The following is a 144,179-nucleotide window of genomic DNA, read 5'->3' on the forward strand; positions in this document are numbered from 1 at the left end:
ATCATGTGTGCTGTTCCCTGCTTCTGCTGGCACAGATGGTCAGGGACCCTTGACCTGATCTGGATTGGGAAATCCTCCAGGTCAAATGTTCCCTTGTTAAAATACAGGTGCTTTCCCACAATGCAATTTTTTTTTCTTTTCTTTTTTTTTTTTTTTTTTCTTGAAAGTCACATTAATTCCTTTATCTGACTCACATCATTCTGCCCATAATGTTGAGCCAGGGCTAAGGAAGCGTACAAAACCCACAAGGAAGTGGTAACAAAGCCATAAGCTGAGTATTGTCACCCAAGCCAATAAAGTGTGAGTAAGCAGCCTTGGTGTGCAGCTGGCAGCATCAGTCATGGCTCACCCAGCCCGTGCCCTGGGTCTGTGTGGCAAGGGAAGGGCAGTGCCTTCCTCTGCTCTCCTCCCTGCCCCCATGGACAGCAGGCAGCACATCCACCCAAGGATGGGGATACTGCCATGCCAGGGCACCTGCTGGACTCCCCAAAAACTGAGGGCTCCTTGCAGTGATCAGCCCAGACCTTGGTGCCTCTCAAGATACCAAAATTCAGGATAAGCAAAATTCTCCTGGCGTGGCCCAGCTCAGGAACATGGATATTTAATGTGTTTTCTGAAGTACCCTTTTGCCACTGAGTCTTAAGGCTGAAAAAAGATGAGAAAGGCTTCCTGGCTGAACATAATCCTGTGACTTTTTTGTGTTTCATCAGCTTTTTCCAAATGCAGTGTTCTTGGCTAGGGTCAGTGGCTTTGTAAAAATGGGAGTGATAGGATTGTTTATTAAGGAGCTAATAGCTCTCACCAATGAAACCAACAGAATGAAATCTCAGACCAGTTTGGATTTGTAATGCTGCACATAAATACATTTTTGTATGCTTCTTTTAAATCTTCTTTTAAAACTCCTTTCTAAGATTCAAAAAATGTTGCTTAAATTAAAAATTATATCAGTTTTGCACTGAAACCATTTGCTGTAGATAATGAATTAAATTTTCACATCATGCACAATAAGGATAGATATGAAAGTTTTTTGCCAAGGAAACTTTGATCTGCTTAAGACACTGTGGCAGCCACAACTTCTCTTTTTTTTGCCTTTCAGGAAAACAAATTTCCTGTCAATCTGTGCCAGACTTAGAGGGTGGGTGTGTTTGCAAACACAGGTTACTCTAAAAACAAGTAGGAAATTATAGTTCTGTACACTTTGAAGAACCATACGGACTGAGAACAGTGCAGCTTCTCAGATACAAATGTTCTATCCTTCTAAAAGTCTAAGGAAAATCAATGCTGTTGCATATTGCTTGATGAATTTAAAGTCCCTGAGTTGTTCTCACTCAGCCATGGCACCGGGTGCCTTCCATATACCATAGCATGAGGCAGTAAGGAGCAGCTAGAGGTCCCGTTAGGAAAGAGAGGAGAATTCCTTTGGTGCCTTCCCAGATAAGTTTGATTTAACCTAGAGAGTTAACTTTTCTGCTTTTAACACTTGTAGCATATGAGATTATCCCTCTTTGAATGTCAACAGAGTAATTCCACAGTGGCATTTTTCTGATTCAAGGAATACCTTTTTAAGCTGTAGTAAGAAAACAAGGGGCTATGTGAATGGGTGTTGATATCCATAAATATCCACGTGCACATGTAAATGACAGTATGCATGTTCATACTGTAATGCATGTGTCTGTGAGCTTGACTGAGAAGCAGTAGAACAGTTCTGAGGGGTGTGAAACTTTGTTTTTCTGCTTGGCAGGAGCAAGCTTGGAGCAGTTGCATAACCTTATAGCCTGGCATGTATGGCCTGCGCTGCTGCATGGATTATGTCTGTTATGTAACCCCTTTTATACAGGAAGCTAACAGCATCTAACAAGGTAAAAATAAGCAGACTTCTATAATTTCAAACAACAGTATTTTAAACTTCACTTATGTGGCTGCTTCTATTTCAACATTAAATTTGGCCTCTTCAAAAATTTTATTTATTTTTTGACTAGGGTGGTATTTTAACACACTGGCAGCCTGTTTTCTCAGAGAAAGTCAGAGTTCCTTTGTCATTTTCCCATTACAGCAAGAACTTTCCTAGTTTTATTTAAGGTGCTCTCCAATGTCTGTGAAAACAAAGCAGCCTAGAGCATCAGTCCTGCTATTTTTCCTCAGTCAAGAAGTCTGATATTTGTGGTCAATTTTTGGAGAAATGACGTTTGTTTTCATGGCAGTAATAACCCACTCAGTCAATTAGACAGCAGATTATTAAGAGCAATTCTTGTATTGTTCCTTCCAAAGCTGAGTTTGCATGGCAGAACATAAAGCATTTAGTTTTTCCCTCTGCTGAAGGTGCTCCTTGGCTCTGTGTCCACTTGCCCTGTGTGCTGTGGAAACCCTTCAGGGCTGAAGCCTCCCTCCTGGACAGCAATATGGTCAGTGGCTCACATACACAGGGGACAGCTGGGGTTTTTAGCTGACACTTGCATTCACCCTGTGTTGTTACCCTTGCCCTCCATGTGTGCTGCGCTTGCCTGTTCCATCATGAGGAGAACTGAGCATTTTAGTGCCCAGGGAATCTGCCTCTCCATTCTGCACATGGCTCCCATGGGAGTGTTAAAAAAGGCCAATGTCAGGTATTGCCTCTCCCTTGCTGGGCTGTCTTGGCTCCATGGCTACAGGGAATACCCAAAGCACTGGCAGGGCAGTTTGATACAGGATTTCCCTACATGGGACACCACAGGCCCTAGTGGTGATTCTGATTGTCCTCCAGTGGGACCCAGGGGTGGGGGAACACTGGCCCCAGACGAGATGCAAGTTGGCCTTGGCAGGGACAGGACAGAGGAAGGGCCAGTGCAGGCCACTCACTGCTCTGTCAAGGGTGCTTCCTCAAGCTTTGTAAAACTGAGTTGGGCTCAAAGATCCCACCTTGAGACCTTGAGTACCTACAATGGACAGTGATGCTCTTTGCATGGGATTAATTAATCCAGGCAGGGAGTGAAGTCCTTTGGAACCTTTGGACTGCCCCTTGGACAAGTATTCTTTTCTTATGTGTTTAACATCAAACATTATGGTGTGGAATTTGGGCATTTTTTCTAAACCTAGAAGTAGGGAGGAACAAGACAAAGTCTCTCTGGGCCCCCATAAGAATTCAGGTACTGATATACCTCAATTTAGAAGGAGTAATGATGTGTAAGCACCACTGTTCATATCTCAGCAGCAATTCTCAGGTCTGAGCACACTTAGGTTAAAAACTAATAGTAAGCCAACCTGATTTCACTGAAGATGCTAATTTGAGTGGTAGAGCTACCTCACTTTTCACATTAACCTCACCAGAAAACAATCTCCCATTTTAATTTTGTTTGCATTTCTCCACTCTTAAAGGGGCACAACCTTATCTGCTGTAAAAATGGTTTATCATTGCAGACTTGGAGTAGCTGAAAAGCAGGCATGAAATATTCATGTTTGCTTTGTTCACCCTTGGAATTTTCCTTTTAGACTGGCCTTAGTCCATTAGTTCCCAGCACCCACCAGCTGCTGTAAGGACTGTCAGTAGCAGTTCCTGAAAATATCCCCTCAGTGCTCCTTGCAGTGAGGCAGCAGGTCCTTTGACAGCTGATGAGAGCCAGATGGAAAGGCAGTACAGGGGCATGGCCACTGAGAGAGGCTTGTCAGGTTTGTTCCAAGTCTCCATCCATACACGAGGCTTACCAAGATTTACATGACCCCTGGCTCAAAATTATTGCAATAATCCCTTAGACTGACAACACTGAATGGCTGTATTTTGTGCAACACTAACATTTAGCTCTAATCTAATGTTCAGCTGGTGGGGATGAAAATAAATCAAGTGGGGGTTTTTTGTTGTTGTTGTTGTTGTGTTACAGCTATTCTGTAGGAGTAGGAAGAGAGGAATGTCACCCATATCTTCTGGTGATCAGTGGAAGCTGTAATCATTCCACTGTGTGTGTGGGTGCTTGCTCTGCTCAGTTTGGGGGCCAATCTTTCCCTACCTCAAATACACACTAACTCTGCTGGACCCCAGGAAGGGTGGTGGGAGGAGAGTCAGCTCCTTTCAGCTGCACAGGGCTGGCCTCCTGTTTAATTTCTATGAGAAGAACACGCTCCGAACATTAAGCATCACTGGTTCAGCTTTCAGTTAGGATTTGCCTTACAATTGCATCAGGAAAGTGGGCAGAGAGGAAGGCTGCTTCTCAAAAGAACCAATTCAGCTCAATTTAAAATGCTGTGAGGAGTAAGAGAGGCAGAGGGAGAGCCCAAGCAGTTCTGATGCTTTTAAATGGGCTCCTACGTTTTTCCTAGCTCAGCCTGAAGTCAGGCTGCTGGCTGTGCTGGATTGGGGTCCTCTGTGCACATGCCCCATCTCCTGCTCTTTGCAGTCTGGGTATTTTGAACTACAGCTAAATGAGCAGTGTGGCAGGAAACCTGGACATCCTGGCAGCTAGCTGAAGCCAGCTCCTCAACACAGTTTTTATGTCTTGAGGCTGATGTACCCCCAAAGAATGTGAAACTTTTTGGCTGTGCACATGCTATATTCCATATAATTTTTTATCTGCTGTACCCCCTGAAAACAACTGAGTAGCAATGCAGCCCACTCAGGCTGTTTTAAAACTCAGGCCAGTGTGCTGACTTTATAGTGTAAGCATGAAAAATATAGCTCCAAGTGTAAAGGCTACCATCTTTGGAAAAGGCAGGTTCTGGGAAACCTTTTGGCTTAAAACAGGTGGAAAATTGTGGTGTCGACCACTGAGCACCTTGTGAGGCTGGGCATGGGCCAAAGAGGTTTTGTGATTGTTTCAGTGTATGCCAGAAAATGACCCAGCACTGGCATCAAGAGCATGAGGAAAGCACAAGAAAGCATAAGGGCTGCTTCTATGGATGTTTCAGTGGGCCATTAAATCAAACCATCAGACCATCTGCCTCTTGCTAGGACTAAGTAGGAGTCTAGTCTCCAAGGCTGGACCACTGTCAGGTGTGATTTGTATACAGATGAGAGACATTCATGCAGCAAGAAGTGGGGGACATTTTTTAGATTCAGAAGTTCAGCTATGTAGTATGCCATCATAATGCATGTATTTTCATATAAATAATAAGAAAAATTCACTATAGGGGCAAAAGGAGCTAAGATGATAGAGGCCAAATGATTGTCCAGATGAGCCCAATGCACGGCTGTAGCTTGTCTGCTAAAATGTGATCTCCTGTGTCTAAAAGTCCCACAGAAGTCATAATAAGTTAAATTTTATACAAAATTGCCTTCCAATAATTCAGCATTTTAACTTTTGATTCATTATTCAACTCATTCCTCACAGTGCTAGGGAAATAGCTCTATTGCATCAGATTCATACTTTGATTAATAGCATTTTGAGGAGGCCCTGCCCTAATTTTGAAATATCCCTCAGCAGCTGAGGTTTAATGAGGTTTAATGCTGCTCAGGTTTTATAGCACCTTCATCAGGATTAGTGAAGCACTGTACTAAAATAGTTTGAGTCTTGGCTATAATCAGCCATGATTATTACTGGTCACAGGCAGGTAATTGTGAGATGAGGTCCATTTTTATTATCCATCACCTATTTTTATCATTATTTTCTCAATTTTTATTATCTGTTATGCTGTATCTTCTGTCCCCTGCATTTACTAACATAACAGAGACACTCTGCAGAATCTCAGTGGCAAATCACTAAAGGTTGCCTTGATCTAATAATCCCCCATGCATATGAGGGAAGGTAGAGACAGCAGCAGTGCATCCTGCCATACCCCCCGCCTCCCCCCCGAGGCTGCTGCAGGCTCTGTGGCTCTTGAGGTCATTTCCTTTGTCACCAGCCCCCCAAGCACATTGCCACCAAATCTGAGTCCAGCACAGACAGCAAGATTCACTGCTGAAAGCATGACTTCCACTGGAAAAAACACTCATTCCATCATCAGACTTCTGAGTGTATCAACTTTAGCTTTGCTGATAAAAAGCCAACAAAAAGGATTATTTTGTAAAAATCCTGGGATTTTATTGGATCTCCGTGGGTGTGAAAATTCTTCTTTCAAAAAACATTCCTGTCTTTGATAAGAGTATTTGGAAACTGTCTTGCCTGTTGAAACAGCCTGGCTTAAGCCCTTCAGGGTTGCGCCCTTTCAATGCCATATTGTTGTAGAAAGAAAATATTCTCTTTATTCATCATTTTTAATTTTTCTAATCCCTTGATATGAATAGTGGAACATCACTGGAGTTGGTTTTCCGTTATAAGATAGATGACAATCTTGAAAATGCATTCCCGTGCTCTAGATTAATCGGGGGAGAGAGATACAGGGTTTATATCAACTGGTGAATGCTTAGTCATTTTCTTATCATATCACTGGCTATTTTTTTTTCAGCAGTATCTTTTGTTCTGGTTCAAGTACTTCTCTCTACATGACTTCATTTCAGAACTGCCTTTTTAAAGCTGATTTTGCTTAGTCTTAGCTAGAGCTGTTTGCTGCCTAGTAAAGATACACAGTTTCTACTTTCTCTGTATTGGCAATTGCTGTCCACTCCGCATTTTCACAGTCAGCTGGACACTAACAAGGGCTGCCTCTGTGCTCCCCTTGCCAAAGGAAAATCTAGTTAGCAGAAAGGGTATTTTGGGTTTTGTCAACTGTGATAGATACAAGTGAAAGAAATACCAAGCAAAAACAGCAGGATAATTTTTTAGAAATCCTGCACAACTGGAAGTTAATTTGAAAAATCTAGGGAAAGGGAAAAATATTGAGCAGTGCTTGGGCACATCCTTTCTGCACGTTGCAAACAAGTGACTTCAGAGATTGCTCTCAGATGGAGCATGTATGTGTAGTGTGGCTAAATGCAGCAAATGGAATAAAATTAGAAGTCAGAAGTCAATGAATAAAAAAGAGCAACCGTTTCCTCCTTAGCAATAGAGATCCTACAAGTTTCTTTCTGTGCTAAGTTCCCCAGGAAAGGTTTTTCTCAGGGGCCAAGGTGGTCTTCCACTCCCTTGCAGTCTTCAGTAACCTATAATGATATTATTGTGGTTGTTAGGTTCAGCTTGCTGATACTTTGCCATGTACCAGCTCAGAGGATTTTGGAGCAGCAAATCATTATATACAGCAGAAAGTAAAGCCTAGGGCTAACTGTGCCCCAGTCCTGCCTGAGGGGAGGTGTGTGGACCCACAGTGTGGGAGAGCTGAGCCTTCCCCCATCCCACTGCTAGGCAGGTCCCAGGAAGAGCAGCCTCTGGTGAACCCCCTGGCTTTTGGTATGGTGCCACAAGGTGGCCTAGGGCATGGGTGCCTGCCAGTGCACAGCACTGGCCTGCTTGTGCCAAGTGACAGAGGTCCTGCCAGGGAAGTGCTCCCTGAAATGGGACCTAAATCACCTGAGGATGTGCTCAGCACAGGTAGTGACACCTCCCTGGACCAGACTGTACAAACTTGGAAGCAGAGGGGCAGGATGGTAGTACAGCTCCCATGGGGGAAACTCAGCTTGCTGCTGTTCAGAACCTCAATATGTGGGAAACAAAAAATTGTAGGGATTTGCTGCCCTCTGGCAGGATTTTGCTACAGCTCAGTTTTTCTGTAAACTGCAAGAGCAGTGCTCAGCAACAGTACCCCAGCACAGCAAGGTCTGCATTTTCCTTCTTTTTTTTGCCAGAGCCACTGGTCAGCAATTCTGCAGCCTTCATGGCACCCTCCTGGAAAGCCAGAAGTACGTGTTGATCCCAGGCATGGGCTGGTGCAAGGAGCAGGGCTGCTGGGCTGGCAGGAGGTCCCTGTCCCTTTTCTCCATCTCTCTGCAGCTATGGGACAGCCTGACTCTCTGAAGGTGGTCCTTTTGTTGATTGTCTCCTCAAAAGAACAAGCTCACCTTCTTCCAGCTTTGCCTGTGCAGACTTTTGGTGAGAAATTCAGTTTGGCCTCCTTCTAATGCTGACAAGCCCTGAGTGGCTTTGCCAAGTTTGATTTCTAGTATATGCCTTCTGAGAGATGATCAGGCAAATCAGGCTAATTTTCTTTAACACTATTTTCCAAAAAGCTCAGTAATGCTGGTATGGCACTTGTGGGTATGTGGGTAGTGAGTTTGGAAAACTGGGTTTGCTATGTACTGTGAGTCTCATGGGGCGAGATTCTCTGATAAAACATTGAATTCTGCAGTGTCTGCCCCATACTGCACTGGTCCTCTGTATGGCCTGCTGGTCAGCAGGAGGAACAGGCACACCTTGTGTGCTGTAAAACAAGCTGGTGTCTCACACTGTCAGAAGACTATACCCTAAAACAATCAAAGGCTTATTGAAAATGCCTAGGTTGATTACCTTGGATATTGATGGTTTTGATGAAATTAGGTTATGCTAGGCCTACCCTAAAAAAACAGGAAAATGTGGGATTGGGGAGGCCCATAAAAGTACCTCAGGTGTGTAGATATTCCTCACTGTTTTTCAGTTTTGAGAGAAAGGAAGGATAGCATAGCTACACTATTCCCAGCAGTATAAATCTAAAAGCCTGGCTGCCCGTATGACACCCATGATTCTCACCTCCAGTAGGTCACAATCCCAGGAGAGATAAAAAAGTAGGCTAAGACTGAGGAAGAAGAACAATAGAACTCAAATACAAATCCATGATGGCTGATTGTATAGGTGAGTGGGATCTTCCCAGGGTTTTGAAAGCATGGGAGATCTTGGAGCTGGAAAATCATGCAACTCTCTCTCTCTTACATATAAGTATGTAGGTTTTGCTGTAGGGACCTTGTGATTAATGATGCTGCTTGTGGTAGTGGCACAGGCCTTAGCTACAAAGCCCACATTGCACACTGCAGTGCTGTGCAGAGATATCAGACATGGTCTGGAAGGCACTAGCTGCATGTGATAGTGTAGCAAGGCTAATAAATAGCTCAGAACAAGTGGTCATGTATCTGCTTTACTGCTACCAAGGGTTTGAACTTGGATCCCTTTATGGTACTGCACAATGACAATGAGATATGTGTGCTTGTTTAGAGCTATTTGGAGTGTCTCTGGCTGGCACCGCATAGACACTCCAGGGATGCTCACTAAATTGTGAAGATGGTGATAAAAGCCAAGGTTTGATTTTAGAGTTACTCTGGTTGTTATGGAGAAAGCTTGAATGATAAGGAAACCATGTCTTCATCAGGCTTTCCATTGCAACAGCCACTGAGATATCCTGGGGCCCTCTGAAGTGGTGGCAACACCCTCGGTGAATTGATGAGAAAAGTAACTGCGGGCTTCCAGTATGCTGGAAACATAAAAAGTATGCTAGCTTCCAGACTTACACCAGTTTACTTTGGCTGAGAATTTCCCCCTTTGTTTGGGTTAGATTGTGCTCACCTTGTTTCTGCAGTATTAGCATGGTAGATGCCTTAGAATTGACTGATGCCAATTCATAAATTTATATATGGAATAAATACTCTTCTGTTACTGTTCTGTTCTACAGACAAACTGGGAGATCTGTCCAATGTCATCTCTTATGTTATGAAAGTACTTCCCTGAAACAGAATGCAGTTATGCATTGTTCACTTTTCAGCCCCTGGCATGGCTGCACATACCACTCATCTGCGCTTCTCTTGCTTTAAAATCAGCCTGACCACCAGTTTGGGAGAGTAAGCCTTTCAAGACTCCTGGAATGCCTGACAGAACTGTGCTTCCTGAGGTATGATGTACTGAACTTGAAAATATTCTACAGGATTTGGAGCCCCCTAGCTAAAGGAAGAGGGCACATAACAGGAAATCTGAGTTAATGGTGGCATACCCTAAAACTTCGGTTTTCAAACCCATCCAGAAAAAAAAAGGCATGGCATTAACTGTTATATCCCAGCTGAGGTCTTCACTGGGGTAGCAGTTACAGATTGAGCACTTTGGAGACCTTAGTGGGCCTGCAGCTGTGGTGCAAAAGATGTCTACAGAGGAAAGTCCAGGAAAGTCATTACTGAAATGGAAGGGAATATTTCAGCAAATTATGTTAAATCTTGGATGTTAAGAATTTCCTTTGAAGAAAGTGCAAAAAGCTTTTATGAAGCAGTGGAAAGCAAACCAAAGGGCCTGTGGGAATGCTACTTATACCCTGACTGTCATAATTATGGTTTCCATGATTAGAACTATATTGGTTTCTGCCCAAAGATTGACATTTTGAGGAACAATGAATTTTCCAGTCTCTGGAATAGCTTTGCAGCCCTATATCTTTCCATTGACATTTAGAAACCCCTTGGAAACAGTCAAAAACATTTTGTACTTCTCTCAGTTTAGGTTGAATGAATCCATAGGGCTCCTTCCTCCATGGCATCCCAAGACTATGCTTCACCTGTATTTGTGTATACCTGACTAGGCTATAGAGAGGAGCCTTTATTAGTTCTGTGTATTGAAAGTTTCTACTGGAAGAATGTAGGCTGCATTTATCCTTTAACCATTCTTGCAGATGGTGCATCAGGATGGAAAACCTCCTACTTGGGCTAGCTCTGCTGGTTCATGCTAATTATCCACATGCTTTGAAGAGCGCAATGTTCTGAAGGAAAAACACAGCTTTGAATATCTTCTTTTTAAAAATTATTATTTTTTGCTTTACTTCCTAACTAGGCTGTACTCAAGAGAGCATTTGAATGGATTAAAAGGATTTCAGAAATTTGGTGTAGTACATAGGAGTCTGCTAATGCATTAATCCTCCCTCATGGTCAGGTATGTTATCACTAATCACTAGTAATCACTCCCTGCCCTTTTTTTTAGACTGGAAACTGAGGCAGAGATGTTAGCAACTTGTTCTTTGTACATAAGGATGGAAAATTGGAACCAGCAGTCTTTCTGCATGCCTCCACCTCAAAACCATTTAATTTAGTCCCATAATACCTATGTTGGTCCAGGCCAATGGTGCCCCAGAACAGAGGAGTACTGCTCCCATCTGTTGAACACATACAAACACACAGAGAACAGTATTTCTGAGAGAAGACCATTACCCTAGGCTTTTTTTGTGTGATTCTGGACATCCTCACAGAATGCATGAGGGCAGTAGACTTCCTCTGAAATAGCAGCATGATTTGTCTGTCACTGCCCTGGTCCTGTTCTTACATGTAGACAGTGACTGCACCACCAGCAGACCCCAGTTTCTCTGTTTCAGAGTTTAGCAAGTGAGCTGCATTTGCTTTTCAAGGCTATGTTTGAATTTTCATCCCAGGTACTGAATCTGAAGTTGTCATCCTGTCTGAGAAGTAGCATCAGCTCCCTCTTCTATGAGGTCTCACCACTCCCTTATCCCTGCCATTACTCACCCACTGCACTTCCCAGCAAGGGGCTTCGCTTCTCTTGGTCTTAAAGACATTGAAGGAGACAGAGACACCTGCCTTGGTGGTTTTACTTAGCTTGCTCTTCCTTAGCTTTGCAAGGAGAGGGTAGACAGACATCAATAACTGCTGCATCCTCTTTGCCATTTTATGCCCAGTTCCTGCCTCTTTTCTCCTTTCAGGCAACATATCTCTGAAGTTTTTTCACATCAAGTCAATTATTGATGTACATCCCCTAATTCAGTGGTGTCTAGGGAGTCGCTTATCAATGGCCTTTCAAATTCTGTGTTTATGGCATAGTAATTCACTTGTTGCTGATCCTTAGCCATGGTTCAAATTAAGGATAAATATCCAAGCACCAAATACCTTCTCCTTACAGCCTGCTCTGTGATCAGGTCAGTGAAAGACATCTCTCTGGAACAAAACTAGAAAGAATATAAATTTAAAAGAATATTGTAACTGAAATTCTTAAAATTGTCCAAGTGTTGCATTTTCTCTTTCATTTAAGGTCGCACAATCCTGATATTTCATAGTGTGAGCCTATTTACAGTTGCTTTTTCTAGGTTTTTATAAGAATCTGAGTGAGCTCCTAGGGAAAGCAGCAAGAACAATGCATGCCCTTGGAACCACAGCTTTCAAATTGGAAAGAGACTGGAAAACAACTGATTGACATAGCAAAATGTCTCTCTCCTTCCCCTTATCAACAAAAAGAGACCTGAGGCAATGTTTTGGGAAATTCTTGTGTAAAAAATCCCACTTTAATGAAAGGATTTAAGTTGCTTCTAGTAATTGATGAGTTATCAAATAACTGTGATTAAATTTTTGCATCAAAGTGGATTAAAATGCTTTTTTTTCCCCAGTAAATTCACTTCCTTATTACCAACATCTCACCCCATACCTAAGTTTGCAACTTTAGTTTAATATTCATTGTAGTCTAGACAGCAAACCTTTATCCAGAATAAAATATAGTTCATGTGGATGAGAATGAAGCCCTAGTCTTTAAGAAAGCCACATAACATACCACTGGGTTTCTTTAGAAAGGCTGTGAAATGCTGAATTAACCTGACAGTAATATCTTTACTTTTTTCACTGTAGCAAGATGTTTTTAACACTATTGGAGAGAACGATCTGGGAGCTGCAGGCATTGTTATTTGGTGAGGTATGAATTTAACTTCCTTGGAGGTAAACCTTAGCCTGACTTAAATGCATTGTGTAAGATCCTCCTTTTATCCTGTTAATAGAGAGTGTCTGACTGCACCAGTCCTGAGTACTTGGCACTAGCAGAGCTGACTGCTTAACCAGCCTTTGCTCCAGTTAGGACAACATGGAACATGGTCAGCTCTTCCTGGCCTAACAAGCCTCTTGTGAGGCTCATAGGCAGCCAGTAGCAGGAAGCCAATGGCTAATACCAGGCATTTTGGGAGACTGTTCCTCAGTAGTTATCATCCTGGTCAAATTCCCTTCCAGCTGGGTAAAACACTAGGAAATTATCTAGAGTATGATTAGCACACCAGAGAAGGTCTAGCTGGTGGTGCTCTACAATTTGTCAGGTTATGAGAACTGTCCTTGTGTGTGGGCAAGAAAAATAAAGCAGGCTGTTGAGATCAGATGGAGAGGTTTTGTACTACATATCAGACCTAGCCACATTAAAATCAAAGATTGATTTTTGAGGCTCTGCCATGTCCTGCAGTTTTCAGAAAGCCACATATCAAACTTTGTCATAAAAAAAGACTTTTTCCTTAAAACTGTGTGAGATGGGTGTTCTGGGCTGTTTTTCTCCTGGCAGATAGTATAGAAAACCCGGCCAGCATGAGAATGAACGGCTGAAAATAAGTGTTCAGTTGTCTTCAGGAAATTCAATTACTTCAGCCAATTTTTTAAACATTTGGATGTAGTCTCTGTCAGAATCAATACAAATAGGAGGGTGAACTTCCTTCCACCCCAGTCAAGTGACAAAGGCAAGCTTCTGGAGCTTCCCCATCAGCTCCAGACACCCACAGTCTTACCACACAGCCACGCTGATACCACCTGCTTTTCTAGCATATATCATGGCCTCTTGACAGATCTACACACTGGTGTTTCCTGGGGAATGCAAGTTGCTAAAGTAGTTTGTGCCTCAATAGGATTATATTTTCTGTACAAAAATTCTTACTAATCCTTTAAATTAATGAAATTTATGTTATCCCGGATTAATTAATTAATGCAGACTCCTTACATTTTGCTTATTTTTTACAATGTAAAAGGGGATAAAAAGTATGTAGTCTCATATTAGCTAAAATTTCTACCTTTTACGGAGCAACTGCAGAGAACTGCAAAAATTCATCCATTCTGAATTTGAGCCCTACATTATCAATGTCACAGCAGCAGCTGAGGTGTGAAGGAGGCATCTTTGTCAGGACAATGCATCGTGTGGGCAAAGAGCCTGGAGAGCCTCAACTTATCTACACTTCAATTTAAAGGCCTTCCAGACAGATGCCTTGGAGAACCAGTGATTTATTGTGAGAGGAGAAACATCGAATGAAGATCTAGAAATAATGGCAGAGACAGTGTCTGCCACTGCTGTCAGGGCTATGAAGGAACTGGCTATGATGAAGTTAAAGTTGTTGAGCACCATTCAGGGAGCTCTGCAGACTGTCTTCCCCAGATTTGCAGTTATCTTCTCTAAGTACTGCTTAATCAAAGGGCTGGCATCAGTCAGTCAAGAGGAAAGGTAGAGTGGATCTAAGGAAAAGTTTCACATGCTCTGCAGCTGGGGGCTGAACGTATCATTGTCCCAGACAAAATCCAAACCCTGCAGCTGTGCCCTGATGTTTAATGTCCATAAAGGACAGAAAGAGAGGGGAGCACCTTGGAGGCTGAGTCAAAAATGCACAGATTTCAGGAGCATGTCTGGCTCTCAATCCCATTTTCTGAGATTAGGCTGTTCAGCAGTCTAGAAGTCTGGTTTCTGCTCAGCTGTCAGGTACCACCAGGACAGCAGAAGACTGCTGCTTCTGAATAAAACAGCACAAGGTCACTTTTCTCCTTTGTAAAGAAAGGAAGAGTCTGCCCATATCATACTGGACGCCCTCCTGGATAGACCATTCTCCCAGAACAAGAATGATGAAGGGAGATTCTTAGTTTCTTTTCCATTTGAGTGAATTCAAGTTCATGCTTTCCTCTTTCATGGTCAATGTGATGAAGGTGTTCATGCTTTGAGCCCTCCATAAGACAAACGGGAATAAAACAGTCAGGAGCTGAGGAAGAAAAAGTATTAGTATATTAGTGTACATATATACTGAGAGAAGAATGCATATATTCTACTCCAAAACAAATTGTGTCTTTGTGTTTTTTAAAACCATGACTATTTAAAATAAAATTAATAAGTAGTGCTAGAGGCAGGAGTATTATATATGTATTTGTATTAGAATATGTGTAACTGGATAAAAAATAGACAAACAGCCATATGAGAAATAGGGATCAGTAAGACCTATTTTGAGTTCCCTGCTTTTTTTTTCTATTTGATCCAGGCAAACATTTGCAACATAACATCCAACTCCCACCTGCTCCTATTACTTCTTTTTGTTTCAGAACCTTAAAGATCCCATCGGGCTTTGACCTTTGTGAATTTGCACCTCTTTGCAGCTTTTCCTTCTTTAAACATATGTTATTATCCTCATATATCCTCAGTGAGTTATTGTTGTAATAACTATGTTAGAAAAGCAATTGTGCATTGAACAAACATTATGTTAATAGAGCTCTTGAAGGCAAGTGAGAAGAACTTCCATTATCTTTTTAACAGAATTCCATTGTAGAGATAAATATTTTAGATTCTATTTAGGTTAGGAGAGACTGTGAACAAACCACAGCCAATCAATAAGAAATTAATTGACTTTGCAATGATCCTTCTTTAAAAGAAAAAAATATAAACTAAATTCAGGCTATTTATTTTCAAAAAATATATTAAGGATATCTACCAAAATTTTTCTGAAACATATTTTTATAGTGAGAAAAATTAGAGAATTTTAATTTTTTTTTAAAATCGAATGGCTTTCTCAGACAAATTCAGTTTTTTAAAAATCAGAGTATGATTGTGGTGGATTTTTCAAAGGAAGGGTGTAAAAATGATTCATTTGACATTTTGCTTGTGCTGTAGGACTGAAGTACATGTTAGTAGGAAACAAAATGTTTCAATATTTTCTGAGCAGCACTGAATTAGATGTTAGTTTGACTCTTCTTGCTGTCTCCATTAAAGTCACATCTTACAGAAAGGCAGTTGCACTCACAGTAACAGAAAAACAGGGTAGTGAAACAGTATTTTATGAAATCTTCTGTGAATATGATAAATTTGCAACTGTCTGTAATGCGTTAGTGAATCCTGTATAAATGTCTATCCAGGTATCCCGGTATGCAGGCCCAGATTTCTCCCACTGAATATATCCACTGAAGGGGAAACTAAACTTGTAGCTCACCTTTTAGGTGGGAGAGCACCTCCACTGGGCTTTATCTGGTTTCTGTCTCAGCAGTCTTGGCAGACCAGATGATTTTGTGAGGGTCAGGTAGCTGGGATCTGCCGTGTGAGAGGATGTGCACGGTGAAGAGATACTCCCCAAGCCCCACCAATGGGGTCTGTTCTCATGGGGAAAGGTGACCAGGCGCTCCTTCTGACGCCTCTGCTAGCATCGCTCTCCTTCTGAGGCTGGACACAGGCTGTGGGACTTACATATCCAAACATCTGTATCAGCTCCACTTCTGAGATCAAATCCTTTCTCTTCTGTTCTCCTGTGAAGATAATTTCTGATTTATAACTTTATAACTTTCTGGACTTCTGTTTTCTTCTCTTTGTGTTTCCTGTTGGCTGCATTTTGCTGTCTTTAACTGATGTGCTGGCATTTGCACATTTCTTTCCTGGGATCTAACCATCATAGAGCATCCTGTGAAGAATCAGATGCCATAAACTTCACGTCATGGGTTTCTCTCAGTGCCTATATCCTTAAGATTTAGACATACCAAATGTTACCAATACAGTGACTAAATTTTTTACAGTACGAGTTAGATACCAAAACAGGCGTGAAAATCTGCACCCTGGCTCTCAGCAGCTGCATGGTTAAAACTTGCAATATGGGATGTGGAACATAATGCAACGTGTTGTAATGAAATTGACAGTAGAAAAATTTATTCTAGCTACACTTTTGTTCGTGCAGTGGACTGAAGTTCAATTTGTGTTATTATAGCTACTGAGTGGTAGTGATAATATTAAGTAATCTCTGTACATCCACGAGAAGGATGCTTTTAAATATAATAAACATACTTTCTCCTATTATAGTACAAACTGTGATTCTTTCTTTCATGTTTGTGAGACTTAACATTTCTTTGCAGTATCAAGTGGAAATAATACATGAAACTAAATGTCAGGGGGAAGATAAGCACAGGACCCTCTTGGTGCTTTTGATGGTCTGATCCAAAGCCATGTGAAGTCAGTGGTAAGCTGCCTTGGTTTCAGTAGGCCCAGCATCAAGCTGGGGTGTCTCCCAGGGAGTTACACCAGAGGGTCTTGTGATCTTGACAGGTGTCTCTTCCATGTTAGAACATGCCTAAAATAAATCAGAAGGCATGCATTGCAAGCAAAAGCATGTTTTAAAGAAGTATGTATAGACACCTAAACACAGAAATATCTGAAAGTGCTTGTTAGTCAAATGAGGCAAAGATTTTGATAAGCTGCTGAGCATTTAGATAAAAAATAGATATCCTATGTGATTTAGATTTTAACAATACTTTTTGGTATAAGGTATGAGAATAATTTAAATGTTGTTTTGCCTAACCAAAAACTTAACAAACAGATACAGATCTGCTAGTATCTCGCTAATAATTGAAACCATGTACACTTTTCAGCACATCTAATCTTTTAGCAGAGGCAACCAAGGTTACTGAAATAGTTTTGTAGACAGGAATGAGAACAGGACGGAAGGAAAACTGCTCTGACATCTGCTGATCACCCTACCAAGCTTTTCTATGAGTCACTTTCAAATGGGAAATCTGATACTAATTCTAAATTTCAGGTTATTTGGACCATTCATTTTTAGTAATTCCCTGGCACTGTGTTCTGCATTTCCCACCAGCTTTTGTTAGCAAAGATATCTTCTTGTTTCTCGTGTTTCCTCTCATCCTGGAAAAGGACAGATGTTTGATACTGGCACTTGGTTGCTGTTATAACATGAAGTGGCTGTAAAATTCATGGCCTTTTTCTTCATGTAGATCCAATCAGACAAACCCCATTTGTATGTTCAGCCAGTTTGGAGGTACAGATCCATGTGACAGCAAGGTTCAGCTAGTGTTACAAATTAAATCAGAAATTCTGATCCAGTGTAAGCAGCCCTCATCCCAACCATCCTGCCTTATTCAGTATTAAATTATTTTTCTTGCCTTAGCCTCAAGGCAGCTGAAGGGTAATTCTGCACCTTCTTGCCCATTTCTGCTGATTGATATTACAGTCAGGATTTTTCTTTATCACTCAACCAGTTCCAGATGTCTGGATGTTGATCTTAATCCCAGACTGGGGCCTTGCTGCAAATCAGTTTGACAGTCAAGTGCAAAGTAGATTTTCCTTGGCATAATTCAGGTGCTTAACTCTCTGAAATGATGCCTAAACTCAGCAATAACACTATTAAATATAGCACTTTAAACACTGTACAGATTGCATCTCACATTAGTTTTTAATTGTGTTCTACATTGAAATTGATGGACTAGGGCTCCTAAGTACACCTAATGAGTCAGATCAATAGGAGTTTCTTTCTATTATTACCATTTTTATGTAGAGTGGATTAAAAAGTAACTACTGATCTGAGTCCTTATACCCTAAACCGTGACTGATAATTTTATGCTTATATTAAATAATTTAATCACCAGTGCCATTGTACTGAAAATATGGAACAAATTACGTATCTCTTCTCTCTTTTCACACATACTTCCACCTTGTGTTCCACTGATGTAAGACTGAGGAATGCCACATTCTGAAAATTACAGAATTACATCTAAATCTTACAATGTCTTGAACCCTAACCTGCTGAATTGGTACCTGAATTTTCTACTGGCTCCAAATTTAGTTCAGGATTTTCTAACTTAGTCAATGAGGCTGCTTACTCAGATCAGTTTTCACAGTTTCCCTACAAAACTACAAACTGCCTACAGAAAAATGAAGTCTCAAGTAAATGTGACTTTCTCGGTATTTAGAAGTGTGGAAAATGTGGCTCTTTTCTTAACCCTCACTGGATGTGGCTGGTGAAGGCTTGAGCATTTTTATTCCCTGAAGATTTGTTTAGAGCTGGAGCAGCTCTGCAGTTTCCTGCTGCACATGGAATTTGCAAAGTAAAGCCCAGCCTTTTTCCAAATTTTCAGGCACAGGTCATTGAAATGGCCTCAGTACTGAAGGCAAAGGCTTTCCTAGCTTTTTGCTGTATCTGTCAGAGCCATCTATGTTAAACAAATGGGACAACGGTGAGTTTCTCCCAGAGAGTGGGAGGAAGGATGGCAGCTGAGCATTTAGGGAAACAGTCCTTAGTTTAAAAGACTGCATTTCTGAAATAAAAACTAATACACACCTCTGCTACCAAGAGAACCACTCTTTATTAGAGCATGATACAGATTTTAATACCATTCACATAAAGCAACTTAAGCACAAAAAGTTTACAAGTAACTCCTGAGATGGAAGAAGTGGGTGTTCCTATAGGTGGTAAAATCCTTTTCTCCACTCCCTGAATATAGTGCTTTTATTTTAATAATACCCATTTTCTAATATTTCTTTATATTCTGCATTGTGATTTATTGTATAGTAAATATTAAAGAGTATCTGATTGTATTAATGTCAGCAACTGTTTTTGTTATATTTTTAAATAAATAGAAAACTAAAGAAAATATGTAATTTACAGTCTGGTCTTGCATTTACCTAAATGATTATTAGAGTTTCTGGTCTGTAGAATGAAATATGACTCAATATCATATATATCATTGTCATATTTTGATACAATACAGACTTCACTAGCAGTGACATGCTTGCCCAACAATGTGAAAACAGTATGGCCTTACTTATGTCCAGAAATAAGATGCATACACTGAAGAGCAGCAGCCCCAAGCCAGTTCTGTTTTGTCAGTCAGCTGAAGGAAATGTAGGAAGAAGTGCCCTCAGAATTACCAAGTTTACAGAAGTTTTCTAATCTATATGGATGTTCAAGAAAGACCTGGGTTGGACTTCCCAGAATACATGGCCTGATAAGTTAAGGCAATGTTTGTTTATCTCCTGAGACAAAGTCTTTGTCTGTTACAGGAGAAAAGGCAGATTCTGGAACTTTCCCCATTTTCCTTTGCCACTCTAATTCTCCCAAGTCTGTTCAGCTCCTGGGCCTTTAGTTTCATTAGAACATATGTCTGGAACAGCAATGAGTTGAATGTTTTGAGAAGCAGAACTGAAAAGAGAAAGGAAACAAAATGCAACAACAGTGCTGTGTGCACAGGCAGTATCCACACCTGCTGGGGAATTGGGCTTCACAAGGGATGCAGTCCACCCTCACCAACAGCTAGCAAAATCCTTCCAGTCACTTTGACAGGAATGTCAAACTTCCATCCAAGAGACAGAAGAACTGTTAAAACTTAGTTGTGATTCATTATGATAACAAGCACACATCTGTAAAGACGTAAAATTTGATTCCTCATTTTGACTCTTATTCTTAAAACTTATGTTTATCAGATCCATGCTTTCTTGGGTTTTATTTTTTTTTAACCCCTAAATTTTCACTTCAGCTGTTGTATTGATTATATCTGTCCCATAAGGAATACTTAATGTCAAAGAGCATTACAGAAAATGTGCTATCTTTCTGAATTTTAGCCAGCTGTTGGATGGATAACATTGACAGTTTAAAGCTCCTGCTGAACTTTTTACCATTTGGAAAATGAATCAGAGACTCTGGTTTCTCTGATTTATGCCAGTTGTGAGTCTGACCCTGAGTCTTCCAGAACTGGCTAATTGTTAATAGATTAGAAAACCTTTCATCTGGTATGTGAAAAATAGCATTGAACTGCCAGTTCAGTCCTTGGCTTTTCTGGTGGAGTTTTGACAAGGAAAAATGTCTCAATCTTTTTAGTGGCTGCCCAGGAAACAATTACAGGTTCTCCTCAAAGTAGCTGCTATGGTCTTGTGCTTTTAGGGCAGTAGAGGAAGGAAGGAGACAGGAAATACGTGAAAGGCAAGAAAGGGGAATATAGCCAAATGGGACTTGTGTGCTGGGATAATTTCTCTTATCAGATGGGTAGGAAAAGCAAAAGGATTGGATGTCAATGTGGATCCAAAGGAAGAGCCTGGGTGACTGCGTCAAAGTGACACAAATCATCCTGGGAGCTGCTGTGAGTCCAAAGAGGACCTAAGTGTAACTGTGCCTAAAATTAACACCAGCTCTCTGATGCTAACCAGATTCTTAAACAGGCACAGGGAGAAGGGTAGTGCCAGTAAAAGATGATCTGTGTAGGACTGTCAAGGTGCCTATGTTCAGTGTGTGAACCAAGTACATGACAAATAGCAGAAGTCAAGTACCCAACCTGAACAAGTGCTCAGCCCAAGTCTGGCCAACATCTGCTCCCACTGACGCTCTGCAGAATCACCCATGTCCTGACCTCTACCAGAAGTGCTGACTACCATCTTTTGGGTAACAGCTTGAAAACCTTTATAGCTATTGCCATCATTTACAGCTATAGCACTGGCCCAGGGGCTGGGCCTGATCTCAGCAGCAAGCTGTAAATTGCTTCTTCTGTCTATATGCCTAGTATTTTATCTTGCCAACTTCATACATTAATCTGTGGCTGAAAGCTATTTTGAGTAAAGCAAAATATTCGAGGCCAAACAGAAGACCTAAAATAGTCTTAGGCCTGGTTTTCTTTTTCCCAATGTCTGCATATGTGAGGCTGCTGATGGAGCTGCTTTCATCAGAAACCCCTGATTTCATAGCCCAATAATATGGTTTATTTAGTCTGTTCTTACTATTAATTTTTTTAGTCATATGGAGGATGGATGGAAAAGACTGTTTGAAAGATGTCACACTGGCATCTCCCCATCTTGGATTCCTACCTCTCGTCAGCTTGGCTTGCTCAGCAGGTCTGCTGCTCTTGGCTGAGTCTGAAGCAGCAGGCACACAAATGGCCCAGGTGGAATTACCTATTTTTAAACTGATTTCTGCATCAGCAGGAATTGGAAGCTATTCTATAAATCCAAAAAGAACTTTAAATCTCTCTCCTATCCACTCCCACACCTAGCTCTCATCCTATTTCCCTGAAGTTAAAGCTTTACTCAAAGAAATCTGCTTCAGGTGGATCAATTTCCTAGAATGCATTCATTAGTTCCTGCTGGTGTAGCACAGTGAAGGTGGAGTGTTACACAAACAAGTAATAATGCTACTAATAAGTGCTATTATTAAGGCTATTAAAATACCAGCTGGCGTTGCAAAAAAAAAAAAAATTGCTGTCATTAAACATATATTAGGGCTTTATAATGAACAATCAGCATGACTGGTCCTGTGCAATCTTGGCAAACAGAGTTGGAGAGGAACAATTTCACTTGGCAGCTTTGTAGCAGCGAGGGCAGTGGGACTGGCTGTGAGCCAGGTCTGGGGTGCAGCACCGAGCAGGGTGTGCTCACAGCCCTGGCCTGCCACTCTGCCCAGACCTCGGGGAGATGTGACCCCTCTGCTCTGCTCCCAGAGATTATGGGCTGCTTGCTGATTGCCATCAGGAAGCTCCTTGCCTGGTGTGTTGGCAACCAGCTTTGCTAACTCCTACATACTTATTATTGCTTTTCAATACCTGGAGGATTTCCTTCAATGCTGTCTGGCAAAATATAGAGTACAGAAAAAATAATAATTTTCATTTATGAAGGAATGCATTTGGCTGGGTTTAGCTTGTAAATGGATTTCTGCAAACATGCTCATTTTTTTCTGACTGAAAATTTAGTCTGGCATTTCTTTTCATGTTCATGGCTACAGATGAGATCAGATAAGTGACATCTGAGCATTGAATATGACCTTTTCAAAAAATGGCATGTCTATTCTAAGCATGCTGCAAGTCCCATGTATCTCAGACACAGCAGATTTTCTCTGCAGATCGGCTTTAAAACTTCTGCCCCAGTTGCCAGTGCTTCCCAAAGATGCTGGACCACTGATCAAGGCATACAGTTTGACCTATGTGGTGTGAAGAAATGACTGAAAACTCATGAAGCCAAACATCAAAAAGAGCTTAATGCCTATTGTTTGTAATATTTGGCTTTTAAATCACATAACATTTACAGTAAATTCCTGATCTTTTATAGCATGTCCAGCCCATGAATCTTGAAATGCTTTACAAAGTCCTAAACAACTATTTTAATGATAGCCAAACTGTAGTCCAAAGAGACAGTTTTGCTGATGGCAGAGCCATGAGCAGGGTAAGAGCCCTCAGACCCCAGACGAACAGGCTGCCCAAAGCCCAAAGGATGAACAGGATCTTGCCTTACCACAAACCACTGCAACTGTACATTCTGCAAAAGAAGACACCACCAAGAAGAGCAGAGGGAAGGTCCAAAGGACAAATGGGCCTTCCTTCACCCCAGAAGTCTGCTATGATTCCCTTGGGGTCTTTCCCATTTGTTACAGTGCCTGGGCACTGGCAGAGGTCTTGTAAGAGCAGTTACGGCACTCTTGCACTCCTGAGCCGATCTCTTCCCAGCAAAAGCAGCTAACTGGGAGGAGTGGTACCAGAAATGACATATGGTCCTTCTCTACTGTGTGCATTCATTTATTCATTCATTCAAAATAAAGGAATCACAGACTTGCATAAAAAGAACTAAAACCATGAATTGCCATTAGCAGGGCTTTCCAGAGTTTGCCAAGTGAGGCTATAAGCAGTTTATCTGTCTTAGCTGTAGTTTATCTAAACTGGATCATATCCTCTCTTGAATGTTTCCTAGCTTTAAAAGTAGATTTGACTCACCCTTCCTCCCAATACTCTTACAATGACTTAAAGAAACTCAAGCAAAGGCCCTTTACCTTTGAATAAAAATGCCACACAAGGGTTTTAAAATACTCAGTCCCACTCCAAACTCACACCTAGTTTAGCTAGTTCACAGCACCATTCCCAGCTCTCCCATCAGCCTGTTCCCAGTTTCAGCTGCTGAATAAAAATCCTAAATTATTAACTCCTGAACCTGCTGATGCTAGCCTCAAAAAATTGCCCTCAGGCTCAAGATCTAGAAAGCAGAGAGGAACTCAAGTCAAGCAAAAAGTGTCTCTAAAACTTCTGTGATCAGCTCTGGTAACCTGTGACAGGCTGTTGCGCTGCCCACGCTGCAGTGGTGGGAGCAAAGCCTTGCTGGGCACACACCTCTGGGAGCATGGCACGGGGAGGAGAGATAGGAACCTCCTGTGCACTGCCTGGTCAGTGTCTCTGGCTCACAGTGCTACTGCCTGACCTACAGACATACAAGCACTGTGAGGACTGTCTTACTTGTCTCTCTTCTTCAAAACATTATTGAATATACATAATTCAACGTAATGGAACTAAAGTAGGTGAAAAGGAATTTCTTTATGTTGTCATCAAACCTGTGAAATAAAAATTTGCTTTAGTTTTAACAGACTATCTTAACTTATAATGGTTTGCCTATTTATCAAATAGAATGCAGTACCTGGATTTTACATTAAATATTTAATTTTTTTATGTTCTGTCATTTTTGGGGATAGGTTACTTACCCACAAATTTATTGTATTTTCTGAGGCACTCAATCTTTCTGACCAGATCAATCAAATTCTTTCAATCAGTCTTTAAGGCAAATGTTAATGGAAAAAGATAACATGTATTTCTTTAGAAATTTTCGCTCCTTTCAAATAAAATTTGCTGTTTCCTCAAGAGGCTTGCTGAAGAAAACTTGCTCATTAAGATATTAATTGGAAACAGACAGAAAAGTGTTACGAATAGAGTCTCACATCTACTGAAATCTATTCCTAGAGGAATGTGATTGCCTAATTTCTCAAATAGACTTTGTAGCACTGATCAACTCATTGTATTTAAAAACATGATAATCTTTTTAATCTTTTCATTTCTCAGTGGAAGATTTGATGGTGTAGAAATGACCAAATATAACTTATCCATATTATCTCATGTTTCCTGGGAATGGACCACTTCCAAAGTAAGGTGAATTTGTCTGCTGATTGAAATATAAGAGTGACATCGCCTTTTCTTATTCCAAACTTCTTTACTGAGTATATATTTTTATTCAGTGCAGTCTAAATCTTTTTCCAGGATGACTCGAAAGAACCCAGATGTTTTCTGACTCGGTTTTCCTCGGTAACTCTGTGTCCCACGCTGGCTTCCAAGGCTCTGCTTTCTGAGCAGCTCCGCGTCCCTTCCTGTGCCATGGTGCTCCAGACGGGAGCTGCTGAGGCAGCACAGCAACAGGGTCAACAAACCAAACTCCCCTGTGTGATTAGCTACACAGCAAGAGGAAATCAGAAATGTGGCCTGTGTACCCTGACAGAGGTGGGCACCCCCTTGCTTTGCTCCTCCTTGTGAGGAGCAGAATTTGTACAGTTCCTTGGCAGCTCTGTCCCTCAGACTTCCTGGGCCTGTCAAATGGGCAGAGGTTTCATAAACGTGCTGGGGCTGCCCGAGCACCCCCAGGGCCACTGCTCTGCAGCTCTGCTTGTCAGTGGGTCACGCCAGCTCCACTAAGGAGGCCTGGTGCACAGGGTCAAGAGGAGTCAGCCAAAAACACAAACTCACTTTCAAGCCTCCACCTGTCTATCACATTTCTGACTTGTGCCGTTTCAGGAGCTTGCAGATTTTCCAATGGCTGGTTTTCATTATCTTCATATCTATGATCAGGGACTTCGGCTCTTACAAAGCACCAAATGCTTCCGTCTGCATTCCAAGGGCCCTCACCCCTCCTGATCTCAAATGCTGGGAGGAGGTTGGGATTGCTTTGTTTGCTGTGCCAAAGAGTACATGCTGTAACAAGTGAATGTGGGCATAAGTGGTGTGCCACAAACTTCACTCTGTGCCACTTAGGGAAGGACTGGAAGAACTGAATGTCTGCCAGACAGTATAAAGGTAAGGTAGCCTGGGAACAGACAGTCCTGGTAGCTCTCTCCTGCAAAGCCTTGTAAGCAGCAGATCTCATCAGAACCAGGTAAAAAGCCTCTGTATGCATTTACTTATTTTGGTTTAAGCCTGCTCCTCTCTGAGCTGGGTCATTCCTAAGTGAAGGGTGGGATTCAGGGACACCTCGCCTGGCCTTCAGCAACTGTCCCAGATGAATATGGAACTCCTGTGCACCCTGTGCCACACCTGCCAACCCTATGGAGATACCTGGGACAGGACACAATGCTTGTAATATATTGGACATAGACAAGTAAGTTATCACCCAAGTAAGTTATCACCAAGTGTTTTAAAAACCGCTTGCATTGGGTTTTTGTGGTTTTAGTCTGCATAAATTCATGTTTATAAAAGAAAACTCTGTGTCCTAATATATGGGAACACTCACAAAGACCGTTTGTTTTGCTATGCTTGCTACTAAATGCAGAATGGTAGCAACCACAATGAACCAAGATTCTTACACCTCACCTGTAGATATTACCAAATCCCTAAAATCTTCTGCTCAGATACTTCCTAGCACTCCAGACTGCTACATTCCTTCCACACAGCAGGTTTTCCTAGCAATGTCTCATCGCCACTTGACCCCTCTTGCCATCTGGCTACCTGAGGACCTATTTCACATTTATGTTTTGGTGCCATTCTCTGGAATTCTCAACTATGTGATCAGCAGATAGTGATTTGATAAGTGTCTTTTGAACATATCTTCTGAATGTCTGAGGGAGAACCAGATGATGCTGATAAACCCCAACTCTATCCCATTTTATTCAACAACTTAGTACTGTAGTTTCAGGTTTGGAAACCAATAGAGGGTCTAATAAAATAGGGAAGGTATTTGGTTGGAATTCAGGACCCTGGCTGGAATAATGTGCTGAATAGGTAGGAATGACTTGAGTTTTGTTGTACCTTTGATTTCCCCAAGGCAGCCAGACTGTTATATAGTAGAATTTTTACTGAATGTTGCTTCAGGGGGTCAGGCTGTGCTGCAGCCTGGCCCCCTGAAGCCTGGTTGTTGAGGGAGATAAGAGTGCTAATCTGGGACATGTCCATTTGTTCAGCTGACAGCAAGGCATCCATACAGAGACAGGGCTGGAGACAGGCATCTCTGCAACACCTCTGGGCAGGGACCCATAGCCCCAGGCTGGGTCGAACTGGGGTTCCTGGGACATGGGCTGGGGAGAGGTACAAAAAGGCCATCAGTGCCCTCAGGGCCACAGCAGAGAAGTGTTCCTCTTTTGTCTATCACCAAAAACATATTGAAGATGCGACCTCCAGGCATGAAAGGAACTACATCCACGAGAAACTTTGGACACTGACTTAGGTACCTTTCCTAACACTTGGGTGCAGCAGGAAGAAGTCTCAAGTTCCCTAAACCATCAGCAAGGTGCCCTATCTGGGTGTTTATCCTGAGAAAGGTGGGGCAAAGCAGTTTTCTGAAACCTACAAGTAAAACATTTAAAACCGGATCCCCTCCCTGTCAGGTGAGAACTCAGTAGGCTGTGGGCAAAGTGCTGAGTCAAGACCTGTCAGAGCTGCCCTGCCTACTGTCCTTAACATATTTTGTGACCATATGAAGTCTGTGATTCTTTTTCACCTTCAAAAATCTTCTTAATTCATCGTTTTCATGGGATCTGATGTGGAAATACTCAGCACTAATTACTCCTTATACAATTTTTTTTCCTAACTGGAATTTACATATTTTTTAAAGTATTGTCTGTCTCATTTAACCTTAGAATTGAATGGAGACAGGTCAGTAATGTAGAGAACTGGAAATACAAGGAAAATTAAGACAGACATGAGGGAACCTCCTTTCGTAACAAGCTAAGAGTAACAAAAGAATAGCTCTACCACACAGATTCTCTGCTGACAAGTTTGAAAACCCTTCCAAATCACCTAACATCTTAAGTGCACAGTCACTTCATTTTGAACACAAAGCTTCTAATATACTAATGAGCCAGAAGAAAAAAATTGAGAGCTTTACACAGAAAAAGCAAATGACTTAAAATATGCATTGCTTCCTTTGGAAAAAAAATTATCTGAACTCTGTGAGAAGTATCTACTAAAAGCTGTTTTTGAGGGTACTGAGCATAATTTCATTACTATATTGCACTATCTGTCAAATTCATTTGCATGTACACAGACAGACCTGTTATAAACATTACAGCACTGGTTGCTGCTTTTAACAGTGTTGACAGCAAGACTGTGCCTTTGATTTTCAGTGTGTATATTAATTCCCACCAGTCTGGCACTGTAAAATCTAAAATATCTCCTAACTGGCAGAAACCGGGGCTAAAATATCAAAAATAACTTAGAATTGACACATACTCAAGATGTCTTCCTACTAGTTTAATGACAATAGTAATGGTAGTGAGAGTTCAAAAATCACCTTCTTGTCTTAGGGAAACCTGCTTAGTGAAAAAAACTGATGCTGGCACGTGGACAAACTCCATCACTAGAAAATGGTAGAGCTTGATAATCTTTGCCAGCTCATTGTGTTTGCACATGTTAATGGCGATAAAGAAAGCCATGTCACTTGGAATTATTTCTATCAAGGTACTATAATTAGCTTTTAGGCAGATTTTTGGGCTGTTATTCTACCAGCCATTTTTTTATGTAAGAACACACCCTAAACCTGGGCAGGGCCTGCTGTATCCCTGTTTATCTCCACATTGAGGGGATAAATTCATTTTTACCATTAGTTCACCTACTAAGGAGCATAAAACAGCCTGTTAGACAAATCAACACAGGAAAATTTTAGAAGTGAGAATGCAAAGGGTTTCTTTTTATTGAAGTTTCACCTGTCAAAATATACCTCTTCCTTTTCCTTCTCCTAAAGAGCAGCAAAAAAAAAAGCCAAAAGTGAAACAGGTAGGATAGAAATGTGAGCAATGGCTTAGGAACTTTGTTGCTTTTTCCCTGGATTAATGTCCCACAGGGAAGGACTCCAGCCCCAGCAGGACCCCAGCTCAGGGCACCCACCAGCTGCACAGGAACAACCCACAGGAGGAGATGATCCTGCTCTTCCTGAAGGGGAGGTGTTGGTGCCCCGGCCCTTCAGAGCCAGGGCAGTGCCAGGGCTTTTGAAAGAAACCTGCAGGCAAAATGCAAAGCTTGGGGGGAAAAAATCAAAACAACTTGGAATAACTGTCAGAGATCTTTATTTTCAACTGCATTTTCCAGCACTTATGTCCTCTTATTTCCAAGGGATACCGATAACGCAATCCAGATGCTTCTCTGGCTATCACTTTAAAGAATATTCTTTTTTTTTTTTTTTAAGTCAGGAAATGACAAAATCCTTTTATAGCTGTTTCATTTCAACAAATGATTTTGCCTTCAGCTTTTTAACTTCTAAAGTTAGCTTTTAAAACTAACTAAATACAAAATGAACATGAAAAGTAATTTCAACTAACAAACAAACTTTTCTTCCCAGAGCATTTTGGTATTGTTGCAACTTTCCCTCTACTTTTCTCTGAGGTTTTATGTTAGAGAAAAAAACAAACAATTTCATTTATATGATAAATATGTTTAATTAAAAGTAGTGCCCCTTTCTAATGTGAAACAGCTTTTCTAGCAGCTTTACCTCCTGAGCTTTAAATACTAAAGTAAAAATATTCTTTGAAACATTTGCTTCTGCACCTCTGCAGAAAGTGCTTAACATTTTAAAACCTGAGATATTTAAAATGTAAATAAACAGGTGATAGGGGTATATTTTTTCTAACATTTCAGTGCAGGATCTATGTCCTGTGTTCAAGAATGTATTTTACCAATCAGCTCCAGCTGACTTAAATAGGATTCGGGCTTTGAAAAGCTTTAAATACCTAAGTGGCTCTGTGGGCCTAAACCTTACTCCCCCTGTATAGTGATAATGGAAATTCAGGGATTACAGCATTGAAAATGGGAACAAGAAATACCACTCAAATTTGAGTAAAAACTGAGGCTAAAGAAGAAGGTTCAGTAGCAGTCACTTGCACCTTTCAGCAATCCTTCCCCAAGGCCCAAAGCAAACTAAGTTTGAACTCCTAGGGAAAAGTGGAGGGTTTTCTTTCAGCCTGTCACAGTCTATGCTTCTTGCAAAAAAATTTTAAATTGGACATACAAATGGCACAAAAATGCCACATATATCCCATTCTGACCAAATTCTCTGCTCTATCCAAAATCAAGAGCAGAGAAATTACTGGAAATTGCATTTGAAAACCTCACCTAGGAAATTTGCCTGGTTCAGGAAATTTAGATGAGTTTCAGTTACAGCTGGACAGCTTTTTGCAAGATGAACAAAGCTTCTGAATATTCAGGTCCCTGAATTTCCTCTTATTGATGAAAACATTAGTTTCAATGTTTATACTTCTGCATATAAAATAAGATTTTTATACTTTAATGAGCTCTTTAAGCAAAACAGAAAGTTTAGCATGTAAAAAGGTCACAAAACCAGACACTGAATTTACTGGCTTTGGGCAGAATTGAAGGCTCTTCCCTTTGGGGCTTGAATGTTGTCAGTTTTCCACACTGAAAAGAGCAAATACTCTGAAAAACTTCTCTAAGGGTCACACGCCAGCTGTTCTTTTCTACCCCATATAAACTGCAAAACTCAACAGCATATCGCTTTCCCCCCCTATTATTGCACTTTCTATTGCTTCAGCAAAACTATTCTTCCCTCTCAATCTTCTGCTTCTTTTCTGCAAGAATTCTCTATATCCCCTATCAAAAGCCAAGTTCAGTGACAGACATTCACCCATGGGCAAACAAAGCTGCTCTGAAATTCTGCTTGGCTGAAACATATCCCTGTGAGGTGCACGAGATAATAAGGTTTTCGTTCCTGTAGTGAACCCTTTGTGTGGGGCTGCTGCACACTGTTCTGCAGGATTAAGTTACTCAAGAATACCAGAGACAGCCACAATAGCTAATGGGCTTGTAAGGTGATTTGCATAATGAAAAAATCTGTATTAATGCTAACTAATTAACTTGGAAAAATGACTTTTGAAAGAAAATGTATTCTTCCCTTTGAAAAGCAGTAAAATATGTAGAAAGTTCGTATGGTTGCTTTATTGCCAAAAGGACTGAGCATCAGGCTAAGGGTGGGGGAAAAATCACTGTGTTAGAAAATACGGTGATCTAAAACAAAAATGTAGATCAAATTGGAAAATTTTACATAGGATCCAATAGAACTGTGAATTCTTTGAGCAGAAATGTTTAAACTGTTATTTTTCATACAGAAACATCAGAGACTTCGTTATCAGCTCTGCAGGGAATTCAGTATACCTAAGCCATAGGCTGGTACAGGCAGATTTCCAAAGCTGGGGATAGCAGAGAGTGAGCACTGGGGACAGGACAGCTGGATTAATCCCTTGCACCAGGACACACGCCAGCAACTCAGTAGCAGTATTCAAGGGATTTTATATACCAGCCCCCCATCCCTCCCCTCTATAAATGTAAATCACACACTGGATTATTAATCCATACCTCTGGATTAATTGTTGCTATTTTTCTTGCAATTGTCCGCAAGGAACAAGAAAGGAGGAGCTCAAGCAGGTTTGGGATGATTCCCTTCAAAATATCTTACTCTTTGGACCCTAGAAGAGCAGGAAAACAGAGATGATTGTCTTGAGTCATTTTGTATGTGAACATGAGAAGTGTGAGTTTACCCCCTCCACTTGCCAGCTCCTCTGGAAGGGTGTGAAGGAGTGAAATTACAGGCTAGGTCACACTACATACCCTGGCTACCTGACCTGAGCATCTCGGCGTTCAACACCTGACTCACAAAAGAGAGACTGAGGGGCTTTTTGCCTTCTGCCTGCATTAGTTGTCTCTGAAATTGGTTATTTTTGGGTCCTGGGGAGCCTCATCATTGTGGTAAGGAGACTTCAGAAAGCATCCTGTCTGCCCACCCAGGGCCAGCTGGCCAGCACAGGCTGTGAAAGATGCTTGCGTGTTTCGGCTTTAGGCATTTTGCTGCCTGACACATCTCATCTTTTACTGACCTAAACTCACTTTTTTTTGCAATCACTTCAGGTCACTCACAGAAGGCCAACTCCACTTTGAAGATGGAAATGCTGTAAATGCCAAACAATCTTGTGGTTATTTACATGCAAATTTCCATTGTTATCAGTCTTTACATTATAGTAATCTAAAGGATAAGGTCAAAATTAAGCGAAAGGTCAAAAGTCAATATTTTCTGCTTGAAACTAATGTGCCATTGAAAAATATTCAACTAAACTGAGTTCAAGTAGCAAAACTGCACGTTTTTCAGATATTGGACATGTAGCCTTCAAAATGACAATGAAGTTGTTACACACTGCCTTCCTGTGGCTCCTGGAAATATTTTCAGTCCAAGTTTCAACATTAAAATCCAGTACAGCAGAGCTGTAATTCCTGTGTTCCATTTACAAAGTAATCTTCTCCCTCAACTCTTGGGAACATTCCACCATTTTCTTCACATTCTAAATCTTTGATTATCTCTAGAGGCTGGTGCTACTCATAGCACAATCAACAAAAACAAAAATGCTTTGATTTTGATGGCTCAAGGTCACGTCCTAAGGCAAGGCATTTTATAAGCAATTTTTAAAAACTGGTGATGAATGCAATAAATAAATATATTCACTGGTGCCCCTCCCACCCCTTTCCCAACAATGTACATTTCTTTGTTCTTTTGTATTAGCAACTTGTAATATTTTAGAATCTGGTTACCTTTTTTATCCTTCTGTCCTATTTCTGAATTGCTCCTTACTGCTCCTCTGCAAGGCCAAGTTTTTCTTTTCCCCAGTTATTAAAAAATTATAAGAGGGTCCTGATTATTTTCAACAAATATTTTTATTCTGCAGTATTTTACCTTGCATGAACAAATTCAGAGTTATTCTCAAGTAAAAGCAAGAAAAGATCTGTGTCTGCTCGATTTTTCCTCAGAGGCAAGAAGAGCCAGTGAATAAGTAAATTGTATTCACTGGGAATCAGAGTACATTTTCTGACTTAGTGGCAGTTCTCAGAGAATTAATTGTAGTAAATTGTTCAAGTTTCACAGGCCAGTGGGCATGGGGTAAACTTAGTGGTAACAACTAGAGAAGGGAAGATTTTTCTCCCTCAAGGAAAGGGAGATAGAGTAAAAAAATATAAAGCATCTGCTCAGTGAAAGAGTTGTATCTAGGAAAAGAAATGCTGAAAGAGCATAACAAATATCAGTGGCTAACAAAGAAGTAGCTTCATTTAACTGCAAAAAAACCCAAACAATTGAATTTGGTGTAGCGGTGGGACATCATAAGGCAGTATCCCTGCACTTGCAATATTGCACCCTGATCTGAATAGAACCCTACCTCAAAAATATGTTTAACATTATGAGCAATTTAGGGGAAAAGAATATCAACAGGAATTGAAGAGACCACTACATACATTATATATATATATATATGTTCATACACAAAAATGATAGATAGATAGATAGATAGATAGATAGATAGATAGATAGATAGAATAATTGATTATGCGATGATTCCTGGTAAAAGGAAAAAATCATAGGCTATAATAAAAATCATTGCAGGTACCAGAAAAGGGAGGGTCTGTCTTGTGTGATGTCAGAGGTTATGAATGGTCTGGTGGATATTAGAGTAAAATAAAGATTATTTTATTCAGTGGGAAATATTTGAAAAGATGTGAACTTTGGGGATATATGTACATTTTCAAAGAAGGGACCAAGTGACCTATTAAAATTTATCTCACTTGGAAGATTCTGACAAAGATATCCATGGAATGCAATGTCATTAACTTCAACATCATCAATACTTTTCAATAAAAGAAGTTAATCTTTTTCCTGTACTAAAAAAAAAAAATAAATAATTTACATGTACATTATCATTGCCTGAATTATTTTGGGTGATAACAATTGCTTATATAAAGGGCATCTTTTGGAGATCACTTGGTACAAGCAATGCTTTGACTTAACTATCTAACACAGTATGCTCTTTTGTCCTTTTTTTTCCTTTTAAGTAGGCGATTATTTGAATTTATATAAGTTTATTAATTATTAGGCTAAACATCAAGTATTCAGTTATGCAGTATCTTGGAGAAGAAATAGATGAGCCACTATACCAGACAGTTGCTGCTCCAGTGGGTCCCCAGCACATCTTCAGACTGTGCACTGGCTCTCAAATTGAGCAATTTTGTGTGATGGTATTCACACTGTCCTTTATCACATCCTGAGTAGCGCAATATAGTGCAGAAAGCGCTTCCATCTCCTAGGGAGAGAAATTACTTTTCATTTTCTGTGTGGACAACTGACTATTTAGGTCTTGAGTTCATCTACCTTACATTTTGTCTGTTAATTAGAGGCCTGCTCTCCTTAGGTACCATCTGCAGGCAACTTAGAGAGACAGGCACTTCTGCAGGGGGATTCCTCCCCCCTCACACACTGCTGAGGATTTGAGAAGGACATTCCTGCAGAGACAGTCCATGACAACTGCATTCCTAAGACAAATATCTCAGCTAAATGCCTGAAATTACCTGTAAAGGGCTCTGTGGCATCCACTTCATACAACTTCAACCATTTATGTCTATGGACTCAGTTATGTGTCCATGATTTACTGAGTCATTATTAGAGGTAGAAGGTATCTCCTGGCAAAGCTAAATCTACTAGATAGACGTTGTACAAAGATGGGATGAGTCATGCTTTAGGGGTTCCTGTTTTTTCTGCCAGTGATAGAGTGTCTGGAATAACTACCTCAGAGCAGGGACATAACTTTTAGATGGATGAGAGAAATCCAATCCTAAATGATAAAGGAAAGTATCAATTTGGCAGCTTAACAGTTATCTTCTAGCTTGCCTAGAAGGATAAAATAGGTGGCAGGATGAAAACTTCAGTGTAATGTTATGTGAGTGTCATTTGAAGTCATTAGGCTCCAATTTGCCTGAAGAGTGGGAAAATAGCTCAGTTTTCATTGCCATTAACTCAATTACTTCCAGCTGTACCACAGATTTTATGCCAGAGCACTGAACATTCACTATACAAATTTTATGTGATGAAACAGGTAGATTAGATAGTAACTGGATAGATCAGAACTAAAATTTCAAGTTAATTGTGATGTCATGATAATGGAAAAATATATATAACTATAGATACTTTGAACCCATTAAGAGAAGAGATGGGGAAAGGACTGGTGTTGTTTAAGCATGGGATAAAGATGACAGGTTAAGGAAGATTTTAATGTCCTCAATTCTTGATCATCTGAAAGGGTCTGCAGAACCCAGATTATCCCTTGCCTTCTTGTCATTTTTAAACCCTGGCAGACAGGGAGAACGTAAATGTTCCCTCATCCCTTTAAATATTTCTTCCATTTCATAACAATAAAAATTATTACCATGTTTTCCTAATAATCTCCTTTAAAGTGTCCTTCCTTCCCTCCTTCCTCCCTTCCTCCCTCCCTCCCTCCCTCCCCACCATATCATGCTGTTTCTCCTAGACTTCTATTGATTTCCATCTTGATCAGTGTCTTTGTTGTGCTACTTAGCTAATTATTTCAGCCTCAGTATAAATTTTTCCAAATGTCTCTACTCAGTCAAATCCAACATTTTTCTGGTCATTCCTTACGTGTGAGAATTATTTTTTTTTGCATACTAGGCCAGAGCTCTGGCACACCTGTAGGCCATAAAAGATGGTCTACTAAATATGGTAGGAAATGATTGTGTATCCTGAGGTATTCTGAAGTGATTTACTTATTTGGAAGTTAATTATTACTTCCATAAGTTTTTCTTAAAAAATTAGTATGCAAAAATCCCACTTTATGAAATAGAAAACTCTAACTATTGCCTAATCCATTATTAAATTCTTCTTTTATCTGGGAGTGTGTGGATTCAGAAGTAATATAACAGCAGAGAAAAAGGTTCTTCTTAACATTTTTTCTTTGCTGATAATATTTAGAATGGGATTCCTACATTTGCATGATTTCACCCGTTGCAAGATCTTTCCATTTTCCTCAGTAAAGCAATAATTTCCTTAATGTTCAGAGAATGATTTACTCTGTGTTTGCACATCACAGAAACAAGAAAGCAAAAAAACCCACCACCTAAGACAATCCTACATAAACTTTTGAGTTTTTTAATCTCTCACACTCATGTTCTGTTTGTTTCATAATGATCTGATAATAGGTTTTTGTTACCAAGTTCAAATATATGTATGGTTTGAAAAGTGAAATTGGAAATAAGTAATTTGCTCTGTTTTGTAGAGGCATTCCAGAAGACGATATATCATCTTTATATAGACAGTTTCCAAGTAAAGTCAAGAAGAAGAAACTGTAATGGTTCTCAAATGACTAGTTGAAGAGTATAAAAAAATACCCTCCAGAAATTCTGTTTCTATATTGCAAAGAATTAAGCTATTGGAAATCAAATGTAGTCTAGACATTAAATTCTCATGGAAATTGCCATTTCCTAAAGCTGTTCCTTTAGGGTCTAAAAATATTGGCTACTGCTGTCTTGAAGTGTAGTACAATTCTTATAGCATACAACAACATTTTAAGACTATGCATGATAAATAACCCATGAACGTTGTCACTGCTGCCTAGAATCACCATTTTCACTTACCATGGGTCTTCCTGAATGGATGTTGGCACTAGCCTTTATGACTCCAAGTAGTTCTTTTCATGTCTTTAACATGCAGATTGCTAGCCTGGGAAAACACTTACCTTTTCTACACTGCTTTGCAATCCAAATGAACTGCTGCTTCTGTAGCTTTCAAAAGTCATTTAAATTAGTTCCCTAAGCAGGTGAAGCAGTTCCAAGGCAGTTTATAATGAAGATTTTCTTTAAGGCTGCATTCCTGCTGTGTTAGATGTGGTAACTTACTGGTATGGGAGCTAGCAGGTAAGAAACCTCCTACCCCAGTCCCTCTGAAAAGTCTTGATTTTTTTATTTTTAATTCAAATTCAGGTAGTCATTTTTACACAGAACACTTATGGCCTACTTTAGTAGGCACTTTTCTCAGCAGGCTTAGTAAATTGGACACTTACTTTTTAAAGGTAACAGACAATAGGCTCTGTTGCTTCAAGCATTCCTTTAAACTGAGATTCTTATTTATTTAAATTATGCATAAAGTGCATAAAGGCTTTGTCAGACTGGACTTAAAATGACTTGTATTATTGTTCTCAATATGGAAATCACAAGCAAATCTTGGTCCGATGTCTCACTCCAGTAGAAACAAGTAAGAAGCATCTTCTAGTAATTTTTGCATGAGGGACAAACCACTTCTAGATAGTTCTAGTTAGAAATGGGTACTGACCTATTCCTATTTTTTTCAGAAGTGATATGTAAGCCAGTAACAGGGGAAGAAAATAAACAAAAAGAGGATTACCATGAATTTTTTGCAATACAGGGCAAATAGTGCTCATAACCTTTTAGTACCTACATTTCAAAACTTTCTTCCAGTGTACTAAGTTACAGCAAAGCCATGATGAGTTTTAACTCTCTGTGGCTTTACAAGCAGGTAGTGAAAGCAGGGGGAAAGCAGACAAGTTCTGAGTGCCCGTGAGAAAGAACAGATTTTACTCCAAGAACCCTTGGAATAAAATCCTTGAAATCAATCTGAGTCACGTTGATACATGCAAAGGTGAGTAGAACAAAAACCCTGTCAATCAACTACACTGTGGAGGACTACTGGATGGGAACAGTTTGATCAAACTATTTTTAAGATAAAATGCCAATCTGTTCTTAAAAATATAAATACTTACCAGAAACTAGTAGGGAATATAGCAGTCTTAAAAAAATTTATCTAATCCACATTGACAAGTCAAATACTATTTCTCAGAGCTAGAAATAGAATGATCTCCCTGCTCCTGCTTGCTGTGCTCCAGTAAAAGACAGCTGAAGGTGATTTTGGCCGCCCACATCTGTGCTACCTGTCTCTGCTGCACATGTAGAGATCTTCCAGCTGAGAGATGAGAGGGGATTGTAGCTCCTTCAGTCACCCCAGACACAGATGGCAGAGCTTATTTCCAGGTACTCTCCTTCTTCCTTGTTCTCATCTGCCTCCTCTGGCACAACGTGTTGTGAAGGAATAACCAGGAAACAAAGCCTCCTCTCCATGAGCCTTGTGTGTATCTTTGCTTGGGGCAGTGACAGGTTTTTGTGGTTGGAGTGGAGGCCAAGACTCTTAATCAAATATAGTTTTCCCTAGTCAGTATCATCTGTAATATTCTCTACCCTGTATTATTCCCTGTATTGATGGCTAATAAAAACATTAGTATTTTAGAAAAATTTGGGTGCAGAACATTAACATAGATTTTGCATGTCTACACATGAATAACACCCAGGTGGATTATATTTCCTTAACAGAAAAGAAATGTTCTGGTCCTTAAGACACATTCTGGTACAAAAAAACTAAAGTCTGTCATCTGAGAACAAGAAGCCAGATTTTCTGATATCCAGTGGTTCTCGTATCCTAAATGACAAGAATTAAGGAGTCCAGGAAATTCTGGTAAGTGCCTCCTGTATTCTCCAGTATTTACAATGAGAAAGTTGGTTAAGTTCCTGTTCTCTTCTGCTGTAGTGAGGATGTTTGCTTCTCTCTCTTCTTCCCAAGTGTGCTTTGAACCTGTCCACATGGAAAGGATCCCTTCCCAGATGACCACATCAGTGCACATGAATAGGCCAGTTGGCTTACTCTTGCTAAAGGCATGATTCCAAACATCCACTGTATTAAGGAATGTGGGTTCATTGGTATAAATCTGCAGAAATGCACCAGTTAATTACCTGTATTGTTTGGGATTTCACTATTGACACTTCAGGATGAGATAAGCTTCAGAGGCATCCTGTGCTACTGCTGTTCGTTTAAACTGGAGTTTGTGTTCCCAAACCTTTTTTCACTTGAGTTCTGTGAGGAAGGGTGTCTCTTTCTCTCTCTACTCATTTGTTAAAGCTGCTGTTTTCAATATGTACATGTGATAAACAGGAATATACCTTTCTTGACATAAACCTATTTCACCCAGATTGATTTTAGTTTTCACGTTGGAAGATATAACTTTAAAGTGCATTGGCACAGAATGACATAAAAGACAATGAAACATGAATGGCAATCAGGTAAATAGGAAAATTCTTATTTACTAATTTTTTTCAATGCCTATTGTCATGGTGGTTTGGCAAGGGATTAGAAAGATTTAAATATAAATTAGATCTGTCATTCTCAAAATGAAAACAAGTTAATTATTCAAAATTGTAGGGAAAAAAAAAAAAGAAAAGAAAAGGCAAAACAGCCTTCTGTGTTGCCTTTAAAAAGCTTAGATCTGAGCCCTGGAAAGAACTGAGTGCAAACCACATTGTATGAGGTCTTCCAGGGGAGAGTTATGCTGCTCATCCTAGTATTTTCTTAGCTTGCATAGAGAAGCACAAGTCAGAGGTAGCCTTGCATATGCAAATGTACCAGAAGAGGAAAAATTATAAGGAATGTGATGCTGTGGCCAAAGTAAAGGGTCTGCAGAGACAGCAACAGCAGAACTGCTCTGCGAATGAGGCATGGGACTGTCAGTTTGGTCAATGGTGGCTTTGGGGTTTAGAAGGTGCAGTGAGGAACTATTCCACACTGAGACCATCTCAGGTCCCAAAAATAGGCCAGGCAAACTAAAAATGTCCTATGCTGAAAAACTACACTGCATTTTTTCATGCTTTTAAAAACACAGGTTGGTGATTCTGTACTTCATTGTACCCTGCAGGTAAACTACTTTATTTGGAAGGAAGGTAAGCACTTATTTGGTCTCCATTGCATAATACAGACTCACCCACAGAGCATCAAATGCCCCAGTGGACGGGAGGAGCTGTCAGTGGTTTGAACTGCTGTAATACAGAAGAGGATTCTGGTGCATTCAGGACATACTTCCACCTGGAAAGTTTATGCACACATAGGAAGGAAAATACTCTCTCAGGTTAAACAACAGTATGTTCCCAAGATCCCTGGTTTTCTTGTATGCTTAATGTACATCCTGTGGGGGGGAGCTCACTGACTTCCATGTCTCTTCCCCAGTGCCCTGGTTTCCATAGTACAGAAACCTGATGACAAAGGCCAGAATGAGAACATGTGTATTCAGATCAGTTCCCTGACACAGATGCTCAGACAATAAGATTTAAGAATGTCTATAGTATGTGCTTGTTGATCAGATCTCTTGCAGACTCTAGACCTAGAAGAAGATTTACAACCTCACTAGCACCTAAAGTGACTCTCTCAAACAAAAGAGGACACAAGTGATAGTTGCTTATAACGTTTCACCTCTGTAGGTAGCTGAACCCCAGATGAGGGGGGCCTGGATGGAATTTAGTCATAGTTCTCCAAAACACAGTTTGAGTTCTTTAGGCTGGAGCTGGCAAAGAACTGTGGAAAATATTTAGAAAATCCTGACTAAAGAGAAGTAAGTGGTAAATCAAGACAGAGGCAATTGACAAAGTCATTCCTAAATACAGAAAGCAAATCTTAGATGTGCACAGGGTATGCCAAATGCACATGGTGCTAACCAGAACTACCAGTGCAACCTGAGCTCCCATAATTTACCTGCAAGAGACACAACACTGCCTGGGTCTGACTGCATGGGAGGGCAATGCTCACCAGCGGCATGGGAGGAGGTTAGGGAGGTCAGCCCCACCTTGTGAAGGGCTGAAGGAAAAGAGTGCCCAGGGCGATGTAAATTGGAGAATGGGTTCTGTTCCATGGCCATGGTGGGTGAGCAAGATACAGAGAAAGTCCTTCTGCCTGGGTTTTATGGAGGTTAGGATGGTACTTTGGAGAAATGAGGGTTGGAGGTGGGGATGTGCTGTAATAGAGGAGAAGAGGACCTGAGTGAAGGGTGGGTTGAGGAAAAGGGGATATGGTGTGTGCAGGGTAGGATCTGATGTGTGACTGAGGCTCAGGGGACAGCTGCTGAGAAACAGGTTACAGGTGCCTTAATGACTTGCTCTGCTGAGAGCTGAAGTGGCTGGTGCCAAGGAGATGGGATTCATCTCAGTGGAATTAGACTGGCAGGAGAGCAGGTGATGTGTGGTGAGAAGGGGAGAGAGATCCCAGATCCTCAGATAAGTCCCCTGCCTCCCATCACTCCACTCCATGTACCCTCAGCATTGCAATCCATTTTGTCAAAATCACAATGTTGATTTTTGCCACTCATTAATAATGGGATTAGTTCCTCCATGTTTCATTCTTGATTCAATCTTTGCTTACACTGCTTGGAAGCTTCCCACCAGCTCTGCCTTTGCACATTATGCATCCTACTTTTTAATTATAGTGTATTGTGGTATTTGCAGATCTTTACCAGCTTCTCTTAGCTCCCAGCTGTGGCTGTTCTATTATTTCATCTTTTCCTGCTGCCTCACAGCCAGCAGGAACACCTAATCTGTGTTATATCAAAGTGAAATCAGGAGCCGCCCAACAGCCGTACTCTTATTTATGATCTGAAGGAGCACAGAAATGTTTAGCACCAGGTTATTGGGTTGAATCCAGCTCATTCAGCAGCAACTGGAAATTGTTAATGCCGGCTGACAGGCTGGCAGCTGTGGGGCTTGATACTGGTGGCTCTCCTCTGGTTGCTAATGGACAGATGTCCACCCCACAAAACTGCAAACGAAAACTAATGCTGCTGCTGGCAGCCTCAGCAGGGACACATCCAGTGGACAGTAAGGCTGTTCTCTGAGCAGCATCCACAAAGAAAAGCCCAAGAGCACTGGAGTGAGCAATTTGCAGTCTACCCCTCTGTGAAGCTTGTTGTGGGGGTGGGACAGCAACCCTAAGTCTTGTTTTAAAAGAAATATTTTGATGATAGAAGCCAGGGGGATGTTGCTGCACATAGGAGACAAACTGGTATATTTTAACAAGGTGTGAAGAGTGGTTTGACTATTGTTTTCTGCACCTCTTTTTGTTTCCCATATCTCTGCAGACCCATTTTTGTAACTCCTCCGGTTCCTTGGCTTTATTCTATTCCATCGCTTCCACCAAGTACAGTAATGATTCAATGGTTCATTCATAAGCTGTGAATTATTTCCTTTTATTATTTAATACTGCATCCAGCAAGAGATGGCTTATTCTGTGAGGAAATTCCTATTTAACTAGGGAAGTGAAGGCTAGACCAGAAGATGGGTGGTAAAGATGCTGGGCGGGATTGCTGACTGTAAGAATGCTGTGGAGAGGATCCTGCATCATAAAGATGCAGTGTTACAGGAAAGAAAAACATGCCACTTGTGAAGTGGTAAAGCGTTGTAGTACATGGCTTGGGCTGAAACAGCAACCTTGAGTCTCTCAGCAGTAACTTGACCTACATACTTTAATTACTGTTTATCTTATTTTCCTTGTTTTTCTGACACATAAAGCTGACTGCCTATTTTCCATGAAAAAAATAGCAGGTGGAAGAATTCAACACAGACTAAAAAATGTTTTAGCACTGAATTTGAAAATTCCAAAACTTTAACTTTTTTCTTAACTTTTACCAAACAATATTGATTTAAAGTTCCTATGCAAAGTAAGAGTTACAGATATACTAGCACATTACTGAAGAGAGATAATGTGAAAATGTATAATTGCAAAAGTTCTATCTTCTTTCTTCATCATAGCAAACTGCTTCAGAATCTTTTCTCATAATTTTAGAATAGTCTTATAAATTAATTTTTAAACGACTTTTTTCTAAAATAATTATTTAAAATTGTTGTTCTATAGTTGACCTTAAAAAAAAAAAAAAGTAGATAGCTGAATATTTTAATTATTTTATGATTTGGGGGATTTATCATTATATACATTTAAGGAGGACACGTTACAAAGTTACCAAGAACTAAGTAAAAATGTTACATGAAGAAAACATCTAAAATGAGAAAAAAACCTTTCAATATAGAAATGGCTGTCTTGAAACTGAAATTGATTCCAAAGACAAAATTGTTTTTATGCCAGGGAAAACGAAAAATAGTTTTTAAATGGCAATATTGAAAGTAAATTGCAGTATTGAAAGTACAACGGATGGTCCACAGCTCAAAAGGACTTTAATGTGTGGCACCGCCTGCCATCCCTTTGGTGTGGGAAGCCCTCAACCAGCCCAAAGTGTTGTGTGAGCATAATCAGAGCTGGGAGTTTAATGACAGAGAGCAGCTGGTTGTTTAATTATAAAGCTCCAAGGGTTCTGCCTGAATCCCTGTGAGAGCAATCAGAAGGTCCAATGCAACACTCAGCTCAGTGATCTCCAAGCATGGCAATCTTGGTATCTGTTCTCCAGTGCAGGAGCTTTTCTGTGACCTTGTTTCACACTTTGTGTGAATGCATCACCTGGGGGTACTCTAGATTTTGGCAAAGCAGAACTTGGTTTTGCTTTCCCCACCCCATTTTTTTTACCTCCATTGGAAATATCCCTGCTACATTGAAAAGCAAAATAAAGTCCAACTGTATTTCCTTTATTAGGAAAAAGGAACTGTTTCAAAGCATTTCCTCAGTAAACTACAGAATATGGTGCAAGACCTCTCACAAGTAATGTGTTTTTGTACTCCTTAACAGCAATCAGCTGTGTCAGGAGACACTTTTCATCGACTACCCTATAATTATGCTAAGGCTTTCAGCAAATGACAAATCCCAATTGGCTGGGCCAGAGCCCTGCCTTTCTAGACAAGGGTAATTTTGTCCACTCACCTGTTCATTCATTTCAGCAAGTCCTGACCTGTGGGATCATTGAGGTGAGTATTTACTGATTATTTTTATGCTTTTTAAATTTTTACTATTTTTAAATTCAAATCTCGCAGTGGGAAGCTAAAATCTGATAGGACTTTCCAGAAAGATTGTCAGGAGTCGTGAGGTGGAACAACCACTTACCTGTGTTACACACACTGAACTGTATGTGACACTATCAGCTGTTTATCTCTCAGTGTATTTTAACTTACTTTTTTAAATGCCAGTGACTCATTGAGCTATTACACACACAAAACAATTACTTATTAACTGCACATATATAGTTGTCGGAGGTATGGAGTAAAATCTGTGTCCAGAAAAACAAATTTGCCAAAACCTTATTTTAAATAAGTCCTGTTTCAAGCTTTTTAGGTTAAGTCCTTAGTCTAGATACTTTTTCTTAGGGGGTGGGAATAGGTTTCCTTTACAGGGTAGAGTATGCTAATAGGGATTTCTGTTTCTTTAGGAATCTAAAGTTTACTGGTATAAACATATGCCTGGGAAAATTTAATATGAAGTTACTTCTCCAGAGTGAATGCTTCTAACTGGGGTGAAAGACACCTGCATGTTTTCAGCCTTTCTACTCAGGTAAATGATATGTTGCAGTGCAATAGTTATTTTTTACAAGAAGCCACAGGCAGGCAAGACAATCCACAAAATATCCGAGGCAAGAGGTTTGAGTCAGAGCTGCATGTAAGCAGTGGAGCACATGCTGGGCAATCTCACACAGGTGGGGGCTGGCATGGATAGCCACTAAAGCCTCCCAGGAGGGAAAATCTGAGAGGGAGTGAGGATGTGGGCAGGGAGAACCAGGCTTGGCTGCCACATGCTGTCCAGGTCCCAGTTCCCTTTGGCAAGTGGTCCAAACTCACTCTCTCAACACTTTAGACATTAAGGTCTTTTAAAGCCAATAGACATCATCGTGTTTCTCAGCTTTGCTGTTTAGTCAGTTCGTGAGGGTTTGCAGCTTGTCTCAGAAGACGATGGGGTAGTGGGTCAGGTGTCCCGTAGAGAAAACACCAACTTTGCCGCCCTAACCAGTGGCAAACCCAGACAAAAAGAACTCATTTCCTCAGCTCAGAGCCACAAACCCTTGCTTTCAGTTCCCGTGCTGTAAATCCTTTTCCTTAGGCTTTCTCCAAGGGTTATGCTAATGTTCTTGCTCAGGCAAGCCCAACTGCGCTCCTTTCTTCTTTTCAGCTGAGCAGTTAATTCTCTGCATACCCGTTTCCGAAAACAATGCTCGATAATGCTAATGCCTCCTTAATAGATCACCGGTTTTCTGCATAGCTTTGTACTCACTTTTGTTTGGAGACTTTGACATCTGTTTACTCATCTTCCCACTTATCTCCAGGGATGGGTGGCAATTAGACCGGCTCCTCGGTATTAGTGGGTTTATCAAAATAACAAAAGGCTACGTGAGAGCTGTGAAGGAACAGCAGGTGAAAAAGAACACAATACGAAAGAGAAATTACTCTTGAGACAAGGTTTATTTCTTTACTGCAGTTTCATATTTTGTCAAATTGTATTTATTTATATGTTATTGTGGGAGAAAGGAACATGGAATGAATTATAGTCTCAGGAGAGGAAGATTAAAGAGAGAACCTTCAGGTATTGCCGAAGAGAACTTGAAATTGCACACTGTAAATACATATGTTAATGTATAAACTGGTATGAGGTTAATAATACATATTTATTTCCACAAGTAATTAACTTTGAGGACACCTCCTCCTTCTACCCCCACCTACTGTTGCTCTAGCAACACACTCTATAGAGTGTGGCTACTGATCATACATGAACAATTTCATCCATGCAGGTTTCATTTACCCCCAGGGGTGTTTCTGCTCCCCTATGTTTGAAAGGGAACGCCACTACCATCTTTCTTGAAAGTTCTATTTTTTCTAAAAAGGACAGCACAATTTTGTGACTCAGTTTCAGATACAGAATTGACTGCTGTGTTAATACTGCAGTACTTCCCAGGATTATGCAAAAGTCTGTCCTGTTCTCTTCTCCAGAGCAATCTCACCTCTTCCAAAGGCACAGTTACTTTTGTAGAGTGTAGATATTTTTACTTCTTTCATAAATCCTAGATTAGGGTAATAGTTTCTTTAAGGGGAAATATATTTTTAACACAGTTGTGAAATGATGCCTGCTTTGTATAGAGATGTACTTCAGTTATTTCTGTGCTGCATGTTAGCTTAGAAGGCAAGAATTTTTATGTTTGGTTCAGATTCATTCAGTTGTATTCAGACACGATTTTCAAAATCATATTCATAAGGGTGATGATGATCATTACTAATAGTGGATTATAATCTGTGTTATGTGCCACCTTTGATACTGTCTGTACATTTGTAGGTATAACATTGTCTTGTTTGGAAGAGCTCCCTGAGAAGATCTAGTGAAGTGCTTAGGAAGCCTGTTCTTGTACTGCAACATGCACAGTGATCTACACTAGAGCCCTTTGTAAATATTGCTGCCCAAAAGAATTTTAAATTATGCTGGAATACATGATGCTGCAGAAAATATGACACTGAGCATCTTAAGTGATATCCCTAGTGGGTGTTGGACCAGGTGACCTTTAAAGGTCCCTCCTAACTCAAACCATTCTATGACTATGAAAATTTGACTTCCTACTTCAAGAACTAGGCAAGAACAAAGAAGAGGCTGAATAGATAAGCCCAAAGAACATTTGGTTTGGGCCTTTTGTTTGTGTTTTACTTTTTGAAGGCATCTAATTAGAATTATTAAAGAGGTTTCAGTGTAATACAGTGAAAAATATATTTGAATAAAAACAAAGCAAAGGAAAACTAGATGCTTTTAAAAACTGGGCTGTGATTTTCCCAGTATCCTAGGTTAGGATAGCAGTGGTGTAGTACAGTGATCCAAATATGCTTCCAGGTTGTTCTTTCCTTTAATTAGCTATATTTAATACTCTATATTCATGGTAAATATACAATTATATTTTAAAATTCTATCTTGACTGCTAATGCATTTTTCTTGCTATAGAAAATATGTTTGGGCTTGTTTTGCTGCAAAATACTAGAGGTTCAGCAGACAGTGAATGTTTCCAGGGTAATCTTAGAGAGATAGAATACTTTACAAAGTCACACATGATGAACTCCTTATTTTGTCCCTGATTCCTCTGCAGTGGAAAGCATCATTACAAAATCTGACTTTTGCCAAATCTTTTTATACATAATACAGCAAAGGAAATTTTCCCAAGTACTCTTGGGAATCTGTTCAGATAGTTTAAATGGCTAACTTGCTAAAAAACAAATCAGAACATCAATTAACAGGCTGTTCTGATATTAAGAATTTTTATAAAATTGAGAATTAGAACTTGCAAGAGAAAGAAAGAATGAAAAGTATAGAGATTTTAGTAAATACATGAAAGTAATTCTCGAACACAGCAGCAGTCACATAAGACTATGAAAATAATTGGGTAAGCTTAGTAAAAATTTATAGTTTAACTAATTTAAATAAAATGAGTTAAAACCATATATTTAACTCATTTAGATAATTAAAAAGTTGTTTGACTACTTTTGCATAAGTTTTTTTTAAGGAGGGTTGTCTACAGTGTGGATGCTCAGTTCCTGATCTTTACATCATGGGCATATTTTGATTTTTTTCCAAAGGCAGCAATCAGGAATGCTGGCAGATGTTTTTTAGGGTTTTTTTGCAGGTCCTCGCGTACTCATTGCCCTGTGCTCAGAAATGGAACTCAGGAATGGGAGTAACCAATGATGAAAGAGATGATTTGGCAGTTCTTGATGATAAGGACAGCCACAGAACTGGGGTGTAGTTTGACAAGCATCTCTTAAATCAGACATGCTGACTAAACTAGCCAGTTTTGCTGGTTCACGTACCTAATTACAAAACCCACCTCCCCTTCTCTGTATCATCTGAGGCATTTTCAACCTCAACACTTTATTACATGACCTCATTAACAGTTGCCTCAGCCCAGCTGAGAAGAATCTACTGAAATGAGGGTGGAATTTTAAAACCACCATCAAGATTAGTGTTTGCCAAGCTCTGACTTTACAGGGATGTGAAGCTTAATGCACTTGTAACAATGAGGCCACATCCTCTATGCAAATATCACCCTTCACAGGTTAAACCTGCCATCAGCTGTGTAGCACAGATGGTTCATACTTCCAGAGGTGGACTTTCCTTCTGTGGAGCTTTCTATTCTTCACAAATGTTGATGTTATAATCACAACACCCATGGGTGTTTGAATTAGCTGAATGTCATTGCCTCTTCTTTAAGAAATGCAAAAATGACCAAAATGGGGAATGCAATTCAACTGCAATGTTATTCTTCCCTTTCTTCTGCGGCTGTTTCGTGACTCTGACACCAGTTTGTAACAAACAAACAGCCTCTAGCCAGAACATGCACCTCTGAAAAGAGCAGGAGTGTTTAATTTGAAGCTGCAACACTAATACTGTCCCCTTCAACCAGAAGAAAGACCCCTCCAGAGCAGAATGGAAGGGAACGGGGCCGTTTCCTACCGCAGCACCACTGGGGCACACAAGGACAGAACAGGACAGACGTCAGACACATTGACTGTTTTCCACTGATCTATAACAATACATGTGTTGAGCTCAGCCCTTTCCCAGAAGTGTTGTTGATTTAATCCTGTTCAGAGAAACTGTGTATGGCTGTACCAGTATTGTTGGTAACTTCAAGAAATGCTTTGGATTCTCCTGCAGGTTTCTTCCAAGTTTAAATATGCTAACAATTAATTTAATATATACTTAGTCTGCTCCTCAGAAGTCTATTCTATCTCTCCTTAGGACTTAATCAGTGCTGACCTTTTCACAGAAGCTAGAATTGAGTCCTTAGACATCTATACAACTTTACATTTTCATAACCTTCAGATAAAGGAAAATTCAAAGCAACTTTTCCCACTGAGAACTTAAGTTACGCTGTCTAATACCTTATTTTGTCTGTAACATCAAGAGTAATTTCTACATTGAATTAGCTAGTGTTCATATGAAAACAAAAGAATAAGGAATAAATTCTTAATATTCTGGTCCTATTAGCATATTTGACCATATACCTTACATCACAGCCTCAGTTATTTAAAGACTTAAATGCAAAGATTTAAAGAGCTAGATTATTCTGTCCCATAAAGAACTGCAGTTCTACATGCTGACTTCCATATCCATATTTTTTTTTTTTGGCATAGAGAAAAGACCAGCCAATTTTCACATATCTTTTTTTGCTGTTGTTGTTATTATGCCATTAATTAATAACACTAATCACAGTGTTGGCAAGGAAAGAAACAGCTAATAAGCACACGAGAAGTATGTAAACAGCAATCTAAAATGATAACTACATTGATGATCTTGGCACAAGTGTTCTTACATGCTGTTGTTCAACAAGATGGCACAGTTGAGTAACACCTTCTGCCTTAGAAGTCATGAAGAGCATGCCTGCTTTCATGTGTTCAAACTAAAACAGTGAAAGTGCAAAATTTTAAAGACTTTGGCTTGAAATTCCATAAGTGTAACTGACACTATTAACACAAGAATATCAGATACTCTTATTATTTGTTGGCTTAAGTTTAATTAATGTTACCAGATCTGCCTTGACTAAGCAATGGCTAATTATATCAAGGCTGAATTTTCTCATGTCTAATTTTCATAAAAAGCCTCAAAGCCGAATTCCTCTAATGTTTAGTGGCAGGTTTTGAACTTAAGCCAAACAGTATAACCAATGCTTTTTGATGCAATACACCATCCACTTCTGGGGCAACAAACCTTGATTTATGTGAAGTTCAAGGGTATGTATAATACTTCTTTACCTTTTGTTTTCAGACTGCTTTGGTCAAGCGGAGTCCACCTTTTCAGGGACATACGGCATGGCCCAAATCTATGACTGTGTAGTTACCAAAACACAAGAGCACACTTGCACTTTCAACCATGCGTGTTTCTGCAGTCCAGTTTATGCTGTTAAAAGTGATGCAATAATTAAGCCAAGAAAATGAATATGATTTCCTGTAATGCTTAACCTTTACAAATGCCAGATCTGGGAAAATCTAAAGTCGAAGCTTTTTCCCTAGAAAAAAGGTACTTAGCTCCATCAATATGTACTTCCAGTCAGGAATTCCATGAACAATTAGTGTTAATATATTGTAAAGTAATTGACTTTTTGCCAAGGAGAAAGACAGCTTTATGACTCAGCTCACTTAGGCCAACATCAAGGAGACTGACATTTATCAGAGCTGTCATTGTTAGGCTGGGATGAAGGCACTCCTTTTAACTGGAAACTATTGCATGAAATAATCTGTTAACTCATACCCAGTAGAGTATATCACAGCAAGATATGGAGGAAAACCATTTCTCAACAATTATTTAAATTTAACTTTGCAAGATTAGCCAATAATAAATGACTTCTAGCTAAACCAGTAAATGTAATATTCAAATCAATGTTTTCCTCTTTTCCTTCACATTAAGTCAGCCTATCACTAAAATCCACTCATAATAAAACCTTACAGGAACAAATAATAAAATTTGGGTTCTGTAGTTTTCTGACTTCAATGGGGGCAAGAAATCTCTTATAATCCAAGCCAGAGGAACAGTAAAAGCCAAACTACTGCTACAGCTTCTTTCTGAGGCCTTCCACTTCCTTATGACAAAACCAATTACATAAAAGATCACTGTCCTCGCAAATGCTAGTGTGTATCAGCTCGTTATGTGTGAAAATTTATTTAATTTGAATAAGCTGTATTTGTATAACTGGAAAGAGTATTTCTCCAGAATTTCAGTACAGAATTCTTTAAGTTTGTCCTAGTAGTCTCCATCTGTATTCTCTCAGTGTCACTTAGGATAATGCAGGAGCCAGGAAGAGAGATGCTCTGGTGTACCTCATTGTTACAAACAGAAAAGGTGAAGGCTGGATCTTGCTTTAGTGATTATGAGATAGTGGAATTCAGGATCTTGAAAAGAGGCAACAAAGGAAATGGCAAGATCATAACCACTGCCTTCAGGAAAAGACATTTTGGCATCTAGAGCCACCAGCTTGGAAGAATTTCTTAGGAGACAGCCCTGGGGAGAAGGGTCCACGAGCTGACTGATTTTTAAGAATGACCTTTTCCAAGCTCAAAAACCTCCACATACAGGAAACCAAGAAATAGTAGGATGAGCTCCTGGCAAAGCTCAGACATGAAAAGGAAACACACATGAGGTACTAGCAGGACAAGTGAATAAGAAACACTATCTGAGTTGTTTGCATGTGGTTAAGAAAGCCAGAGCCCACTTGGAGATGAATCTGGCAAGATGTGTGAAGGGCAACATGAAGGGCTTCCAGAGGTATAGCAGCAGCAGAAGACAAGGGCAAATGTGGGCCTAGTGCTGTGTGGGGCTGTCAGGAGATTCAGTAGCAAAGGACAAGCAGGGTCAGGAATATTTATGCAGACTGGTCATACACAAATTTATGGGACATAATGGAATGTGCCTGCAAGGAGTGGTATGTTCTGTAGAAGCTACTGCTGTCATTGTAGGGTCATTCTTGATAATCTTTGAATAGGCACGGTGACTGGGGGAGGTTCCAAGGACTGAAAGAATGCAAAAGTAGCTCCTTTCCTAAAAAGGTTAAAAAAAGGAGATACAAGGAACTATGGGCTGGTGAGACCAGCCTCACCCCAAACCCTGAGAGAGCAAATAATTCTGGAAACCATTTACATTAGGAAGAAGAATGTGATTGCAAGTAGTCAGCATGGATTAATAAAGAGGAAATTAGGCCTGCCCAACCTGACAGCCTTCTACAAAGAGATGACTGGCTTGATGGACAGGGGGGAGAGCATTAGATACTGTTGATCTTAATTTTAGCAAGACTTTCAACACAGTCTCCTGTAATGCTCTCACTGATTAAGTACAAGTAGATAACTAGGCAGTGAAACTGAAAACTGGCTGAACTGTCAGGCTCAAAGGGTTGTGATTAGTTCAGGATGTATAGCTGAAGGCCCACCACAGTCCAGCTGGAAGCCTGTTTCTAGTAATGCACACTAAGGGTTCATACTCGGTTCAATACTATATAAATATATATTTTGATTAATTATCTGAACAATGGGGAAGAATGCTCCTGTGGCAAGTTTACAGATACTCCAGATTTGGGAGTGGTTGATATGCCACAGGATCATGCTGCTATTTAGAGGGGCCTCCACCGACTGGAGAAAGAGGCTGACAGGAACCTCATGAAGTTCAACGTAAGAAAACATCAAGCCCTACACCTGGAGAGGAATAACCTCATGCACCAGTACAGGCTTGTGAGCTGAATGGCTGGAATAAAGTTGCAGAATAGACTCTACAAAGCTGACTGGATTGAGTAATGCATCCTTGCAGCTGTGAAGACCAACAGCCTTTTGGGTGACACTAACAAGAGTATACACCACCAACATGTCAAGAAATGTGTTTATTCCTTCTATTTAGCACTGATGACATGACATCTGGAGTGTGGGGTCCACCTCTGAGCTCTCTAGTACAATAAAGCAATGGTCATATTGGAGTAAATCTAGGAAATTGCTACAAAGATGAATAAGGGATTATAGCATTTGTCATATGAGGAGAGGCTGAGAGCCAAAATTGTTTAGCTCGGAGGAGAGATTTTTTCCTGATGTCACCTCTGGGCAGCTGCGGGAAATGTATGCAGACTTGTTTCCTTCAAGTTTCATCAAGCAGATGCTATGCAAATGAGGTGCTGCTCTTAAAGGAATTTAAATGAGCAGAGACACACCTTTCCTGGTGATCAGATCTATGATCTAAGTCTACTGATTCTTGTCAGGGTTTCTCTAGTTATCACAACAGCAGCTGTGGAATGATGAAATATCTGCATCAACATTTAGATTTCAGTCCACTCACTGATTCTGTACAAAGACTTGTAGATTCCATTCCTGGCTGAATTCAATACATACAAACTAAAGTCTTTGCTTTTTTTTAATCTGTCCTTAGAGATTTTACATTGTCAGCCACTCCATGGCCCACTCATGTTGACCCCTGTGTTTTTGTGTACACTCATAACCCTTACATTCCCTATTGCCTCATCACAAGGCCTCTACAGAAACTGATGGATTCAGGTTTGAACAATTTCAAAATCAGAAGGAATGTAGATTTAGGAGTTACTGCACAGAGAATGCTTTAGCTAGTGGGATTCTATGTAAAAGCTAATGCCTGTACTAAGGCTATCACCACTAAGTGTGACTGCTCACCGTGGGTGTATGGACAGCCTCAGCTTTCCTAATTGAACTGCATCCCTGGGAAGACTTTGACTCAGGGCCACTTAATCGTACATCTCAAATGGCCTGAAATAACATATAGCTGGCTATATACCAAAGTGATACACAGGTGTTTGAGCCTGTTTAAAAGAGTCCTGGACAGAAGATAGAGTCCCTACAATATTTCAGATACTTCACTGACTTAAATGAGTATCCATGAATTGTTTTTTTGCCAGTGTAAAACAGTCCAGGTTTGTTTTGTATCTTCCCTTAAGGGCTCTGTAAAATAAACAAATGAAAGATTAGAACTTTATTTTGATGTAGGTGAGAAATATTATATATGCATTGCTGTTGATTAAGAGAAGTCACTATGAAACTGCTCATTTTTACAGACATCAGTAACTGACACAATCAGGACTGCTTCTGAGCACACTCACTCTGATCTATTAGCCACTGAATAGTGTTCCCTTGTCTGTTTTAAATCTAGGTTTTTTTACATCTAATTTTTAAGTGTAAAACTGACAGTGGAATAGTACAGTTTATTTCTCTATGATTGTACATCGTTCTTTTCCTTCAAAGAGGAATTGTATTCAAGCATTACAATACATTAAAAATCAGAAATGGTATTTGTTTCAAGTTTAGGAATTAAATATGTATAATTTCTTACTTTACATTTGCTTCTTTTTCTGCATTAGGTCTGAGAAGTTGTTGAAAAATTTCCTGCAGCCTGAAATGACAGAGAGCCTTGTAAAAAGGACACCCCTATTTTACACCCAAAAAATATTGCTTAATAGGTATTAATCTGAAGAAATATATTGTATGGTAAAGTTTTTCACAGACTACCAACATTCTGAGAACCCAGAGAGCATTTAATTTTTGTCTGAACAGAAGCACCTAATGTCAGTGCACATGCTACAATGGAAACTGTAAGACAAATACAAAGTTTTGGCATCTGTGTTACCTGTATGTATCCTGTAGCATCTGGTGTGGTGTTTGCCACTCTTCTAGTTTCTTGCTGCTCATCTCTGAACATAAGAGCTCGTCCACTTGTTTCTAATTCACCTTTCCTTTCTATCTGGAATGCTCCTACAGAACTTTGTACTGAAAGGACTGGAGTGCAGCTGGACATGAATTTTTTTCCTCTAATTGGAAGCACATTAAAGACATCCATTGGGCAAAACATCACTCTCTTCTATCCAGACAGGCTTGGCTACTACCCTTACAAAAATGAAATCACAGGAGAGGCATTCCATGGAGGACTCCCTCAACTCTCACTGCTGGAGAAACATTTAAAAAAAGCCAAAGAGGACATCCAGTTCTACATTCCTTCAGATGAACAACTTGGATTGGCTGTCATTGACTGGGAAAACTGGAGACCTGTGTGGATAAGGAACTGGGGATCAAAAGATATTTATAGACAGGAATCCATTGAGCTAGTTCAGCAGAGAGATCTCAGTCTATCAGAAGCTGAAGCCAGAGCTATAGCTAAAATGGAATTTGAATTTGCAGCAAAATCATTTATGTTGGAAACTTTGAAGCTGGGCATAGAAACTAAACCAAATCGTCTGTGGGGATATTACCTTTATCCAGACTGTTATAACTATGATTACAAACAAAACCCACACAATTATACAGGAACCTGTTTAGATATTGAAATAGAAAGAAATAATGAACTTAACTGGTTGTGGGAGAAAAGCACAGCACTTTATCCATCTATCTATCTAGAGACAGCCTTAAAATCTTCCAGAAATGCTCAACTCTTTGTTCGCAACAGAGTTCAAGAAGCCATTAGAACATCCCATGTCTCCAACTCTAGTCATCCCCTCCCAGTTTTTGTATATACACGTCCAGTATTCACAGATGTCTATGAGGAATATCTCTCTGAGGTGAGTGAAGCTAGACCTTAAGAAGTTCAATTTATATGGCAAGAAATTACCAGGTGACACTTATTTAGCAAGTATACTATACAGCATCAGAAAGAAGTGTACAATTTTGCCTAAAATTTAAATTAATCCATCAAAGAAATTTGACCAAACAGAACACTAAGAGGTCTATTTTCAAACCTTTCTCATTATATTTATCAGTGTTTTATGCTATGAGTTGTCCTCACATGTAACAAAATATCACAAAACTAGAAATCATATTTATCACACTTAGAGGAAAGAAATACGAGCAGTCTTGCAAAGAGAATTAGTAATACTGGGCTCACCCACTGCCTGCTTTTTAGGTTATAAGAAAAAAAATAAAAGTAAAATGGGGCCTTTATTTCCTTAAAAAGTGTTTGAAGCTAGTGAGAAAATTCTGTCCTTAGCTGTACTCAAATAGCTTTTCAAATGGTATTTCAGCATGTCATGGGTTAGTTAAGGTTAGGCTCTGATTAAAATCCAATCATCTTATTGCAGTTCTGTCTACACTTTTCCTATCACATTTTTATAGGCATCCACCCTATCAGAGATACCACCACTCTGGGGAATCTCTTCTTGGTGTTCCAGCCCATGAGGAAGGGGAAGTTAGTTCTGGTGATGCCATTCTGTCTGGTGTCCTTCCACATCCTGGACAGAGCATTAGCAAGTGTTGTCCCCAGCCCTGTGGATACTTTCAGGGAGTAAGGGGTGCTCTCAGGGGCCCTGCTGGGATCCTAATGAATAACTGAAATCCTATAATCGTTACTTTTTTTTTTGTTGTTGTTGTTGTTGTGCCCTACACTAACTTGTTTTTTTGTTGGTTTTTTTCACTATCATGGTCCTCTCCCATCCCATATAGGCCTTAGCATTTTCCTAGGACTGGGCTAATAGCTGACCCCAAAAGGAGAACTGAACAGAAACAAACTTCCCAAATAATTCTCTGGAAAAGAGGGATTCCTACAGTGGAAAGTTTTTTCTCTTGCTACTTTTCTGTTTTAGCACTTTCTGGTAACAGAAATTAAGCTAAAAAAAAAACCCAAAAAAACACCAAACAAAAAAAAGCTATGCTTTCCAGTATCTTTATATCACAGGATTACTGAAACCAGTTGCTACCAACTTTGAGCAGCCAGGAGACAATGAAGCAAAATAAGCTTTAACATGGTTGGAGGAGTGTATGTATGCCTAAGCACTGGCTTAGTTTTACAGCATTGTTCTTCTAACCTGATGGCGTATATAAATTGGATATTGTTGGCAATATTTTCAGCTACCACCTGTGCAATCCAGGAAAAAATTGTGCAATTGAGAACAGGACATTTGCATTGTGTATCATTGCTTGCTGTCTTCAAAGTAGTTATTTTGGACATGTCATTCACTATATGCTTTTTTTCATTTGCCATTATGTTATAGGTTACTTATATTTGTATGGTTCTTTGCATATTTTCCTTCAGGATGACCTGGTAAATACCATCGGAGAATCTGCTGCACTGGGTGCTTCTGGAATTGTGATCTGGGGTGATATGAATTTAACACAAAATAAGGTATGCTAGATCAATTATTATATGTATTTTTTAAGGAGAAATAAAGTGAAAAGGATGTAAAGCATTATCATCACTTACATTGCATCTTCTACTTTTTAAATAATGACTCCATATTGCCACCAGTTTTTTGTAGTCAAAACCCAAGTACATCTGAGGTTTATTAAGGTCATCATTGACTACACAGAACAAGAGTTTCAGTGCATCAGTACAGTTGACTCAGGGTAACCGGACAAGTTACTATGATAACCATAGGCAAGTTAGTTCTCGTTTAATTAGTATAAGAAAGAATTCCTATATCTTCACTTCATTTTAGTCATGAAGTAAAGAAAAAATTACTTGGGCTTGCCAAGAAAAATTTTTGAAATACCCTTCTGCTTTTTGGAGTGGTAAACTTGGCAACAATATTTCAAGCACTAGGAGAAGTCAGTCTGTGAAAATACAACCCTAGCCTGTTCTGTGTGTTTTAAATACTACTTTGATTAATTTCATTGTATGAAACACCTGAGTTATAAGAAAAAAACCTGTAGTTTGTTTTAGGAAGGGGAAATACATAGTTTGAGAAACTGTTACAAGGATGTTCTCACAATTCTTTCCAGGTAATGCATTCATAAGCAGGCAAGTTAGATTTAACAAACTATTGTACAGCAAGACTCTTGTGAAGTCTTCTGAGTGCAAAGAACCAAAACACTTCATCCCTGCCAGACCTCCTGTCACAGAAAACATAGCCAAATACTCATCCACAGCTCTGTAAGGTTGCTATTCCCCAAAGCATCCCACTTTGAGTTTTTTGTATGCACCTCCCTTTGAGAAAGGGTATCAGTTGCACCTAGAACTTTTCAGCCCATTATCTCAATATCAGAACACAGATGAGCAGCAACTTTTATTGTCTGAATTTTGAAATTCCTGTGGGAAAAAAGAACTCTCCACAGCCCAATCAGACTATGTGTTTGTGCACTAATTGCACCTGATTTTTTACAGCTTTCACAGTCACTAGCGTTTCAGCAATGAAATATTACTGCAAGCCTCACTTCTGCATCAACCAAAATTTCTTGGAAGTATTTTTATATATACCTAAAAGAAAACCAAAAAACCTACACACATCTTAGATTCACCAATATGTCCGTGAGTATAAATATTAGACATATCTACATGTGGTATTGGGCAAATGCCCATAATGTCAGAAACAAAGAAAGAGTTACCAAACCTTCTGGTTATTAAACTGTGCCATGAATGCACAGAACATATTCCAATTTCATGATCAGTTAGAACAATCAATTATCTTAGCATACCTTCAATTTGACCACCATGCTTTTCATTTAAAAATGCCATGAAACCTCCCAGCCCTGTAGCCAAGTTATTCAGGTCAGGGGAAAGCTGAAAAGTCTCACAGAGATTACTTGATAGAAAAAGTATTTGTTTAAGCTGAAGAAGTGAGGTTTTTTCCCAGATCCATTCAAATTATTTAAGGCTTAAAAAAAGGAACTTAAATTCTTAATGAAACTTCTTTAAATGCATCTGATTTAAAAAGCTACATAAAATATAGAGATGAAATGAAAGCTTTAAGACAATTGCTTTCTGATCTAAGTGATTTTTGTAACATCTCCAGCAACTACACAACATAAATTTGCTGTGATTCTTGAATTTTATAACAGCTTCTCAGATAAACTTGCTTCCAACAGCAAGTTATAGCTATTATCAAACCCTCAGTGGAAAAATTCATAGATATATACTGTGGTACTGTTATTAGAATTACAGCATTTTAATGGTTTCCATACTAAACTGTGGAGGTATAATGTTCTTTTCACAGAACACCTGTAGAACTCTGGACAACTACCTTAGGAAGACTCTGACCCCATACCTCATCAATGTCACGATGGCAACCAGATTATGTAGCCAAGTGCTATGCCAAGACTCTGGTGCTTGTGCACGGAAGAAATGGAATTCCAGTGACTATCTTCACTTGAATCCTGAGAATATTGCAATTCAAATGGCAAAAGATGGAAAATACACTTTACAAGGGCAACCATCATATCAGGATCTGCAAACGTTCATAGAAAAATTTGATTGCCATTGTTATGCAGGGCACAGCTGTGAACCTAGAGCTGATATAAGTGACATCCATTACCTCCATGCTTGCATTTCAGAAGATATTTGCATTCAGATGTCCTCAAATTCATTTTCTAACATAGAAGACTCTGAAGAAAAGATCCTGTCTAACAGAACTGCATTTTCATTTACCTCTGAGAGTAAGGTGACATTATCTACACATCCTGAAACAGAAGATATCCAATCTACCTTTGGAAATAATATACTGAATATAACAACTGCAGAATATAACTCTGTTACAACTGCCAGTAGCCATGTTTTAGGAGAAAATGATACTCGTACTTTCAATAGTTCTTCATCCTATAAGATAAGGATGTTTAATCTGTTTCACTTAATTCTTCTTTTGAGAACCTTAATACAAATGACCCATGAAAGTGAGAATATCCTTTTCCCTGACTATATTTGAAATTCTAAAGGTTTTATTTACAAAACAAACAAATTCCTGAAAGGCTTATTGTCTTATCTGTATCAGGTAACCTTTTCTAATCCATAGGTGTCACTTCAACCTGAATGTATTTCTTCAGTTTAGTTCTATAAACTAATATTTGTGCCAAAGATATATTGGTCTATATATACTGACTATGCCATATGAGAGAATAATCCAGAATAAGAAACTTTTTTACAGCTTACATTTTTAACTATTATACTTGGAAAAAAGTAATTGTTGACAACGCTCTTTCGTGTATTTCAAATTAAGAAATTAAATATATAATATATAAAATAAGTCATCAGGTTTGATGCTCTATGCAAGAATTAATTTCATTCCATATAAATGGAATTATCTTTTAAAAATATTTGGCTTAACTTTAGATCTGTGGAACTCTGCAGCATAAAATTTATCTGATAAATGTAATGTTCCTCTACTTTTCATAAAATCTTTAGGGATCCTGTAGTGGTTTTTTTTAATGAAATACATTTGTAACTCTGCAAAAGATTCTAATTTCAGTGTAAATGTTGACTTTGAATATTACAGCTTCATTATTTAAAATCTGAGCTGTAGCAGTTTATGCTTTCTTCTCACAGACCCTCCCCCTTATTTCAGAAGTCCCTTTCCTGGTTTACAGTTGTTTCGTCTTGCCAATACTCACAACTCATGCGCTCTGCCTGTGCATTCTAGCCAGCACAGGTCACTAGTCCTAGATTCTCCATCCAGCTGTCCTTAGGAACTGGATAGGGCTGTATATGACACTTGGACAGAAGTCTGTGCATGGGACTGTATGCTTTGTTTCTTTCTGAGGAGTCTCATTTGGTGAAAACCAGTTTGTTCCTTAGGAAAACTCAGCAGTAGAGGCAGAAAAATAAGTGTCACTGGGCACCTGAGACAATATGAGAACCACCCTTCAGATTCAGAACTTAAAGTATTTGCTTAATACTATTCCATTGCCAAAATCAGTGTGACAGTAGCAGAGATACCTCAGAAAAAAATTATGCCCAGTATCATATCTGGAGTCTAGTTATGATAAACATATAGTCAGTTTAAGCATTTGAAGTAATTAACTGCAGTTTATTTGATAAAATAACCTTTCAAATTATTATGTCAGATGCGTAATAGACAGTTTGCTTTCTGATGGGTGAAGGGTGGCTGCTGGCATGGATTAAAAATCTCCCTAGAGCCAGGCATGATCTGCAAAAATAATTCAACACCTCCCACAGATATAGCCTGCCTCACTAATGAAAATAACCAGGACTTCAATACAGTGGCCATTTACTTATAAAAAGTTCATTCCTTAATCCAGCAGAAAACACGTATTATATACATTTTCTTTGACTTTTCAGGTTGTTGGTCATAACAGAGATGCAGAAAATAGATGAAGCCTTTAACTTAACATGGAGAAATAATGTTTGATGGCTTTTGAACAGCAAGTTATCAAGACGAAGTGACAATTTTCTCATCCCAGTTACAGTGATTAGTCCACGAGTCAAAGCTGTTTCTGCCATTAATGTTCCAAGTGGAATCATGAATAAAAATATATATAAGTAGCAGATTGTTCAGCACAAAAGAATCCATATGGTTTTGACCACCTGTGTAAAAACATGCTTTTTTCCACTGCAGCTTTGATACTGGTTATTTCATCTTGGGTAAAGAAAAGGCATGGTATCATAACTCCTTTGCCTGAACTCCCTTCACACTGCATTTGTGGTAACTATCAAACGGTCTCTAAAAGCTGGAAACATCACTGGTAATGCTTTAGCAAAATTTGTATGACTTACATGAAATTTTATTTTTTTCACAAGGCTTTGACATGGTTAAACTGAAAGATAGTGGATCTGTAGCACTTTGTGGTAAGACAGCTTGCAGGTTCACAAAATCTGCAAGTCTTACCATGAATACTTTTGATTATCAGCCAGGTAATAGCAAGCAGAAAATTTGTGATGATTCAAGCAAGAAATCACCAAAAAAGGAGGAATAAGAAGATAAAATCACAGGAGAGTTGAAACAGCACCAAGGACCTCCCAATGATTGCAGAGGAGTGAACTGCAGAAGTGAAAGAGTGAAGCAGTGGGGAATGTGGACTGACCAGTCTCTTCCCATTCAGCATTTTTATCTACCTGTTACTTAATATTGACAACCTTTCCCCAAAGCTCACTGTAGATATAAAGGAATACACTAATTGATATGTTAGATCTGTTCATCCAATCCCATCTCTTTTTTATTCTTGAGAACAGCCAGGACCAGAAAAGTAAAAGGAAGATGAGAGGAAAGCAGTCTATTGCAATAAACTGTGCCTTCCTAAGATGCATATGTAAGTAGCTATCTACCTTGTGCTGTGATGCACAATGCTTTGCCAACCACCTTTCAAATGTTCATTCAGGATTATTTATGTTACCTATGTGTGTCTGCAATTCATATTTTAAATCCTACAGACTTCAGGATTTAGGTCTGCTATGTGTTAAATTACAGTATTTTCAAAATATATTATTTTTCTCTGTATTATATTTGTCTTACCTATATTCTATGATAAAGAGTCACCATGGAGTCAATGAGTCTCCACAGAGTAGAAGGAAAGAAGAGGTGTTATGCATTGCACTGCTGGTGACTATCATATGTTCAAAGCCAAATTTATTTTCTCGTGAAGTGGACCCATTTCCGAAGAGATTTTCTTCTATCCACTGTATTGCCTGTAACCATTACTTAGCCTTATAGTTTTCATTGCTTGCATTCCTGTAATTTTGAAAAGATTAAATACTAGAGGAACAGTTCACTTTGATTGCCATTCATTATTTTGTGTTTCTCCTTTCTAGAGACCTCAGGCTGACAATACTTAGGGACAGGGAAATGCTAAAGTGGGTTTGATGAAAGGATCTGTTTAAGTGAAAGCTGTTAAATACTCTCCTTCAATGTTTTGACATTATGCTAAAATTTAAATTTAAATTCTGCTTCTCTATCTGAATAATATGGATCTAGTTTATTGTGGTGCTTATTCTGGGACATACAAAGATATTCACACTTCAAAGGGAGATGGCAACTGGCACTTAAAGAATCTGAACAGAATAAGAACAGTCTAGTCCTCACCTTACAGTTTTTTTGCTTTTTTGGTAAAAATAACAACATGGAGAGATGTTTTGAGAGGCCAGTAAGATCACTATGTAGACAGCCTAGGATGTGACCAGAATCCTGAAGAGTTCAGTAAAATTTGCTTTATTTTCTGCATCACACTGGGATACCCTGTTGTAAATATATATATCAGCAAAGAATTGTACAGAAGATTTCATACCTGTGCAATATGTTCTAGAAAACTTCCAGACAGATTAGATTTCTACATGTACCTATCCATCACTTTTCAGTACAAACAATAAGACAGCAGAGACTGTTCCATAATTTTAAAACACATTCAGTTATGTAACACTGATGACCTTTTTAAATCCCACTCTTTAAGCATACACACCTAAAAGTTACTTGAAAGACATTTTCATACTGTGCTTGTGCCAGGTTTTTTGCCCTGGCAAATAGGGAGCAAAATTAGGGCCTGAGACTTCAAGTTAAGTTTCATTTCAAAAAAATAACATTGATACAAAGAAAAAAAGTTTATTGTTTGTCTTAAAAAATTACTGCTTTATTTCATCTTTCCTAAAAACATTTTTGTTGTTTGTTCTTGTATTTTTTTTCCCATGCTACTGAAAGCTGTTGTATAAATGGCTGGAAATAGATTCAAAGAGCTTACTAGTCTAACTTCATCCCTTACCACTTCTAAATGATTCCCAATGTGTGGCTATCCCAGAACTCCCTGTCTGTTTTTCTGGAAATACTTAATTGAATATTAACCTTGCTTCACAATATTTTTCATTATGATGATGATCATGTAAACATGCTGTATTCAACATAAATTCTAAGCTTTTGTGTATACCAGTCAAGGATCAGGGTCCTTACAGTATAGTTCTTTCATACAGCTGTTCCAAAACTCTTGCAGCTACCCTTCTCTTCACTGTCACTGCCACTCAGGACTGCAAAAGCTTCTCACATTTGTTGTCCCCTTGTTATATATAAGTAAAGGGCAAGAAGGTAAAGGGCACCAATCAATATTAACATCCTTAAGGGAATAACTTTTGATTTAATTATGTTCACTATCATGGTGTATTGATTACAGGTTTCTTTGGCCAGCAGTAATTAGATGAGATTTTCAATGTATGCTTGTATAAGCCTTAGTTTATAACTGGTAAGGTATTTTATTGATTAGTAATCAGACACAAACAGACAGCATGAAAGTTAATATGGATCATTATTTTATATATTCAACCAACATTTTGGCTCTGTGCACGCAATTCCAGAGGGTGATGTTCAACACCATATATATCTGGATCAAGGCAATATGCAGTCACCTGTCTCTGCCTTTGTTTTCATATCAGGAAATATATTTATTTAACAGAACTCTTCAAGATCCTGCAGAAGAAATATACCATATGTTGGCAGTCTCATGGACCACACTGCTCCCTCAGGCTACTAGCAGGTTGAGAAAAGATGACAGCTTGCCTGTGTCAAGTGATGATTTCCTGAGGCAGGGACAAAACCTGCATTTAAAGGGAGGCTAAGGGCACTCTGCAGTCCCACAATGCTAATATGGTTAATGTCACAACAGAACACAAAGCGCTTTATTACTGGGGCAGCTGGTAATTAAGGGCACTGGACTAATAACAGACTTAGGCTGCCTGTAAATCCTATGCACTATTTCAGCATGAACTGCATATACCAAGCTTAGGGGTCCAAATCACAGCATTTTTGATTTAAAAACCTTAATCTGCCACTTTGCCAGTCCTTACAGAAATCCTTCTTCACCTTTTCCCTCACCAGAGCATGACAAGAATTTAGGGCACATACTAGAGCCTCTGGGGCTGCAGCCAGCAGAGGGCACAGATGACACATGCAGACACTGGTGGGTACCTCACTGAAAAGTTCAACATGGTCTTTCTGCTCCTTTCAGCAATGCAGCCGCTTGACTTTGGCCTACAAACAGAAAAGATGACTAGTCACTCCCCAGTGTAGTGCTTCACTAGCAGAAATGACTGATTCTACAGGTTTTTTCCCCTAAACATCTGGTATATCAGGACAAACCTGAATATGCCAGTGAAGCAAGCTTCTCATGCTCTCTTCTCCGGAGATTTTATTCAGCTGAAAGTTTCTTCTCCTTAAGATCTGCCCAGGGAGGTGGTTGAATCACCATCCCCGGAAGAAATCAAGAAATAATGAAATGTGGCTCCTAGTGCTATGGTCTAATTTACAAGGTGGTGATCATTCAAACATTGGACTCAATGATCTTTGGATGTCATAATGATTCTATGATCTTCAGCTGTCACTAAAGTGAATGCTTAAAACACAGATAATGTGCTCGAATCTCTTTGGTAGTGCTCTGAAGTACATATCTCAGTCTCAAATACCTTGTTTCTCCCCAAATACCAAAGATCTGGATATGCAATGTTGGTTCAAGTAATTTTGCTGACCATGTGTTTATTACATCTCCACCATTGTCACCTGAAACATAAGATACTTTTATAAATTTTTATAGTACAATTAAATCTCTGCAAAGGAGTAAGCTGCTTTGTTATCCCTTCAGAGCACCTGGAAGACTCAACAATCTGGGTACTGCATGGTCCCATAACACTCCTAAACAGGTCCTGCAGTGTGTAAAACTCAATAGAAAAGACAGAAAAGTAAAATATTTTATCAGTCAGTGGTTAAATGTTTCCCAGAAAGATTAAGTGGCTTGTCTATCTACAGCTACACAGGATAACAGGATAGCCTTTAGCTATGGAAACAAACATCCTCTGAGCTGCAAATTGTAGCAAGGCAGCAATACGTTAACATACAATACTCTATTACCAAACAGTATGTAAAATAAAGAATGCCTTTTATAATCATACAGTTTTGCAAAATATGTAACAGATTTTAGAATAATATAACAGAACTTTAAACTTGGACAAACCCCCAAGACACTATAAAAGACTTCAGTCATTGGACAACTGAATTAATGTTTTAGAATTTATCTGTGCATCTTCTGCCAGCCTTTTATGAGGATATGCCTGAAATGTATTTTTTCAAAGTTACTATATCTACAATGTATTGTTAAGTAAACTTCCAGCACTATGAGACTCGAGCACTACTTAAAATTTAATATTTCTTGCAAAAATAGAGACTGCTCAATTTTATGTGAGTTGTCCTCCATGCAGTAATCAGTACCACTTCATTCCCAGAAATCACTCTCACAAATGGACTGTATTTTACACATCAGCAGATGAGGGGATATGGGGAAAATTCCTATATTTATCAGTTTTAAGGCAGAAACATTTCATCTATTCACCCAAATTTCAGTAACTGCTTTGGCCAAAAGAAGTTTTTAAAAGTTGCAAAAATGAAAGATTAGTGATTTGCCTCTGAATTATTTCCCAGTCCTTCTACCCATCCAACCAGAATAAACCACTTCATCAACTTTTCCACCCATTTCCCCAGTGATTTCCACAGTTGGTCGTAGTGTAAATGGTGAACTGGCTGATACATTTGTGACTGCTGGTGAGGATGTACCTACTTATTGAGTAGCCATATGGCAACTACTCAGAGACAAGTAAACCAGCAGAGTTCTGCTACACTCTTCCTCCATGCAGGATCTGACCTGGTTCCTTTTACTCTGCTACCAATTTTCTAGAAACTTCAAGAGCTACATCGTGCTTTGAAACTGCTGAAGACACTATTACTGCCACAGTTTTAAGAGTGGCATCCAAAATTCTGACTCCACCCAAATTACCAATGCTAGGGAACAGCATTAGGAGAAATAGACTTCCTCTAGCCAGAACAAAATCTGATGCTACTGGGGGGGAGCAAAAAAAAAAAAAAAAAGAAAAAAAAAAAGAAAATAAGAGAAGAAAAGAAAGAAAAAAGAAAAAAAAAGGCCTTCTTTTGTTTGTTTGAGACTTGCTACTGAACATAAAATCTGGACAAAAGCAATCAGATTTAAGAGAAGCAATAAAAAATAATTCCCTAACATTACCATTAGGTGGCAGGACCAGCTCCAGTGTCGAATTTCGTTTTGGAAATATGCAATTGAATTTACAGGAGCAATAACTCAGTAATTTCAGAATTACACTAGGAGTCATTTTGAAATCTATTTTGGTATCTAAAACCAGGGTATGAAAAACCATGTAGTTTTTCACCTCTACAGCTAGCCCACAACCAACTGCTCTTAAGAGCTTTGAGATTTTGTGGTCCGACTGAGATAACCAGTGAAGTTTTGTCACAGACTGCATTCTCTAGATTGCTGAATTATGTCTAAAAAGACGAGGAAAATCAAATTTCAAAATGCTTTGATGTTTTCTAGTGAAACATGTGCCATGTTTCACTAAAAAAGGTATCCACACTAAATGTGCATGTGCTTTTATGCCTGTATGAATGTCCTTCATCAACCAATACCACCAGCACTGTAACCTTTCCAGATCATCACATTTCAGTGGCAAGTTCTGAGACTGGCAGGTGGATCCAGGAGAAGTGTTAGCCTTGTGTTTGTGGGTAAAACAAGCCTTTCTCTAATGCTCTGTGTCAAGACTGTATGCTAAATGTCACTTATTCAGTGCAGGCAGAAGGTTCTTGGTGAAGTGGCACGTCTCATCATTGATCACAACACAAAACCACCATCACAAGCATCTCTTGCGGCAAGGAGTCATACTGCGGGTGATTTTCCAAAAGGTATCAAGGGAGAAACAAAATAAAACCATGGTAAGCCCTGGATCTGGAAGCCTGTCACTACTTAATGAAGAATTCAAGCAGAGTTTCCTGGGAACAGTGGAGGTCCTAGTTTAGGCGTGTGTAAGTGCCACCACTAGACGTGATGAACATACAAAACCGATGCTGTCAAGCAGCCCAAGCCCACCAACTCTCGTAAGGCAGTGCTGCGGCCTCGGCCCCCTTTGCTGGGTGTGGGATGCTGTACAGCCCGCCCGCGGCAGCAGCTCTGTGCCGGCCCGTCCCATCTTTCCACAACCCAGGGACCAGCCATTCCCGCACAGGATCCCTGCGGCGTCCGCAGCCTCCTTCGCGGCTGCATCCCCTTCCTAGGCATTCTGGGCCGCTCGTCCCCGGCCAACGCCAGCCCCTCGCAGGGCGCTGCCGCCGCTGCCCGCCCGCCCGCCCGTTGCAGCCCAGCCCGGCCCGGCCCATTCCATTCCATTCCATTCCATTCCATTCCATTCCATTCCATTCCATTCCATTCCATTCCATTCCATTCCATTCCATTCCATTCCGGCCCGGCCCGGCCCAGCCCCCTCCCCTGTCTGCAGCGAGCGGCGGCGGGAGAAGGGCGGCGGCGCCGTCACGTGAGGCCCTGCCTGGCACTCGGTTCCTCGCGCAGCCCCGCCGCCGCCAGCCCGGCCCGAGCCCCGCCGCCTCGCCTCGCCTCGCCTCGCCTCGTCTCGGCTCCCCCGTTGCTCCCATGCCCAGCAGCGAAGCGGTGCCTCTGGGGCTGGGCGCCTGCCGCAGGTCGGGGGCGCTGGGCGGGATGCTGTCGCTGGTGGCGCGGCTGCTGGAGTGGCTGCGCTCGCTGTTCTGGAAGGAGGAGATGGAGCTCACGCTGGTGGGGCTGCAGTACTCGGGCAAGACCACGCTGCTCACCGTGCTGGCGGTACGCGGCCCCCGGCCCGGGGCAGGGCGGTGCGCGGCGCTGCGGGGCCCACCGGCGGGGCAGGGCCGCGGGGCTGGGGCTGGGGCGGGCGCGGCCGCCCGGCGGGGCTGCGGGATCCGCCCGCCCGCCCGGGGCCGCCGCCCCGCGGCCTTTCCCCGGCAACAAGTGCGGGCTTTGCTGCTGCGGTGGTGCCGCCGCCTGCCCTGAGGTCCCGCGGCCATGCGGTGGGATGCGGAGGGAGGGGGGGGCGGGAGAGAGTATGAGACAGCTTTTGCATGGTTGGCAGCCTCGAGAATTTCACAGCGGGAGGCTAAGGTGTGAGTGAAAGTGTTTTCAGAGGGAGGGAGAAGATGTCTCCTGGGTCTGGCTGCAAAGTGTGCCGGTCTTGGAGCAGATTCATGGACATGGGCTCTTGCCGTGGTTCAGGTTGGCTTTCCACATTCAGTGTATCACAGAATAATATACTGTGCATCCCTCAAGGCCACAAATTGCCCGTTACTGAATTTTCTCCTCCCATCATTTGCTGCAATACTAATGCCTCCCACAAATCCTCCATAGCTCTTCCCCAGCATTCAAGACTGAATCCAGCATTCCTTTCCTGCTCTGGTGATGGCCTCTATATGCTGACACCTGCCATGACATTTTCTTTTTTGTCACCATGCTGAAATACATTCCTCGTCTTAGTTTGCTGTGCCCTCCAAACTGCATTTGGGTACATCCCAAATATTTGCTTTTCATCAGAGGATGGAAATATATATATGTATGTGTGTGTACACATACATATATACATATATATATACACATGTTCCATTTTGCTTACTTCTAATGATGAAGCTTAGTGAAGCTTTTTCTGCAGGGTATCTCCTGTGAGGTGTATCACAGCTTCAGCTGCTACGAGATGAAAATTTCTAGATGATCTTCAGTCCTTTTTGTGAAAAGCTAGTAGATCATGAATCAAAACCAGACTGGGAGATGTGTGGGTTAAAGTCAGAGAGATTGAGATAATGAAGACCTGAAGATTATATGATATTTGTTACTCATTTTTGCATATGATTACGGATTAAGGGAAAAATAAGAGATTATGCATTAGTGTGAAGAGGAGGAGAGAGAGCAGGAGAAAAAGGAATGGCAAATGCCCAATGAAAGTATGTTTTGGGTGACATCAGCAATCAATGGTATATACCTGTATCTGGTATTTTAGCTGGTTTGTCAGACACTCCGGTAATCTTGCAAAATTAGGCCTTGGTGCTTCTTATACCCATTGGAAGTTGCATTATGACATTTCCCAAGGGTGGGCCTTGCCTAGGAATGGGGAAAAGGCATGACAAATTACATTGCTTCGTGGATTGTTTCCATGAACAGAGCAAAGAGGAACACCGCAGTTCAGAGACCTCAGTAGAGTGTGGTGCCAGACTTTGTGTCTTTAATTATTTGTCCACTCCCATGTACTATACCACCAATAGAATGACATTGTAGGTGTTTGTGATGTTGTCTTCAACACCAGAGCACTCCTCTTACTGCAGGTCTGATTTTCCCTGCAAATGTTATTTCTTAAGAGTATTCTACAAGGCATTCCTGTTTTGTGACTTAGGCAGGGTCACACATTGCAGGTTTTATAGATTTTGGGTCTTCCAGTCTGGACATGGGATGCTGTGATAATCACCAAAGAAAAGTGGTTGGAGAATTTTGAAAAAAAAAATTAGGATAAGGCAATGAGTTAGAATTTGCTGTTGAATACTGTTGATATGGGAAGGGCAAATAGGGAACACTGTATATGTTTGTGAATACGTAGCTAGAGTGTGACAATGAAAATAGCTGTTGTAAAGTAGTGGCTACTTAAAATGCAGGCTGCAGTGGATCACAAAAAAACATTGGAAATTACAACTTTTTTAATTTTACAAGATCACTCAGAGATCCTATCATGCTAAGATTGGATAAACACCCTTTTAGACAGTCTGCTCTCAAGAGTTTGAGCCATATTTAGTCCTTAATTACCAATGTAAACCTTGGATAAAATCACTGCCACATACTGTGGATGTGCATTGATGTAATGGAGTAGAATCTGGTCCATGGTTGTTGATATGTTAGGGGGTAATGACAGTTTTAATTATCTGTTCAATATTCAGAAACTTTAGGAGGACATTAGAAACTTCTTATCATCAGTTATTTTTCATTTGTGTTGGGAGGTAATCTGTTTTTTATTGAAATATGACAAAATTTTTTTACATTCTTAAATATTCACAAAAATAGGCAATTTGCCATGTAAACCTTCCTTAGCAAGCAGAGTAGTACAGATTTTTTACTTTATGGTGGTTAGGTGGTTACAACATTTAAAACACAATAAACAGAGCTCTCGGATTGATGTGGGCAAACGATTGAACCAATTCCTTTCTTCACTTTGTGGGAAAATAAAAAAACCTGTAGACATAATACTTTCTTTGCATCTGGTTCCATTCAACCAGAATGGAGATTTTTAGAGGAAAAGACTAAAGACCGGTGAAGAAGATGCTAATTCTTTACATTCTACCCCAAATACTAGAGCAATTATGGTGGTTTGGTTTTTTTGTTTAGTTTATTTTTGCCTTCCAGTTTAGCATGTTACATATGATGTATAATTTGCTGACAAAAGTAGAATTCTGACTTTCTGCAGCTTTCTGAGTCAACTGTCTGGTTTTCTAGGCATTCCTGTCCTTGAGTAATGATGCTACATTTTCAGTGTTTATGTGTTCATTTGTGTTTGTATGTCAGTCCTCCACAAACATAGGTACTACATATTTTAACAAATTTGTATAATCTTAAGATTGGAAAGGAACTCCAAGATCATCAAGTCCAATGACCAAACACCACCTTGTCAACTAAACCATAGCACCATCCAGTCCATTCTTGAGCACTTCCAGGGATGGTGACTCCACCATTTGCCTGGGCACACCAGTACCCAATACACAAAAGGATTTACTGGTTGGCTTTGTCTTACTATATCCAGTTAAAAACTTCTGTCAGTGCTGGCTATGTGTATCTGTATGAAACTGCTGGGGCTTTTGTCTTCACTTTCTTTTCCCTACTGCTGCTGACAAGTTACTGAAGCAGGGAAGAAGAGAAAAAAAGAGACAAAAGATGGTGAAGATGTATAGTACAGAATTTAGCAAGAGGATTCCCATAAAAAAGGGTGAAAAAAGAACTGATGGAAGTTTTTTCTTGCTTGAAGGATCTAGTTCCAAACTCCAAAGTCTTGTGAGACAATCATGTAACTGTCAAAAGTTGCACAGTTTTTAAAGCCCCAGATTAAAAATTATTAACCTTACATTGTAAATGCAAACTGGAGACAGAGTGTATTCTTGCTCCACCACAAAAAAGACAGAAAACTTTCAGAAATTGTATAGGTCCCAGTAACAGCACTGGAGGGCTAGACTGAGAGACACAGAGCTGTTCCAGTGCACCCTGAAGCTCTGATCCTCTATTTCTCAGATGAGAGGGAACTGATGGAACATGACTGCATCCTGCCTTGTCCATATACCCATATATTCTTCCAAAAAAACCAACCAACCCAGGGTTCATGGGTTGCTGAGGTAAATATGAGCAGATAGATGCAGAAAGGCAGTGTTAGGCCCAGAAGGTGCTGCTTTCCTTGCTGGATGACTGGGAAACCAGGATTGCTGTGTTGCAGAGAGTGCCTGGGCCTCTGTTAGGACATAAGTAACAAACTGCCTATCTTATTGTACCATGTCCAGGAGATACAATAGCTTGTTAATGGTGCATTTTCAAAAGGAAGATGAATGATGACTTACCTACTCAGGTCTGAGTTTTGTCTTTACCCTCAAAAAGTATCTTCTGTAGTAGGTAGAAGTCTAAGATTCCCATTGGTGTGGTGAGAAATGTCTTGGTTGTGAAAATATTTCTCTGAACTGTGGGAGGAGGCACCATTTTTGTGCTGGGGGTTTATGTTTGGAGTTTATGGTACACTGAGTTAGTCCCTTTTACTTTTCTGCCTTAATGGCATTCTCTTAGCTCTGCAGCAGGATTCCTTTGCTGTCACCTACACAGAAAAAAACAAATATGCAGATAGTCCTCTCTGCATGGGTGGTCCTTCACTGTTTATATTTGGTGTTAAGCTAGTGGTAACGGTAGTGAGAAACTAGAGGAAAAAATCTTGTAGTCAGTTTTATAATATTTTATCATATTGGGGGTAGGACTAGGTGACCTTTAAAGGTTTCTTTCTTTCAACTCAAATCATCCTATAATTCTATAATTTTGGCTGTGTTGCCAAAGGATCAGATGAAGAATTATCTGAAGTCTCATGGTTTCTGGGGTGATCTTTGTTGCTGAAGAGAATAAAAGATCACTTAAAGGGGCTGAAATGAACAGTCTTCCTTGATGTGACAATGCAATAATTGAAGTGCTGGCCAGTGCTCTTGCTGAAAATTAATGTGATATTTTACAATGTTGTAAAATACCATTTTTTAGATTGCAAGTGAGAACATTTCCTGTATGTATCAACTGTTTTATAATAAATACAATTTTGGTTTTATATTCTAGTCGGGGCAGTTCACAGAAGATATGATTCCTACAGTAGGCTTCAATATGAGAAAAATAACAAAAGGAAACGTTACCATAAAGGTAGGTGTGCATGTTTAAATTAATACAGAGTGAATAAATAATGGAGTAATTTTAACTGGAAATATGAAAGACAGGAAATTTATTTTAAGATTATAGGGTCCCTTATCTGTTTTTCTAGCTCCAGACTAACTTTTTTTTAAAGCAATAGTAATATATTTCTCTGTTACATTAAACTGTTTGATTTCATTGTATTCCATGCCAGGCAGAAGCTTTGTTACAGTTTTTTGGTTTAGAAAGGTCATAAAATGTGGAGATACTGAGGTAGCTGAGTTGACTCCTGGGGGTGTATCTGTCTTCTCTCTTCCCCTTCTCCCCTCCTCAGCTGTAAGTGAAGCGGTAGGTATCTCAGTGGAGAGTGTGGTTTAGCTCATGCGTTAGCAATGCTGAAATAGAACATCTAGCTTAAGTCAGTTATTGGGGAACCATCTCTTAGAGCTACAGAGACACATAGACATCGAAATAGAGGTAAATCACTCCGGTAGCATTAACACTGTCTGTTGTTAGACAATGAAGGGAGCCTGCTTGATTAGTCTAGATGAAATTCACAACTTCTAGCTAAAATTAGGTCAAGGGAATCCAGATTTTTTGTCTTTACCTTAACTTTTCCCTCCTTTTCCAAAACATGTAAGTTCTTTTCTCCCTCAGTTCTATAGATATTCTTCCTCTGGTTTGGTATGACTCCTGAGCCACTGATCAAATTCCAGCGATGCCACAGTCAATAAAAAAGTTACTGCATTCTACCATAGTTCATAAATAATCTGCAGGAAAAGGAATTTCCGTTGTTTTTTGCCTTTTGCACGGAAGTAATGAGGCCATGATTGGTAGAGAGAAAACACAGGCATAGTTGGAGGGCTGTGCTGATGCTGCTGCAGAATTGTCAGGTGTGGAAGAAAACAAGTCGTTGATGGCTCATTAAGCTAGGCAAAAATCTTTTGTTAGTAAGCAGTCATCAAAATCCAGTAGTTTTTGAGCCAGATAGTTCAAGAAGGAACTGACTAACAGTTTATACCAGGGTTGTCTGAGCAAATGATGTTGCAAGATTAAGTTGTGCAGGGAAGGTGTGGGTGAGTTTTTGTGGAACTGTGCCTTGTTTTACTCTGACCTCAAAAGTAATTTTATATATAGTTGCTATAATAGAATTTTTAAGAATAAGGAGATAATGCTAACATAATTAATATGTTTATTAGTTTCAAAAATGATACTTGGTTTGGAAGCCAGTCTGCACAGGAAGATACACTGACTCATTCTCACAGTCTTTCTGCTACAGCAGCATTCAGGGAAAGTAAGGAGTGTAGGGGAATATGACTCTTACAGATAGATGCTTATTTCCTTAAAAGTCTGTCAGGATAAACTACTTATATGTCACTGTTCCTATATATAGACTAAAATCTTACAGGTTATTGCTAGATAAGGTTTCCAGAATTATTTTACTTTGAGAAAAATGACATAATCTGTTGATAAGTTGATGACTCAAATGATGAGGTGCCTATTGCTAGAATCCTTTTATGAGCTATTTGCAGCCCAGCAACAAGGATTCAGAGTAAATTTTTCTTTAACCTTTTTATCCCAACAAAACAGGTAACCCTTCTCATAGAAATATTATGAGAAATACTACGATATTCAACTATCAGCTGTTAAAATTAATGAATAAAGTGTTATTTTACTAAACCTGTGAAGTTCTTTAAACATGACAGGAATGATTATGCTAAGGAAAGACCTGACATTGTGTCTGACCTTTTTCAAAGGTTTCAGGGGACACTGCAAAACAGAATCAATTAAACTTATTATAAAATTGAGGTTGAGAAATCAACTGGGTCAAAAAGTCATCAAGTGAAAAATTTGCATTCTATAAGACTGATTACTTTTGGAAAGGTAAGTTGAAAACCCAGCAATTAGGTAATAGTAATCCTTTAACTGTTGCTGTATTTTGGGGTAGGCCACTAAGAAGGGAGTACTATGCTAGTACAGTGTCACTGCCTGGTTTCTTCACTTCAGTTTCATCTGCAGATTCCATACAATTCTAGAAGGCAGAAAGAACTGAAACCCATGCTCTTCTTTCCTGTCTTCTGATTTTGGCAGTCATTTACAAAAGCTGGTCCATTTATTCTCACTTTTAGTCTCTAATCTTACTATGTAGAAGTATGGTCACTGGCATGTGTGCGTGTATGGTGAGTATTTATCTGAGCCACACTAAAAGAAAAAAACCTGATTTATGCAAGCTGAAACATTTTGTAGGAAGATACCAATTTCAGATGTCCTTGAATTGAAACTAAACCTGTTTAGAAATATATGGCTGTCAGCTTTAACCATTAATTGTCAAATTTTGACTTATCAATATGTTTAATAACCTGCTACCTGTTATTTCCAAGAAGAGAAGGCAATAAAGGAAGGATTTTACCGCATGGTGTTTGAAATCTAAGCAGGCAGCTTTGTATTTTGAGATTGTGGTTGAGGTTGTTGGTATGATTTCTAGCATCAAAATGTTTTATATACTACAACTTAGGGATCTGCTAGAACTATACCATTGAAGTTCATTACAAAACTGATGGCTATCTTTTTTTTTCCGTGAAAAAAACACCTGACTGAATTGCTTTGAGATCTTAATTCCAAACAAGCTTTGCTATTTTCTGAGTGATTAGATTTTGATGTTTTTTTCTGTTTTTTGAATCTACTTAGCAATCCTTTTGCTTTGGTGAGATTTACTGTTCAACAAGCTAGACAGCAGTTAATAAAACTTACTTTAAGAAGCCAAGTTTCAAGAACCTCAGAAGACTTGAATTGTGAACTGCTATTTAAAGGGATTGGGAACCTCTAGCTAAGAAACCTATGGTTCTTGCAGTGATGGTCTTTGAACAGTCTCTGTTAAAAGGAAATAGAGCACCACAGACATGTATACGCAGAGGTAATGCCACAGATTCATTTCCCTTGCTCTTGCGTTTGTTTTTCTTAAAATAGCATGGCCAGGTAGATTGTGCACTTCCTGGCCATTGTGGTCCAGAGGGAGTAGAGAGCAGGTGCTGGGGGACTGGAGCTGGCAGGGTGGGCTGTGGTCACCCCGGCTGTCACCACTAGATGCCGGTGTCCCTCCACCACGCCCTGCACAGCCTAGCTGCGGGAGAGCAAAGCTGAGCTTCTCACTGCTTGCTCTTTGCTCTGATGTGGCAGACAGGCAGGAGAAGGATACCAGCTCTGTGCATTCCTCTGCCAGCTTCCTTTGTTACAGCACTCCTGCTCTGTACAGTAGTGTTTTCAGGTCTCCACACATCCTCATAGAAGCAGAATTCTTCTGCTTTGTAATGTTTCCTCCTTCTATTCAGGTTCTCTTCCCTGTTGTATTGTCATTTCAAATGTCATGCAGTAATACAAGCCTATGTGTGTTCTCTAAGTGTAGCTCCAGCAGTGTTTCAGCACATACTGGCTATACTGTATGACTTGGATCACTCTGAAAAAGCTCTGCTATGTCTGGCCTGATTTCAAGTCAAAGCAGTTATTTCTATAGAAAAGGGATTTTTGCTGGATGTCCCAGTGTTTTGTGATAGCTGCCTGTAAGGAAGAGCTGTTGGACTGGTGGATTGAAAAGGGCTGTGTTCCAGAGCAGGAAGCCCAGTGACTAGTGCTAACTCCTAGGGATTCTTTAGTGGGTTTATTAGCGACCTGGATGGTGGGACAGGGTGCACTTTCAACAAGTTTGCTGGTAGTGCAAAACTAGGAGTGGCTGGTGCAGCAGAGGGTTCTGCTGCCATCCAGAAGGACCTTCACAGGCTAGAGAAGTGGACTGATAGGACTCTTAGGAAGTTAAGTACAAGTCCTGTTTAAAATCCACCTGTTGATCCTTCTAGCATTGCATTTTGTGTCTCTGATAAAATGGCAAAATAGCCCCATATCACTTAGAAATACTGTCTCCTGTTAAAATGCCTCTGTGCTTGTTATCAGGAGTTGAATACTTTGTGAACATTTTGTGTTGCAAGTCTATTTCCAGTTCTTCCATGAAAATATTATGATTAAATTTTGAACATTGAAATGCACATACAGCTTTTCTCTTTTATATGATCTGATTAAAATGCCTAATGGTGTGTTTAAAAGTTGTGCTTTATCACCAGTGAGGAGGGAGAACAGAGTTCTTTAAAGGGCCAAGACTGATTTCAAAGAACATTCTGAGAAATATTGCCTGCAGAAAATGTAACCACATTGCACATTTGTTTTTTTACTCTATGAGCAACTGTGAAGGCATTTTCAACATGTAGGATAATAAGTAGTAAGTATTCTAAAGTAGTAAGATATTCTGACTTCCATATTAAATTACATGGCTGGTAGGTACTACAAGTTAGGCTGTATAGATTTGTATATACAGGGAAATTTATGAAAAGGTTTAAGATTATTAGATTTTTTTAGTCTTCTGTTTATTAGGCAAAAAAGATAGACATTTTTGGTTGAAGATTCCAGTCTAGAATAGGTGATCATTTAGGATTTCTCCCTCGTGAGCTTAGCCAGGTGGTAAGTAACGCAGCCTGAGCCAGTTGTCTGAACCTGCTGGGGAGCAGTGAGTGCTTTGCAAGAATTGTTCACCAGGTAGGCAAGGTGGGTAAAACAATCAGAGTAATTTCCTGCTGTTGGTGCCCTCTGAGCACTTCAGTAGCCAAAGAGAAATTTTTGTCACCTGGATTAAATGCCTAAATTTTAGGTGATTGAAGTTGTCCCATGCTTTCCAGTTGCTCCCTATCATTACACACTGAGTTTACTATGAATACAACAACTGTTGTGTATGTTTGAGCTCATTGGTCACATCTCAGGCTTGCCTGTGTACATTGTCGTGGTAGATTTTACTGGTGCTGCCTTACTTTGCCTAAATACTCCTCTCTGCTTAACAAATTCCTCACCTGTTTAAGTTAGGTTTATGGCTGATACTTTCTGGATACATCCAAGAAGATACATTTCTGAGTTCAGATATTTGTAGTGTTGGATTCATCTTGCAGGTTAAGATGCCTGCATGTGAACAGCTATATGTCTACAGTGAGGCTTTAGCTATTTCAATAATAGTCAGAGGAGCTGTAGTCAGTACTGTCCAGCCTAGAGTGTAATTCTGGCATCCTAAACAAGATGTTAGATCTGATCAGCTGAAAGGCCATCTAGACTTTGCTGACTGCTGTGAAATTGTAGGTAGTGAATCCACACATTGACATCTAGATACAAATTTGTCTTTGTAATCTCTGTCCACAAGAAATCTTCTACCCAGCATATCTGAAAAAAAGCCATGTAACATGACATCTAGAAAACCCTTTTCCTGCAGCTTTCTCATGAACCATCAAGCCTTTCCACAGTATGAGCTAATTTGAAGGAACACAGCTAGAGAGTTAATGAACCTTCCTGTAACTGAACGCTTTCAAAAATCTTTGAACCTATTCATGTGCATTTTTGCTCAACTGTCATGATACAGCTCTGTGCAACAGAAAAGGATCTGCTCCTTAAACACAGCTCATAGCTACAGTCTTAAGATGGAACCTTAGATTCTCCTGAAGAAACTGGAAAGAGATAAATCCAAAGTTTCATCGTTTAGAAGAATTTGATATATTGTACTCAGGTAAGTATATGGTAAACAGTGGCTCCATAACGATGATCTAGTTTACAGATTAAAACATTCCACTAATTAATTACAGTGTAGACCTGCAAGCACAATAAGAATTACTACACTGTAGGGGTAGATAGAGACAAATAAAACAGTGATGTATAAAATGTGGCACAAGATATGTGCCTTTGAGATTGGGCCTGAAGAGAAAATCCTTGAGATTTTAATCTCCTGTGAGGCAGTGGTACCGGATATCAAAGAAACTTTTTCTCAGTTTGGTCATTCTGTAAGCTTTTGCTGATTCTTTAAATCAGCTGGTGTTCTACCGATAAAATTACCTATTAAATATTATGAAACTTTTATTCCTGAGGGGCCAGTAAAAGTCATGGGAGAAATTTGAATACCAGCCTCTTTTTAAAAACAACCAGACAAAGTAAACTTTTTATAGCTACCTGTATGTTCAGCTGGTTAGTCTCCTGCCTATCCCCATTCATACCCAGAACAAACTTTCTACCTGTGCGTTAATACTGGGATGCAAAAATAGTTGATATACAAAACATGCAACACTCATGCAAGAAAACGTCTTTAACACTAAGAGCTCTTCCCTTTCCTTCCTGAGAACCTCTTATATTCTCACAGTTCTGTCTGTTCAGTCATGTACTGTGAAAATGGTTTGGTGCAACAATTTGTGTTTTGAATTAAGTAGTTAACTCTTTCATTGGCTATTCAGTATAATAAGGAGTATTGGAAAGTTACTATTAAAACCATTTTGTTTTCAAAGGTAAAGAGGTAAGGATTTTTTTTCATTTCATACATTCATTTTTTCTCCATATTTCAGATAATTATTATTATGTAATCTAAATAATAATCTTGGTTCCAAAGCACTGTTAAAAACACTTAGTCTGTATTGTGTCCTTCATGTTGTACTTTAATGAATAGCTGTAAGCCTGATTAGGGAAACTGACTGGAAATGACTTATCTTCCCGTTGTTTCAAGGTGACTTTTTCCCCTAATGAGAGTAATCTTGTTCTGCAGTTCAATTTAATATCGTAAGATATAGTATATCATCAAACAAGGACAAAACCAGGTTTTTTTATCTTGTATTGTTTATTTTGTGATTAGTCCAGGCTACATCATCTTGTAGATATTCATGGCTATCAGCATTCCAAAAATCTAATCTGACTACTAGCCTGCTCTATCATCTTCCCCTTTTTTTCTCCCCTCTGCTTCTTTTTAGTAAGAAAATAATTTAGTTTCTTTTTTGAGACACACAGATGTGCACCAGATGGCTTTGGATAGTTTCAAGGTCTTGATGAGTTATTGGAGTAATTAGTGTTGGTGTAAGTTTTGTCATCTAACCATGATACTGAACTGTGTATTCATTACGTCCAAGCTTTTAAAGTATAAAGGTTTATTTTATTAAGACCTTTGGTACAGTGCTTCAAATGTCAGTACAGATAATAATTGATACCCATTTCATGGTCAGAAGCTCTTTCATGTGTAAAATATTTGATCTTATTCAGGGGATCAAAAGGCACTCTACATTTAGGTGATACAATAGTTTTATGTTGGAAGGAGTGGGTAGATATCAATCAGGGAATGATTTAATGGGGAATTGGGAAATATTTCTTTCTAAAATATGAATATAAGATATTGAAAATGATACAGAAATTGGTGTATAAATATGATTTACAGGCTGTGAAATTAAAAAATAGTGGACATTAATTGAAAAAGCCTTATCCCATGGGTCTGTGAAGTCTTGTTCTTTTGTGCCAAGCTTTGTTGCCAGAGAAGGCATAAGTTGGATTTATAGTGTAAATGTGAGGACAACTCTTCAAAAATTTTGTTTCTATATATCTTACTTCCAAATTTAGTTCTTCTGTAATATACTTGCCTCCTAGATCTGGTATACAGTATATATTGTTTTGATAGCTAAATGTGCTTAAAATAAGAAATGGTTACTTTTTCCTTGGCAGAGGAATAAATCCATTACTTTTATTTTTCAGTATTCATCGTGGTCTTAATCCGTGTGTCACTTGCTACACAACTGTCTTTGGATGTAGCTGTAACAGATATATTATCTCACAGCTCTGGCCTGTATGATGTATATATGTTACCTGGTATTTTGATCTGAGAAACAGTTTAGGAACAAGATACAGTCATCCACCAAAAATATAAATTTTTGCAAATTTTTGCAAAATACTATTTATTTTGTAAGTAAAGCAGAGTATGTAACTCCTGTACAGAAAAACAGTGTATTAAAAAGTAGGAATTCCATGGGATTGCTGGGCACTAATAGCATGTGTAAATATTTATGGGATTGGAGATTTTATAACATCATAAGAAGAATTTGAGCTTTCTTTCTTCAAGAAACAATGCTTAATCCTTACAGGCCCACCAATACTACTGTTTCCTTTCTGGTTCTGATTAATTAATCCATGTGTCTTTTAAAGCACATTTGTTGAACCAGTGGGAGAGCTGTGGAGGTATTGGAGCTCCTTGGAGTGGGGAGTATCATCCCTTATGTGGATTCAGTTTGCTCTCCGACCAATTCTTTGTTTATTTACTGTCTTTATCCTGTTGAAGATCTGATACATTCTTAATTCAGGTCTCCCTAGCCACATTAAAAATTAACCTGCATAACTGTTTTATACAAGGAAGATACTCTTTTTTGTTTTGAGACTGTGCATTTGCAATAATTCAGTTCAGTATCTGAGTAAGACTTTTCTTTCAGTGAGTGGGAAAGGGTAACATTCTCCAAAAAGAACATTTGGAGCTTTTGGTGTCACAGGCCTTTGAATGTGCCTGTCCCCCTCTGTTAGCTGGAAGGGGCCAAGAAGACCTTTGAATAAAATTCTGGAATTGGCAATACAACCTGCATGCTGCATGTGCGAGTTAATTTATTCTGTTGGGTTAGGACTATGTAGTTAAAAACTATTTTGGGCTTGGAGTGTTCTTACCTTTTCAGGTGTGGGACATTGGAGGACAGCCAAGGTTTCGAAGCATGTGGGAGCGTTATTGCAGAGGAGTCAATGCAGTTGTGTAAGTTTTCTTTTGTATGTCCATAGAAAATGTACTTTGCAATCTATATTATTATAAAATCAGGTATTACTTTATATTATATATAAATAAAATATTTTTTTTCTGTCCACCTCCATCACGTAAGAAGTACAATAAAAATAGTGTGTTTTGCATGTGTAGCAACCCAGACATGAAAGTAATTGCATATTCCAGGCAATTTTTTTCCCCACAGGCTGTATTTAACTTTATGTTCCTATATCAATAAATGCAGGGCTTATTCAACTTTGCATTTTTCTAATGCTCTGGTCAATATCAACAGGTTTGTCTTATTTCAGATGTTTTAATGCAAATTTCTGCAGGTAATGGTCAATATCATAAATATTCTTGGTTGCAGTTACATGGTGGATGCAGCAGACTTAGAAAAAGTAGAAGCTTCAAAAAATGAGCTACACAGTTTGATAGATAAGCCACAGCTGCATGGAATTCCAGTAAGTATTTTCATTATTATTCTTACCTGAATGTTGACAGTGTGACCTAAATCTTCATGGGTTTCTCTGGTCTCTTAAAAATACTAGGTTGATGCAGCCTTGATACACTGAGCATTCTTAGAAAAATTATCGTGTTTTTTTTTTTTCACAGTACTCAACAACTGATGAATGCTGCACTGTGTTTGTACATTTTCTTGTCTAAAGGTCAGAATAGATTTCAAAAAATTGTGTTTTCATGTGTGGCATTATCAGACAGTAATTGCTTCCAGTCAGTCCCTTGTTGGCTGGGTTTCAGCCAGTGACCCAGGTATGTTTCTGGCAGTACCTTACAGCATGTGAGATCAATCTTTCTGCAGGTTGTCAGACAGTAATATCAAGTAGTGTCCTCTGCTTCCAGAGTTTGTGTAGGAGCTTGGCTTTTTATGTGTCCTGACTTATTCTTGACTTAGTATTTCGAACTAAATTGTGTGGAAAAAATGCAAATACGCATCTGTTCTCCAGTTGGAAGTGTCAAAGAATAGTGTATTCAGCTGAAATTCTAATGAGGAATATGAAGGTGGAGACCAATGTTGTTTATTTAAATGTAATCTGCCAATTTAGGAATCCATCAGGTTATCATTGGTCTTTATGTTGACAGCACCAAGCAAGAGTTCATACCTTGATTAAAAGAAAGGAAACAGTAGTACATACAAATGAGGAAGAAGTTGCTCACAACTTGATGGCTCTTCCTTGGCCCCATTTTTGTAAGCAGTTATTTGAACGCCTGGCCACTACAAGTATTTGAAGTTACCTGAGGGTGAGTAGACAGTGTAAGGACTTCAAGAACACAGTTGAAATGTGTCAAAACACTGTCAAAGCCACAGAAGGAACAGGAACTTCACATAAGATATGCCACCACAGCAGGAACTTGAGATAAGCACAAATGCCACAGTAGGCAGGAGCTAATTGCAGGCCCAGTGGAGCTGAAGGTTTTGTTTACTTAGCATCTGGACCTGCTACCCATCTAGACATTGCCACCTTGGCAGACTGTGGGAAGGGAAGTGTTTGTACACATGCCATCATGGGAATGGCATCTAAACACATTCCCAGTTATGGGATTGGCATCTAAACCCCATGGATACCTGGGACTTGATCTGTATAAAAATGGTACCTCTAGTATACAGTCAGCCTCTCTCTCTCTCTCTCTCTCTCTCTCTCTCCCTTCTCTCCTCCCACTGTGCTCAAAGGACAATTTTTCAAGTGATTCTCCATATTATAAGGTTTGCTACTGTTGTTGTGATTTTATATGTTAATTATCTATTGAACAAATCCTACAAAAGGAAATCTACAGTTATGCTGTTCATGGGGAGTGACATTACCCGTCCTTTGCACTTTCTTCACGTTTTTTTTTGCTTCTCACTTTTCCTTACTGAAATGATCGGTCTCTTATATCTTCAGTAGTATTTAATTAATTTCTTTGCCTTTTATATGTTATAATATCACATTCCAAATGCCCAGCCTGACCCATACGGTAATTTCCAAGGTGCAGTGATGTATTTTTTACTTACTTTTATTTCACACATAGTAATTAGTATTGAACTTCCTTCAATTTATTGTGTTCAGGTTTTGACATAGATTTTAGAGCAACTATATTAATCTGGACTGTGAGTAATGAGTTTAATATGTTCCAGATTCATGGGATATAATGGGACAGTCTTGACTTAGAATTGTAGCACATCTGGAAAACAGTAATGCAATCATAACTAGAAGAACCTTCCATTACTTACTTTATCTTAGAATGTGCTCAACCCATTTATCTGACGGTCATTTATACTTGAAGCCTTGAATAGGAACTGAAGTTCCAGCATCTATTCAGTCAGTAAATTTTCTGCATTTCTTGGACATAATTCCTAATGGCTGCCTTTCAGATTTCCACCATGGATGCTCAGATTGAGACAGAGGTGGCTGGTGTTCAGGTGATAACTTGGTTAGGCTTGGAGGCTGAGCTGTTCAGTGTGTCAGGAGCAAAAAAATGGAGAGAGAATTTTGTCTGGGTCTTTAGGACAAGCCTCTGCTGCTGGTGCCCTACTTCTGATTACCATCAGTCTGGTCCTCTGAACTGAATATATTTCAGTGGCTTATATGCACCTAATGCATGCTTTCTGCCACATTTCTTTGCATTTAATCTGACACCATCCTATAATGCCATCTAGAATGGAGAGATTCACTTCCAGAGGAGACTTTTGATACTAATACACCCAGAAATAATTTGATCCAGTTTTCAGAGAGTGTACATCCAGCATCTGGTCCTGACTAGGGCCGAGATTTCCATTATGTTCCCGCAGGCCTTGCCATTTTGTTAGATTCTAAATAGCTGCAAGATCCAGAATAATGCCAACAAAAAGTTACAGACAAAAATAAACTAGTGTTGCTCCTGGATTTAATATGCATATGAATTATTTCTTTCAGGTGTTAGTTCTTGGAAATAAACGAGACCTCCCAGGTGCACTGGATGAGAAGCAGTTAATTGAGAAATTGTAAGTAGCTGACTTCTATAAAAAGCTGAGACACTGTGAAGTTTGATTTGTAAGTCAAAATTATTGATGGTCTGTGGCAATAATTTGCTATAAAAGATGCTGTTTACATTCTCAGATATTCCACTTCAAGCTCTGCTGTCAACTGATGTATTGATCTAGGCTGATAACTGACTGCAGTAGATTTGAACCGCTCTTGATTGTTGTTTGGTTGTGTAAAGTTATTTCAGATACTTCTGTTTTCCCATCACTGAGAACAGAACTGCTATGGATAGTGAAAGGGTCATTTTGACCTCTCACAGTACAATGCAGTGTCAGTTTAATGCCTGAATGGCATTAGAACAGAACCATATAAACCTGGTGTTGGTAAATTTAAGCAAGTCAGGTATTTTTGCCATATAGCCAAAGCATAACTTAGGAATTACTGAAAGTAATGAATTGATGCATAGCAAATGTCATTGTAAAGAAAATACACAATTTTGTAAAATAGGATTCACAAATCACATAATTTTAATTAGTAGAAAGTGAAGTGAGGTCTTGATATAGTAAGGATGGTCTAAAGTCTGAGCTACTAAACTGGGACTCAGAGAATGGCAGAGGTTGGAAGGAACTGAGGTCATTTACCTGCTCAAGCAGAGACTTTTTCCCCTTGGAGCTGATTGCTCTGGACCGTGTCTAGACAGCTTTTGAACATCTCCAAGGATGGAGACTTTGCAGCCTCTCTGGGCAACCTTTGCTTTAGCTCTCAGAGCTAAAAAGTGCTTCTGTGTCTTCAGAGAGACCTTCCTGTGTTTCAGTTCATAGCCATTGCCCCTTGTCTCATCACTGGGCTCCATCTTCCTTACAGGCTACCTTCAAATTTTTGTATGCATTAATAAGAAGTTCAGTAAGCATTTTCTTCTCTAGCTAAACAGTCCCAGCTCTTCAGCCTTTCTTAGTGAGTTGCTCTAGTTCCTTAATTTTAGTTGTCCTTTATTGGAGCTTATCCCATAGATTCACATCCCTCTTGTACTGATGGTTCACAGCTGGTCGGGTACAGCCTTACTGCTGCTGAGTAAAAGGGAAGGATCACCTCCTTCAGCCTGCTGGCCAGCGCTCCTAGTACACCCCAAAATACCATTAGTATTTGTACCACACTGCTTGATTGTTTTCAGCCTGGTGACCTGCCAGGACCCTCATGTCCTTTCCTGCAAAGCTGCTTTTCCAGACAGTTGGCATCTGACATGTTCTGGTGCCTGGGGTTGTTCCTCCCCAGCTGTAGGACTTTGCACTTTGCCTTGTTAAACTGCAAAAAAAGCCCTGCCAGCCCTTTCTCCAGCTTGTGGAGGTCACTCTGGGTGGCAGCACGACCCTCTGGTGTATCAGCCACTCCTTTCATTTTTCTGTCATCAGCAAATTTGTGCTTTGCCCCATAATTTGCAACAAATGAAGAAATAGAACAGGACTGGACCCAGTATTGGTTCTGGTGTACACTGGTAGTCACTGGGTTCCAGCTTGCCTTTGTGCCACTGATCACCCAGTGATCAGCCAGACCTCAGTCCACCTCACCATCTATGTGTCCAACCCATACACCCTCAGCTTGTCTGTAGGGATATTATGGAAGGCACTGTCAAAGCCTTATCAAACGAAGGTGCATAGTGTCAGTTGCTCTCCCATCATCTACCAGACTGTAGATTTTGTTGTAGAAGGTTATTGAGTTGGTTAAGCATGATTTCCCTTGTGTGAAATGCTGACTACTCTGGTCATCTTCTTGTCTGTCACATGGCTGGGAATAGTTGCATCATCACCTTCCCAGGAATCAAGGTGGGGTCCTCTGTTTTCTGTAGAGTGACATTTGCCTTCCGCTACTCTCAGGCACCTCTCCCAATTGACACGATTGTTCAGAGTGGCCTCACAATGACATCAGCCAGTTCCTTTATTGCTTGTAGGTGCATGCCACCAGGGCTTATGGATGGACATCTCTATGTCAAGTTTGCTTATTTATTCCCTGATTTGATCCTCTTCCATCAAGGGTACAACTTCTTTGCTTTTAACTTACTCATCATTTCTGGGGCCTGGGGTTTCTGAAGGCTAATCTTGCTAGCAAAGGCAGCATTTTCATGTCTTATGTAACTAGGTCCCCTGTCTCACTGAGGAATGAGTGCGCATTTTCTCCCATCTTCCATTTGTCACTTTCTGGTTTTCTTTGACATCCCTTATGAGATCCAACTTCAGCTGGGCTTTGGCTGACCTCCTGGTGTCTCTGGATTCTTGGACAATGTTTCCTTATTCCTCCCAGGTTAGCTGTCTCTGCTCTGACCTTCTGTATGCTTCCTTTTTATTACTGGGTTTTTCCAAGAGCTTATTGTTCATCCACTTAACGCCTCTTGGCTTTTTTTCCAGGCTTGTTAGGATAGATTATTCTTAAGTTTGGAGATGAGCTTTGAATATTAACTGGCTTTCTTAAGCCCTTCTTTGCTACAGGGCCTAACTATGTGGCACTTTTCCAAGCAGATCCCCAAGAGGCCAAGGCTGCTCTCCTAAAGTCCAGGGAGGTCCCTATTTAGTTCTCTTTTCTTTATTAGAATCTCTTGTATGTTCTTCAGACTTCTCAGTGTCTTCCCACTCTCAGTCACTTCCCACCTGCTTCAGGAAAATGTTTTGTGCATGTCTGTGTCACTTGTGTGAGGATAAATAAATGAAAAAACAATAAAGTGTTCTGAAGCTCTGAGAGGGGTTGGAGAGTTCCCAGAAAGAAGTTGATTAAGAACCGGTTTCTACCTAAATGTAGAGGATCCTTTCAGTGGGAGTCAGATCTGATATTTTAAGTATGATACAGTAAACATCCTGAAGACAAATGGTGTGATCATTTGAGTACTATTATTTTATTATGATTTACTGGAGAAAAACCCTCAGAATTCTAAGGGAAAAGAGTAAAAGGTGAATGATAAGACATGGGTAATACTTGGTTACAAACACAAAATGTTATTTTTAGCTTATGCATTTCTGTGGTTTTATTTCTCACTATTTTACTGACCTAATGTGTAATTCAAATTTTATAAACCTTATAGTCCAAGAAATGTGTGGCTTTCTGTGTGCAGTGGGATATTTTAAGAATTTAAGATCTGAGAATAGAATTGAACCCACTGAGTAAAAAGCAGAAAACTTAAAATTTAATGGACATTTCTGTTTTCAGTGTTTGTGGGGTTATAACTTTTTGTTTCTGTTTCTGTAGAAACCTTTCAGCTATTCAAGACAGAGAAATCTGTTGCTATTCTATTTCCTGTAAAGAGAAGGATAACATAGGTAAGCTTCTTCTAGTGTCATCAGTATATGCTTTGTACTTCGGATCAGGTTTGAACATCTACCTCCACTATATTATTGAAGATCTCAATTTACATTGAAAGATATTTTGCAAATATTTCACGTAACTATATTTGTGTAATTAAAAAAAAAATACATGTAATTAAAAAAGAAAACTTGTAGAAATATGTAGTTCTGTGAGAAGCTAATTTGTCAGGGACCTTGGAAAAGCATATTTAAAGTCTGAAGTAATTGAATCCTTTACAAGAAACTGTTACTATTGAAAAAACAGTAGCTGCATATGAAGGCCTTCCAGTTATTAGGTTATCTGAAAAAAAATATGGTGATTTACTCCATACATGGTTTCATTTGATAAGCAGGTTTTATATGCATGTGGCTGTTCCTTGAACTGAGGGATGGGTACTTTTTTCCAAATGGAAATGCTTTTCCTCTGTCTCCTATCTTCCACTTTCCTATCCCTTTTGTCTATCATGTTTTTCCATTCCCTTCCCTCCACAGGGCAGGAAGAAGGGATGAGGCACGGGCTGAGTTAGCAGCTGCAGAAATTGTCTGAGGGCATGCTACCTGTGTGCCACCCTTCTCTGCATGCTCTTGAGATAAGATGGGATGGGATCTAGCCTGGCTAGATATTTATAGCTGCTACGTGAGGAAGCCAGACTTAATAGAAGACCTCAGCAGCTCTGTAGGGATCAGCTGAGTGAGAAAATATGAGAGTGGGAATGGGAAGAAAGCCACTTTCTCTCAGAGCTGGGGAAATTTCCATCCTACACAGGCAGAACCAGGTAGTGGAGATGGTGAGGAGACTGTACCATGGCACCTGGACTTCAGTGAGCTGGGGGAGATTTCAGCTGTGTGCAGAGATGTGTTCACAGCGAGAGCTTCTCCTGGAAGCGTACATGATTTAGGTATGTTAGTTTGAAGGAGACTAGACCCATGTTTGTTGCAGCTTGGGGTACAGCTGTTATCTCTGAGTGAGGGAGGTGCACAGAAGGCGCTACAACACTGGGGAAGATAAGGCTCCAGGAGATAAGAGGTGTAGAAGACAACAGGATGATTTCAGTAGTTGAAGGGCAGTGAATGTAATTGAGGTTTTTGAAATGTTGTGCTTGATCCTCATCAAATTGGTAAGGCTTCAATGGAGACACTTAAAAGTGGGATTGTGACTGAAAACTAGGAAGAACAGCTTAATTTCTGAAAGAATTGTGGAGAAAATAGGTATTGATCCCAGTCCATTTGTCTGGATGCCCTGGAGGAGAAAAGCATGCAACAAAAAGCATGCTAAAATTTGCATGAAAGGATGATCATTAATGCAGAACAATATGAGATCACTTACTTTTGGAAGTTCTGGGAGTAGTGATGAAAAAGACTCAAACCCAAAGTGAGACTTGGTCAGGTATCTTCCAGTGTAATATTGTGTAATACTGGTTTTTCAGTGTGAGCTGCAGCCCAGATAGCTGGTCTCATCAGGAAGTGTAGGTGTGAGGCTGCCAGTTACTGTGTCCTGAGATGATAATTATGTAGTTATTAACTTTGCTATAAGTGCAGTGGGTTGGTTTTTTCTGCAGTCTCAGTGCCTAACCTGGTCTTCAAGGATATTCATGGAGTGCTGTCTTGAACTTTAGACAAATATTGCAACAAATTTCAATTTGAGGGCTAGAGCTGCTTCTGCCCCCTGACATTCTTCCTGCCTTCCTGACAGATGTTACTGCCTTGAGGCAAAAACATCTAATCTGCTCATGAATCAGTTTGTGAACTGCTGCAGTTTTCAGCTCAATACATTGGATCGCATCAGGAGGGGTGCCAATTTCAGATATCAAATTTTAGTCGAATGTTGAACGTCTTTCAGAGACCTTGGATTCCTACAACCTACATAAATAGCTTCTTAATGTATTGTCAGATGTTTGCCCTTCTCATGCCTTCTGTTTGTGTATCTGCCTTTGTTCTCACACAGCATTTCATTCTGCATTTTACAATTTGTTTTATGGTCATCTTAAATCTTTGCTTTTTCAACAGTTCTTTATCTATGGCTTAGAGAACTTGATCTCAGTCATCATATTTCAAGAATACAAAATGCACACAATTTTTAAAAAACCACAAAAAACTAGAAAAGGGCCGCCTGGAGGTTGAACTTCGGAATTTTAATTATGTGTGAATGAGAACCTGTGGTTTCTGGGTTTTGTTTGGTTGAGGTTTTTGAATTTGGATTAACCTGCTAGTGTTCTGTTGTGCTTCTGCACTGTGCAAACAGGCTGTTGAGTTTTTCATTTTGTTTCATCTATCCTGGCAGACATAACATTACAATGGCTTATTCAGCACTCCAAATCAAGAAACTGTTGAAGAAACTTCTGCTGAAGATAACTCTTCCCCAATCACTTTGACTCCTATCAGCTATACACACAGAAAAGAGAAGGAATGCAACTGTCTACTACCAGGACTCACTGTGGTCATATTTGTTAATGGAAGTAAATCTGACTTGTAACTTGTCTGTCTATTTTGATTATTTTTTTTTTATCCAGATATTTGTCTGCCTAAGTGAAATTCCTGAACGCCTTAATACAAGACTGGAAGAAATCAATAATTTTTTGAGCTGAAATGTTTTGAGTTAATGCATGCAAATTGTCAAATACATAGTAATTTTTTTCTAATTTGAAACTGAATAAATTGTGCAGTGGAAACAAAAGACCTTTTTTTTGAATGTAGCATATAATTATTCACACAGAATCTGTTCCCTCCAAATACATCTACTTAAGTATTAATAATCAATTAAAACTATAATAAAGAGCTTCTTACATGAACAAAATGTTGCACAGTCCTTGGAACTCAGGCTTTGTGGTTTTCTGAAACCTAACCCTAGACCTGCCAAACTGAAAAGAAAACCGGTACAAAATAGCTCTCTCTCTAAATTTTTGCCCGGCACCCGTCTCAGCCCAAGGGTTCCACCTTAGGGCTAGGGTTACACCTAGGGTTAGGGTTCAGAAAACCGCAAAGCCCAGAGCACCAAGCACACTGCAGCTACAAATGGCATGCCAAGGGGAACAAAAATCTCTTATAACATGGCTCCTTCCATACCTTTCTACTTGGCACCAGACTCAGCCCAAGGTTCCTTTTGGTGCTCTACCTAGGGTTAGGATCCCGAAAACCACAAAGGCCAGAGCTCCAGGGACTGTGCAGCTACAACAGACCTGCCACACTAAAAGGTATTCTGCCACAAAATAGGTCTCTCCATAGCTTTGTGTTTGGCACCTGACTCAGCCCAAAGCTCTTTTCCCTGCTCCACCTTGGATTAGGGTTATACCTAGGGTTAGGGTTATGCCTAAGGTTGTACTTTAAAAGCATTTTACTTATAGATGGTTATATACTAGTTTTTGACTTTATAGAGCAATACTCTTTTATGGGGAGTGCTTGCGAATCCAGATCAAGAGGTCAAAAGCAGAGTTATTGGTGGAGGATGAGATGTCCTTTCATCCTTCTTGCTCCTGGAGAGGGATGTTTTTACGATCTGTGGGGCAATGAGTAAGAACCAACATGATGTGATATCAAATACAGTATGATCAAATTTCCTCCATGGCAAGACATGGTATTGCACTATGCAAATCAAATTATTTGTGTCATCGTAGACCACACATCACTACTAAATTAAAAGACAACAGTATTGCAGGCTCTCAGAAGATATGGTAATTTAAAAGCCTCAGGGCATGGGATAGAGTAGAACTACTTTTTTTTTCCTCCACTGTAGAAGAAATGTGACATCTGTGAGGAGTCATACTCTGTTGTGTCAGCAGATACAAGAACTCCATGACAGACTGCAGACTAGATGTTGTTGTGTTTTCAGCTTTCAGGAGAAGCCTTTCCAGATTACTTGTAACATACTGGCAATGATACCCTCAAAGCAGCGTGCTCTGCATTTCTCAGTTGGACTCCTGCTAGACAGACGTTTTCTCCTGAAACTCAGACAAGTGATCTGACCATTGTTTATCCTGACTTTAACCCTTTTCAAGAGCTGCTGTTTATTTCCATTATCTCTACACTTTGCTTCCTGGCAAAATGGGTATAATCCAAAGAGTCCTCTTGGTGCTAATGTCATCATGAGAGAAAACATCATACCCCACTTCTTGAGGACACTGTCTTCATTGCAGTATCACATACAGGATCCCAAGAAGAAAAGGGGATCTGGAATTGGGGTAATGAGAAAATATAAAGAGGAAATGCAGTCCAAGTTTTATGGGCAATGTGGGAGGACATGAGTTTGTGGTGTGCTACCATCAGGGACAGTCACTTCACCAGCCCTCAGTTCTGCAAAGAGCTGGGGCAGAACCAAGCAGCTGACAATGGCAGCCCTTGAATGCTGTGTGCATTGTCCAAGCCCCTCACTTTTCCTAACCTTTCCTCTACCTCTGTGGCTGCATTTTTCTGGCCCTGGCAGTGCTGCCTCTCTTGCCTTTTCAGGTGTGGCTGCTGAGCAGGTCTTCACCAACTCTGGGTGAAGGGAAGAAAGCTGATGCTGCCATAGTCATGTGGCAGCTGAGGGGATTGGCCAGCACCCTCCACAAGGCTCAATACTGCAAGGCCTGGAGATCTGTAAGTGCTCCAGAAAGAATCTATCAAGATAGTCCATTTTGATATCTATTATACACTGTGCCATTTAATTCAGCTTGTAATACCACTCCACATCTGACAGCCTTCAGTATGTGCCATCTTGGATCATTCCTCAGCACCCCAGAGTTCAGCCCCCAAAACTATCACTCTGCCTATTTTCTTGGTATGCAGCAGAAGGAAAATGCCCTGAGCGCTCTGGGTCTGACTGTTAATCTGACAACTGCCACAATAAGACAGCTTTCATGTTTCTACAACCTCAGCTTCCATGCTGAGTGAAGGAAACCATTTTTATCATGCACCTATTTATCAGCTGATTTATCCCCTTGTGCTGTATAGAAAAATCTGCTGGTTTTCTGGAGGACCTCCTGAGGAGCGGAGAAATGGGTTGGTCAAAAAGTAAGTTTCATTTGCTTCGAAAAATTGCATCATCTTTGAGAAAGATGAGTTACTGTCACTGTAAAGCAAGTCTACCATGAAATGAAATGGAGGAGAATGTGCTCTTAATAAAAAATTCTCAGGAGGGCTGTCTTCTGTTTCCAGGACCTGAGAATTTGATTTTGTTAGCTTTGCTTGTGAGGAAGCCAGATATTCCAGGCAGTAAACCTTTTTAACCTTTTAACTTTTTTATCACCTCAGACCCGATTTCTTTGGCTCTGCACCGTCTTCTCAGCAGTCTGAGATTTTTTCAGTGTTTATGACCCAACCTGTATTGAACTTCTGAAATGTTATGAATTGTGAGTTTCAACAATTGTGAGTTTTGGTTAGCAGCTGTCTGTTTTGTAAACGCACTAAGTGATAAAAAAAAAATGGATAGAACATAAAATATCTCTGTTTGTGGGTACTATTTTAGTTAATACAGTGACAATTTAATAAGTGCCTAACATCCAGAAGTGCTTTATGTTTTGCCCATGACCATCAGCAAATGTGCATGACTTATCTACGCAGCATTCATACCATTGCTAGTCTCCTTGGTCTGTTTCCTGCATGGTCTAGTTAAGTTTAGCGTATTGCTCAGCATGGGTCAGCTTGGAAGTGACCACAGTGGATCATCAGGTCCAACCTCCCTGCTCAAGCAGGGCCATCCCAGAGCACACAGCACAACTGTCTTGTGTCCAGACAGTTCTGGAGTATCTCCAGTAAGGGAGACGCCACAGCCTGTTCTGGTATTTGGTCACCCACACAGTAAAGAAGTTCTTCCTCATGTTCAAGTGGAACTTTCTGTGCATCAGGTTCTGCCCGTTGCCTCTTGTCCTATTGCTCAGCACCGCTGAGAAGCGCCTGGCTCCATTCTCTTGGCACCCTCCCTTCAGATATTTATAGGCACCTGATGAGGCCACCTCTCAGCTGTCTCTTCTAGAGGGTGAACAGGCCCAGCTCCCTCAGTCTTTCCTCTTAATAGACATGCTCCAGTCCCTCAATTATCTTTGTTGCTCTGCTGGACCCACTCCAGGGGCTCCATTTCTCTTGTCCTGAGAAGCACAGGCTTGAACACTGTGCTCCAGGTGTGGCCTCACCAGGGCTGAGTAAAGAGGTGGGATTGCCTCCCTTGATGTCTGTCAACGCTCCTAACGCACCCTGGGATTCCACTGGCCGTCTTGGCTACAAGGACACACTGCTGTGGCATTGACAGTTTGCTGTCCAACAGAACCTCCAGATCCCTCTCTGCAGAGTTGCTTTCCAGCAGGTTGTTCTCCAGCCAGTACTGGTAACTTGGGTTTATTCTTTCCCAGATGCAGAACTCATTCAGGCTTGGAGGCAGAAGAGGAATTGGAGGGCATTTTGATCAGTGGAAAAATGAAATCACCCTGTGTGTCCTTAACCTTCTTTAACTTTTCAAATTCTCTTCATTCTCATTTCTCTGATAACCAGGAAGTCCTAAAGCTGTTTTTCATGCATTTGACAAAACACTATTACATGCTTCATTTGCATCAATTACACAAAAAGCAGAGCTGAATGGCCTGTAAATGGGGGTAGAATGATACCTTTAGCGCTTCAAGAAAGCAATATTTAATAAAGACTACTCAGAAAGATCTATCATGCTAGCACCGACCATTCTCTCTGAAAATACAGTGCTTTAGAAACAGAGGAATGCAGAAAGAGAATGGAAAACACTTATGACTTACATTTTAAAGATATTGCTAAAGAGATTAGCAATTAATCCCATACACATTTGCAATTTCATTGCTCGGAGTATTTCTTTGAAATCACATTATAGTAAGGTCACTGAAGCCCTTTTTTCTTTTATGATAATACCATCATCTGGAAATATTTTATGAGTGGGTTTATGCATTTCTATAAACAAAAACCAACAAATTAAAAGAATTGAGGAACAAGGCAGACTTTATTGGAGTGATTATCATTCATAAGGGCTTTGTTTTTTTACTAATTTTCTGACTGGTGTGAATTAATTAGTTTTCATTAAAAAAAAGTCAAGCTGTCACACTGCCTTACATGTACCAAAACAAAGTTCAAAGTTGCAGTTCAGTCTATGTTGAACTAAGCATAAAAGAGGAAAACACAGACAAAATAATGCTGCAATAGTCAAACTGTTGGGAAACTGATTGCTAATTAAATCTGTCATAACTGTCAAAATAACTGTGCAATACAGTAGAGAAATGAGACTCCAAAGTCACATGCAAGAAATCTGAGCATCAGAATTTCTCAGTTTACTTAGGCTGTACACTAATAAACCAATTCTTTAAAATGAGTTGAAAGATGAGGGAACAGCAGGAGATATTTTCACACTGCATGGAAAAAAAGGTATTAATAATTTTAGTGGGTATTTTTAATGACATTTAATTGCTGTACTTTAGGTCTTAAACAGAGGATTATAATGGGCACTGTAAAATTTTTGCCATTAGTTTTCAGTGCAATAAAATTAAATGTCTGACGCTGAGCTGATATAAATCAGTGAAGTCAGTGGAGTCACAGATACACTGAGGCTCAAGTCCCTGCACATCAAGTGCAGCCAATCTGCACTATCGAACATCGCAAATAGGAAAACATGCTGTGTGAAACCTGGAGTGGGAATGGCATCTTTTGGGGAGGAGAACTGGAGGTCATCATTGCTGACTGAGGTTTGCTGGTCCAGGGGCTAATGAAAACTGACAGATTACTCCTCAGGAAAAAATATCTCTTCACAAAAATAACAACCATGCAAAATAATATGATACACAAAGGGGATGAAGATTTATGTGGCTGTTTTCTGCATCCCTTTCATCTAGCTTCCTTTTTTTGCGCTGCTCCCTAATGATGTTCATTTATCTGCTTCACTTACTGCTGGATCCCCTTCCTCCCATGCCACTCTGTTACTGCTGGGGCACACAGGGCTGCATCTTCCTGGCTTCTCTCCATCCCCACTCAGGTGTTTTTGATGAGAGTCAAGCTGTTGCAGCTGAGAAAGCTCCTTAGCCCATCTCTTCGTGCCACTTCTCTGCCAGAGCTGATCTCACAGCACAGGTGCTGGGATGGGCTGCAGCCCTGCACTGCAGCTGCAGCAGGTCATAGCCTTGGTGATGTGTTAGGTAGCAGTCTGTGAGTTGCTGAGCTAGGAGTGAGCTGGTTTATTGCCTCCTTGGTTAACCTCTGCCTGCCAGGCTTCGACCTGACAGAAGCAGTGAAGCAGAGCTGGGCTGCTGACGTGGCAGCCCAAGTCCATGCAGATCAGCTGGAAGATTCCTCCTACTTTTAATGAAAATAGGACACCGGCTTTAGATTAGCCACAGGACTCAATTCTGCTGTGATTTTTACAAAGAGTTAGGAGATCCACTTGAGCAAAACACGAGTAAAGCTCTCATTTCTGTCCTACCATATTGCACCTAAACTCAGCTGGGAAATAATGCAGTTGCCTTTCTTTACGTCCTGCTTACAGTCCCTCCCTATTGTCTCTGCTCTGGTGCATCTGAAATGAAACTCTGGCTTCCTAGAAAAAAGTCCCTGGCTTTCCATTTAAAGTGCAAGATGTCAGACTTTTTGGAATGTTGTGATATGATAAATGTGTAATGGAAAATCTGTTTTCTGCACTTAGCTGGAGAGTAATTAATCCTAGGTCTTTTTCCTTCCTTCTGGGAATAGAACTATCAGCTGCTTCCTGAGGATGAGAGGCAGTTGGCAAGATGAAGCGAGATGCATGGTGGATTTCTCTGAAGCTATTGAGCAGGGTCTGTATATGAACAGAATGAAGCAAAAGGGAGGGAAAGGAAGGAAAACTGAGGAAAACCACTTTGTTACCTCCTCTTCCCTTAAAGCCAGGAACAGCTCACCCTGAAGGTTGTTTTAAAGTAGTTGGTTCACTGTTGTAGCTGCTCTCAATCTAAAGTGGCAGAATGTATGAACAAGATACTTGCGTGAGTACACAAATATACAGACATGTGAACATGCCTATATAGTATGCACTTTCTATTTAAATATATGACATAATGTATTAATGAGCTTTGGTCTGAAGTTTGAGCTTTTCACTATAATGTGAAGGGCTGTTTAGGTAAAAACCCATCAGCATTAGATAACTTGCTAAATTCCTTACTCAAGTATGGGAGAACTATTACAGATAAATGCTCATTTACTTTCATTTCTGCACATTTGTGGTTTTGTATTTTGCAAATGTGTCTGCTGCCTTGTGTTTAGCAAATAAGCTTTTTTTTTTTGCTTTTACATTAAGAGTTATGAGATCATATTATGAAATAAAGCTATTTTTTAAAGATTTAATCTTATGATATAAGGCTATTTTTAAAGTCACTTTCAAATACTAAGGCGTCCCTTTCCTGCATACATTGTCATCTTTTGAAACAGGACATTGGCAAACCTAACAACTCCTTGACTCCCTAGAGCATTGCTCTTGGTTGGGAAGAGTTTAAGACTGATGGACTGGTTTTTATATTAACTGCACAGGTTGCTAATCTTGATTCAATCTCTTTTGCAACAGGGGATGATCCTTTTAACATGCATATAACTTGGAGTTCATGTAGCCAAGAACTCCTTTCTGTCTCTGGGAGAAATTTCTTTTCTTTGCCACCTGGAGACATTTGTGTCCTGCTGTGTTTATTAAACTGCTTGCCTAGATATTGCTGAAATACGTAGCTTGGGATGACAGGGTTATATGTATGTACCAAAAGTATTTTTCACACTAGTTTGCTCTAGCTGAGGTTACATATAGAGACAGTTAGTGAATGAAAACACAGTGTTTATTCTTTAGCAGTTACAGAGGAATGAAGCACACTGCTAGTTTTATTGCTTGTTTTTCTTTTCTAATCTCTTTTACAAGCTGAATATTTAAGAATTATAATGTAAAACTTAACCTGAAGAAATTCTCCTCAGAAATGCACTGTGCCAAAAACAGTAAGCAATGCAATGTGCTGCCCATTCTTCTTTCAGAAGAGGAAAAATAAACTAAGGTATTTTGAGATATATACATATTGGTGTCAGAATGCAGTAGTTACTCAAAGCAAACTTCATCCTGCTTTTGATAATGGAGTAAGCATTCAGGATGGATACTACCAGTATATATTTGCAAGCTAGGACAGTTAAGTGGCAGAAAGATAAATTTGTTATCCAGAATCGTTCACATGTTCTGTTTGCCGCCAGCTGATGTACCTTCATCATTCTCCCCTGAGAGTAATAGTGATATTTTCCATAGTCTTTGTGAATGTGACAGACCTTGGGCTGAATTCAAGGGACTGTAGCAAGATAAATCTATTTAAACCAACATAAATCACTCGTAAGATTTGGGGCTGCTTTCTTTCTTTGTTTTTTGTTTGTTTTTTTTTCCTGTAGGCTTTTGTGGAGCCTGCCTGGCCATGCGTTGAAGTGAATGCTGTGCTCATTATTGGTCAGAGTCAGAGCAGTAAGTTAGCTGAAATGCTGCCCCTTCACTGAAAAGAACAGCAACCCTCCCTCCACAGTTTGGGAGATACTGAGAAATAGTTGAATGCTATTTACTCCGTGGAAAGTTGGTTCCTATCTTAACTGAATTGGATAAGTGCAGGGAAAGAAGGGACTTAGTTATTCACTGTTCCTTGAAAACACTAGATTTTTTTTTTTTTTAAATACATAATCCTAGAATGGTAGCTTTCAACTAATACCTTTATAAAATGAAGTTATCCCTTGCAACACAAACTAGGATCACACAGTACCCAAATAAAGGGAACAGCTTTCAACAGAGTGACAATTTTTGCAGTGTGACATAGACAGACAAGTTTGGTGTAGGATGTCACTGATTGTGAGACTTCATAGAGTGAGTACCAGGCAGATCCTGCTGGCACTTCAGGTGCAATAGGATGAAAAACCCCAGAGGTTAGGGATGGATCAATACTGTCTCTGCTCATGCCATTTCAGACAAAGTTGGTAATGTAGAATATCTCTAGCACATGCTGGGTAAATGCAAATAAAAGTGTTGAGTATCTTCTTTATTGCTGTTTTGCAGACTACAATCACTGATGTTCTCAAGCTACAATCTTCTCTCTGCCTATTGTATCATGACAAAACTACATAAGAAGTTGGAAAAAGATTCCTTTTTCTGTTAAATTCCATTGTTTTGGTTTTTTTTTAAATTCATCTTTCTATCCCAGAAAGCTGAAAATTCTCTGAATAGACTACATTGAGGATCTTGGAGGACATGGGAGCAATACTTCTGGAGAGGTCCCCATCATCCCAGAGAAGTACTGTATGTGCACAGGCTGTTTATATGACATGCACAGTAAAATCCAGCCAGAGTCTTTGAACATATGGCACAGCAACAACTGTCTGCCTGCACAGATGGAGTGAATGGGGTGATTTATCTGTTCATGTGCAGCAGCAGCTTCTGAAACACACCACAGTCACTGTGGCCATGGAACATGTGAGATGCTAGCTGGGATGCACAGCCGTTCCAGTGCTGATTAATGCGTCGTGAGACCATTCCAAGCAGGCTTTCGTCCTTATACTGGAAGATGACATTAGCACTCTGTTATCTGCCTGTATGATGTCGAGCATAATAGGTACCCTGAGCCAGGTTCACAGGTGTTAGCAAGAGAGAAGGAAATACTTACTTGTATTCAGTCTTGAAAGTTACCTGGGCATGGGAGCCTTGTCTCAGTGTCTCAGCAAGTTTTGTCCTGGGTACCTTGCGGTCTTCTTAAGAGACTGAATAATCACAAAATAACAGAACATACTGAATTGAAAGGGCCTCACAAGGATCATCAAGCCCAACTCCTGCCCCACACAGCACCATCCCCAAGAGTCACACCACGTGCCTGAGAGCATTGTCCAAACACTTCCCGAGCTCTGTCAGGCTGGTGCGGTGACCACTGTCCTGGGGAGCCTGTTCCAGTGCCCAAACACCCTCTGGGTGAAGAACCTTTTTTCTAATATCCAATCAAATAACATTTGAAAATATTCTTTGTAATCCACAACCTGAAAACTTAAAATCTTCCAACCTTTTCATGTTTAACTGAAATTATTTTATTTTAACTAACTAACTATTCAAATTTTCGGTGGTTTCCTTAAGTTCAGCAAAGCTTCATAAGGTTAAGTTCCACAAACTAATGGTGTGTTGTGTGATGGCCCTTAAAAACCTGTACGTCTCTCTCTTGTCATGGGAGGCTTTACCTCAAAAGTTACTGTATGGTTCAAAGACCTGTACCATTGAGTGGGACAGCAGATTTATCTCTAGTGGGAGAAATTAACAACTTTGGTTTTACTGTAAAGCTCCAGGCATTATAGACAGCCAGGTAATATCCTGACTCTGCCTAAATCACTGGCAAAATGTCTGCTGACTTCAATAAAGCCAGGATTTCATCCATGACATCTTTAATAATCTGTGTCAAAATGAGATCAGTTCTTTGCTGTGAGTGGGAAGACACGAAATTATTCTAAAATGGAAAATGGACAAGTTGCCAGTAACTAAGAGACATCAGGGAATTTGAGAAGCTTCCATCTGGGAAACATCTTCAGTTAGTCTTCCATGTATATAAAAATATGTTTCCTGTCTTCCACAGCTAATTAACTAGGAAAAAAAAACAATTCTCCTGGTGGGTATATCCAGTACTCAGATGATGATATAAAATCAGCTGTCTGTCATTGTCAGAAATACTGCTGGAATTTTGACTTTCATTGAAGTATCACCATGCCCCCTTTTCCTTTGATCTGTACATCAGTCTGTAGGTGTTGAAACAAAGCCTAAGCTGCTCTTTACAATTAATTAATATAATCTAATATTTTATAGAACAGTTAATGTTAGAAGATAGGGCTTGAGTCATTCAGGTTTCCAAAAACTTGAGCTCCCATACAGAAAATACAGTATATACCACTACAGTATATAGCAATGTTAATTTTGGCTGAGAGTAACTGGCAATGTCAGTAATAATAGACATGATATTATGTTTTAAAGTCCTGTGAGCAAGTAGATTTTCTGCCTTATTTGAGGAGTCACTAACACTAAGTTAATGTTACAAGAAAGGAGAAATCTGATTTCAAAAATGTATACACCAAAGTTCACAGGTTTGCTATTAATTATGTAAACTAATACCATTAAAGAACTACAAAGGTAAATTAAGTTCTCCATTCTTATTATAATAATAAAGTCATTATTAAAGTTATAAATGCATTTTTATATCATTAGTTAAGTCAGTGAGGGTCTCTGGTAAGTTTTTTGCCATTTTGTAGACTTCTAAACATCTATCTATTGATTGATTGATTGACATATAGATATAGAAATAATCCCTCCAAATTAAAATATACTGATTTTCCTGTGAAAGGAACCAGATTCCTTTTCACCTGACGCTGAAGATTTGCCCAGAAAATTTTATTTTGCATCTTTGCATTTTAAGCAATGGCTGGTTATCCTCTGTGATAATCACAGCTGGATTTTTTTCTCTCTCTTTAACAGCAGTAATCATAAGAAAATAACTGTTGGCTTAATCAAAGTGGCTTTCTTTTCAAATCCATCTTCAGTGGAGCTTCTAAAAAGCCAAATCAAATGCTCTGTTGCATTCAGGAAATATTTCCAGAGAAACATAGCTACAAGTTATCAGAGAGCATCTTCTGCTGAAACTTGATGTTTTTCTGTGACAATACAGTGTGTAAAAAAGAAAACAAAGCCAATGTAACTTCTGAAAGAGCTGAATTGCTTTCTACTCTGTGGTAAAGGGAAGAACACAATGCTATGGAAGCCTGGGAAAAAGGAAAAAAGTATTGGTTTCCTTTTTTGTGCCCATTTATTGGGATAATCGCTTCAGTAGTAGAACCACAATGTTGGGAATAGGAAAAGCCTGTCTCCACTCACTAGTTTTGTAATAGCTGCTGTTATAGGAAAATTTAGTCCTGCAAAGGGGGGCCTTTACCTCATCACCTGTTGATTGTAAAGCCAAGTTTCTGTATTGTCCTCAGATTTGTTTGCCCTTATTGGTCTTGCTGCACCACAGCAGAAATGAAGAAAGAACATTTTTAGACAGAGTCCCAGCTACAGCAAATATACACCTCATGAAGTCATGTTGCGTGGTGAGGAATGTTATCAAACTATCAGGCAGAAACAAGTGGATGTGAAAGGGTTCTTGGTGCATATGCCTGCTAGTCAGTCCTACCCACCCACAGGATTGTATGTGCATCTGGTGTCTGTACGACAAAAGTGGGAATAACCCAAAGATATCACATGACTTTGCTATCTTCTAATAAAAGCATAATTATCTAGGCAAAAATCAGATTTTCTCAAGCTAGCATTCTCCCAGTAGAAATCCTGTGTTCCCCAGCTTTACAGTGGTCTGGACTGAGCAGGGAAATGGAGGAGAATCCTTCCTCTTCTGATGCATGGTTGCCCTCCCTGGACCAGGGAGCTTGAGCAGCAACCCTTCCAAGGCGTGGACAGCCCAGACTCAGGGCTCACTCTTGCTTGGCAGGGAGTAGGCTGCTGTGCAGGAAGACAGGCAGCAGCACTGCTGTGTTTGAGATGGCAGGAGCAGGGCTGAGAGCCTGTGCTAAGTGCTGGCTATTGATCTGCTCAAGCTGGCTGCCTGCTCAGCTGTGCAGGGACAAGTGGCCCTTTGAGTCTCTGCATACACTGCGAAGTTGAGAGATGCAAACTCCTAATTTAGGCTCTCTAAATTGCTCTCTGGAGGTGTTCAGAGCTCTCTTGTCCTGTCTATATGCATTTAAAGCAGTTGGGCATGTTTCCTGCACAGCTTGCACTACATATAAAAGGACAATTGCCTGATTTTAAGATGAGCTTAGTTTGGACACGCGCTCGGGGTAGGGTGGAATCCAACCAAGTTTCACTGTGCAGGTGTTCTCCATCTCGGAAATGGAAGTGACAACTCTCTGCATGGAAGTTGTGTAGTTTTGTATACATTAGGAAACTGATGTGCCTCTGATTATGCTGATGCCAACATTGAACCTCTTCAAACCCCCCAGCTTGTCTGCTCTGTACCCTTCTGTTAATGCCCAAAGTAAGTTCTGTTCCACTACATCTTTTTTTGTGCCTTTAATGGAAGACAACAAGAATATATGATTGCAAATCTGTGGCTTCTGGCAGAATGTAAAATTTGTGGAAAGTAACCACTCTTTTCAAGCTGTATTTGCTGCAATCTTTTCTGTGAGAAACATCACATATGCCACTTAGCAATTGCTAATAGGAACCAGAAGCTTAATTGGCAGCTCACCAGATGAACAAAAGATATAAAAAAATACCATTTCCCCAAGGATATGCCTAGATATCTAGGAATAATAATGCATTCTGTAGCTGAGTTTTTGTAAATACTGAATTTGTAGCTGAGTTCAGCATTTTCATGTGGTCAGAAGCTCTGCAATGTGGGGCCTAAGCAGTGATGCATATCAAAGTTACAGCACATACTCTTGCATTTTACTCTAGCACTAAGTTGCACTGTGCCAGACTGCAAGGATGGAAACAACATAACCACATATAACCACTCTCATGTGTTCCTAAGGTTCTCAGTGTTCCCAGTTTTGCTTTTTTCTGCTTCTTTTTGTTTAAGAATATATTCTGAGACAGGGAAGCTGAAATTATTTAAGAAACAAGGTATTGTTAGAAGCAATTAGCGCTCCAGGTGGATAACGAAAGACTAATAAAAGAGTAGGAGTCAAGCATTGTAAGTATTAAGAACTTCTCTTGCCCTTCATTAAAATACATCACAGTCTTACGGATTATGTGTCATCTCTCCCATCCCCTCTCTATGTATTTGGCTTTGGCTTTTATTATTCTGTGTATGCTTTCAAAAACATGTGGCAGTCTCTTCAAGGTCTGGATGTATGGTGTATTTGAGTTTACAAAAAATAATTTTTGTTACTGCTTTGTTTTGTTAATAAAGGAATTCCAAAAAGCTGGGCAGTTGAGTAAAGTCTGAAAGGGTTTAGGAGAGTGCAACTGTTTTTAAGAAGAGTTGAGCACTGATAATAAGTAAACTCACTGTCTTGGTAAGAAAGGAGCTGCTAAAAAGTAGTCAGATTTCAAAAAGGGCCTTGTATTTTCTTGATGCAGGAGTGCAATGCTGAGTCTGGACAACCTCCTCTCAGACTTAGTATAACATGAAACAGTTGGTGTGCCTAGATGTCTCCTGGAAAATATATACCTAGTGCTTGTTTCACCTTGTGCTAATTTAGTACACTTACCAAAAGCTGTAGTTATTTTATTATGTAGTTATTTTATTACCAGAATAAGCTCTGAAACCCTTATTTCACTAGTGGTTTCTTAGTATCTGTGACAAAACCCTGCCAGATTCCAGCTGGATCCATGTTTGTGCTTTTCTTCCCTTCTCCCATACTCATGCATATGTGGTGTGCTATTATTGCAGGACAATAGGGCTTGGAGACCTCAGTTCGCAAGCCTTGTTGTGATAATGTGCACTTCTGATCGCACCAGGTACCAAAAGCTGAGTACCTACAGCCACTGATACGTGAACTGACTTTGTCTCAGATGTGTAAACTGAGGAAAAATCTCACCGAAGTATTTGTGCTTAGAAATTAATGACCCTCAATGGCTGGCTCTACATTTTGGAGATAATTTAAAATAGTCAGTAAAGGAAATTATTGCATGAAAGAATATATTTAAAAAAATATAAATTGAAAACAAGTTGCTTTTGGCACAGCTTAAAACAGCCCCATCCTACACGGCAGGTGGCTGTGTGTGGAATATGGCAGTCAGTGATGTTACTGGCACACAGCCCATCCTTTTGTGCCACCCTTTCATTTGCTCAAATTTATTATTCAAAATTATCCTATGCTGTAACAGGTGCCCATGATGTTAAAATGCAAGTAGGCCCACAACAGATGCCCATATTGTTTTTTTTGTTGGCATAAATCTGCATCTTCTTTTATTTGCCACGAAGATATGTCTAGTGGGCAGTGAAGGAAGAAAGCTTCCTACCCCTGCTGTTGGGTGGGACAGTCTCTTGAAGCAGTTTTTGACATGGGGTAAGTATCATAAATTTATTGCTGGAAACAGGATGGCTCTACAATCAGAGATCAATCCTGCATTGTAACTCCAAGAAATAAGGGTCCACAAGGATCATCTTCAGAGAACAGAGGTGGGCTCAGACTTCCATTATCTGCTTTAGCTGACAGAGCACCATCTCTTCCAGATGCTGTTTGCTGACAGATTGTATTTGCAACAAAATGTGTCATCTCAGTGTTCTATTTATGAATACATTTAATTAAAATCCATTCATGCAGCTGTAAAAACATTTACCATTTAAGGATACCATGAAAAGGACATAGAAAGGACTTCTATTCCTGTAAATTTATTGCCCTGTACTTTGGGCTTTTCAGTGCCTATCCGAATTTTCCAAGGTATTCTTAGATTACCTGTTTGACTAAAGTGTCTTTCAAATATAGATGCTCTAAATGGAAAGAAATGCTTACAGAGAAACCATTCAATAATCAAAGTCCTTCATTTCCCATCTCTCAGCTATCTGCAGTTTTTGAAATGCAGCCTCATGACTCTGACAAGGGCTCCATGCTCAATTGCCAAGATTGAAAATGGTGCACCTGCTACAAATATATAAACCACCACTTCATGAAAGATTTAAAGATTTTAAATAACCACAGCATCTCATAATAAAAACAGCACAAGAATCTCCTCTACATTAGATCTAATCATACAAGCCGAAGAAATGCTCTGATAGTGTTAAGCTACAAAATGAAGCAATCCAAAGTGGCTAATGTCAAGATTACCATACACCCCCCGGCTGTTCAGGGATATCATGATTCAGTCTTTGAATTACGATATCCTATTTTTAGAGGATCTGTATGTGTCCTGCACTGGGAGTCTGCACAGTATATGCAGATGGACAACAGATTTGTGATGTAGAGGAAGTATCCCCAAATATGCATCAGATTTTAAGCAAATTAGGAAGAAGTCTAGAACTCCAAAACATTTTAAGGACTCAGAATTAATGCACTGGCTTAGCATGCCAACTAGCTTCTCTCTTTGGTGTAGGGTGGCTTCTGTGGATGAGTATAAAGAGAACATTTTTTAATGAGTAAAACAGCTAAAGTATGAGGTCTGACCTGTTTACTAACAGAGATTTAGCAACACACATCATTCTGACTCATTTGAAAATGCCCAGATTTGCCAAGCAAGTCACTAGACTGTTGTCTGTATAACCACCTGTCCCTGAATACCTGCTAGTGAGTGTGCATAAGCAGGCACGGGGAAAAAGGTGCAGCCATTTAATCTGCAAGGAAGAGATGGCATCTAACTTTCCTGATGGCACAGCAGCAATAACAGAAAAAAAAGTCAAAAGAAGGTCAAAGAAGTTCTTGGAACTAATATAAAAAAAGATTTAGAATTCTGGAGGCAAAAGAAACAATGGCATTAAAGGAATGTAAAATTCAGAATAATGGCAATTTGCTACCACTGCTGTTGAGTAAACACAACAGATTCTTCTGCCTGCGACAGTTCTGCCATTAGCACAAGAGAATCATTCATACCATAACACTGAAGAAAACAAACAGAGATCTGTAGTTAATTTGCAGTGAAATCCTGAGACAGCAGCCTCGAGAAGATGAAGACAAAGGACCTTGGCAATACCCTCCACAAGCTGCACCTATAATATGAGTGAGAACACTGTGTGTGTGCTCAGAAAACCAATGTAACAGCCTGCAGGTCTGCAAGAAACAAACCCAGGAACTCCCAGCCAGAAGCAGAGGAAATGGAGGATGTGTATGCTGGATGGGCTTAAAGCACACCCAGGGCAAAGTGGGAAATGCACTCCTAGAACTGAGGAAAAGTTAAAAGAGACAGGGTGTGATATAGAGGATGGAAGTAGAATAACCTGAAGAATCATCAGAGAAAATCAGATTGAAGGGGAACTAGAGAGGTCCCACTAGCCCAAGGCACACCAAACTTTCCTCCCATCATTGTCCAGAAAAAGCAAGGAAGTCCTTGCAGTGGGGGTGAGGTTGCTGAAATGCCCAGGAAATCCCAACTCCTCCACTGAACCAAGTATGATCATTGCATTGCTGTGGTGGTATTTTCAAATGTCAAACAGCCACTGCAGTCCCTCTCTTCATTAAGACCTTTCACTTTGTGAATTATCAATTCACCACCAGCCCGGAGGTCAGACAAAAATAACTACTCATCAGACAAATGTCCATTGCTAATAGGGACAAGCCCATGTGTAAAGCCCCTCTGTGAGTGACACAAGCTGGTTCCTTTTGTCAGAGTGCTTTGCAAACAGTCAGAGGACAACCTATTCATCTCAGGTGAGCTCTCACAAAGCAGGCTGGAAGGGCAGAGCAGGAAACACAGCCTGTGTCACGTCTTTATCTGGTCAAAGAAGCCTAAACCCACCAAAGCTGGCACTTCTGACAACCTTGAATTCATGAAAATGGGAGATATCAGTGACATAACTGATGTCAGTAATGCCAGAACTCTCTTTTCTCATGGACTAGCTAGCTGCTAATCAGGAGTAGATATTTCGTTATCTTTTCTGGGATTATTTGCAGCATCTACAGTTACTTTGGTATATAAGAATATGCTGTGTAATAGAAAGAGCTGCAAAATGCTGAGAGGAGCTAAGCTTTGAGATGGAAGATGATGAAAACTCAATCAGAGACTCTCTCATCTTTCAATAGAAGTCCTTTTAATACTGGAAGTGAATAAAGGTAATGCTCTTTTACCTGAGTAATGCTGGATGAAGGCTAATTGTATTTTAATAAGGCACATTTTGATCACTTTTTTTGCCACCATGAGTACATAATGGAAGTCAATAAATTAACCATTTCAGTCTAAACAAAATCTGAGAATCACAATGAAAATTCAATTGCAGGAAAATTCCTTTGGCAGTAAATAAAATTTTATAGCACATGTAAATAACAGTTCAAGTGGCTCAATTTAGCAGTGACAAAAGCTGTTTTCAATGCAGAGTAATTGTTCAAATTGCCCCCTTATACAAAAAAAGCAGTTAAAATGAGCCAATTTATGTAAGCATTGACAAGAATTGTTTTCAACTGTAGGCATTCTGTTAAAGCTGTTTAAAATTAAGTAGATGTTTGCCAAATTGATGCAATTACTTAGACATCATAAAAAGGGTTTTAAAACTATAAATGCATCTGCTAACAGTATTAAATTGAGGCAATTAGCCAACAGGAGTTTTAACCTTCATCTAGACACCAAGAATCTATTTGGACATGAGACATACTTTCATATATCTCACTATACTTTATATTGATAATTAGGGGGGGAATTACCTGGAGATAGATCACCAACATGAGTTTTCAGAGGTGTGCCTATCTTCAGCCAGCGTTAAGCCATGTGCTGTGGATGCTGTGTTCACGTTAACTGGTGCTGCATGAACTATATGATATTATACACCTTTATGTTTCATGTATGCATCTTTGTTTTTTAGTCAATTAGTCTTATACTTGAAAGCATCTGGAAGCAAAGCAACCCCATAAACAGAGAGCAATTTTATGAAATGAGACCTGTGAAATTCCTCATTGTCTCCATCTCTGGTGGACAGCTTGGTGCCACACAGCCAGAACCCTGCCTGTTTCAGTGCTGTGGCAGGTGCTGTGTGTGTGTCACTGCTCTTACAATCTGCCCAGAAAAAGTTATCTGGTGTTCCAGACATCAGTCAGGGTGGTCTTACAACACTCACTTCAATCCATTCTGGTTGTTCGGCGTAGCATTAGGCCAGTCACATACATCCAGAAACACCAAGTCGCATCAGCACCACTGACACACAAGGCTCTTTTATCCTCAATATTAGTCTAAAAGTGTGAGCCATAAAACTTTTAGAAGTTCAGATTTCAGTTGCTAAGTTTCCCAAGCTGCTGCAGTCCAGTCCTGCTATAGCAGGCACACATCCCAAACCACTGAGGTCCCTTTGTTGAGGAGGATGTAAAGTCCATGTCTCCCTTATTTTACCTGTGAGATTGTCTCTTGAGACTCCAGATGCAAAAATGCTTTTCTGACATAGATACTTTGTTTTGGAGGGATTTTGTTTGCTTACCATGAGCCTGGAGAAAGAAAGTTGGAGTTTATCTATCTAAACCTTTCTTTTTAGCATTTCCTAATAGAGATCTTAGGTAGCTCCTAAGATACACTGTTCAGTATAAAGAACTCTTGTCAATCCTGTTTGGAGATGCTTGACTTCTCTGCACAATGCTCAGGCATTTCTGGGCAGCAAATTGCTGTCTGAGATCCAGGCAGGTTGCAAGAGCCTTGGAACTTTGAGCATTGCAACACCTAAGCCCATTTCCAGATAGTTATCTCAGGTTCCCATCTGTTAGTGGGAACAACAGTACTTATCTTGGAGGAGTAGTGTCAGACAGTTAAAAAAGGATATCTGGCTGTCAGCTGCTGCAGCAAAGGAAGCCATATGAAGAAAAGGAAGGAACTGTTGGGTAGGACTTGTAATAGATTAGCCTGAATCCTGATCAATTTTGGTCAGCCATACTCTCTCCTAGGGGGAACAAAAACCTCACAGGAGACCAATACTTACTCAAACCCCTACATTTGCCTGCATTACTTTTCCCTGTGGGCCTTTTCTGAGCATAAAGTTTTGAGGTTCAAAGTTCTGATGCTCTGAGTGGGCTGTTATGTTGGGGAGGAGAGGGGTACTTAGCTGTGGAAAGTACTGCCTTCTGGGCTGAATGTTCTCTACTGACACTGAAAGACTTCCACTCATGCTTTTTTATGTCCAACATTTTTGGGTCCAATCATTTTGCATCCTTCAGTTTGTCAAACTGTAAAAAGGCAGAGAGATTCCCAGGTGAGTTAGAGAGCCAGGGAAGGACTGTGGCCATGCAGAAATCACTCTCTACAAAATAATGCATTCCTACTGCATAAACTTATTGCAGTCTCCCAAATGACTTGTCAGAGCTGCAGTCTGGGGTGCAGGGGACAGGTGTGACAGAGAGGACAGTAGCAGGAGACCCACTGGCCATTGTTCTCAGCAAATTTGTACCCACCAAAGAAAAAGCCAATAGTCAAAAATATCTGGTCATCATATATAACATGCACAAATGCATAAAAATTAAAGTTACTTAATGGCATTTCAGAGATTGTGTTTTAAAAAGTGCTATTTATTAACTGTAATTCAAATAATACACCTTAGAGAGGTAAAATGAGAATTACAGAACGTTATAAATAACAGCTCGTGTTCCTTGCTAAAACTTTCTTTCCATATCTTTAACATTTTGGGCTAGTATCTTCCTCAATGCATTTGATTAATAATTCTCCCTATAATGGCCAGACTCTGAAAATTTGTCTAAAATAAAATAATTTAGGTCATCAGAGAGGAGCTATCAATATTTAACTGTCAGACTAGCAACTTTCACACTGAGTTCCATGAAGCTTTGTTGTGAGTCCATTCAATATTTTAATTAAAGTCCTGGAAGTGGGAATTGCAGTTTTCTATTAAATCTTCAGGTAAATTCAGGCTGAAAGGTCCTCTCCTTTAGAGTAAAGGTTTAGAATTTCACATTATGTCAATGAATTCAGAATATGTTCTTGAAAAGTAGGGGGCTGCTAAAAAAGGAGAAATGGAAAATATTTGTGTATAGGAATAATGGATGACACAAAATCAAGACAGGAAAAGAATTACAGATCTCTTAGGAAAGATATTTTTATCAAGATACATAAATAGGAAGCAGGGTAGATCCTATTTAATATTTCTTTCATTATAGCCAGTAGTAAATAGCACCTCAAATGAAATATCATGTCCACGTGGGGTCAAGACAAACATGGACAAGGTAGATCAAATTTTAGAGCCAAACATCAGAAAAATCAGGAAAACAAAACTTGTGGACAAAGAATGAAGGAGGTAGATTCATTTAATATGGAGCAATGACTGACTCTGAAGACAGCTATAATCTCAAAATTTTAGTAAGATTTTTGCAAAAGGGAAGTAAATAAACTTTTCTCATACATACTGCAGATGGAATAAAATCTGAGAAACTAGAACTGGAGCAAAGAAAATTTGGGCTAGATACTCAGCAAAATCTTCCTAACAGGCAAGGAAGTCAATAGAATGTGTAAGGAGGTTATGAAATCATTGTTTGTTGATGGTTTTAAAGAACAGATTAAACCAATCTCTATGAAGAACAAGATACTGTGAAACCTGCCATTGAGCATGACAGAGAGAAAATTAAATGACCACCCAAGGTCCCTTCCAGTGTTGTTTTTTTGGTAATTCTTCACCCAAGAGCATCTTCAGCAAAATATTCAGAAACAAATCTTTCGGCCTTAGATGGCACTGCCTGAATTCTAGACTGTTCAGACTCTGCTTGTATTGACTGCCTTCTTCCATTTTCAGAAGAAACTCAAATTTATAAACAACCTAATTACTTTGCTGCATTTATTCTATTGATCAGTTATTACTGCCTGATGCATCATAAGACGTACACAATTGTGCAGGAAAAATACATTTGGAATTAATAGACTTTCAATTTACCAGAATATGTTCTCATCAATGAACAGCAGGCAAGAAAACTTTTTTCTATTGGCCTCTGCAGTTTTTAGAAAAGTTATTCTTTTTGTCTCCAGAGCCTGTTTCTCCATTTCTCAGGCAGGCAAGCTGAACCACTAGGATTTCACAACACAAGGTTTGCCTATTCCTTCTCTTCTGGAAAGAAACAGCTTTCTGCTTTCCTGCCTTCCTCATCTTATATGCATTTATTTAATTTCACTCCCTCAGTCTGAGGAGGTCACTATATAAGGCATAGGATGTTTCCCCGTGTGTAATTCACAAAGGAATTTCTTTTGTCTTGACAGTACAAATAATTATCAGTGTAAATTTAAACAAATCAGCTTACATAAAATATTTTCTAGACATTTTTTCACTGGAAATCTCAGTGGCTGGACTCTCAGTTTTCTGTGGCTTCATTATGCCAGTAATGGATACGCACTGGTCAGAGTGTTTCTTCTGAGACCTTAGCTGTACCTTTCTACATTTCTTTTTTGAAAAAGACCACATTATAGCCTGTAGTATGGTTTATTCATGGGTTTGGGGTTTGTTTATTTCTTTGTTTGTTTGGATTTTTTTAAGTAAAATTTCTAGGCACTGAAGTTTAAAGATTTTTAATATGGGAATTTCTGACTACTGATGTTTGGTTTTTTTTTTTTCCTAATATAGGAAATCAAAAGCTATTGCTGTACTATAGAACACAGAACTCAAAACTTGATGCCTCCATGGCTTTATGCTGCCTGGGCTGCTAAGAGTCTTTGTTATTTCATTTTGCTAAGCCTCACTGTATCATACTTTGTAGAGGATTTTTTTCAATTACATTCCTTTCTATATTGTAAGCTCTACAGTGAAACAATTGCTTTCTGTTTCTGTGCTATGCCTTGCTCCCTGGCATCATGCTCTTATTCCAAGCCTTGAGAACTTACTGTACTGTAGATAATGAATGAGAACAGATCATGCTTGCTGCATGACCCAGGTGCAATGTAACAAATAACCATTAATTAATAACCATTAAAATGACAATAACTTTTTCTTTGTAGTTTTCTCATACTGTGGAAGAAAACCTCCTTTAAATTAGAGGTTTCAAGGAGGAAGAACATTCTACTAGTGATATTTTCAGTCATACTGTTCACTGGTCTGAAAAGATCCAAAAGGTTGCAGTGCCCAAGAAGACTAACACTCGCTAAATATGTCAAGAAACATATTTTTCCTAAGAAGTAGCTGAGACTGCAGTTTTCCAATAATATGTGGCGCTGCCCTAAGTTTGTGGCTTTTTTGTGGGGCCCATGTGGTCCTTTATGCGTAAATATGTGACTAGAGTCTATTGTGTGCAAATGGCTGAGAATCCCTCAAATATTTCAGTGTTATTTTTCTGCTAGTGATTAAAATCTTGGACTTGTGCCTGTCATTCATTATTCATTGTTCAACGTGAAAAAAAAGTTTGGTCACAGGCAGAAAATAAGAACAATACCAACAGGCTTGGTTAGCATAATTTATAATTAAAATGAATAATTTCAGTCAACAAATTCAAAATCTAGTCCTTTAGTAATGCTTCCGAATAAGCCATAGGTACTGAGAAGAGATTGTATTGCAAATTTTTAGGAAAAGAAAAAAAAAAGAAAAGGTGAAATCAAATTATCACTCTTTAGTAAGTGAATTAACCATTTGGTTGTCCATTTGTCTCTGCTTTTAAGTGTTTGTATTGCTGAAGCTATTTCAGGCTTTAGGAACAAATTCATCGACATTATATTTCCGTTTCAAAAATCCATATGAGTTTGCATTAGAAAATATTAAGCTACTCATTAACTGCCCAACAATTGTACTTCTGAGAGTTTTTGCAGAGATACTTACCTTTTTCAACTCTTGGATGTTGTAGACAGAGCATGACTCAGTACAATGCCATCATGCAAGAGCTTTGCTTAAGAGGAAAGAAGGAATAAGGCAATTCAACCACTCTGCTAACTTTGAACTTTTAGGAAAGATATTACCTAGAATTGAAATTTCCATGGATAGATTTCAAGAAAGAAAACTTACTACTGAATGCAAAAGGATCATATATTAATTTAACATCTTTACTTGAAAATTCAATATTAGAATTAAAACACACAAGTAGTCTGGGATGCTCTACTGCTTTAAGACATAAAACTGTCACTGAGAGGATGTCTTTGTGTATTGACCTACTTTTATACCCTTTTACACAGATGCATCCCTTACTTTTGGCATACTAATGTCTTAGGCAAAATGCAGCTACAGACATGATATGAACAAGTTTGATAAAAACAGACTGACAGCTAGCTTCTCTGAACCTCTCCTGAATGCAATTAAAAAAAAAAAAAAAAAGATAAAAAAGCAGCTTTTTTGAGATGCATCAAATGTATTTTGGAGTTTTGATGACCTCAATTATGTGCAGCAGTTCACAAATTAAACATTCAGAGTACACCACATAAAAGTTAGGCAGTTACAGTGAAGGCCAAAACTTTTATGATTAACTGGAAAGAAGATCTGAATAGTAATTATATTAACAGGGCAGCACTCTCTGCTCCTCCATTTTGATGAACACAGAAGAAAATTGTATTGTAAGCTTTGCCACTCACAAACAGAGTATTGTGAAGATTTTTTTTTCTATATTTGTTTCTATTCAAACTCATTTTCAGATTGTTAAAAAACAATTGTTTATCCCTTCTCCCAAAGCCCACATGCAAAAAAGAGCAAGTTAACCAGATGGTAACCCTGGCCATCAAAGACACCTTGTCAGCTGAATTTATCATTTAATTATTTATTTGTTTATTAGGGATTTATGAGGTATATTGTGATTTAACTCCCCAGCTAGACTGACCACTTGTACAATGCACAAACTCACTGGTGCATCTCAAGGAAGAGATGCTAATTTCTGAGCTAATGAAAGGATTCACTAGCCCTAAAGTAGCCATCTAACAATTAGACTTGCATATCTTACCCTTAAATACTTTTATATTCAGTGTAGAGAAATATTAACCTCCAGAAAGTAATTTTATCCAACTCTCATAAGGAAGACAGGACACAGGAATCATCTCCTGAAGCTCTTTCACTTTATTGACTACACAGAGCAAAGGGTGGGGAGCAAGGCTTCAATACACAGCTGTTAAAGGACTTTAGTATGCATGAATCCCACACAAATTGGTTTTGACTAATTATTAAATTTAAAATTAGAGAGTTAACTCTGCAGGAGATTTACCTGGGGGAGTTTTCTTGGCAGACTGTTAATATGTATGTGCAGTGGGTCACTAAGTTTTTCTTTGGGTCATACTGCTAATTGTCTTATTTTAAGTTATACCTTTCTGAAGATAATTCCTCAAGAAGTAACATGCCACATAATTTGCATGAGGAGAGAAAGCTATGATATGATAGCAGAAATTTTAGACATCATTCATAAAAGTGGCTTAGAAGGGAACATCTTCGTGTTCCTTCAGCTCCTACATTAGTCAACTAGTTCCTTTCCACTTTCATGTATAGATATGCATATGAAAGTATAAATGTCTCTTGTGAGTCTTTCTAGTTCTGCCACCTTTCTCTAAGCAGCATTCTTCAATTGCAGTATTCAAGAGAAATTTTCATTCTTTAGTTCATACAAACAAAACTGCAGACTACCTGTTTGGAGGTACCAAAAGAAGTTGAGGGCCACATGAAAGGCAGAAAGCAAGAAACAGGAGAAGTTGTGTAGTTACGGCTCTTGATTGCATTTTGGCTCTGAGATTAAAGGAAAAAATCTGGAAAAGTGACAAGAGACAACAAGGTTTCAGCTTTTGGCTTTATTTATTTTTTTTTAAAGGAATCCAACTGTGACACATGTGGGTGTCAAGATGTTTAACTTAGGAATTCTTAAAAAGGAGTATTTCAACTCCCTTCCCTCATTTTTGTAAACAAAATTATTTGCTTAATTCAATCCTAGCAGACTCACTTTCTCCAAATTAAATTTTTTGCAAAAATTTAGCAGTCCCAGAAAGGTCGGTCAGCCTTTCTTCATAATATCTGTATTAAATTGTTGCTTATTCACCTTTTTAAGAGTTAAATAATCTAATCTTGGGATCTGGTCCTGTGTGTTTCATTGGAACTGTGAACCTGATATATCAAATAAATGATATGTGACTTACCAAAATGTTATAGCTGCAACAAGCACATCCAGGCAGGAAGAACTGCAGGGTCACAGCTTTATTCAAGGAATGAATCCCAGAAGACATTTTCTGTGACTGTATTAGTCACCTGTTGTGTTCAGGTTCCTGAATATAACGTAGCAGAGCCCTGTGACTAGGGAAGATAAATCTCTCATGCTTTTGGTCTCCTTTGCATGTTTACCCTCTGTGAGGTAATTGGAGCGAGCACTAGCTAATCAGAACAGAAACAGTTTGCATTCATTTGCATCAGCACCTTTGTCTGCAGGGATGAAAGACAAGGGGGGATCCAAGTAGGAGCTGAAAAGATGATTTAGGAAGAAGCAGGAGAACATTGGAAAATTCACGCTGATGTTACTGTGGCAAGTCTCAGGAGCCTCCATATTGCTTATAAAGGCATCCATAGACTGTTTTTAAGGGGTTTATCTAGAACTTTTTTCTTTTTTATTAAGACATTAAAAGATAGGACAAGCTGCATCAGGATTGTGTTAGAGTAGCTAAGGTGATACCTTTCTCATGTTAGTTAATTGAAATATAATTCCCAAGTAGAAATGGCTTTAGGAAGTGACCAGCCAAAGTATACCCACTTGTTCGGCACAAAGACTGCTTTTTAATATTTATTGTGAAAATTCTGTTTGTGTTGAATGATTTTTTTCAACACACTAGAAGATTTTTCTACTTTCAGATGCATTTTCCTTTAGCTTAACGGCTCTATTCACAATATTCAAATTTCTCTAAATGTGCAGCCTAGTCAACAAGGATTTTTTTTCTTCATGTTTATAATTTAGCATGACTATCCTACAGAATTTCAAATTTTAAGCCAATATATGGCTTAATAAACTCAGTGACTTCGTTGACCATGGTTAGAATAAGAGACTTTCAGAGCATGCCCTCTGAATTTGCCTTGACACAGCTATTATCCTGAAGGGCATTACTTGTCAGTATGTCCTTTCACACACCCAGACAAAAACATATTCTACTTTGTAATATTCCTAATATCAGCAGTACTGTCTTAGGTAATGATTGAAAGGCAGGTCCAATATTAACACACAGCTGAAGAGCACAAATACCTGACAGAATTTAATGAATATGTTATTCATGTATTCTGAAATCTGAATCTTTTACCTTGACTTTGTGATTCTTTTCCTGACTTGCAGTATGTTTTAAAGGACAGAAAATTATAGGATTTTTTTTTCCTGTGATACTTAAGGTGCAATTTATTTTTGTTTTGTTATTTTACCGCAGAGAGGAATTTGATGTTCACAGCAAGTGTGACAATCAAAGGCAAGCCAATAGCTCCTGGGAACATGTTGAGTTGCTACCTTTTAACACTAGAGGGAAGTGTATGTAAAGGCACTAAGGATCGTGCACCCTGCACTTCGGTAACTTGTTAGACGAACAACATTTTTTTTAAAAGAAAAAGAAGATTTGGGAGCATAAATATTGAAATATTGAAAGGCAAAACAGTACAATGCATTGGGCAGTGGTGTAGGGTTAACATAACCTGAATCCTGTGGCCTTCTGGTGATTTCTGGCCAGGCACTTTACCTCCCTTTTATCTGTTTGGACTGCCCATTCTTTCAGGGCAGTAGGTCGGGGCAGTGTTAGAGATGGCAGAGAGCACCATGCACTCCCAGTAGCAAGAGCATACAACTGTCTTGAGAGTAAGGAACAATCTGAAAGCAAGAAAGGATAGAAACACTTATGGCTTATCAGATACCATTCCTATAGCTGTCAGCCTTCGGCCTCTTTTAGGCACAAATACTGTGCAGCCCATCCGGAGCCTTCCCAGTACCATTAAGCACTTTGGGTATTTTCCATCTCCACTTTGCTATAGGGACATACAACAAAACTTTGCAGCAGAGGGGAAAGACTGTTAGTTAACAGTGTGTTATAAGGACGTTTGCTCTGTGTCATTTATGTTGGATTAGATGTGCCCTCTCCATTAAAAATCTCATCAGAGTCACATATTCACAGAATATTTTGTGATGGAAAGAACCCACAAGAATCATTGAATCCAGCTCTAAAGTAAATGGCTCATACAGGGACTGAATGCATGACCTTGGTGCTATTAGCACCATGTTCTGTAGAAGAATTAATCTCCTTTGCAGGGAAAACTTTACCCCATAAGTGCTATTCTTCATTTCTCTTGGCAGATCATGAGGTCAAAGTCTCCACATAAGAAAAGAATTCCTTGGTGATGTTATGCTGACCATGTGAATCCTGATCCAATGCCCACTTCAGCTAGAGGAGAGTCCCATGACTTCACTGAGCTTTAAAAGTGTACATCAATATACACAAACATACTGCTCAAGTTTCGGGTAAAGCTGGGGAATGAAAGCAAATCAGAAGAGACTTAGAGGAATTGCATTCAGGGTAAAGTTTAACTGAGAATTATTTTCTAACTCTGGTCATCTGTGTGATCATGTGTCTCATACCAGTATCTCAGCAGAGGAATTGTTCTTTCTGAAAATTTCACATGGGAGTACAACGGGTCAATAGACAGATATGGCTTTTGGGGTACCCAGCTAAACAGTGGTACTGCAGTAGAGGTTCTTAGAGTTTGTGATAAATAATAAAATAAATGAGTTATATGGAATGAATTAAAAAAAATTAAAGAACCTGCCTTTTGTGTTGTACTAGCAGATAGGAATGTATAATGTGAGGAAAGTAGCTGTTTGTCATAGCTAAAGCATAACAAAGTTGTGTTATAGTATATCTTCATACACATTGAAAATATAGAAATGGGTGGCCAGGTTATTCTAACAAAACACAAATTAGTGTCTGTAATAAAACCATCAACCCATTGAAAAAACTTATGTCTTTGTGTTGGTTTTCCTTACATCTGTATAGCTTTTGGTAACTGCTCCTTCTTCAGATCTCAGGCCATTTCTGTCCTTTCTCAGACAATTTACAAAATGCTCAGGAATTTACACGATCCCACAACACCTCACTTCACTCTTATGCTGCGCATAGCTTCTTCAAATCCTCACTTCAGATCCTCACAGACTATGTTCCTTCCCCCAGATGTGCTTCCACTGGACTTCACTAATGCCTGACCAGTGTTTCTTATCACTCAGTAATTTTTAAAAAGGATCGTATTTTTTTAAAGCTATAATCTCATTAAATAATACCTTCTATGGGATTTTTTTGCATTTAATGGAGAAGAGAAAGTGAATAATTCAATTCTAATTGAATGGAAAAAAGACGTTCTTTTTTTTCCTTGCAAAAAAGAGTAAAAAATACTGTAATCTACTAATCCATGCTGGATGAAATACTCTGTTCAATCAGCTCTCCCTCAATGTTTTGTTTCCAAGCACATCTCACATTAGCAATAGAGACAAGTTGTATTTATCACTACTGAAGGAGCATAAGCATTTTATTCAGCTACTGTCAAACTGGTTTTGCTCAGCTATTGATTTAGTCAGCTGCTGGTTGGAATACTTGTTTCTAATGAATAAGCTGAAATTCAGCTCTTTACTTGAAGGAACTCAAAAGTTCATCTTTTAGAACCCAATAGACACAAGCTGTTTGATAACTCACTGGAGAAGAGAGATCCTTTTCACAGAATCAGAGAACCATTTAGGCTGGAAGTGATATTTAAGATAATCAAGTCCAACCATAAACCTAACTCTCTTAGCTCCACCACAAACCATGTCCCTAAGCACCATGTCAACAAGGCAGATTGGACTTTCTGTAGATAATTTTTTTTATCCATTAACTAGGCAAGAATTTGGGCAGGTAGTTACATGAGGAGGGTTGAAGAGAACAGCTTCTCTGCTTCCCCTCATCCAGACTGACATGAAGGCATATTGAAAGTCAAGACTTGAAGTACTCAAATAGAATCCTATCCCTAATTTTCTCTTTCTGTCTTGAAGACCTGAAACAGAAATGGCACTGCAGACAATAGGGCATGCTCTGCTGGCTCCCACCCTGTCAGAGGAAGCCAGTGCTGAGTTCAGTGTGCCCACCTGGTCACAGAAGTACAGAGAGAGATGGATGAACTGTGCCACTATTTCACGGAATAGAGTATCTTCCCAGAACACAAGGAAAATTCTACATTATGGAATCAGTCCAGTTATTTGTTGTTCTAGTATAAGGAAACCTCTTTAATAAAGGGAGATCTAAGAAATTTATTTTGGCTGGACTTCTAGGAAAAAAAAAATCAATTCCAAAACCAAACCCAAAACAACAAAAAAGGAAAAAGCAATTCCTGTTTTCTTCTACTACTTAGTATTCAATTGCAGTCTTATTCAGCACAGCTGGTAGCATTTTCTTCCAGCCAGAATGACGTGACAACCTATTGCAGAGCACTCAGATTTCAATGCACAGCTTTCGATACAGCCCTGTTTAAGTAATGAGATGGCTCCTGGGAAACACATACAGGTTTTGTATCAGAGGGAAGGAACATCTGTAGATAATCCCCTCAAGTAAAAACTTGGGTTTTAGCTACTTTAGCAAACAAATAAATTATATGAACTCTATAAAAGTCTTCCAGATGTGATGAATTGGTGACACAGCTGATTCAGCTGTAGGACATAACCTAGCCCTTACTACACTTCAGATTTTTCAAGAAGAAAATCTCTCAGAGACAAAGCAAAAATTGATTGTGTGAAACACATAGTACTTACAGAAGTTTATTTTTATCATCATTTCTGTCTTTTAGATGTGTTGTTCCACTCTGTTTTTCTTAGTCCCCTGTAGTGATTGGTAGCAATACTGAGTTCTGAGAAGTATTTGTCTAGCTATAGGTTGAACTATTTTAAGAGATTAATTCCTAATTTACTAATTATGGATGCAAGTAGATGAAATTTTTGGATCATCCACATTTTTTGCTGTGTAGTAGCATGCTTGATTAGAAATTAATTTAGGATACAACACTAGATTGAGGACAGACTAGCATATTGCCAAGTTTCATGCTTTAAATGTTGAAATAACTTAAGAAAATTTAAGTAGTAAATTTACAATTAAATCCTTCAGATTGCATTTCTCCACTATGCTGTTTGGAATGCAATAATCAGCTGAGATTACTTTATGTACAAGCTTTGACATATCATTCTAATATAAATGCTACAACTGACCAAACTTAAAAATTTGCATTAGGAAATATTCCTTTAGTCAAGCTATTCATATTCTTGTACTGTGCTTAGAGCCAGTCTGAACTTTGCTATTGCTTTTCCATAAAACTGATTTGGGTTTTATCTATTGAGCAGATCTGCAAATTATTTACATTTGATTGGAATCTTTCTTTCTCTATCGTCCTCCTTATTTACCAAAGTAGAATTAGATAAAAATCAGAAAAATTAGATTTAAACCCCCACCCAAGTCTCTGTTCAGCTCTGTGTTTAGTCTTGAGTGTATTTTGGTTAATGAGAGTACCTTTACTCAGAGTAGGGTGAGACTTTCAGGGTCAATTTTCTGCAGAAAGTTGTCTGGGAAAGTGGTGTGGGGTTTCTCCATAAACAGGGAAATCATCACCTGAGGCTGAGCTGAGCAGAGAGGCACTGGTGATAGTGAGTAGTTAACACAATCCACCTTCCTCTTTCAGGTCAATGGTGTTGAAGAACAAACCAGGAAACAAACCAGGATAGCCTGTGGGTAATGGAAAGGGAAGGGGGAGAGTATAAGAGCAAAAAAGAGGAAGGCAAAATTTTGGAAGGATGGAGCAAAAGGGTAAAAGACCTGGAGATAAAGCAAAAGCAAGAGTAAGTGATATTGCTAGTTTCAAGGCCACAGGCAAGAGGAGCCTTGATGAGTAGAAGATGAGAGGAAGGCCAGAAATATTAATTATGATGACAGGTTGGATTATATTTTCAGATTATGTACCTGCACTTTCTCACAGGCTGATTTCTTTCTACACTGTCTTTTCTCTTTCCTCCTTTCTTACTCTTAAATAAGCTCAGCTGCAAGAGCTGGAAATGAAAATCAGTGAGATGAAATTGGAAAAACTGTTATAGCCAGTAAAAGTACAAATGAAAAACTATATGCTACTACAGTATATAAAGTATCCTCTAAAAAGTTACCCATTAATACAGAAAGATCAGCATCTGCAGAATGGTTTTCTGCATATTTATCTTGATTCTTCACAAATTTTTTTCTCTTCTGCTGCTTGCAAGAAAGGAACATCTGTAACTGCAATTTTTATATGGAAGGGTTTTAAAGTAATTTTTCCTTGGAAAGGCAAATAGTACCAACAAGGAATGAATCTTAGTGATTCCAGGAATAACTTCTGTAACACTTCAATACTCCACAAAACTTTTAATAGGATTTTACATTGTCCTGATTGTCAAAGTATTCTCTATAATAAAATGAAGCCAGAAATGTGTTGATGGGACTCCTAAGCCAAAGTGGCCTTTGATCTATTTTTGCCTTTCAACAGATTTTATAGGTTGATTTGATAAAAACAAAGGTGCAAGACATAAAATTGGCAATAGAGACTTCCCAGTATGGAAAAATTAAACTTCCTTGTGTTCATACTATCATTTATTCATTCATTACTGCACAAGTAATACCCTGGAGAGAAAGAATAAGTTATAGCCTTTGGAATTCTTTAAATTATTGTTATGCATAAAATAAAATGTTTTGTGCTGCATATCATTTTAAATGCAGCCATGCCAGGTATTAGTGAAATATTCCCATTAATACATGGGAATATAAAAATGGCCAGATCATGGTGCCTGAAGAAGAGCAAAATTTCTAAATCATAATTCTGATTAGAAGTAGGCTTCATTAATTCAAATGCCATATGGAATTCAGCTCAACTAATATCAGTTATTTAACGGTATAGGCAAACCAGCTAGATCCTCTTTATGATCATAGCCCAGAGAAAGTGTCCAAGTAGAAATAAATTTTCATTGCTATTCTCCCTCATTAACTACAGTGGGAACAGTGAAACAGATGAAATGAATTGGGTGGTAGGTCTAAACGCTACCTGATCTTATGAGAAATGAACATGTAAAATAATTACCAGGAATCAGCTTAGACAGAAGATTTGGATTTGTTATTTCAAGGCAGTGAGATAATACTATAAGGGGAGTTAGTTATATGATCTTTTGATCCTGGTTTAGCTGAGGATTACAAACGAAGGGAATTTAGGCACAAGTGGTCACACAATTCAGTCAAGTACTTATGAAAGTGGCTGCAGAATAGGAGTATGAAAGAATAAGTGGCAACAAGTATGATGTAGGGAAAGCTGGGTTATCTTGGGCTCTGGTTTCATTTACAGCAGAGTGGCTTTAAGTTGAACTGAAAAAAAATCAAAGACTCTTTTTGGTTTACATTTGCTTTACAGTCATACAGCACACATCACTTTGTTAGAGAGATTTATGATGACTTCCAGCCTTCCCATCCTTTTCCTGTTGACATCCTCAGCTGTAGATGACTAATTGGTAAAGGGGATAAGATTTTCAAAATCTACAGCTGAAAAAACATTTGTCTCCTTACCTCTCCCTGCCCAGATAAATCACAGTGAACAGATTCCTTTTGATGTTAGATTATCTGGTTGCAAAAATCAGCTATGCAAGAAGCCACCCAGCCAGTGAAACTGCTTGCTCAAAACAAAGCTTTGAACAAGCGAATACAGAGCTATTGCCAAATGTTATTCCTTAAACTGATATTGGGTAATGCACTGCACTTAGGTACTCTCCTTGCTTATGTAAAGTAAATCAAACCCCAAAATGAAATACAGGTATTTTTACCAGTAGAGAAAAAACTCATGCTAGTCCATTTTCCTTTACCCAAAAAAGAAAATGAAGAAAATGGACACTAAATTGAAATTTGCACAGTTATAGCTGCAGGGAACATAGATTGATTGTCCTCTCAGTAATTAAAATCACATAATAAGTTTTCAGTCACCACCAAAGCAATTATTCAGACTTCAGTAAGTGCACATTAAAGGCTTGATAAAGTTTTTAGGTGACAGTTGAATCCAGTGCTAAGGATCTTACACCCTAAAATGTAGCTCTTCACCAGCTGAATAAAGAAATCAATGAAATTCATTTAGTTCAAACAAATTTTCTTTTTTACTTTGTTTTGTCTTTGCCAAATTAGAAAGCAAGTGAGAAATAGTCATGTGCTTATTGAAGCATTACATTGGACATAACAGAATATTTGATTTTCAGACACTTAAAGGACAAATAATAAAATGAGGAGCTAGAATTAATGGTATTTTAGTCATTGATTTCTTTTATCCAATTTCTAAGGGCTAGCAAAATCCTCAGCAATACCAGAGGCTCATATTCGTTCTTCTGTTATACTTGAGCAGATTTGAAACAGTAAATCTAGGAAGCTTCCCTAAATACATACCATGCTAGTAAGTTGCATCGTCCTACACTGAGGTGTCCTTCCTCTGTCTTCTTGGTCATATGTTGCTTCAAATTGATATTGAAAGACTCACTGGAGCAGGGACTGGAATGAAAATGTCTGACATCCTATGAGAGTGCCCAGCAGATCAAGCTAGGTAGTGAAATAATTCACTCCTTCATATGATGGTTCAATGAATTTTAAATAGTTTACACTGAGCATAGCAGCACTAACAGACTGCTCGTACTTTATTGGTGTGTGGCAGATGTGAGTTCAGATCCCTTCAGGCAGAAAGGTTTCATCCCTGGTCTCTCAAGCAGTGAACAAGTGCCTGAGCTAGTGGATGAAAGGGAATGGCAATAACACCATTCCCTCAAATATTTACAAATATTTGGAGAAACTGGACCAAGTTAATGAAGAATTTCTATTGAAAGAAGCAATTTTTTTAATGCAGAATTAATTACATAAAAAGTAAAAACAAACATGATAGAGTTGCATACAGGATCTCAATTTTTTTTTCTGTGTTAAAAAATGTTTAGTTTCACAGCTATGTCTTGCTAAATGATTCACATCACTGCATACGAGTCTTCCTTTCTTCATCATCAAAGATCACTTCCCCAGTGCTGTGTAGCATCAGTACTCTCTATCAGCAATTATTTCCTGTGTGACTCCAGACCTGCAGTGAAAATATTGGATGATGCAGGACCAATTACTGTCCTGTGCAGAACGCCTGAAATATATTTCAGTAGTAAATATATTTACTGCTCTGAAGAGAAGCCTTGTGAACTTCTTACCGCAGCATCCTGTAGACTCCTGTGCCTAAATGATATTTAAAATATTTTGGTGGCCTGAAAACGGGCTTCTAAGTGCATGTTTTGGTGTAAGACAAGCTTTTCTCACCAGAACTTGATCAGCAGGGCTTTTGAGACATCTAAACATAGAGGAAGCGATGGAAAAGACTCAACAATGTTAGAAAAGTGGTTGCTGCATTTCAGCTCTGAACCACCTGGATGGAACAGTTGGGGAGAAGCTGTGCTGTTGGTAACCATGGTCTGACAGTTTTTTTCTTCCATCTCCATTATTGTCACTTTGGCTTCACTTACTATAAAATTATGTGGAGATTGGGGGAAATGAAGAGCTAAAACTCCATCTACTTGGAGTAGTTAGTTATAAGGAGTTGGTTCTACTGTTGTTGATCTGCCAAAGTGCAGAAATGAGACAGTAGAGACAATTTAAATTCTTTGTTCTGGTATACATGTAATGCCTCTCTAATATTGCTCAAATTTCCTGTAGAGGGATGGATGCTGGATGGAGGAAGCTTTATCCACAGCTTGATGTGTCTGCATGGTGTTGCTGAAAATCCAAAAATCCTATACCAGAGACATTGCTGTACCTATGTTGCAGACACAACGAAATTTCCCTCTTTTCTTTTTTCTTATTTTTATTTATTATTTTTGGATTTTTTCTTTCCTCCTGTTTGCCTTCAGGCATGCGGTATAAATCCCAGAAACTCACAAGATCTGTGAGAATGTATCCAAACTGACATGAGATACGACTTTGCTCTCTGGGATTTCTAGCTTTTCACATGTTACAATGTAAATTATGGGTAAACGAGAGAGCTTTTCAGTTTTAAATTAAGATATGGTAGGCCCAGTGGGAGCTCTCAGTGGGTTCTGAGGTGTGATAGAAAGCAAGTTATCTGGTTATTTTGGGAGTTTTACTCTTTGATGAAAAAGCAGAAAAGCCAGCTTCCAAGGCAGAAACTACTCTGGAAAAGGGAAAAGCTTATTTCCACTGTCTTTCTGAATCATATTCACTGAATAACAATGATGGAATGAGCAATGTCTCAGGTGTTTGTCCAAAGTACAGTAGTACATGTTCCATATGTTTTTGATAAAATTAAAGAACTTTTTATTTTTGATACTTTTAAAGAACTGTAGTTACTAACAGTCAAAGAAAAAGCCCCAATAATGGCAGAGTTACTCCCATGGGCATATCAATTTTTGCAAAGTATTTCCTCAAACTGTAAAAAATGGAAAATTTCATTATTTAAGGAATAAGAGTCAATATAAGAAATGGAAAAGGAAAACATGTTTCTGCTGATTTTAACCATTTTTGACATGTTCATATTCACTGATTAATTCCTGTGTGATATATGTCCTTTCTTCACACTTTTCAGTCTCAGGACTCGTAGGTAAGAGATTCTGGATGTTACTGCCTGTTTTTGTATCTGGATTGCATCCTGTTTCTATTATTCTGTGCGTCTACTTGATCCACAGGGGAGCAGAAAGGAGTGCTACCACCCTCCTCTCATGGTCCCCATGCTGGCTCCCTGCAGATGTTGTCCATCTGTCTGTCCCACCAGCACAGCAGACGGGGAGGCTGCATCCCAGAGTCCCTGAGGTGGGCAGGACTGCTGCCCTCAGCAGAGAGCTGCATGCAGATAGAAAATGTGTGGTGTGGTGGGCTCCAGTCCCCAAAACTGGTCCCCAAAGGACTTTCCTTTAGACAGCCTATTTGGTGCAAAGAGGTATGAAATGGTTCAGATCGGCGTCTCAGATGAAAACAAGAGGAGGTAAGGGACATTTGTGGATCATACACCACTGCAGACCAGTGCAATAGAGGCTCAAAATTTGCATGTAACAAAACCAAGAAAAAACATCTTCCTTTCTGGAGATGACACATGTTACAAGTCCATGGTGCTAATACTTGCTGCTAGTTTTAAAAGATAGGAACAGTTAGATTAATGAAATGTTTTCCAGCACAAAAAACCCTATTTCTAATGTAACACCTGAGAAGTATGTTGCCCTGTACATAGCTTCCTAACTCTATTCCCTAACAACAGCAATGTTACAATGTTAAAAGGAAGGGGGAAAAAAAAAAGAGAAAGTCACAAAAATCAAACACTCACAGACTTGTACAAATTTTTGTTTCATGTGAGGTAAATCCTGTCTGTTCTGAGCAATAAAATCCCATTTTCAATTGAATTATAGTATTTTACATATGCCATAAGTGTGAATATGCTGAAAGCAGAGAAGTTTAAAGTACTGTTGTATATTTCAATGATAAACAATTGTGGCAAACCTGACAAGGTCCAGCACTTCAGAGCAGTTAGATAACAGTGAACAAAGTCAAAGCAATAAAGCCAAATGCTTCATACTGATACTTCAAGCTTTATATGCATTTATGACAATACACGCAGAGCAGCACCTCATCCATAGTAATGAATTTAGACAAAGCAAATGTTGGGGAACCTACACTAGATGCAAGTAAAGCTCTAAAAACAATCATAAAAACAAGAACTTAACCAAATCCTACCTGTCCATAATTCAGAATAGATGACAGCTTTTATAGGTTTACTAAATTAATATCCCATTCTGATTTTTCATTGTTTTATTCTCATTTGCTTTCCTTCTCTCCCTTGCTATCAGCAGGGCAGTCAGGCCTGCAAGGCAAAGCATTCTTTACAAGGAATTGAGCTGGGCAGTGAAAACATAGTTTTTTGTGTACTGGTTTCTTTCACAGGATCAGAGAAGAGTTAGGTTTGGAAGGAACTTCTGGAGATCATCTAATCCAACAACTGATAAGGATTCCTACTTCAGTTACCTTGAGAAAGCTCATAATTTTCCTTTGACTCAGAAAACTGGTATTTCTTCCTCTTATTACCTTTACAGATGAGAAAATAACTTGTTTGTTTTGGGGAGTTTGGGGGAAATATTTTTGGGTTTGGATTTTTTTTTTTTTTTTTTGTGATAAATTTACTCTTCCTACGACTCAGTGGGGTGAAGTCCCTGAAGACATGTCTTAATAGCAATACCAGGGCATAGCACAACCTCATCTTCCACACAAAGCTGTCCAAGTCCCAGGCTGGTAATAGCCAGAAGAGCGAAAGCAATGTTGCTTGAGCCAAATAGCTGAAAACATGCAGCTGAGTTCAGCTGCCCAAATGTGGGCAGGCTGTGCTCTTTGGCAGGCCACTAATGCAATTGTGTCAGCTTTAACATACTATGATTTGAGTGGACAGGTAAAAATTGGATGTCACACTTGCCTAGGTTTGATCAACCCTGCTGGTAATGCACATGTTTGCTTTGCTTGAGAAAATAACAGGTTTGATGGATTACCTGAAGACAGACTTCAGGCAGTGTATCCTCTGAAGGATTTTGTATCAGCCTACAGGCTTTCCCAAACACTTTCTTCAACAATGACCATTTTGAAAGGTCCTGCACTCATTGTCAGTGGTATTACAGCCTGACTGCTAATTATTTATTTTATGGACTTGCTATGGGGCAAAATAGGACACAGAGATCTTCTGGTCCTTAGTCTACACCCACTCTGTCTCTTGTTTATCACATAGTCTTCAGCAAGCTGGGACTCAATTTTTCTCACCTGTCAAATGGCAATAGCTGTATTTGCCCTCTTGCCTGGTGGGTGTTATGAAGATCAACTGGTGTCTGTGCTGTGCTTCAGCTTACAATCCCTCCAGGAGTCGATATTGTTCCCCATTTTGAATACCCTATGTACAGTATACTGGTTCTAGGTAACAGGCACATTTTTATCTTTATTTGTCATGTTATTTTCTCCCTTCTAGATGTTCTGAAGTTTCAATCATGCAGCAATATAGAACAGGCTGTTCAATGAACCTGAAGGTGTTTCCTTGTTTGGTAGTCAAAGCAATGCAAGGGATTTTCATACTGTAGCTAGAATTGTCTTTATTTGTTTCCTAATGGGTTCAGGGACTCTTATTAAATTCTTATTAAAACTTTACATGAAGACCCAAATGTTTAAATGTCTTTTCTCCATTGTAATTTGAAGTCAAGGACATTTCAATGTATAAAATGAAACTAATAATTCCTGTGGAGAAATACTGGAAAATGACTGCTCTTAGTACCATTTGTGATCATCTTCCCTAAGAAAATAAAGAAAAAGGCATTAACCATGAAGATCATGTCACACAGAGAAGCATCTTTCAGTGACATGGCCAATCTAAGAACAGCTTTTAAGGAGGCAAATTTAGAAAAGCACAATGGAACAAAGAAAAACATTAGCCTAGAAGGTTTTCAATTCCATTTGAGTAGCCCTTAAGCTATTGCTTCTTATAGTAATGGGTATGATTAAGAAAAATGGGAAAAAACACAGATTTTGGTTATGTGATATAATCAATGAAATAATGTGAAATAATCATCTTTAGCGTGGTGCTCTGCTGCTTACTTTAACCTTTTGCAAGGGCAAGTGCTGGATTCTGCACCTTGGACAGGGAAACTGTTGTATTTATACACTGGAGAATGGGAGGCTGGACAGCAACACTGTGGAAAGGCACCTGAGGTTCTGGTCAATGGCAAGTGGAACATGAGCCAGCAGTACCCTGGCAGCCAGGAGGGCCAACATGTCCTGGGGGGCACCAGGCACAGCATCATTGGCTGGGTGAGGGGATTGTCCCTCTTTGCTCTGCCCTGGGGCAGCCTCACCTCGAGTGCTGGGGCAGTTTTGGGTGCCACAGTATAAAAAAGATATTAAACTATTGGAGAACATCCAGACAAGGGCCATGAGGGTTTCCCTTTTCATGTATGAGGAGTGGCTATGGTCACTTGGCTTGTTCAGCCTGGAGGAGACTGAGAGGAGACCTCATTGTGGTCTTCAGCATCCTCACAATGGGAAGAGGAGAGGCAGATCCTGATCTCTTCTCTCTGGTGACCAGTGACAGGACCCAAGGCAATGGCCTCAAGTTGTGTCAGGGAGATTTAGACTGGATATTAGAAAAAGTTTCTTCACCCAGAGGGTGTTTGGAAACACCTCCCCAGGGAAGTGGGGAGCTCCAGTCACAGCCCCCCAGTCACACCACAGAGCTCAAAAAGTGTTTGGATGATGCTTTCAAGGAGATGGTGTGATTCTTGGGGTGTTCTGTGCAGGGCCAGGGATTGGACTGAATTGTCCTGGTGGGTCCCTTTCAGTTCAGTATATTCTATGAATCTATGAACGTTTAGTATCTAAAGCACAAGAGATATTAAATCAACTCCTAGAACTGCAAAGTTGGTTGTGCTAGGTTGTGTTCTCTGTTTGACAACAAACACCTTTGGAACAGTTCTTGCCATTGAATCCTCCTTTCTTCACCATCACAGTCTCTGGCTTATGTAATATTTAATTTACTCACTCTGTAAAAGAGCTGTCTTGAAAACTTAGATCAAGGTCAGTATCACTAATTAAAAAATTCATAATCATTGGCCTTTTGTTCTGTGTCCCCGTATCTCTTTTGGGTCCTCTGTCTCCACAAGGTAGTAAAAATAGACATACAGAATAAACATTAACAACAGAAGGTTGTTCTTCTATTTTATATATTAATCTCCTCTTGTAGGATTTAGTGCTGTTTCTGCTGCAGCAAACAACAGGATTGGCCCCCTAAAGATGTCATCTACTTTTTCTTCCTTGATTATTTACTTTTGTGATTCAAGTACAATTTTGGAGATGGAACTCCTGTAGAAAACAAATATTAGGTTTAAGATAAATTTATTTTCTATCCAGTACTTGTAAATCTAAACTGTCGAGAATAAGTAAATTGTAAACAATCTATGTCCTCAGTAATGGACATAAAATGCTATTTATCAGTCTCTGTGGTGCCAAAATGAGGTGTAATGCCAAAAAGGGTGTAAATATTACCATTTGTAGTGCCATTAAAATGGAAATTAGGGAATCAATCATGATTTGTTTTACAATCCATAATTTAGGTGAAGCTTGTGTTTCTGTTTGATGCTGCAGATTCAGATTTGACAGCCCAAAGATGATAACACACCACTTTTTATTGAATACTGTTAGGCCACGATGCTGTATGTGGAATTTACAAGGCATATTTTAAAGTGCAATGAAATGTAGACCTGTTCAAGATAGGAACTAATCTCATATTTCAGCATTAAATAGCAGTCCTGGCCATTTGGGATAACTTTTCCTATAGCCTCCCCTTCATAATATCTCAGGACTTTGTAGAATTGATTAAGCAACTTGACAACAGCCTGTTTCATGTGGTAAATTCTCTTCCTCATCCTCTCACACATGCAGTAAAAGCACTGATCTTTCATAACAGGTTTTTTTTTTCAAGTATACTTCCAACTGCCGGCCAAAACCCAGCTGAGGAACGTGTCTTGCCTTTAGAGGACATGAACATGGGAGTGTTCTGGTGATAAGAACCTGAAAAACAAATAAGTGGCAAACTGCAAGATTTTATAACTGCACTTGGTATTACATCTGATACCTAATGGATTTTGATATGGATAATGTTGTCATTAAAGCAAAAATACTTGGGCAAACAGCTAAGAGAGGTATGAAAATTTAACCGTATTTCAGTTCCAAATTGTCATTTTCATTGCTGTTATGGAGTCTTTTGTTTACCACTTCTCTTCAATATTGCTGATATTTTTGAAAATTATACTACTAAGCCAAGACACTTTTGCTTTCTTCAGACTTTCATGTAGATATAATTTAACACAGGATTATGCAGCAGGTGATATCTCCTACAGTAAGACAGGGAAGATGCTAAAACAATTTAAGAGAAGTTACACCTTTTGGTCTGTTAGAAACCTTTCGATTTCCTTAAATGTGTTAGTGGTAACAGGCTGGGCATAACTCTCACTTCTGACTTGCACTTATCCCTTTGCTGAATTTTTTGGTAATGGCTATCATTTACTTGATTCATGTATTTATAGAAAGAAATAAATTGCCCTCTCCCATGCTTGCTTTGATTCTTCTCACAAAGTGTAGAAGTGCAGCCCTATATTCTTCCTCCTTATCTCTTCTTGTCTGACCTCATATTTTCTTTGCAAGGTCAGGTTGGATGGGGCACTGAGCAACCTGGTCTAGTAGGAGATATCCCTGCCCATGGCAGGGGGCTGGAAATAGATGATCTTTTAGGTCCTTTCCAACACAAGACACTCTGATTCTAAGATTAATACAGAAGATCAGACAAGTTCTCTGTAGTGCTGGCAAGTGTTAGTAATGCCTTGTACAATGAGTCAGGTATCAGCAGTTTTACTGATCTACTTGAAACCACTCTTTTAAAGAATCATAGAGTCATTTTTACATTACTCTGGTTGTATCATATGTGTTACTGAATTAACCTTGAGTTCAAAAGCAGATTATCTTTCTCTGCTGTTTCAACATGAAGAGCTCCTAACTTAATGTGGTTTCTCCTATGTATTCAGAACTGATATTGCTAATTAGTTTTATATTATTTCATTACTTTATAATTCATACTCCTTTAATTATGTCTTTATGTATGATACTTCAATCTTCCCTGCCTTGATGATACTTTCAGTGTTGTGCCAGGGATGGATTTCATGAGCATGTAGTGTTTTATAGTCACTAATGTAAACAATGGCTCCTGATGAACTGCACTGGTTACTTCTTTTCTGCCAAATACCTCTCCCTTCAGTTCTACCCATTTTCATTTACTGTTTATGCCATTCCCTTCCCTGACTTGACAAGACCTTGAGTCACCTACGTCTTTGAAATCAGTTAGGTAGGACCTACTTGTTGCAAAATTTTGAAGTAAAAAAATCAGCTTTAATTAGAATATGAATAATTAACTCCCAAACAGAGAAAATATAATGTACACAGGCAAGAGATATTAGTAAAAAAGTGCTACCCTGATAATTTACCTGGTGCCCACTTGGCCCTTGTGGAAAGCTCTTCTGTGTTTACCCTCAGCTCAATGACTTCTGAATTGCAGGAAATTGCCCAGTTATCTCTGGCTGCCTAGAATCCCTGTCTGTCCCCTCTGACACCTCCCTGTCCTCTCCTGTCCTTACAGGAACATTTTAGATTCTTAGCCTGAGCTCCAGCTCCCAGCCCTGCCTATTTTCTCTCTCATTCCTTGGCCTGTCACTCACAGCAGTGTCTCAGAGCTGCTGGTCCTCAGGCAGATCTATTTGTCTCCAAGAGAAGGGACAAGCCTCTGCTCTTCCCAGGTGTTGTACACTGCTTACTGACTCTTTTAACAGACTATACCATAAATGAAGAACAAGCAATTAAAACAAATCACAGACTGTGAAACTTCAAATGTATTCCTTATGATTCCTTTATTAATCTCTAAATTTTCCAGCTTAACTAATGTTTACATATTTACAGAAGAACATTAAACATTTACTAAAATCCAGATAAATGAGATATACTTCACTTAGTTTGGCCATCAAAGAAGGCTTCCAAGTCAATCTCTTAAGAAGTCTCCTTAGCAAAATATGTTGGATTTCATCTCAGCTACCTCTAAGGTTTTAGTCACTCCTTCCTTCGAAGTCTGCTCTTCAGCTTGCTAGGCTGGAGCTTAGACTGAAATTTCTCACATCACCTTCCTAATATAGATACCTCATTTGCTACCTTTGATTATGCAGAAGGATTTCCAAAATACTTGCTGTGGGATTTAAAAATTCACTACTAGTCCTGAGCAAATTATCTCACTACCTGCCCTATGTTCATTATATTTTCTCCTTTGCATTAGTGACAATTTCTAGTGTTAAATATGCATTCTTATTGTCTAGTTTCATTTTGCATTAGTTTTTACATCATCAGTCTTGGAAGCTAACCAAAATATATTTAGCTTTGGACTACACCAACATTATGTAATGCTTTACCTTTTTAATATTCTTGTGTCCTTGTTCTATAATAATTTATTTTTACTGCTGGACAAATTTTCTCCTTGCCCTCATTCAGAAAGCTGAATTCAACTTAATTACTTTTGGTTATTACCATAGCAAACTTTGCCTGGCATGGCATCTGATATATAGATGTCTATGCTCTTTTTATGATTTTGTTCTTATTTTTAATATCCTTCTTATTCTCACATTTTTTCCCCTTAATATTCCAGTGGATCAGGCAGATCTTTGTTCAAGAATTACACACTCTGGATCATGTTAGGTCCTTTGCTATGAAGAAAGACCACTTTCAAGGGTTTTTGTGTGCCTTCATATGTTTGATTTTGCTATGAAGTTTCTTTGACTCGTGAACACTTGATTATTCAAAAAAGTCTTAACTTCAGACCTATATTTTTATTTTTTTATTTTACTTGAACAGAAATAACCTTTTACTTCACAATCCAAGATTGTTTTCTACAGCAAGCTTTTGAAATGTCTTATTTCTTAATAAAATCAAGCCTAAACAGCATCCATTATCTTATTTCAATGACTACAACGAAGACAACTTCTATCACACCCAAGAAAATGTTTTCCAAGCTGTTTCTACTAACATTCTCTCTGGAGCATTTCTTGGTAATAATTTTCTCTCTAATAACATAGAAGATTTCCTATCCAAAACACACCAAGAGGTTCTCTGCCAGACTGCTGGCATCAGTCCAGGGGAAGCTGTTTTACAGTCTTTGTTTTATTTCCTTGTAAAATATATACCTTAGGAGATAAATGTAAAATAATTTTATTCCCACTTAGGGAATTTTGCCTGACTGGAATTTACCATTTTGTTTTGGGACACTATAGAGAGCTTTGACTAGCTCTGGGCCCTGCATCTCAGGGCAAAATGGTTAATTTTATGTGCATCTTAGGTGCTTCATGTCTGAAACAGGCAGCTACAGGGGGAGCAGAGAATGTATCCTGTGTCTCATGAGTAATGATGGTGAATACCTCTTTTCTGTCATGTTACTGGAGCAGTGAGCAACCTTGAGGGTCAGTGCAGTGATGATCTTGATGACATTGAGGGATACCCAATAATACTGGGTCAGGCAAACCTTAAAATTTTAAGAAGATTTAATATAAAGAATGAAGTGAGAAATTTCCTTTTCAATTTAATAAACCAAAATTAGTTCTGTAAGTGACTGTTTAATGAGTGTGAAGACCAGACCAGCTTTTGGAGTGGGAGGGAGGGAAAACAAATGTAAATAACATTGAACTTTATATCCTTGATTGTCTGGTGTTAATCCCTAACAGCATGTGGTGCAATATTTGTCTCTCATCTAATTAAAGATGAATGAAAACAAAAAAACATTCTCTTAGTCATCCAAACCCACCCATTTTACACCCAATTAATCTCCTTTGGAGTGGAGTTTTGCCTTTCCTTGTGGTCAAGTTTACCAGAAGTTTAAGTTGATCTAAGTTGACTCTTATGGGCTGATCTCTGCCCATACCTGCTAAAACCCAGCCACACACTGTCAGCTCTTCCCTCATGGCCCATTAGTGCCATAAATTCTGGGAGAATTCTGGAAGAACCGTACCTAACTGAAATATCATTTGCTCAGTAAGTTGTGATTAATTCTCAAGTCCCTGACTGAGTAAACACTTTCATACCAGATCCAGCATCTCCCAGCTGGCACCTGGAAAAGGTGTAGATTAGCTTAATCTGATATTGCAAATTACTTTTCAGAAAATAATTGCACCCCTGCTGGAGTCCTCTGCCTAGCTATTAGGTCCAATCCAATATGCTATAAATGTGTAAATACTGTGAGTGGTTAAGGTTATGTTTGCTTAACTGTGATTATATTGCTTTAAAGGGAGATTCCTTATCACCCAAATTCGTGAGCACATATAATTTGCATACTATAACATCTAAGATGCATGAAGATATTTCTGGGTGTTAGTTAAAAATAAAAAAACCCCCAAAACAACAAAGCAAAAAAACAAAGCAAAACAAAACCAAAACCAAACCAAAACAAAAAAGAACAAAGCAAACCACCCACAACTGAGCTATTTAGAAAAGACACTCTAGATTTTTCTGGTCTTCATGCATTTTATGCCATCTTAGTGCATTTTCATGAGACAAAACAATCTGAGGTGTATAATCATCACTTCCTGCTAAAATATATGTTTTGAAAGATGTATACCCTGTGTACCAGGAATGAAATCAAATAAAAATATATGGACATGAATAGGTAAGATTTTCTTTGAACTTTGTTGCCAAAGGAGACTACAGGCAGAAATTTGTTTTCTGGCTCTTTTAGAGAGCATTATAAATTTATTATATGTTTCTGGCAATGCTATTGGCTGCTCCTTTCCTTGAACTCTTCATGTCTTTTCATATCAGTTGTTTTCTCTGTTAGATTCTAGGAAGAAGAAAGTCTCCAGACACAGGGAGAGTTTTCCTTCTTCACTGTTTCTGTTTGGAACAGTTCTCCTATGGCAAAGTAAAGAGATTTAGGAGCCAGGCTTTTTAGTTTGCTCCTTGCCATAGTTCTGCTACCTCGAAGTACAGCTAGACTCTGCTGGGGGTGTTTTCTCTCTGTTTAAGTCCATTTTGAAGGAAAATCTCTTGCAACCTCTAAAGGAGGTCACACCCAGTGCTTAGAATAAATGAGGGCACCTATATGCAAGGACCTCCCTCCAATGCAAAGTTCTATGGCCAGCAGTCCTGCTTGACTGTCCTTCTTCCTGCACACCCTCTAAGTGACCTGGTGAAGCATTTTCACTCCTGAAGAAGATTTGCAAGTTCTCTGTCAAGCAGCAGAGGTACCATTGACACGGCGTGGGGAGCTGTGCTAAAAATGTTCAGGCAGTTTTAGCTGTGCTAAAAATGTTCAGGCAGGGTTTGTGCAGTAAAGGTGTGTGGCCACTATAACACAGTGCCCATGGCACTCAGTAACTGTTGTTTCTGAAACAGCCACCACAGTTAGAAAATGAAATTTCTCTTCCTACTCTCTGCATTTCTTTGGGTGAGTAAGTGTAGTTGGCACAGGTAATTTATTTTTGACTAGAATATTGAATGGATATATCAGAGATATTTGATTTAGAGAAGTATACCCGTGAGTAAATGTCATTTTCATGAATGCCTTGGGACAGTGCAAAACAAATAAAACTGAGTGGAGATGCCCTGGCTTGAGTAGGAGGGTCTCAGTGCCGTGACAACTGGGGCAGATCTTTAAAGACAGTCTACTTTTGAGTCATTTTCAGTTTACTTTGGATACAAGGAGTCTAGGGTTTGAAATGTCATTCCCTATAATACATTGAGACATCTTTTGCACGCACATAAATACTTCCTTTTTGTTCTGGAATTGCTGGTGCTTGAAATGCAGAGAGGGATATGCCTTCCTGCTACAGAAAAAAAAAAAAATTAACAGACTTTTTTATAGGAATCTGAGGTATTTCACACTTAATTATTGTCAAAAATGTCCCCAGATCAATAGAGATGTATTTTTTTAGAACCATCTATTTTTTTCACCTGAATGAACAAGCCAGAAGTCTGTACTGTCTTATTGGTATCCTGGCTGATCCAGTTCTCACTGCAATATAACATCTGAGTGTGTGGGGAAGTTCATGCCTTGAGCATTTGTCATTTTGAGAGTAGTTTCTGTTTGGTGGGGCTGGCGGTTCCCTCTGTCTGACCCTGCAAGCAATGGGGGATGTGGAAAGAAATGAACTAAAGATTGACTTGCTCTGGCAAGTCAAAACTCCAGTGAAGAATAATGCAGAAGGTGTAGTTGCAGTTTCCTGATAACTCATACAGATTCACGGGGAAACCAAAGCCAATGAATTTCATCTCTTGGTTTGTGGGTGGTGAGGAGCAGAGCCAGGACAGCGTGCAAAGGCACACATTGTAGCAAGAGAAGGAATTTGAATCCGGTAGTTGTTTTTATTTCTGAGAACAGGCTATTTATTTTTGGGTGGGTTTTATTGTTCTGTTTCATTTTGTTTTATTTTGTTTGTTTGTTTTTTACTGAGGGTTTACATCTTCTGAGTGTCCAGACAGGCTGTGAGGATAGGTTATGTTATTATGTCCCATCTGCCAGATGCAAATGCACAAATTCAGTTTGGATGGGTTAAAATAATTTTATAAGCCATATTGCCATGGTGCTCTCTTCCTGTGTAGCTCTGTACTTGTCTGTGTTTTGGAAGCAGTCATCAATTACACACACACACACCCTGATACACACACACACAGACATGCAAACACTGCAGATGTAAAAGCTGATTCACTTGAAAAAAGGGAGAAAACAAAGTACTACCAGTTTTAAATTTGCTAGTCACTGTATTCCCCCTTCTTTCCAGGATGAAGGTCAGATGAAAGATATACTCCAGGCACAAGGGAAGGTGCAAAACTCCAGGCTGCCAAGATTCAAATGTGTGGTGTCATCTTGAGTGTATATATAGATGCTCAGAAAAGGCATATCCCCCAAGTCTTCTCTGTTAAATTTCAAGAATTCAGCTCCAATCCATCACTTTCACTGCACCCAGAAGCACAAAGTAGCTGACCCCAGGGGCAAGATTTATGTCAAAGACTCTAGGAGACCTAAAAAAGATTAACAATTTAAAGAGAGAAAGACAGAGAGGTGAGTTGTGTGAACAGAGCCGGACCATCTTATTGACCTTTGTTGCAGTGTTACCACTGAGTTGACAAGGAGCAATCCCATAATTTTTGTACATAGGAAAGAGGAATGCTGTAAAGCACCTTAGCAGGTAGTCCAGAAAAGGCCATAGGTATTGTGGTTCTGACCTTAGAGTTGAAGGAGAGATCTTGATGTTTCAGAGGAAGATCCACAAATACCTGCCTGCAATTCCTTCAAAAATTGCAGTGGAGTAAGCCATGGAGGGAAGTCAGGTGGAAGGACATTTGGATTTTGCCTTCTCAGCCTGAAGAAGGTGCTTGGCTGCACAGATGTGCCCGTATTGACATACTTGTAATTCTGAAGAGGTGAACACTGCTAAAACCAAAGTGTGTCTCGGTCACGATAGGCTCCCTTCAGAGGAACAGGAACGAGTAGTTTCAAGACAGCAACTCATCCATGATGATTTTGTGCATCTCCTTTAGCTACTAAAATTCCCATGTGAGGTGCTTGCTTTTTTTCTGAATAGAACTATTTGAATAAAATTCTGGATGGTGGTCTTGGGAACTGACACTAGAGATACTTGGAAAAAAGCAGAACCAATTTTGCTCTGCTGCATTTCAATAACAAATGATGCTAGGGATGGAACAGAACATTTTGCCACAAAGGCGTCCTTGTAATCTAAGTACTTGTGACTTATAAAAAAAATATATTTTCAATTTTAAAGAAGATTTTATTCTAAATTAAAATATTCTTAACTAAAATTAAATAAGGTGTTGACGGAAACATAAAGGCAATTTTGTATGTTTTTTCTCCCAGGAAATGAATTAACTTTCCAAACTTCCCATCATGTGATAGATTTTATTCTTATCTACACCCACCCAGATCTCTTGGTTCATGACTACAGGGACAGCTGCAGATACAGTTTAGCCCTCAGATTTAGAGTTAAGTCAGAGTCTGTTTCAAAGATATGGTCAAAACCTCCCTTCAATTACCTTCACACAAGTCTCCCCCTTTACAGAATAAATGATTTTCACTGCTTTGTGGGTTTTACCAAGCCCTGAGCACTATTGGGCTGTAGGTTTTAGGCTTTGAAATAGGTTACAGGATAAGAAATCATAAATATTCATTCTTTAGCAACAGCCTCTGAACAGCTTCCTCACTGCTGCTGGCTGGGGCCTGCTCATAATCGCGTGCCGTCAGGCTCCCTGCCCTCTGCCCTTCTCACTCAATCAGGACAGGAAATAAGGCAAAATAATGAAGCAGAGACTTTTAAATATTGATTTCTGTGTATGGGCTACACCATGCAGCATTGCTGTCAAGAAAAATAGTTCTGAAAGAGGCATTTTCAACAGAAGAAATGTCACAGGTAAACTATGGAAAAGCAGTTGCTTATTGGGGGTTCCTAGACCAAGGGACATGCTGAAACACACTCTGGCATGCTGTTCTGAAAAACAGAATGTACAATGTCTCTATACTAATAGACCTTCATCAGGAAGCATTTAAAGATTATTTGCTGTTAGAATGCAGCACTTAATCTCTAGCCATGCTTTGTATCCAAATATGGATAGAATGGTCTGAAGGACAAGAGAACAGTATTTGAATGTACAGAGAAGACTTTCATTGATCTTCTAATCTCTTGGGGATATTTAGCATACATAAGCTCAGAGAAAGTTGCTTTTGAAAGGGAATTGGAAATTATTGGCTGTAATGAAAGGCTTTTGAAACTGCTTTGCTAAAGCTACCTCTTTGCCTGTTTGGTTGTGGATTAACTGTCCATCAGTTGTGCTCAAAAGAAGGTTTGCAAAGCACATATCCCATTTACAACCCATGGAAACATCCCTGTGACTGCATAGTAAAAGCAAGTCCCACCACAGCAGTCCTTACTGCTGCTTGCAGCATTTTTGGTTGCAGTGTACTGATTGTTTAGGGCATTTTGCCTTAGAAATGATCATTATTGAGTTGCTGTGGAGCTACAGAAAGAAAATGGAAAAAGTAAGAACTAATGAAAAACTCAGAAATAGATAAAGTTTCTTTGAAACAGAGAACTCAGGGGCATTCCCCCTGCACTTTGAAATGTTACTTTTGCCGTGTCACAGGCAAAAAGGGAAACCCAGAGGGCTTTTCAGTGCAGAACTAGATGGAACTGCCTTCAAAAGAGAGGAGTGCATAAAGCTACTTCTTACTCCTCTTGACATGCTGTGAGCTACTGGCAGATTTTCTTTGTCTTTTCCAGCTTTTCTAAATTCAGACTGACTTTCAAATATTTTATTTTTATTTTGAATTTTGAAAATATCTCCTAACACTGTGTTCTTCAACACAGTGCATACGTGATAATAATCCTGGCAAGTCGCATTTAGTTCAAATGTAAGAGCACTCTCTCTGACTCTGTCTCTCTGTGTTCATTATTTATTTCCTAGGACTTTTGTATTTTGTATTTAAAACTGTGTTAAAAAGTACCCAAACTGTTCCCACCTACAAGAGTACTCTTGACTGCCGTGGTTTCAGAGCTAATAGCAAACCAAATTTCTTCTGAACTCCCATTTTTATAATTTGAAGTTTCACACATCCCTTTGCAATCTCCAAATTTAACTCACACACCAGCATAATCTATGGCTTCATGCCTCATGTCTATGAAATGTATGAAGTGTCCATTTCAAAGGATTTATCAGTTTCTAAAAACCCATACTGAGTCACAATGTCTACAGTTCTGAATAAATCAACACTTAAATAAATAGTAAACGGAGAATCCGCAGGGCTGTTAAAGAAAGCACTGAATAACACGTTTGGTGCATAGATTAAAACACAGTTACAACAAATTGTGAAACCACATAATTATAAGAATAGTCTTTATGAGAGCAGTCTCCTTGGATTCAGTGTGATGATTCACATGAGGAGGAGTTTGCAGAACAAGGCAGCTGCTGGAGTTGTTATTAGATACAAAATTCCTAAGCATTCTGCATGTAAAATCCCATTGCAGAGGCGCTGTAAACTAACTATAGAAACTAGGAAATAGAAATGCATATTCAATGAGGAGTGTGACAGTATGTTACTCCGTTAGGTTGTCTTTTCTTTGGTATGCTAACAGAATACATGAGCTTTCTGAAGTTGTTAGCAGGGCTTGGTATACAATCCTCACTGCTCAGGTATAATTAATTGTGTGAACGCCAAATGACAAGTTTAGTTTGCTATATTAGCAGGTATATGGCCTCACAGAATTGCCTAGTTGTTTAACTTGGTAAAAACAGGATGTACTGGTAGATTGAGTAGTATCTCAATCCTCAGTGCTTTGCTGTTAAGTCCTTGCTCTGAAGAGATGTTCCCTGTACTTTTTAATACTTTTTTCTTTTTTCTTTTTTTTTTAATTGCAGTGTGTGCATGGTAATGAGGCCATGCTGTTTGTGATTTCCAGCCTGTCATGAAAAGCAAATGGCAGCAATAAGACTATGCTCTGAAAAAATTTCAAAGGTGAATGCTTTCATGTGGTCTCAGTTTCCTACAGGCTTAGCATGACCCATCTTCCCCACCTGTGGGCTGAACTCACAGAATTTTAACTTCTAGCATGCAAGGCAGTTTGGCTGGATACTATCCCAAGTTCCAGTAAAGGCTGCTCTATGCTGCTGCAGGCATTGACACTTTCTCTACAGCACACCCACATAATTTGCCCTGCATTGCGTCAGGACTGCATATTCTCTAATTATCCTATCTTGTGTCTTTCTCTCTATAGCCTCAGGGAATTGCATGGATTCAGAGTAATACATTGCAGAATTTGCCATTTCACTACACCCAGGAACATGCCTTTCTTCTCTTAAAAAAAAATAAAAGTATATATAATAAAGCAGTGATTATATTATTTATAAGTGATAGACTATTTATGACTAATTACTTTATCGAGGGAAGGACTAACACCCAAACAATCCTTCAGAATAGTTTTTGAGAAGGAAACAAAACAATAATATGTCTCCAAAACTGTATTTTGGTTTCTAGAAAAATGAAACATGAAAATAGTTGCTTTTACTGCTGAGATGAATTAACAAAAAAAGTCCCCCACCAAAATCAGCTATCAATAAACTGCTCTAAATTTCAAGAAATGCTTATTTTGTATACATTTAAGGTTGTGTCAGATCACTGTAGTAAGTGCAGTAGAAATAAGTTAACATTATAATAATATAATAATGATACTGTGGTTTCACACAAAGCTTATTTCAGAGGATTTGGGTTTTAATAATCTTAATCTAGACTGATTAAAGGTGGGCATTGAAGTTTAAAGTCAATAGGAATATTTGGGTATGAAACATGTGTAATTCATACTTTTCAGATCTTAGTTTTACACTGATCATTGTAGGACTTAAAAAATAAATTTTCTTACTCCCTTAAATAATTGTTGTTCTACTAATACGAATATGATGGGGGAAAATTAAAAAAAAAAAACAAAACATCAGAAAGAGACCATGTAGATCCAGTCTCTGCATTTCTGTTATCATTAAAGATGAGGCAGTGCTGTAAAGAAACTTCAGCACTGCTAAATTATACACATGGTGATAGAATAAACGGGTCCCTATTTAGCTAAAATTATCAGAAAGAGTCATAGTTGAGTGGTTTTCACATGGAAGGTTATCTTGGGAGTGCTTATACTCTGCTCTTTTGTACCAGTTTAGTGCATCAGGTTTCCTTTACTGAATTCTTCATTCTGTTGTTGCTGTGTGAATTTGTAGTAAATCAATGCCGATTTAACAAAAAGGCCCTGAATTTTTCTTCTGGTGTGCATCAAATGTGTGTAGTTAGTGTCAAAACCTCTGATGCAGGAAAGTCTTAGAGACAAGAAAGAAAGCATTTCCTGATGCTTTCCAAAAAAACCCCTTTGTTACTTTTTCATACTGGTGATCACGGTGATCCCTATGTTGAAGGAAAATCAAGGTTTCTCAGCATAAAAAATAGACATAGATGGCAAACAGAGGTATAAGCCAGTTTTTTATTTGGATGAAGATACTGTATGCTATTGAATGTGAAGTAATTATATGAGATATCTCAGTTATTTTATTTCCTTTTTGTCTCCACATTTTTACCTTGTAGACAATTCCTAATTGATGTCTATAAATATTTTCTAAAGCAGGTCCACAGCTAGCTCACAAACTGCAGATTAGAATATAATCATTAACACTGGCTTGTTATATTAAAATAAACACTTATGTCAGTGTGTACATTTTGTTTATCATGTTTACCACCAGCTAATGAGGGAAATGAATCCTCTGTTCTTGGTAGAGGTCACTGATTTGTAGGCAATGCTGGGTTATTATGAATTTTGAAGCCACAGACACAAATAAACACAGTCTTTCTAAATGGTCACTGCAGTGGTTATCATTCATTCCTGTTTACCTCAGACATAATTTGGGGTCTATATGTATCAGTTCCACTTATCCATTTGAACACAACACAGAAAGTAACAGTGAAGGTTTTCAAGATGTGAATAGGGAATGTTGTGCCAGGTTTAGTTTGGATATCAGAAAAAAGTTCTTCACCCAGAGGGTGTTTGGGCACTGGAGCAGCTCCCCAGGGCAGTGGTCACAGCACCAGCCTGACAGAGCTCAAGGAGCATTTATACACTGCTCTCAGACACATGGTCTGACTCTTGGGGCTGTCCAGTGCAGAAACAGGAGTTGGACTGGATGATCCATATGAGACCCTTCCAACTCAACATATTCTAAGATTCTGTGATCCTGTGATCACTTTCTTTCCAAGCACAGTTTTTGTTTTCCTGAGTTTCAGCACTGAAACTTATTATGAAGACCGGAGAGTTTAACTATTCAGTTCCAATCTACCAAACTTTCACCTCAAACTGTCATGTTGATGCCATTCTAGAAAAACATTAGTTTTTCTCTAATGGTTCCAATCATTTTGAAAGGTGCAAAAATCCATCCATGTATTTTTGTTGTGGTTCGGTAGAAAGTGCTAGGTTTGTCCTGAAGGAACTCTCGTGTCCCATAGGCTCTAACTAGTCCTGCTTCTGGAGGATCTTTCCTGGGAAAAGTGCACACTACTGTGATAGGATATTCAGAAGCAGAGAAAGGCTTGCCCTATTTGTGTTGAATTTGTTCCTGAGACTTCCGGCTGCAAATAGTGACATGTAAGAGCACAAAGGCTTAGAATAAAACTCTGCCTAAAGATGACAGTCCTCAAGGGTAGGAGAGGGGAAATGAACTACATTTGGCAAATGTCCATCGCTTAATAAATGCATTACAGAGAGGCACTTACAGCTGACGTGTGGCAATGAGTGCAGAGCAAGGAAAGAGCTAGAGTGATGGCAGGTATTTATCACTGGCTTTTGGGTAAAAGGTTTCTGTGAAATCTCCACAGTCCTTGACATTTTTATTATGGTTTCAAAGAGGTTGTTAAGCTAAACAAATTATAGGTTTTTGAAGATATTTTTCTTCCCTTGTATGCTATTAAATCTTGTTCTATTTCTTTGTTTTGGATGAACTTATGCTCTGCCAGGCTGCTGAAGGAGTCCTTCTGCAAGGCCAGATATTCTTAATGATATTTAACATCTTTACATCAGGAGGCTATTCAGGAACTAATTGCAGCAGACTTCATTTTCTTTTATTTTCAACATGTCTCAGATTCCCTTTCAAGACATCACAGTGTTTCAGAATTATCTCTCTTGTTGTTTTTCTGTTATGAAAGAAACGCAGAATTAAGAGTGGACTCAGAATAATTCTATTACTTAAGTAAGTGCAAATTGTAAAACTTGCATTTATATTTTGCTTCTCAGACAGATTTTCTATCTTCTAAAATACAAGAGAGAATGGGATCATTAGAGTACTCTTAAATATCTAAATTCTTGCTACTTGCAGTGATTTGCAAAATCTTGAGCAAGAAAATTCTCTTAGCTGGTACTCTTCCCATGTCACTGTTAAATTACAAGCTTCATTCTGAATGTAGGCCTACCTACCTACTACTTTGATTTTTCTTATTAACAGTAAGCTATAGTTCAAAGTGCAAACAGCATTGATTATCTTTGAGCACCCAAGGTTGGAGTGAGGATGAGGTAACCTTAGAGTAAAAACAGTTATGGTGATGGTCAGATGATGATGATGAGCAACAAGGAGGTGAAACTGAGGGCCATAAAAAGGCAAAGGAGTTAGCCAGCCTAGAGGAAGAGACCAAAAGCAGGAACATGCCGGATGTGCTGTGGGAATATGGCACAACATCCATGCTCTTGAAAACAAATGTTTTATGGAGAAAAGAAAATCTTCCAAAAAAAAAAAAAAAGCTGTAAAAAAATTCTGTTTGTATTCCATTCCCCTCTAGAACCCTCTCACTTAATTCAAAATAGACCATATAGACACTTGCTGTAGTTAGTTCTTGATATATTGTGTCATTCACAATTGTGTATTATTCACTCCATATAGTTCTCAAAATGAATGTCTATTTGTGCCAGAACTTCTGAGGTCTTATATGACCTTTTCCTTCAGCTACTTCTCTTCCTAAGCCATGGCAAGTCAGTATGTCTGGAAGACAGCATTTTTGGGAGGGAGGTTGTTCAAACAACAGGAGAGCTGGACCTGGTGAGTATTGTCTTGTGACTCCTGCTGTATTGACTATTATTTGCTGTGC

At 39.2% G+C, this 144,179-nt stretch overlaps 2 protein-coding genes and 1 pseudogene across 6 annotated transcripts; all 3 read left to right on the forward strand.

Moving 5' to 3' along the window:
- The first annotated feature begins 9,449 nt into the window (after nt 1-9,449).
- LOC148184349 (hyaluronidase-4-like) lies at nt 9,450-12,448 on the forward strand (annotated as a pseudogene).
- Nucleotides 12,449-25,298: 12,850 nt separating this feature from the next.
- On the forward strand, nt 25,299-60,888 carry LOC102111253 (hyaluronidase). 5 transcript variants are annotated; one of them, XM_088055116.1, is made up of 7 exons: nt 25,373-25,418; nt 37,161-37,351; nt 37,688-37,829; nt 52,939-54,129; nt 55,596-55,685; nt 57,493-57,936; nt 59,568-60,888. In XM_088055116.1, exons 4-7 carry the CDS (start codon nt 53,161-53,163, stop codon nt 59,601-59,603), a joined length of 1,539 nt encoding a protein of 512 aa, XP_087911242.1. In that variant the 5' UTR covers nt 25,373-25,418; nt 37,161-37,351; nt 37,688-37,829; nt 52,939-53,160; the 3' UTR covers nt 59,604-60,888. The 5 variants fall into 5 exon arrangements, with proteins under 5 accessions (XP_087911240.1, XP_087911241.1, XP_087911242.1 ...); XM_088055114.1 differs by lacking the exons at nt 25,373-25,418; nt 59,568-60,888 and adding an exon at nt 25,299-25,339 and having other exon boundaries at nt 57,493-58,406; XM_088055113.1 differs by lacking the exon at nt 59,568-60,888 and having other exon boundaries at nt 57,493-58,406.
- A 5,660-nt stretch (nt 60,889-66,548) lies between these two features.
- On the forward strand, nt 66,549-89,054 carry LOC102110953 (ADP-ribosylation factor-like protein 8B). Its single transcript, XM_005519221.2, has 7 exons — nt 66,549-66,889; nt 71,423-71,503; nt 80,035-80,108; nt 80,482-80,575; nt 83,024-83,091; nt 86,303-86,373; nt 88,679-89,054. Exons 1-7 carry the CDS (start codon nt 66,701-66,703, stop codon nt 88,726-88,728), a joined length of 627 nt encoding a protein of 208 aa, XP_005519278.1. The 5' UTR covers nt 66,549-66,700; the 3' UTR covers nt 88,729-89,054.
- Nucleotides 89,055-144,179: the final 55,125 nt, after the last annotated feature.

The sequence above is a fragment of the Pseudopodoces humilis genome, chromosome 5 (assembly GCF_049639895.1).
Source record: "Pseudopodoces humilis isolate 2021_Gansu_Grassland_sample_001 chromosome 5, ASM4963989v1, whole genome shotgun sequence".
NCBI classification, from domain to species: Eukaryota; Metazoa; Chordata; class Aves; order Passeriformes; family Paridae; genus Pseudopodoces; species Pseudopodoces humilis.

Excerpts from the sequence above, each read along its gene's own strand:
- LOC102111253 (XM_088055114.1), top strand. The coding sequence starts at position 53,161 with ATGGAAACTGTAAGACAAATACAAAGTTTTGGCATCTGTGTTACCTGT. Across the intron at positions 54,130-55,595 it reads ATGAGGAATATCTCTCTGAG|GATGACCTGGTAAATACCAT; the intron begins GTGAGTGAAGCT and ends ATTTTCCTTCAG. Across the intron at positions 55,686-57,492 it reads TGAATTTAACACAAAATAAG|AACACCTGTAGAACTCTGGA; the intron begins GTATGCTAGATC and ends TTCTTTTCACAG.
- LOC102110953 (XM_005519221.2), top strand. The coding sequence starts at position 66,701 with ATGCCCAGCAGCGAAGCGGTGCCTCTGGGGCTGGGCGCCTGCCGCAGG. Across the intron at positions 80,576-83,023 it reads CACAGCTGCATGGAATTCCA|GTGTTAGTTCTTGGAAATAA; the intron begins GTAAGTATTTTC and ends TATTTCTTTCAG. Across the intron at positions 86,374-88,678 it reads TAAAGAGAAGGATAACATAG|ACATAACATTACAATGGCTT; the intron begins GTAAGCTTCTTC and ends CTATCCTGGCAG.